At 41.9% G+C, this 144,179-nt stretch overlaps 1 protein-coding gene across 4 annotated transcripts; it reads right to left on the bottom strand.

Moving 5' to 3' along the window:
• Nucleotides 1-51,518: 51,518 nt before the first annotated feature.
• LOC133458677 (1-phosphatidylinositol 4,5-bisphosphate phosphodiesterase gamma-1-like) lies at nt 51,519-127,103 on the bottom strand. Of its 4 annotated transcripts, XR_009783961.1 has the most exons (34): nt 126,515-127,103; nt 124,553-124,856; nt 102,217-102,366; nt 100,980-101,073; nt 95,703-95,750; nt 95,292-95,376; nt 95,127-95,207; nt 93,833-93,867; nt 93,385-93,457; nt 92,590-92,685; nt 92,379-92,500; nt 90,187-90,272; nt 89,959-90,079; nt 88,607-88,775; nt 87,766-87,885; nt 87,583-87,690; nt 85,314-85,498; nt 84,135-84,335; nt 82,559-82,678; nt 82,258-82,441; nt 79,570-79,647; nt 77,943-78,046; nt 77,071-77,197; nt 75,516-75,582; nt 73,662-73,828; nt 66,141-66,237; nt 65,827-66,051; nt 61,038-61,183; nt 60,843-60,957; nt 58,970-59,131; nt 55,969-56,057; nt 54,483-54,667; nt 52,546-53,070; nt 51,519-52,468 (listed from the first exon to the last, which is right to left on the bottom strand). XR_009783961.1 is itself a non-coding variant. In XM_061738835.1 (33 exons), exons 2-33 carry the CDS (start codon nt 124,809-124,811, stop codon nt 53,010-53,012), a joined length of 3,960 nt encoding a protein of 1,319 aa, XP_061594819.1. In that variant the 5' UTR covers nt 124,812-124,856; nt 126,515-127,103; the 3' UTR covers nt 51,519-53,009. The 4 variants fall into 4 exon arrangements, 3 of the variants coding, with proteins under 3 accessions (XP_061594819.1, XP_061594821.1, XP_061594822.1); XM_061738835.1 differs by having other exon boundaries at nt 51,519-53,070; XM_061738837.1 differs by having other exon boundaries at nt 51,519-53,070; nt 77,101-77,197; nt 126,515-127,102.
• Nucleotides 127,104-144,179: the final 17,076 nt, after the last annotated feature.

Here is a 144,179-nt window from a genome sequence, read left to right as displayed (position 1 = left end):
AGGCCCCGGCTCGGAACAAAGTCACGGCTCAGCCACACCGAGGGGGTTCGGGCTTGTGGTTGGGATGATGTTCAAGTTTAGCCACTGAATTGATTTTTACTCAAAATAAATAATTGGTCACACTGATCCAGTACATCAGACGTTGACGAAGGAAATCCTAATTCATCAGCCCCCTTGAAAACTGAAAAGAAAAACATTCAGGATCAATCAAGTCAGTCTTAAATCTAAAAATAATTGAAAAAAATCAATTTTTTGTGGTAATTTTGCCCGTCCTATCTTTTCGGTGTAATTATTTTCAGTTTTTTATGGTATTTTTATTTTTGGTGGTATTTTTTGCCACCCTGATTTTCGGTGTAACCATGGGTACAAGATGATGCATATGAAATGCATTCAGGCTTTGTGGTGGCCCAAGAGGCGATCAGGAGACGCTGAAGATATTGGATCTGCACGGCGTGCAGCCGAGGAGGCAGAATTGCCTTCGGTGGCGTATGAGCGGAAAAAATTACCTCGAAAAACAGAAACAATTATTCCTAAAACAGGGCGGAAAACACGATCCAGAAAAACAAAGCTTTTTATCTTTTCAAGTGAATGCAATACGCTTCCGTATAAATCGTCCGTCAGCTCCGATCCCAGACAAGTGCTTGACAGAAGAAAGCTTTCGTTTTGGAAATGTGAGCAGAAATGAAAAGTAAGTGATGCCACTGAGCAGAAAGATGCTTTCACATCCCGGCAGCTGCTGATGGTGAAATGCTCAGATCTGTGCTCGACGTTGCACATCAGTTCCTGCCTACTGCAATGAAATTACTGCTTTTATCAGAGTGTAATCGCTGTTATTGTGCTGTCTCCTCCAGTACTGTCACGCAGCCAGAGGAAATGGCTGCGAGTCTATTTTCAGGCCGCTTGCAGATGGCAGCTAGCAGTTGGACCCTTCTGTCTGCACAACCGTACGTGCGAGAGCCCTCGGAAATGCAGCAAAATGTGGAATATGTGCTGAGAAAAAGGCTGATAACTGAAACTGCAGCCATGGTGTTCTCCCTGAGGTCTGAGGGGTCACATGTCCCGGTTCCTTTAGGCTGCTCAGTTTATATAAAGAGCTGCATCTTTCAACCCTGATCCCCGTGTTTTTTCATTGCTTCCCATATTTCCCGAGTCAGAGCCAAACTCTCGAAGGCGAGAGCTGTAAAGCAAAGAATCTTCCTGGCTTCTCCACAGTCTAATTCAGTGTTTGTCGTGCCATTCGTAAAGGTTATTGTCCTCGCTTCAGCAGCGGAGCGCTGAGCGATGAGTTCATTTTCAGAGCCAAAGGTTCTTTTGGGGAAAGACGTGGGCTGCAGTTTATTTGAAATGTAGATTCGGAGCCGTGTCTGTTGCGCTTTCATCCTGTCCATGAAAAATGCATGCTGTGATCTCATTATCCTGCTCTGCTCTTGGAACGCTACATAAAATCAATCTAGGGCAGAGGAGGGGTGAGAACTCCACGGATTCTTCTCCTCTCCTCACAATGAGTGAGAAGAGGCCCTACAAGTGGGAGGAGGAGCGTGGAGGAGGGTCTGCTTGCACTCAAATGCTTCCTTGGCTCGATTCATTATGTTAAAGGGGCATAAAGTGAAAAAACAACTACTTTTTCATATATTTTGAAGGCGTGATGTAAGGCTTTACTCTTTTTGGGGACTTAAGAAGTCTTGTAAGAGACAAATAAATCTGAAATCGATATAATAAGCCACGACATTATGGAAAAAGTTGTCAAAAAATTCTGATTTTAATGAGATAAAGGTTTTAACAGGAAACTTTCTTTCAAACAGTTTTGTGTATCTTCTCTTCAAGGTCCTGACACTGATGATAACGTGATGCTCATCAAGAGATGACGTAGTTCCTTACTTATGATTCCTGTAGTGCAGCATCTCAGGCTGCTCCACGCCCCTTTGCTTTTGACTTCTTATTCTTCTTTTTGCTGCAACAGCAGATGTCTGTGGTGGAAATCTGAAAATAAAGACTGACAAAATAACCAAATGGTCTTTGTAATTTAGTTAAAACCTTGCAAGGGAACAGCATACAATCACAACAAAGTATAATCGCACACTGATGGTTTGCTCCAAGGCGTAGGTGTGTTTTATAGACAAAGATTTTATAAGTAAATGTATAATAATCTATAGGTGTGGTCCATAGGTGTGATGCCAAATGTCCTCAAGCTTGTAAACAGTCAAGAAATAAATTACAATGGACAGGTGATCAGTGGTTCCTTCCTGGATTCAGATAAAGTCAAACAACAAACAAAGAGCATAAGATAAGATGATTGCATTTCCAAGACTCAGACAGTGAGTTCATTCAACTTACAAGTCTGGAATCAAAATGCATCATATAAAGCAGGGGTTCAAACTCATTTTGCTTGGCGGGCCGGATTTGACCAATTTTTTTCTCGCGGGCCGCACGGTCAAAATAACAAAAACGGTGCGAACATTTTTTTTTCTAATTCTTTTTTTTTACTATTGTTATCTAATCCAATATCAGTCTTGTTAATTTGAAAGGAAATATGCACTTTGTTAACACTTTAATTATGTAAAATATATTTTTTCAGGATCTTTTCTTGAAATTTCAAATTTTTTTTCAAATTATGTAAGATACTTTTAATATCATTTTACAAAGATAAACAGAAACAAGTATGTTTTTTTTATATGTCGCTTTTTTATAGGAAATTTAATTAAAAGCAAAATCTTTCTTATTACATCCGAGAGTGTTTCTTTGTGATTTAGAGATTTTTCCAGTACAATTAAGTGTATTTATTTTTAAAAATTGGCGCGGATATTTACGCCAGCGTGCCGAAAAAGTCAGCACTTCTCTTTTAACTGTTTTACTTTGTCACTATCCTCATATTCAAAACTGAAATTCTCCAAATAAATATCATCTATCATCTTTTTTAGCAGTGATATTTTTCCTTCAAAAATATATCATAGTCAGTTAAAAAATGCCGAAAACTGCTCTCTTTGCGGAATAACAATGGATTTGTAGAAGAAATATATTATCGGATGTGCTGCGATTCATGGCAATTATTTATGCCTTCCTTTTTAGTAAATTAACATTTCGTTTTTTTGCGTTGGAAACTCACGGGCCACATGAAAATCTCTCTCGGGCCGCATGCGGCCCGCGGGCTGCACATTTGACACCCCTGATATAAAGTATTACCATGTATCCGAGATGTAGAATACATTGTTATTTGTCCATTACATCTCCCAATCCTGTCTTCTGTAGTCGCATCTCCATTTCCACCAGAAGTGCTCAAGACCTTAATATCACATAGAAGACGTCCAATGGAAACACCTCGAGTTTAAAAAGAAAACTGGGGCCCGTTTCCTGGGTCGGGGGTGGAGGCGGGTACAACGGGTCTGTGGAGACCATTAACCCAAAATCCTCACACATTTATCATCTAGATATTTCCAACAGCCGTCTTCAAGTCCCTGCAGAAGTGCACAGACCTGCACTTTTAAAATATAAACCTGGAGCTGAAAACAATCCAGTAATTGATTTAAATGATCTGACAGAATGTAAAAAGAGCATTGTACTTAAAAGTAGTAATCCTCCAGGATCGTACATTAAACGTGTGTTTCACTCACATTCATTAAAACTTAAAACGATGTTAGGCATCATGTTTGATATGATTCTTCTTTTTCATGGCAATAAATTAATAATTATTTATAATTAATTTATAAATGCATTCTTTTTTTCAACTTGTAAATGGGAAGTTAAACAGTAAAGATAAAGAGCGGGTGTCAACCCAGATAGAGGACACGTTTTGGACCTCATCTGGGCCACAGAACCAGATTTGAGAAGCTGGTTTTAATTTTAGGAAGTGTTGCGAGGGCCCCTTGCTGGGACATATCTGCTGGAAATGTGCCATAAGTTCAGGCAGAAACACTTACCCGGGGTCAACGCGCTCAGTCAAAGCCAATACAACTAAAAACTGTAGATACGGGCCAAGTGTTTTTGCTTTCTAATCAAAAGTGAATTAAAGAAGCGATTTGTCTCTAGAAAAACCCCAGTGGTGCCGTTGTGAGCTCTGCTGCATGAGACATATTGTTTTTAATGGGATCTTACCACAGGATGTTTATTTTCCTACTTTACTCAGCAAAAAAGGTCACTTACATGACCACAGTCGGCCTGTTGCTAAAGCTGCTGACACGACACACATAGTTCACCGGGGGGACGGAGTCAGACGGGGGACAGCAGAGACAAAGTACCAGAGTGTGTAGTAACGACTTACATTTACTCCGTTACTTTTACTTGAGTAAGTTTTGGGTAATGTTGTACTTTTAGGAGTAGTTTTGAATCACTATACTTTTTACTTTTACTTGAGTAGATTTGTGAAGAAGAAACTGTTCCTCTTACTCCGCTACATTAGGCTACGTTGAGCTGTTACTTTTCTTTTATCCCTTTTATCCACATACGCGTCAATCTCATGACATCACTGAGTGATTCTTTGGGAAATATTTTTGTTTTTGCATGTTTTGTCACATTTACACAGACTCAAACACACACAGAGTTTCTATGAGTTCATGGGCTTGTTCTAGTACTGCCTGGTTAAAAAAGAAAAGTACAAAGGCTTGAAATTTTGTGCTTAATTTATTTTTTTATTCTGTTATTATTTTATTTATTTTATTATTTGAATTTGAATTACTTGAATTTACTTTAAGATTATTTTAATTTAAGCTATTTTTTTACTTTTTATTATGTTTATTTTATTATTTTATTGATTTAATTTGCCTGAAGATGATTATTTTGTACTTTTGTCTGTTTGAATGGTTGTGTTAAAAAAATAAATCAGACGTTACTCAACAGTTACTCAGTACTTGAGTAGTTTTTTCATCAAGTACTTTTTTACTTTTACTCAAGTAATTATTTGGATGACTACTTTTTACTTCTACTTGAGTCATGTTATTCTGAAGTAACAGTACTTTTACTTGAGTACAGATTTTGGCTACTCTACCCAGCTAATAAACAAGCAGAGGCGATGTGTGATGAGTCCGTCTGTGAAGGCAACACAAAGTGGAAAATCCTTAGTCTAAGAGTTCCAAATAAACAAACCCCCACGCACACGGACTCAGCAGCAGCAGCAGGAAACCAGGGACATGCAGGGACCGAACCGCAGAAGTGGACTGTTGCAGATAAAAGTGTCAACAGCAAGAGTCTGAAACCCGTTTGGCAACGATCTGGAGACTAAACAGAGGAGAGTGTTTGGAAACTAACGCAGAAAACATCCAAACATCATGAGATGGGATCCATGACACTTGGAGAGGTCAGCGAATGTTGAATTGGGCCGAGAGACGAGAAACATACAAACACCGGCATGTGCAGTCAGACGGGAAGCTGAGCCACGGAAAGGCAGCACCTCCTATCGAGGTTCCCAGTAGATACTTTTCTGTATCTATTCTGCCGAAGTTCTAAGCGGCTGAGTCGGGCTGTGATGTCATCACACTACAGGTCACCGACTGGTCGGGGGGTTGGAGTCAGACGTCTGAGTCAGGATGTGACATCAGTGAAAGAGCCATCCTGACGGCGGCTTCTTGTTCATTTTATTCGACAGGCAATGGCAGCAAAAGTCTGTTTCATGATCCAACTCTGAGGTGCAGATGTTCAATTCAATTCAATTTTATTTATATAGCGTCTAATACAACAGAGTTGTCTCTAGACGCTTTACAGAGACCCATACCCAGAACATGTGTTCATTGTGGCAGGGTGGAGGAGCAGCCACACAGCTGATTGGGCACACCTGTGCCCAATCAACCTCTCCACCCGGCCTGGCTACATAAAGGGAGGCTGCACACCAGCAAGAGGTCTCTGCTGGGAGGAAGCGGCTGAGTCTGGAACGTGTGTCTTGGGTGCAAATACACATTTCCTGCACGAAACCCTGTGTCCTCTTTCCTGTCGGGTGACCCCACGGATCTATAATATTAACTGGATACAGTGCCCAAAATGGCCGCCCATTCATTTCAATGCATTCTGCTCAGCCAGCGCATGTGCCGAAAAAATCTCGGACTTCCTGGTTTACTTCCGTGTACACGGGCCCATAGAGCATGCGCAGTTGAGTCACCTCCCATGATGCTCTGGGGCCTCCCATCATGCCCCGGGGCAACATCAATGGCACCGACACGGCCGTGACGTCACGCCCAGAAAGAGACTTTTCTTTGACTTTTCTGGCCGTTATAAAACATTTTTGACGGATATAAAGTCCATGACTTAAAAATATAGAATACAAAGATTAGTAATTGCCGGTGATTACAGCTGGAGGTGTCCTGTGAACAGTTTTAGAGGCTTCTCTTTTACTATTGCGGTCTATGGGAGAAAAGCTTTCTGGGCCCCGTGGGATTTTTTGTTGCAGTACCGCGGCTGGCCACTGGAAAAAATCGGCACACCTTCTGAGCGCGAGACTGGGGGGCTGGGTGACCCCCGTAGCACTAGCCTTGCTACACTACGCTGTTTATGAAGCCAGGCAGGGTGGAGAGGTTAATTGGGCACACCTGTGCCCAATCAGCCAAGTGGCTGCACCTCCACCCTGCCACATTCATAAACCTGGTGGCTGAGGAGAGAATTAAAAAGGCATCTAGACGGGCGATGAGGAATGACAAGATCCACCAGGAGCTCTGTCACTTCATAGCTGCTCACGGCTCCAGCTGACTTTTCAGCAGCGCCGAGACAAACTAAACAAATTAAAAAGCGTCGCCGCTTGAAGCTTCTCTCACTCTCATTTTTTAACTTGATATGGAACACAAGCCACAGACACAGCAGCACATATATCATCTCCTCCAGGCAGAGCCGCCGCAAGGGGTGTGCGAACCGTGCGACCGCACGGGGCCTCGCGCCCCAAGGGGCCTCGCGCTATGGGCCGTTTTTGAAAAAAAAAAAAAAAAAAAAAAAAATTTTTTTTTTTTTTTTTTCGTTTTTTCCCTTATAAATATCAACAGTCACATTCCATTACAGACCTAAATATGTACTAGTCTGTGCATATCAATAAATATATGTGCAATGATGCGCGTGTCTGTTGTTCAATACAACTGATCAGACCAAGCGCAGACACAAGCTGCTCTGATCCAGACGGGGGAGTTGGAACAAACTGTCACACAATGTCGAGAGAACGAGACAGATTCAGGAAATTTCCATCAGGGGATGAAAAAAGAAAAAAACTAAAGAAAATGGAAGAGTTTAATGTCTCTCTGAAAGGCTTGTTTGATAAATTTGTTACAAAAATCACCAATCCGACCGGGTCTCAAGCAGCCGTGGGGCCCCGCGTCGAGGCAAGTCAAATGATGATGAGGCAGGGGAAGGTATCCAGTATTTTGCTAATTGGAGAGTTAAAATTGCGCATATAGACACCCGATCCGACCCAAAAAACCCAAAAATTTTGCGCGCACTCGCTACGCTCACGCGCGAGGGCCCCCCCAGGCCGTTTCGCACAGGGCCTCGCAAATCTCCCAGGCGGCTCTGCCTCCAGGTTCTACATCTTTAGCGTTGTTGTCTTCTCCATTTAGATCACACAATCAAATACGGCACAGCAGCTTCTCCAACCTCCTACTTCTCATCTGGATGTCTAAAAGCAAACGAGGGCAAGGCGAGTGGAGGCGAGTGGAGTCACGCTGAGTAGGTACTAGTAAAAAGCGCCATAAGGCGGTACACCAGGATCTTCGATGCAGAAGTGACCCAGAATGCATTGGAATGTCAAGACTAAGCACCAACCGATTGTCGTAAAAGCTCTTTGCAGCCGCGTGTGACAGCAGAGCCAAAAGAAAAACTGAATCTGCACTAACTGTAGTCACAACACTGATATTTTCGTCACAACGCTTGAATCTATTCAGCCAGTCTGTGAGTGTAACACGTGTGCTCTCATCCAGATGTTCCGGCAACAGGTCGGCAGCAGCACATGCAGCTGTAATTGAACCAATTATGATGGGCGGGGGGCAGGGTCTCATTTCCAGGTGTAACGGGGCTAAAGTGAGCCCGTCTGACATCCAGCTGCGTGGCTACGTGAGCCCGCTCTCGGGAACTGGAGGCTCGTGTAAGCGTTCTGAATACAACCCTGCTTATTCGGCCCGCGGTTGCCATGGGAACTGCCTGCCAAAGGCTAAAGAGAGCTGTGACCTCAGCCTCGTTCAGTCAACGTCCTTTACTTGGTTCGCATCGATATCGGCACAGCTGTCTTTAACCCTCTGGCCCGTGTGATCGATGGGCGTCGCGGCGAAGGGACGTGCAGCAGATCTGCTGTCAGAATGCCTCCAGGAAATAGCCAGAGCCTCAAAATGTTAGAGAGCCCTGAAAACACACTTTCATCAATCCACATTTCATCATGATTAAAGGATGTGACACATCGTGTGATCTATAGCCATCTTCGCTGCAGTCAGACGTCGTACCCGGTGCTTTTCAGCAGCGAAGTGAAAGCTATTCTTACTCTATTCAATTTAAAATTTAAGCTCATTTAACGGTTTGACTGCTGAGCCTGTGATTCTCTGTAATAACATGCGCCCGTGATTCCAGGTCTATGGTGTCTCATCAGAGATCTGGGTTTCCTACAGATTCCTCATGATTTGCAGAGGTGTCAAGTAACGAAGTACAAATACTTTGTTACCTTACTTAAGTAGAAATTTTGGTTATCTAAACTTCACTGGAGTAATTATTTTTCAGACGACTTTTTACTTTTACTCCTTACATTTTCACTCAATTATCTGTACTTTTTACTCCTTACATTTTAAAAACAGCCTCGTTACTCTATTTCATTTCGGCCTTTAAATAAAAAACTATCCAGTTAAATTGCTCCATCCGGATAGAGTGAATTTGGTTGTGGTTGTTTCAGATGTTCTTGTCCAGTTTTGTTCTTACATCCGTTCCCTCAGATTCCTGCAACTAAACTTGGATGTACATTCCAATAAAGGTTAGGATAAATGATAACATGCCTCTGAAGTTTGACTTTTTGCACCATTACAATACTTTGTCATCTAGTCATCATATCTTCTTCTCTCTGAAACACATGTTAATGCTCAATAGTACACATATATGGCTCTTTAATATATTTGCATTATACTAAGATACATTCATTTTCAATGGCTTTTGTCCTTAATGGCTTTTTTCCCCCTTACATTACTTTTACTTTTATACTTTAAGTAGTTTTGAAACCAGTACTTTTATACTTTTATTTGAGTAAAAAACTTGAGTTGATACTTCAACTTCTACAGGAGTATTTTTAAATTCTAGTATCTATACTTCTACCTGAGTAACGAATGTGAATACTGAAGACACCTCTGGGCATTAGAATTGGATTATTGATTGATGGTTGCTCTACCTTATCGTCGACCTTAACCAAAAATCAACCTTTTTTGACCGTAATTCAACAGTGATTGGACATCTTTTGCTATCTGGGTCTTGCTTAACGAAGTCCTCGTGAGCAGGGCTGTATTGCGCTCTTCACTCTCATGAAGAGCGCTTGCATCTCATCTCACTCTATCCGGATAGAGTGAATTTGGTTGTGGTTGTTTCAGATGTTCTTGTCCAGTTTTGTTCTTACATCCGTTCCCTCAAATTCCTGCAACTAAACTTGGATGTACATTCCAATAAAGGTTAGGATAAATGATAACATGCCTCTGAAGTTTGACTTTTTGCACCATTACAATACTTATAGGCAACTAGTCATCATATCTCCTGCTCTCTGAAACACATGTTAATGCTCAATAGTACACATATATGGTTCTTTAATATATTTGCATTATACTAAGATGCATTCATTTCAATGGCTTTTGTCCTTAATGGCTTTTTTCCCCCTTACATTACTTTTACACTTGAAGTAGTTTTGAAACCAGTACTTTTATACTTTTACTTGAGTAAAAAACTTGAGTTGATACTTCAACTTCTACAGGAGTATTTTTAAACTCTAGTATCTATACTTCTACCTGAGTAATGAATGTGAATACTTTTGACACCTCTGATGATTTGTTGCCGCAGCAGGAGAGTTTCAGAAACGTCCGTCCATGAGTCACATTTAGATGGCTAACAGTTTCTCTGTGGGGGCTAATTACACAGCGATTCACCTCCGGGTCTCAGAGCTCCTGCAGTTACAACGGCGCGTTTCTCTATGATGTCAAAGGATATAACCCAGAGGCTGCTCGTAGACGAGACGGGCCTCTCGAGAGTCCATTCAAGTGCTGTTGTCACTCGCTGGTCTCCAGCCGTCCCGCTGGGACCAGTGAACAGATTTGAACATGTTCTCGTGCTCCGCGGAGCAGCTTTACGCTGCACATCTCCCAAAGCCTGCAGTTACTTCTGAATGTCAAACACTGACGGGAGAGGCCCGTCTTTAAATCCGGTGGCGTTCTGAACTTTTTTCATAAAACAGCCCTTTCATAACAGTTTTCCACCAAACTGGTTCCAGGGCTGGTTCTGGTTCTGGGCCAGTGCTGGTGCTGGTTCACGGTTTGCTTTTCCACAGCTCGGGTGTTAAGGGGAGACACGTCATTACATTACATTCTGTGACAAAGTGAGTGGGTCGTCACTATGCCACATCACATTTCCAGTCGTGACCATATGTTTCATTGGTAATTTTATCTTTGCTCAGTGGTCGGCAGACGCAGACCATCCCGGATTTGTTCGTTTTTTCTATCCATTTAAGAGATGTCAATCTACATAACCATCTGCGTAAATCAGGACACGGACCAGTATTCAAACATTTAGCTGTTTATTTGGTTAAAATTGTTTCTGTAACAAGGGTACTCACCATACTTACCTTATGTTCCAGGATCAAAAGGAGGATTTATTGGGTTTAAGTAGTTAAGTATGGGGGTAGAAATATTTTGCTTAGTTATAGAAATTCTTTACGTTTTTTTCTATTGTTTTTATCATGGTTTAGACAATGAGCTTACCCAAAAGTGTGAGATACCAAGGGTGGCGATTTTGTGCAGGGGGTTATTTAAGGCCCTCCTTTAGTCTGTTTGGGAGATTGATGCAGCGGGGTGCATGTGAGATTGCTTTGGTTTCTTTGAGTTCAGTTATGTTCACTATAAAAGTTGACTGAGTTAAGTTTTTTTTCTTTGCAATTTTTTTCTCTTCATATATTTGTTTTAACCAGAGCCGGCCCAATGCATAAGCGAACTAAGCGGCTGCTTAGGGCCCCGTGACCAACCAATATTTGGATTCCTACAAATATTGGAAGCCTTTGAGCATGGCGATCATGTCCATCGAGGACGTAGAAGATGCCTTCATATTTGGATTTATGATAGCGGGATTTCTCCTGATTATCCTCATGATCGGAGGTGGGGGTTTCCTGATGTATCGACAAACGCGTAAGTCATCGGCAGCCGTCTCAGCTCTTTCAAAGCTGCCGGACGTTGCAGAAGGATCAAGCAAAGCGATCAGCGCTCTGACTTTTATGTTTGGGGAGCAGGCCCGTAAGCTGGATGCGATTCTCGAACAGAACCGCAGGCTGGCGGGGGACGTTGAGCTCATTAACAAGATTGATAACAACCTGGAGAAGTTGGGAGCTCAGCTTGGCCGGAATTGATCACAATTCGCCTGATTGGAGTCGCCGCTGATGAACCAGAGACTGAAAGGCAGACGGAAAATTACTGAGGCTGCCTGTTTTCAAAATAATTGCTGATACTATAATCTGCCCTTGACAGAGCGGTCTTAGGCCGACCGCTTCTGGTCACAATCTTTCTGGTGGAATGTAAACAAGATGACTCTGCCTCCCATTAACCCTCCCCTCTCCCACGAACACCTGTGGATCCCTGTTGCAGAACTGTACCGAGCCGCCTGATAACATCAAGGACATTGGCTGAGAGCAGATCTGGGCAGAGGTTCACGGACGGACTCATCGCTTCACAGAGACACTTACTGATAAGCACACACAATTCCCTCAATTCAAACGCGATCACTTGGATGTACTGTGCGGGGACCCCCCCCCCCCCCACACACACACACACCCACATGCAAGTCTCGTGATGTCTGTTGTTCTGTGTGCTGCTGAGGTGTTTTTTTGCAACTTGATACTGTGTATTGTATGATATTCAGTGTGAAGATGTATTTTTTTTGTTTTTGTTTAGGGCCCCATGGAGGCTTGGGGTTATAACATGCAACTTGTGAAAATAAATATCATACATTTTAAAAGACGTCTGCCAACTGCCATCTATCTGCTGTTCTGGCCACACAACCTACAAGGCGTTACTACAAATAAGTTAGGTTTTACAGGAGTTTCATCCCTGCATGATGCCCGTTGATGCTTAAACGTGCTGTTTGTTAGGGGACGGCTGGGAACGCTAAGACGGCGGTCTCAGTGAACGGAGACAGAAACGTCCCACTGTGCCGAGCTTCTCCCTGGAAATGACAGGCAGCACATTATGGATCATCCCATCTCCGCCGGCTCGGCACCAGATGCCGGCCGTGTTGTCTCCGCTGTAATCTCACTGGAATAATAGACTGAGAAGAATAGCTTCAGTCTGCTTATTCAGGCTCCGCGCTGGAACTGGGTTTATTTATTTATTACGGATCCCCATTAGTCCTCACTGCAGTGAAGACTATTCTTTCTGGAGTCCAACATTGCACACATAAAACAATAAAATACAATCCTTACAATTAAAACATAACTAAATCTAAACAAAAAATGATCTGAGATGTAATGGAATTCAACCCTTAAATTGTTGAAACCAGCCAGAACCAAACAACAAAAAATATTCAATTTTACACACTAAGAATTTCAGAATAAACCAACTAACTAAAACCGACGACCTTGCTAAGTACTGCTTTTCTTAATTTATTTTTGAATCTAGCTTTATTGTTTATCATGGTTAAATGTGGTGGAAGCTTATTCTAATATTTTACTGCTCTATACATTGTAGCCTCTTTAGTGCCTTGGTTCTTGGTAGAGGAAGAGGAAAGTGAACACCAGAAGCAGATATGGTTGCAGTATGTTGAGTATTGATGGGTTTTAGATGTGATTACAAATTGATAGGTTTACCAATATTCCGGATGTTGAACCAAAATGTTACCAGGCCAAACACCAGCCTTTGGTCAACTTTCATCCAGGACAATGCAGCATGAATCCACTCAACACTCCTAGCAGAGCAGCGGAGAGCGAGGCGCCGCCCTGTTCTCTGTGAGCTGTAGTTTATCTAAATCTTGCCTTGTAGCACTGGACCATATTGTTGGGCAGTAATCAAGACTGGATAGAACTAAAGAGTGTAATGCCAATTTTACTGTTGAGGCAGTCAAAAGCTGAGCTCTTATTCTAATCATTGAAATATTACTACCGTATTTTCGCGACCATAAGGCGCACATAAAATTATTATTTTTTTTCTAAAATGTGCCGCTGTTGTGCCCGCCCATATGCCCATCTGAACTCTGAATTTATAAATGATTATGTATTCATGATTGGGTGAACATTTTCAGAACAGTAAAGGCCGAAAGCTATAGTCAGTTTTATGAACCCTGCTGCCAACTTCTGGTCATCTCGGCCCGGCCCGAGATAGCAAGTTTATGACCCCAAGAGGGGGGGTCAAAACAGATCAAAGCAAGCAAGGAAAGTTTCTGCCAGGGAAACAGACTCCCTGGGGATTTACGACACCCCCTGGGGGGGGGCCGGATGCAGCGGAGCCCGAAAACCAGACGTCAAAATGGTACTGCTTCTTTGAACCCCCCTTTTCCGCTTCAATGTGCCTCTTTGAACAGGCCGCCGTTGCCTGAACTACAACCCCCAGCATGCCTTGCGTGGGGGGGGTGGCGCCTACAAGCGGCGCGCATCCAATCGCAATGAGGCACCGATGACGTCACCGCAGCGCGCGTAGGATCAAAACCCCTGCCGCTGCTCTTTTTCTCTCTCTTCTCAACTTCATCTCATCGGCGCTGGATCTTCGGCTCCAGGCCAAAAGATCCCACCTCTCTCTCCCCCCGGGCTGGGGGGAGGCAGGAGGCCTGCTCGGACCGGGCCCTGCGGGGTCCGGTCGTTGAAGCGGCGGTCCCCCGGGGAGCCTCCGGCTTCCACTAACTCTGTCCTCTAAGTTCACAGATCCAAGCTTCCGACGCCCACGCGCTCCCGGCAACCAGATCGGGACACAGCTGCGACTCAGACTGAACCCCCCTCCCCGCTCCGAGCCCCTGTCTGCCAACCGGCGCAGGGATCGGGGACGGACGGCCGGCGTCTCGCCCGGCGTGAGCTCTCCCGGGGCCCGGACGGCCGTGCGTCGGCGACCGGCGCAGAGAGGGAAGCACGGCAGGAGAGACCGGTCCCCCGCCGCGCCTAGGAATGCGTGTGAGCCTCCGTTTTGGTCCGGAACCACGGCCCGGCACGAGGCGGCCCCGCCGCTGTCTAATCCGTTTCAGGGGAAGGTTCGGGACGCGATAGCCTTACTGCGAAACCCCAGCAGGACCGCGAACCCAGTCGACAAACCCGCAGGCACCCGATTCCGGATCCCAGAGGAGACGTGAGCCCGCGTAGCAGTGATCAGTAGGATTTAAGAGTGTTCAGAACTGTGTGTGAGATTGTGAGACCTGGGTTATCAGTAACTTAAGAGTGTTACAGAGCTAAATCTGTGTTCAGAGCTGAGATTACATCATCATTGTTATCATTATCATGTTTGATTATTTGGTAGTCGTTGTTTTCTGCCGTAGGCACGTTTTAAATGCTGCGTTCGCCATCCGGTCCGATTGCACGTGGCCCAGAGGGCGCGTCCATCTTTAAAAGACCACAGGAGCCCCGTTTGAACTGTAGATGTTCTGTATCTTCGTTATTATTGCTTGATTTCTTTTTTTGTTTTCATTCCATGCATTTAACGTTTATGTTCCATTTTATTGATTGTTGTTTTTCTTGTTAGTTAATGGTTTTATAATAATGTCGTGTGCCATCAGATTTATTCGGGTATTTATTTACATCCCTTTTGATACCCGTATGTAAATAAATTCTGATTGATTCTTAATGAGTGGTTATGTTATTTCATGCAAGATTTGGTCACAAGTTGATTTGTTTAAGCAGAGCCCAGTGTTCGGATATCACGCCTTCACTGTTATTCTGTAAGATTTGCTGTTCTGCAGGATAATTCAGAAATCATATGAGACTGATTTTCTGCTGTTTTAGTTATCGAATTCCATCGGAGTAAGGCCTGGTGGTGGTGCCCCGAGAATTATCATTTTGATTTGGATTTGATAAATAGTCAACTTTATTAATTATTAATAATTATTAATAATATTCATTAATAGCCTTGAATAACCAATCAGCCAAGCTACCCGAGTCGCACAACACCGCCCGCCCTATGAAACGGTGCGCCGTTTCTATTACCTGTATTACGGTAATGTGAGGCGGAGCCACCATGAGAACGGTAAAGGGAGAAGGGGGCGGCTGAGTCCGACTGAAAGCAGTAGCGCTGGCGGAAGAAATGAAAATTGAACATTTTCATGGAGGTCAGTCTTGGTGCTTTCGCTTCATGAAACGGTGCCAGCGCACCAGCAGCGCCCGGCGGATTATATGGAAAAGATGGAGAGCTTCCGCTCATCCTGCAGCCGACACATCCCCGACATGGACGAGGTGCCGCTCACGTTCCACATCCCGGAATCACACGGTGGAGTTAAAGGGGACCACCGCGGGTGAGAGGACCGGGACCACAGAGGGGGAGCGGACGGGGAGCCGACCGGGTCCAGCGCGGTTGGGATCCGCACAACGGGGTATGAGAAGTCGTAATTTACTGTTGTGCTTGCCTGCCACGCTGATGGACAGAAACTGCCGCCAATGGTGATTTTTAAAAGAAAAACGTTGCCTAAAGAGACTTTTCCAGCCGGAGTCATTATAAAGGCGAATGAAAAGGGCTGGATGGATGAAGAGATGATCGAGTGGCTGAGGCAGGATTATGTGCGGCGACCCGGTGTTTTTTTTTTTATTCTTTAATGTGGACACAGAAGATGAAGACTTTGAAGGGTTTGATTGATGTGAAAAGTGAAATAAAATATCAAACTAAGTTTTGCTCCCGCTCTTTTTTTAAATAAGCACACTGCTTGTGTGTGTGTTCTGCAGCGCGTGTGTGTTTTGCGTCGCGCGTGTGTGCAGCTCCGTCTGTGTTGACTGCGCCTTTTGGGTCAGTGCGCCGTATGTGTGTTTAAAATCCAAAAATTACACACAAAACTGAGGGTGCGCCTTTTCACACGGTGCGCCGAATGGTCATGAAAATACGGTACTCATTTTAGATACAATTTTATTGATATGTGAAGACCAGGAAAGTGTTTCATCAATGATCACACCCAACAACTTGTTGGGTTAGCGGAGATCTGCCACCTTTGTAGTCGAGGACCACCGTTGGTGGGATTAAACATGCAGAAGCTGAACCGCTGAGCTGACTGAACGAGACGCTGACTGATGTTTCTGCAGAATCTAATCCCATCCAGGATGTTCTGGAGGGTCGTGGCCGGCCACAGGTGAAGGGTGAACCTTCATCTCAAAGCGGCAGGGCTCCAAATAAAACCATCTCTTCTTCTGGTGTCAGCAGACACATGAAAGACGACCCTGCTGCCGCCTCACATCAGGCGGTGCACGTGGACTCGTTGGCATTTCAGTAAACAAGCGGGTCTTAGGAGCAGCTTTGCTCTTTTTGTCTCATGTTCTCAAAGTGGATTTGACGGCGTGCAGGATGTTGTGATATCATCACAACTGCAGATGAACTCCTCTGCTGCAGATATCTGTGAACCCACTTAACTATTGTAATTGTAATTTATTTAGTTCAACAGGGACAGTGCACAATAAGACATTCATCTTGTACAAGAGAATATGCATTGTGCCAGGTTGTAGCAGCTTGCTATTTTCCACCTGTAGTCCCTCGGCAGGTTGATGGAATAGTACACAAAAATTAGTATAGAAAAAGAAAAAATAAGTAAAAGAGCAGAACAAAGCAAAGAGACCATAGATAAAATAGATAAATAGAAACATGGAAGCAGATTCAACAGAGCATGGGATCTGTCAGATGTTGGCACCTAAGATTTCAAGCTAGGCTGCCCCCCCAACACACACACACACACACACACAACACACTTATAAATGTAAATGTACACACACTTGTCTTGACAGTAACCAACGCTTGGCAAGATGTGAGAAGGTGTGGGGACTTCTACATGAAATAATGTCTGTTGGAAGAGTATTCCAGTGAGTCATTGCAATACAGGAGAATGTTTTTGTGTTGGTAATAAGATAATGGTGGGGGGTATAGATCCAAGCTACAAATATGAGAAAAGACAAGTGTTTTGCTCAGCGAGATGAATGAACCCAGATTCAACCCCATCTCTGCTCGGCCCGGTTCCTCTCAGGTGCCGTCAGATTATTTGAGGAAGTAAATTGGCCTCAGCCAATAATAAATCACAGTCCAGCTGGAAGGTTGCGCAGCTGAATTCGTCTCATATCCCGCCCTCTACACGCCCACTTCATACCATAAATGGGCAATGCAAAGTAGTATTTGCATATGAATGAGCCTGCTGAGCATGCGCAGTGGCTTCCTGCAGCTTGTTTGTGCGTCAGGATGAATGAACGTGTCGAGCCACCGTGCCACTAAATTTCACGGAGACTGAGATCGAGATGTTGAGGATGAGGAGGAGGCCAGGAAAACAACATTATTTGGTGGTCACAGTAAAAGTAGAAAAAGTATATAAATAGTATAAAATAAAGCGAGTGAGTGGCAGCACGCCGTTGCTGCGCTAAACGCTGTGAGTGCCACGGCGCAACAGGGGGGACATGTCCCCCCGTCTTTTCAAAATCATGTTTTTGTCCCCCCCACTTTTTACAGTTTAAAAACTAATGGTAGGCTCAACCTGTAATTGCAAATCATCAAGACACTCTGTGCGAAGGCGATGCGAAGACGGCCCGGCAGCCCCGCTCCCCCTCCCCTCAGAGCTGCTCAAAGCTGATTTATGGTTCCGCGTTACACCAACGCAGAGCCTACGGCATAGGTGCGCGTCGCCGCATACCCTACGGCGTAGGCTCTGCGTCGTTTTAACACAGAACCATAATTTAGGCTTACCCGCACGTAAAGGTTTCACGCGCGCGTAAAACTCGTTATATATATAAAAAAATCTGTGTCCCTTTAGGGGCTCCGTAGAGTGGCCCGGCACTTATTTGTTCCGTCCTCAGTCACTCTACGGTTGGAAGCGGCCGGTGGGTGACTAGGAAGTGCCCGGGACGGCGCCCGGGACAGCGCCCGGCACCGCGGCTGCAGCAGCAGAGTCCTGACTGACGCTGAGCTTCAAACACAGAGGGACACGATCGGCGCTATTATATTATAAGACTGATATGTGATGACATTAAGAGTATGACATGAATCTGGCTTCATTTCACCACCTCACCGCCTGCGTCGCCATTTCCCCATATCTTAAGAATGTTCCTACAGGAGGGTCAGGGTTGGCGTATTTTTCGGTTGGTTTTTTCTTTTTAAATCCCAACCTTTGCGTAGAAGCTGGCTTGCGCATCTTTCAAGCCCTGTTTTGTGCGCAAGCAAGCTTTATAGATGAGGCCCCAGAGCTGGGGAACGTGGAGCGCAGACGTGAAACACACCTCATGGTAGGTGATGGAGGAAAGTGGACCCGACAGAGACCAGCAGTACTCGAATAAGGACACTGCACCATCAGGGGCTTTTATTGAAAAAGAAAATGGGACTTGAGCAATTGGGGCATTGTTGAATTACTAGAAATTACTCTAATCCTGATTAAAATTATTTTAGTATGCATTTCTTAAAGCACCATTAGATGCTTTACATTCAGAGTTTGCATGTGTATTTCAGTTTCGACTATTCATTTTTTTATTTTTTTATTTAACCTTTATTTAACCAGGAAGTCCCTTGAGATGAAAATCTCTTTTTCGGGGAGACCTGGCCAAGATAGCACACCATTACAGCTACAAAAATAATTTAAAAAAAAAGAAAAACAACATGTTAAAAACAGACAAAGAACAACAGACACATACAACAAAATCCAGTTTAGAAATAGCAATTGCCAAATCATTAAGCTGTATCATTAAGCTATTATTAATTTATTATTAAAGTTATTAATAGTCTAAATGATCCTCTTGAAAAAGAATTACAAACATGACAAACCTCCTAAAGACTCAGTTTTAATGTTTTTAAAACAGACAGCCCAGAGAAGATGTAAACGTTCCCTCTTCCGCTTCACAGCCCAGCAAAGTCGTCTAATTGATCCTCTGCGATCCAGTTCAGCTGGAAGATGCATCTGTCCGCCCCGAGGCCACAGCATCCTCCGCCGCTGCTGTTGCACGGCGTCTCCGTGGCTCTTTCAAAGCTGCAGGGCCGACGGCAGCCAGAACAAGAGCTCCACTGAGATCCATCTCCACGAGAACAGAGGGAGGATGTTCTTCCTTACGTTTTAACTGTGTCCTCACACCAGCAGCTATGAATTTACATCTTCAGCTCTGTGCTGCGCTGTATCTCACCAACGTCGCTGATAAAACCTTCCACAGAGAGAAAAAACAGCTCAACCTCTCAGGCTGTTGCATAAATCACAACAAGTGGCTCAGACATATGGCATTAGTCAACGAATAAACAGCAGCATATTTCAGCCTTTCAGGTGTGGTTTCCTTTCTGGATCCGATGCTGTCAGCAAGGCCCAATCCTAATACACCCCATACTTTTCTTCTCTAGCCCTACTTTCTGTCACTCGCCCTTCTTTTCTTCACTACCCCTAAAAAAGAAGGAACAGATTTTAGGGCACTTGAAATCTTCCCAGGGCCCTGTCCCAATACGCCCACTACCCCTACTTTTCATCCCCACTCCTAATCAGGAAGCTGAGAGCCAAAAGCTGTTTTAATTTCAGCTGTAGCGCTGTTAATATGCCACTTTATTAAGTTTTAATATTTTTTCAGGCGTAAAAGTAACCGTTAAGATCCCCAACCTGTGCTCAGTTTATCCAAATAACGCCTGTTAAGAAATTTGGTCTGATGTTTTCGGCAATGATGAGACCGGGGCGCAGCAGCAGCAGCTCACGTACAGGATTGATCGCCAGGTCAACCTGCGCCGTCTTCCCGGGGAGAAACCTGCAGCTCTGTGGAGAATTACCGCTGGCTGAAATAAATCATTTAGGAAGATAAATGTTGGTTTAATAGATGAAATCTAACAGTTGTAGCTACACCTGTTAAGAAATTTGCTCCGAAAATTTCGGGATTTCTGTCTGCCCGCCGGCTTCGGGAGCTGATTAATGGTTCCGCGTTAAATCGACGCAGAGCCTACAGCGTAGGGTACGGCGTACGGCACGCGTCGCTGCGTAACCTATGCCGTAGGCCTGCGTTGGTGTAACACGGAACCATAAATTCTGGCGAGGTTGCAAAAAACGGACAAAAAAGTGAAACTAACTAAAAATATTGATTTTATTCACTAAAAAATAAGAAATGTCCACCATGTTTTTTTTTTGGATTCAGTCCGCAAATGACGACGAAAAGCATTCTGGGAAATTTTTTGGTCCCTTGGTCAGCGAGTGAGGATCGCAAATCCCTCGCTCCGTAGGGACAATTCATAGCCACTAGCCCTCGTTTTCTCCACTCCCCCTAGGTGAAAAGAGGAATTGGGACACCACTACCCTCATGGGAACGCGCAAAATTTAGGGGTAGTGATGAAAACGAGGGGTAGGGGGAGTATTGGGACATTGAGACACAAATCAGGCTGTTTCATTACTTTTGGAAGTTTTAAATACACTCTCGTGAGTCCATCAAGTGTTTATAACTCATATCAACTCACTATATTTGTACAGCACCAGTTTACAACAAAAGCCACTTAAAGGCGCTTTACGCCGAAAGCATCACTTTCAATTCAGTCCAAATGGCCCAAGATTGCAGTGCATCTCCACCTTGGTGTCATCCTCCTTTCTGAGCGCACAAGGTGACACCGGAGGGGAAAAAAACACATGAACAGAGAAAAACCTCCTGCGGAGTCTGACTCTGGGGGGCGGGGGGGCAACCATCTGCCAGCTGGAAATCTGAGATGAGAGGGAAACAACAAACACCAAGATCAGATCAGAGGTTTCTGACTATGACACACAAGAGAGAACAATGTTCACAATGATGATGATGATTTGGGAAAGTCAGACTAGGACCACCAATTCCAGGGCCTGGCAGGAATTCTGCTGGAAGAACATAAAAAGATTCTTTAGCACTCCAAAACTGAAATTTAAACGGCAGGGTTTCCAGAGTCAGGATATATGCTGGAAGCAGTGTGGACAGGCAGCCTGAGAGCAGTGTTCCTGTTGGGATATTAGTCCTTTAAACGAGGAAAGTGTGATATTGTAGTAAAAATAAATGATGACTATGTGTTTGGCTGCTGAGATCATAGATGTCTCACCTCTGCTGGTGAGCGGCTGACTTCCCGCTGTCAGCTCGCTCGCTCCCAACAGGGTTTTAACAGTGCACGTTTAAAACAACCATGACTTGCTCAATGTTTTTAACAATTTAAAACGGTTTGGTTCGTTATAAAGGTTTTGACACAGCATACTTCTGAAGATTGTACAGCGGAGCCACGACCGCGGACGTTCATATGACAATAAACATGCACATGGTTTTTATATCAGTATTTAGGCTCCTAAAACAATTTTAGTAATAGTTTTACTATTATGTATACATGAGATATATATATATATATATATATATATATATATATATATATATATATATATATATATATATATATAAATAAAATAAAAATACAGAATTATTTCTGATATTGCGTTACATTAGCAACTATGGGAAACGCCCCCAGCTAAGATAAGTTGAGAGAGATGAGAAAAAGAGTTTGTCATAAAATTGTCAAGGGTGTGGAGGATAGGACCCAGATGCAGGAGAAAGGAGTTCCAAAAATGTGATTTATTTTATCTTAAAAGGAACCCTGGCTATTAAGACATGTAGTCCCTAATTAGCCACAATTGTTCTCTTATACTAAAATATGTTGTTAGAAACACATAAAATAATCTAATTGCTTTAAAAATCTACAATGTTTATCACATATTTTGACCTGCGGGAGGCGCCATGTTTTACCTGTGCAATGCATTCTGGGGGCGATGACGTAGAGCGGTGGCTCTGGGAAGATAAGCCGCGTTAGTTTAACTGCGACAGGTATCCAAAACATAGATGAGCAGCACTCTCCCGGCTGTGGAGGCTGACGAGGGAGCCCATAAGACGTCTCGGTTCAGGCAAACTGGATCAAAGTTCTGTGATGCACGGGAGATCTGCAAAAATGATCAATGTCGTGCGCATCTGACCAGTGCATTAGGCTCCTGCGTAGATGGCGTAGCCTACGGCGTAGCCTGCGTAGCCTACGCCGTAGCCTGCGTAGCCTAGGCCGTAGACGGCGTAGCCGGGGCTTTAGAGCCTGCAGCGCTCCGTCATCCGCTCTCCGCTCTCGCCGCCGCCGGGATGAAGACGCCGGTGGGCAGGAGGCACGTTTGGGTGGGCATAGCCCACCCCTGCCCCCCCCTAAAACCGGCCTCGGTGCTGGGTGATGACAGACCAGAGGCTGAGGGGACTGGCCCGGGACTTTGACGAAACGGGAGGCGCAGACTTCGCTTCAAATAGGCAAGAACATCTTTATTTCATTTAATGACACTAGATCTGTCTGGGGTTTTTATTGTAGCATCGGCTATCTGCTAGTTGAAACGTGTGGTCGGTTAGTCTATCTGAGTTTTATGGTGTTTTTGTAGTTCATGCTGTATGGGGCTTCACTTTTTTTTTTTTTTTTTTACTTTTTTGTAGGTGCGCCGTCACCTTAATGTTTATCTGTGTTTTGATCTGTGTTTCTGGTGCGCCGTCACCTGTTTAGCTGTGTTTTCATCTGTTTCTGGGTGTCAAAACAGTGTACGGGGGTTAGCAGTGGCCACCGTCTGACGTCACTACCCAGAATGTAAACAACAATGGCGACCTACGAGTTAAATTATATTTTCAAATTTTATAAAAACAAAGACATCAAAAAGGTTTTTTATATCACATTGTTATAATTGATACCAACATTTATCTTTTAAGACCTACATGTCTTAATAGCCAGGGTTCCTTTTAAAACAAAGAAAAGCGCTGCTTAGCAGAATACAAAAAAAGGCAGAATATGAACATGAAAAAAACAATTCTGAAACATAGAGGGAAGGAAACAGTATGGACCAGCAGGAAACCAGGGGAGGAGACGAGACAAGATATACACAGAGGGCTTAACGAGACACAGGTGCCAACAATCAGGGCAGATGGGAACAAAGGAAATCAAGACATAACTGAAACACAAAGACACGGGTTTCAAAATAAAACAAGAACTAAACACCAAAACTGTGACCAACTCAAAAACGTGACAGAAATCATTATTGGAGTCAGTCAAACCTCGTTACACGACTATGCTGCATGTTGACGTTTGGTTCCTCACCAACAAAAACAACGTCATTTTTTAGTTAAACTAAAAAAAAGACTTTTTTGTTGGTAAGGAACCAAACCGTTTATAACACGGTTCAGAAACTGACGTGTTTTTAGCAATGATGGCGAGAAAAGCCCTCCCGATGAGAGATTTGGCTTTACAGATTCTGTTTCTTTTATTCTCAGATTCTGGGTTTTGATTCGCAACACATGGGGTTGAAATGACGTCCCTGACTCGACGAGGATCAACTGATTTTTGGTTTCACATCACACATGTCTCCTTATGCCCTTAATTTGTCATATATTAAAGGAAAAATGTCTCATTTGATCGTGAGAGGCAAAGACGGGAAGCTCAGACTGGATTATGATGATGCTGGTCCTCATCCAAACTCTTTCTGCAGCATTTTTGGGTCAGCTGGAGGCTGTTGAGGCTGTTAAAGGCCAAATTTCAAGGTGAGAAGCATCAAAAGCTCGCGCTTCAGAAGCTCCAACGTAAACAGATATGACTGATATTTTTGATAAGGGACAATGACAACCTTCTAACTGCCCCCATTTAGCTTTCCACCTTCAGTCAGGTGTCGCTGCTCACCGTCTGACCTTTGGTTTTTAGAAGTGATGGCGAGAAAAGTGTCAGAGATTTGGGTTTGTGGTTTACAGATTCTCTTTCTTTTATTCTCCGATTCTGGGTTTTGATTTGCAACACATTGGTGTCAGGGATGTGCGGGATAGGCCCCAGATGAAGGAGGCATTCCAAAATAAACATGTTTTATCAACTTAAACAAAACCAAAAGCACTGCTGAGCAGGATACAAAAAACAGATCAAGAGCATGAACATAAACATAAAAAAAAAACATGGAGGAAGAAACAGTATGAACCAGCAGCGAAAGACAAGACAAGATATACACAGAAGGCTTGACGAGACACAGGTGCCAACAATCAGGGCAGATCGGAACAAAGGAAGTCAAGACATAACTTAAACACAAAGACACGGGTTTCAAAATAAAACAGGAACTAAAATACCAAAACTGTGACAAGGTCCATGTTGGAGGCTGCTGCTTGATGAAGAGACAAGACTTCCTCCAGTTTGCTCCGATTGCAACCTTACATCCAACAACTGATGTGACGGGAACACAAGACTCATTTCCCCTCTCGTCGTGCTGGTAAAGTTTATAATCATATCCACTATCTTATGTTGGTATCCACTAGACTGCATTGCAATGGTTTAGGCAGTCCTTAATCTGTCCATGAAGAGGTCCCGGAACATCGAGAGGGTACTGGGTGGGGGGGGGGCCTTGGGGGAGGTGCGTTCCCCCCCCCGGGAAATTTTTTGAGCATAATGCATTTAAATGCATCAATCTGGTGCACTTTGGAAAGCTAGAATAACAATAAAAGGGTGTCTGCTGCCTTAACTTACCTTGGAAACATAGATATCCTCTCCGGAGCTTCTCTACCCGGCTAAACTTATTCTCCGCTCCTCTGTTTGTTTGAGCACAGAGCATGCACAGCCTTCACCGCTGACTGGCTATCCAGTTGAACCTTCTCTGTCATGGGTGGTGACCTGTCCTCTTCTCATTGTACATGTTACCACTTGGGTCAATTATAGCCAGGCTATAATTCTTTCCTTTCATTGTTATGCTGATGATCTACAAATCTATCTACCAGTGAATCCAAATGGTGCATGTTCTTTTCCTGGATGTATTGCTGATATTAAGCAGTGGTTGGCCCAGAATTGTCTTCATTTAAATGATAACAAAACTGACTGTATTGTGTTTGGATACTGTGACGGCCGGACTCGGAACCTTGACTTCAAAGATCAGTTCAACCGTTAGAAATCTGGGAGTCACCTTTGAAAGTCATCTGAACTTTGACAAACAAATCAACAATGTGGTGAGGACTAGTTTTTTTCAGTTGTGTCTCCTGGTCAAAGTTAAAATGTTTTTAAGTCAACATGACCAGGAGAAGGCTGTTCATGCCCTAATTAGCGCACCCTTGGACTATTGCAACACACTTTTATGTAGGAGTCTCCCACTCTTCTCTTAATCACCTTCAACTTGTGCAAAATGCTGCTGATGTCTTTTAACCAACTCTCCATCGGCTTCCCGTCCTTTATTGAATTGATTTTAAACTTTTGATGTCTGTTTTTAAAGCTCTTAACGGCCTCGTACCCTTGTATTTATCCAAGCTTTTAACTGTTCTTAATCCCGGTAGAGCGCTGAGGTCAACTCATGCTGGAAGTCCCGAGATCAAGATATAAACATTGCAGTGGCCGAGCGTTCTCTTCCCCCCCCCCCCCCCCCCCCTCCTCAGGCTCTGGAATAAACTCCCCACCGAGATGCGGTTTATTTCTGACCTCTACATTTTTTAATCTAGTAGTGTGATGAAAATTATCTTATTAGTTTTTGTCGTATTTTTTTGTTTTACTGTTTTTTTTTATGTTCTTATTTATCCTTTTTGTTTATTACTTGCCGTAAAGCACTTTGGCACACAGAAAGGCTGTTGAAAAGTGCTATATAAATAAAGTACATTACATCTTGTGGAAGATGTCTGTGTGACATCTCCAGGGCCGCGGTGCCGTTCCTCAAACTCCTATTGTTATTAATTTAGTTTATTGTGGCCTGGGTTCCGGGTTCTCCCTTGTCGGCCTCTGGTCTCTTGGGTGGCACCTCCACTATAGTTACAGTTCAGGTGGAGCATTGATACACATACACACACATAGCCACACAGACATACTCACACACACACACACATACACACACATAGCCACACAGACACACATACACACACATAGCCACACAGACATATACACACACACACATAGCCACACGGACATACACACACACACACACACACACACACACACACACACACACACACACACACATATAGACATATACACCGGCTTGTTCACCTGCATGTTTGCTCTGTAGTTTTGGGGGTTAGTTAATCGCCGTAGTTTAGCTCAGATTGTGATTGGGTCTTGGGACCTGGGACGGTTGCTGCTCATGTTTCTGACGGTTCTGTTTTTTTGCAGATTTCCAGTGCTCGACGTGCGCCTCCATGTGCGTTCTCGCGTCTTGGATTAGCAGGGGATGTCACCCCCCCCTTCCCAAAAAAAAAAAAACTGGGTTTGTATCTGTATATATATGTATGTGCATGTATGTGTATATATGTATATATATATTAATGAGATAAATATATTAACAATGCACATATATATGCCTTAGTTTCTTACTAGCATGGTATTAACCATTAATATTTGTGCAGACAAGTTAAAAAAAATTTTTTTTTTAATTTAGTTTATTATAACTTAGTATGTGTTGTCCGTACAACAAGAAGTAAAATAACATTTCCCAGCAGCACTGATACCTCCTGACGGATCACTGAGCAACACTTTTCCTTCGACTAGTCACACAAACTACAACTGTTGGACTTTAATAAACTCACAATCCCAAAGCTTCTGTTCCCATGACGGCCAAACGAGGAGAGATCGGTCTCTGACGAGGCCCAAATGTTGTACACACTGCTTACGTTTAGAAATCAGCGTAATGTGGAAACACGCAGCCGTCCAACCTTCATCTGTTCAGGTGTACATCATTAAAGTCACTTAAGTTAATTTCCCAGCTCTGATGTGATTGCACCGCCAGATTACTGAGCAGGAGGAAAGGTGGTGGGAGGGAGGGGGGGATGTGTGTGTGTGTGTGTGTGTGTGTGTGTGTGTGTGTGTGTGTGTGTGTGTGTGTGTGTGTGTGTGTGTGTGTGTGTGTGTGTGTGTGTGTGTGTGTGTGTGTGTGTGAGTGGGGGGGGGGGGGGGGGTCCAGAGGGTAAGAGAGACGGAGGGAGAGACAACAAGAAATATGTGCAGCAACATCTCAGGAGTCTGGTCGGCAGACAGAGACTGATGTTGAAATTCAGATCACGAACAGGCCTGCAAACCCTGCAGCTCACCGGGGGGGTCGGCGGTGGGGGGGCGGGGGGGATGGAGAGGCGGAGGGGGAGGGGGAGCAGCTGAAAGGGGGCATATCGCCACCTGTCGTAACCAGTTTGACACACTTTTGGACAACGAACCGGTCTTTCCTGTCCTTGTATACTGGGACAAGGACAGTCCATCCAGCCGTCCATCATCCATCCATCTTTCATCCATCCTTCCATCATCCATCCATCATCCATTCATCCATCCACCCATCCATCCATCCTTCATCCATCCATTCATCCATCCACCCATCCGTCTATCCTTCATCCATCCTTCCATCATCCATCCATCCTTCCATTATCCATCCATCCATCCTTCATCCATCCTTCCATCATCCATCCATCATCCATCCATCCAGCCATCCATCTGTACATCCTTCATACATCCATCAATCATCCATCCATCCATCTAATCCCAGCAGGGAAACTCCCTGTTTAAAAGTTTAAACTAAAACTTATTTAATAATTTCTTTAAAACAACAGACAAATGTATAACTTACAGAACAAGCTGGTAAAGAAAATAGCAACAAGAATTAAAGCTGCAAGCAGCGATGAACGGCCCTCGCACACTTGTGCACGTTCAGGCTGCAGTGGAAGCTTGTATGACTTGCATGTAGATTCTTCAGGTCTGGACATTTCGCGGATGACACCACCCACGACTCTCTGTGTCAAACCAAAGTTATGGCAGAAAGTAGGAACAATCAAATATGGACCAATCAGATGAAGGGGGGGCGCGCTTTTTGGCGTCTAGCGTCGCCACGGTAACGCTTGACTGAGAAAAGTAATGCGCGTCGTCGAAGGATCGAGACGCACATTTTGATGTATAACACACCTAGGTGCACGTTACGGTTCGTGCACACACACACACACACACACACACACACACACACACACACACACACACACACATGCATGATCATATACATACACGCACACACACACACATAGACATACACACTGGCTTGTTCACCTGCAATGCTTGCTCTGTAGTTTTTGGGGTTAGTTAGCGGTAGCTTAGCTCAGACTGTGATTTGGGTTGATTGCTGCTTGTGTTTTGGTCGGCTCCGTGTTGGTTTTGTTGGTTTTGTGTTTTGTTTGTGGTTTTTGTTGCAGATTTCCAGTGATTGACGTGTGCCTCTGTGTGTTCCTGCTTCCTGGATTGGCAGTGGATGTCAGCCCCCCCAACCCCCCCCCAAAAATAAAAAAATAAAATAAATATCACTGGGTTTGTATGTATATATTTATGTATGTATGTATGTGTATGCGTATGTAGGCGTATATATGTATATATATTAAATATAGCAATAATGCCTTTGGTTTTTACCTACATGGTATCAATCATTAATATGTGTGCAGACAAGGTAAAAAAAAAAAAAAACGGTTCGGGCGAAGAAGCGGCTGAAGCAATGGCATAAATTGCACCAAAATTACGCGATTAATTCAAAATGGCCGACTTCCTGTTCGGTTTCAGCCATGGCGCCAAGACACTTTTCTTTAAGTTGCGACATGATACAGGTGTGTACCGATTTTCGTGCAGTTACGTCAAACCGTATTGTGGGGCTTGAGGGTGTAAATAAAAAGTTTGGGATTTTATTTGTTCATTAAAATGAATGTGAAGAAATAAGCACATGTCAAGAATTTATTAATGATTTAATACACTATATCTGCGTACTATTTGTTTTTCATCATGTCCCTGTTGGAATATCGCTGCGTCTGCTTTTGGGTCTGTTCTGTAGTTCCTTCATATAAAAGGAAAGAAATGGTGCTGAAAACAGAGCTGAGAGGAAGAGAAGGGAGGCGATGCACTGAGGAAAAAGTTAACTGATTAATATTGTGGACCTGAGATCCTTGTTTTGGCATGAACAGATAAGAAAGGTTACATAAACAGAGAAGGAGAAAGAGAAAAGGGCAGGAGAGATGGCATTTGCTGTTAGTTGCTTCTGCAGAAACTGCCTTGAACAGTTTCCTCTGCATCACCCAGTCCACGAATCACTATGGCAACAAACATTTCTCCTCTGCCTCACCTTATTTAGAATAACAACAAAGTCCCAGCATCCCTCTCTGCGTCTCTCTCTGCGGTGCTCTCACTGAGGAGAAAACACTCCAGCTTTTCAGAAATCAGCCTGGTGTTTGAGCGACTGCGTCCCGCCCTGCGTCCGTCATCCAGAAGAGCCGAGCGATTCATCGAGGCCATCAATGCCAGCAAGCAGGAAGAGTGACAAAACAACGCTCACTGACGTGCGAGGTTGCTTTTAATAGCAGGTATAAATAAACCGTAAACTGCTGCTCGCCGGCGAGCCCGTTCAGAAACAGACCGAGCCGATGGAAGAGCTCGTTGAGAAGGACGGGCATCTGTCCTCAGATATCTGTCTGCCGGTTCTTCTGCACCGACTTCGGTCAAAACTACACATTTATACACATTTATAACATGTTTATAACATGTTTATAACCCAAAGGGGGTTAGGTTCAGTTATTTACTAATTTATAACATGTTTATAACACATTTATAACATGTTTATAACACAAAGGGGGGTAGGTTCAGTTATTTACTAATTTATAACATGTTTATAACACATTTATAACATGTTTATAACACAAAGGGGGGTTGGTTCAGTTATTTACTAATTTATAACATGTTTATAACATGTTTATAATACAAAGGAGGGGTAGGTTCAGTTATTTACTAATTTATAACACGTTTATAACATGTTTATAACACAAAGGGGGGGTAGGTTCAGTTATTTACTAATTTATAACACGTTTATAACATGTTTATAACACAAAGGGGGGTAGGTTCAGTTATTTACTAATTTATAACATGTTTATAACATGTTTATAATAACACAAAGGGGGGGTAGGATTTCTGCCAGTTTTGGGGATAAAAATGCGCTGCACTCTCACAACACTACAAGTGTTCCTTTTACTAATACAAAGTTTAAAAAAATAATCCAGTGATTTAAATTTTGATACAAAGCAAGTAAAAACTACACCTTTTCCATTGATGTGAATGAGAGAGATGGATGTTTGGTCCAACCAGATATTCTGACCCGTATGTAGCAACAGAGAATTATTTTTCTGATTGGCCAGTCAGGGACCAATCAGAAGGCTGACAAAGGGTCAGTTACGTCTTTGAAGTGGTTTTAACACGCCCACCTAACCTCAAAACCACACATTAGCTCTTAGCTCATGCTAAGCTACATTGCTAACTAACGTTACCTCACATCCATCCTGATTGAATCTGTTCTCATTTCTCACTTCTGGTGTTGCAACTGGAACAAGATTTGAAACAAGCGCTGCCTGAACGGACACTTTACCTGCCAGAGCTCCAACAGGACCCTCAACTAACCAACACTTGGCTAACTGACGTGACCTGGAGGTTCTTTGCAGCCTGGGAGACTAAAAGCTCGATCTCCACCTGAGGCTTGACAGAAAAGTGTGTTTGTGCCGGATTAACAAGCAAATTAAATCAACATCAGCCCCCGTAGGAGCAGCTTTTGCTGGTCGGGGGCTGATAAAGTGATAAAGTGCGTTGGTCCAACGCCCTCAAGAGTCCACGACCAATTAAACAAAGACTGTGGGGAAATAACGGCCATGCGTGCAAGAAGGATGATGACTTGATGAATAAATCGCTTTGCTGTGTTTGTGGAAGAGATGGGGGGGGCAGCATTTCCCCAGGTAACCCCAAGTTAGTGCTTTAGTCAGATTCACGTGAGCTTGTGTCATCCAGGCTGCATGAATGGCTGGTCCCTGTTCTGCGTGTTCGTAATGCCGTATATGAGTGAGGTTGTTTCTGAATCCCATGATGTCACCAGGACGAGCACTTAGAGCCTGGAGGACAGACTCACCCGGCCTCCCACGTACGTATGCAGTTGCAGCCCGTCTGCAGCCTCAGGGCTGCTGAAGTAAATGAGGTGAGAATGTACGAAGCCTAAAACGTCCCCAGGGAGACATTAAGAGACAGAGACGCCACAACACTGGAGACGGGAGCCACACAAGAGCGAGTAATAACGATAGACGTAAACCGAGGCTGTGATGGAATCACAGGAACTTCACTCGCATCAGTACCGGAGCTGTCGACAGTAAAAAACTATATTTTTTAGTGATCTTCACAAAGAAAATGTCAGATTAAAATGCATTATTAAATGTTAAATTTATGTTTATGTTTTTTTCCAAATACAATTTTATTTACATTATTGAGTTAATTTAGCTTCACAAAAAGATATTTGGCTCCATGAAAGACAGACTATACACTAGCCAAAGCCTCCTGTTGGAGAAATATTACATTTTTGTTTTGTTTTAAACATTATCTTTATTTGGTTTTCAAAATCCTTCCAATGACACACAAAAATAAGAGTTTTCTTACATAAAAGGAAACAAGGACAGCTGAATTATTGTCCAGCATTCGAATCATATTTCCTTACAAGTCAGATATTTATGAGATATCATAAAGCAACACCCAGTTTAGTTTTATATGAGAAAAGGAAAGAGAAAAAAAAAAAGAAAAAATAAATAAATGCATAAAACCCCAAACAAAACAAGAAAGTAACAACAATCAAAACAACAAAGGTTTCTCTATTTTTCAAGGGTTAAATTATTTCACCATTGTGCATAGTTCAGAAATACAAACTCGAATGTACAATTCACACAGAATAAAGAAATCAAGTATCAAAAGAAAGGAAATTATTTTGGAACACTGCAAGGTCACTAGTCGCTACGACTCATCCACCCCACTCCCCAGACCGCTGAAATCCACACTCTCCATATATTCCAAATATGACGCTTTACATCTGTGCACGGCATCAAATAACTCAAATAAACCCTATATACCCTACAAGCCGCTTGATGGTCTCTACGTTGGGTTTTGGACCTGCTGCAGACTCTCCTGAGGTTGTACCCGAGCAGGTCGCTTCAGTCTCCACAGAGCAGATCAAGCTGGCAGGAAGTGCCACACGTGCTATACTGCCCTCATGTCCTGAGTCTGTTAAGGTGCCTGGTGGTTCTGCTGGTCCATCCTCTGAGGAGAGCTGCTGGATGTCTGCAGCTGAAGCTCGGGGGGTTCAGCGGAGCCTGAGGTCCATAATTATGTTAATGGTGAGGTTGTGACTCCTTTTCATTCTTCCTGGATTCACCTTGGGGGAATGAATCCCCCATTCTGCTGCTAGTGGTTCTACTGGCTCTGGAGACGATGCTCAGTTGAAGGGCCAACTCAACCATCTGCAACCAAGAAAAACCACACCTCTGGGCTCTGTGCTCTATTGTGTCCTTATAGATCTAATGTCTCCAGCATGCATAATAATCTAGGCTGGTTATGTATAAGACAAATGTCTACTTATACTTTGTTAAATTTTCTGAGGAATATACTGGTGACACGATCTCCGAAACAACTGTATGACAGATTATAGGCTACTATCATTTTGCTCACCATGGTTACAGTACAAGAATTACATCAGAAAGGAGGTTCATATTATCATATCATTAAATATTCATTATTATCCAATCAAATATGTTTGTTTATGTTCAAATTTAAAAATTATATACAAGATCTTCCTTCTTCTTTTCATAATTTCTTTTGTGTTAATTCCGATATTCATTCTTATGTCACAAGGCACTAAGATGATTTTAATTTACCGTTTTGTAGAACATGGAAACATCAATCTTTCATCACTTACAGAGGCCCCTACCTGTGGAATTCACTCAATAAATCTCTTAAATCATCACCATCCTTGTCAATATTCAAAAAATATTTAAATAACTTTCTTATTGTTTCATCTTTGTAGTGTTTATTATTTAATCTGAGTTACATTTTCTTTTGTGTTTTTTGTTTTTTTGTGTAGCTTTTGTTTTGTTTTTTATTCATATATGGAAAGGATTCTATATAAGCCACCAGGCTTCTTCCTTTCCTTGCATGTTATTTCAATGTTTTTACATTTATTTTTCAATTTGTCTTATATTGCTAAAAAATTAATAAATAAATAAACATAAATAAACATATTACCGAGGGTGAGAACAGGTACCTGTATGATACCGATAACTTTTTTTTACAGAGCCATGGTTGGCTGGAACTCTATAGCAGTTCATATTTCTCATGTATGTAGCAAAGATTGGTTTAAGATTCAGTTAAAACAATATCTTCTAAAATGTAATGAATTGTGATTTGACATTTGGAAGGAACAGAATGAAGTTTTAATAGGTAGTGTAAACCTTATCACAATAAAGGAGAAAAGTGGTCAAGAATTTTAAGATAAGGTAATTTCGGGCAGGTATTGTTTATGAAGGTGTTTTATTTGGTTTAATTTCTATGTATTTATGCCATCCTCTGTGTTGTTTGTGACTAAGGGAGTTGTGTCTATTATTGTTTTGTTTGTCATGTATAATGTATGTCTGTTATGTATTAAGTGTTAATGTGTGTATTGTGTGTATGTCTGACCTCAGGAAGAATAGCTAATGTTGTTGCTAATGGGGATCCTAATAAAAGAAACAACACTGTGGTTCCACAGAGGTGAAACAGTTGGAAGTCGATACTGATATTGAATCTAAGCAACTGTGGCACCAGCAGAGAGCTCAAGGACTTCCTCTTCTGGTACCTGACAATATTCTTGCTTTGTCTGACAGTTTCCTTGAGTCAGGTGTTCCAGGTGGACTGGACGGAGCAGGAACAGGAACAGGAACAGGAACAGGAGGCCCCTCCAGCCTTGAAAGTTCAGGTTGGTCTGTAGCCCGCTGATTTCTCCCGTCTCATCACTTGTGCACGTGTGCGCTCAGGGGATCCAGGGCTACATAAATGTTTTGCAAGCGTGATCAGTGCTGACAAAGCTAGTATTTTGGCTGGAGCGATCTATACACGAATCCGGCGACCGGTTTGTGTGCGCCGCCATCTTGCGGCGGCGCCATTGCTGCGGTGGCAGGTGTCAATCTGCCACCGCAGCGCTGTTATTGGAACCTGACGCTCTACAGCATCATTATAGCTGGATTGATGATGTTAGACAGTGGCCTTCCATAAATAATGAAGGTATCTTAAATTAATGCTGATGTTAATTTATAAATAATGATTTGTTTGAGCGATAAGCAGGAAAGAATAGAGGAATAGGGAGATAAGGGAGTGTATGATTAAACACTGTAATATAGCATACGTTACGTGTGACGTTAGCAGCGCGAAATGTAATCATTATGGAAAGGCTACGTGATTAAAAAAAAAGAACAACAACAACACCTGTTTATGTTTTGTTTTATTTTAGGTATCCAAGAATATTTTATTGATCGCCTGGCGTCCGATGACCAAAAAAAACGCAATTACAGGTCTCTAATTGAAGGGCAGAACTATCTCAGCTCCGGATGATACAGAATACATACATACATAACCCCAATCTGCAGATAAAACTAGTTTGTTGAGGAAAAAATATCAACTCTATTTGTAGCTGCAGAAGAAAAAAATAATCTCACAAGGAAAAGAAAAATATTGCTCACGCCTCGGAGCCTCGATCTTCACCATAATATAGCGGTAAAAAAAAAGAAAAGAGAAGTAAGAGTAATAAAAAAGATGTACTGTATGTTGTACTATTATACAAATTTATTGAAACACATGGCGAGTCAAACATTTACCAAAGCAGCTGCCAAACACTAAACAAGGTAGTAAGACATTGGTTCTGCAGAACTGCGGCAGTAAATCCTCATCGCAGCTCCATTCTTTAGTAGTGATTTCATATGGATCCAAACCGTTCATAATCATTATTTTCTCCATATACCGCTCCCTGGCTTCCTTGTTTAAGGTATCCCGGTAAATTCCAGTTCCTTTCAAGCAGTTTAACATCTTTTTTTTGCGTTCCGTCTGTTCACTTGGTGAAACAGAAAAGTAGTTTTGAAAGTCCCTCCCGTCTTCATTCACTATCAAAACAAATGCACGTGACCGGGACAGGAGTTTTCCGATGATACAAATACATTAAGAGAGCCTGGCAGGGAGCGGAGTAATAGATCCATGGGAGCGGAGCATGGATCTATACGTATATGTCTATGGGCTGGAGCCATGGATCTATTAGGCTGGAGCGGAGGAGCGGAGCCGCCACCGCAGTAATGGCGGCCGCTCGACTTCCGGGTTTTGCTGGATTCGTGTATAGGTAATTGAGTTTTGATGAGGAGGTGTCTGGTTGGAATCTGGATCAGCAAATAGTTGCACCTTCTGCTTACCAGCAACAGATTCTTGCTGCAGGACATGAAAGCTTGTTGGTTGGGAGAGTCGGGCATTAAAAGGATCATGGACTGTACAGGAGCCTTAGGTTTCTGTGCTTTTGAAGCCTTGAACTGCGTGACACTATCTTGTAAAATAAGATCAAAAAGCCCCAGAAACCCATCTGTAGCACGCCCACCGTATGTCTCAGTCAATTATTTTGTACGACCTGGTGAATACTAACCTCTGATGCTTATTAATAGTACTTTAGTCATTTTAATCAAACCTGTCATTCTGGGCAGACCTGAGGGATCTGGAAGGTTCATACTGGGTCAGGAGGTCACTGATGTACATTCAGAGCTTTATAGACCAGTATCAGAACTTGAAAGTCCATCCTCTGATGGACAGGCAGCCAGTGTAAAGACCTCAGAGCTGGACTGATGTGGACTGATGTGGTCCACTTTGTTGGTCTTAGTGCACTTGCTGCAGAGCTGCAGTTGTTTAATTGATCATTTTAGGTGGACTTGTAAAGATGCTGCTACAATACCATGCAGCTCCTGAAGCTCTGGCCTGCAGACGTGCGCAGAAGAGAAAATGAGGGGGCAAACCAGCACAACAAACTACAAGAACAATGGAGAACAATGATGGTGATGAGATACTTCTAATTAATGACTGAAGATTGATCTGAGGAAAGGAAAGAGAAGGAGGGTTGATGGGCACCGCTCGGTGGATCATGTAGGTCTGTTAGTTCCCGAGTGATTACAACATCTGCAGGCTTTTGGTGAAGCCCATTTGTATCTAGAAAGCAACGTTTTGATCGCGCTGTTGTTTCACATCACATTTGGGTTGGTGATGGAGTCTGGCTTCATTACCTTTCCTGGGTTCAGCTCTTGCTGCCAAATCTTAGACAATCCTGAACCCTCATCACAGTCGCATTGCACATCCAGGAGCGGTAAGTTCATCCTCCCGTGTCGTAGATTCTGCTGGCGGCAATTCATCAACTGTGACAAGTGACCTCAATGATGGAGATGACGGGTTTACACCGTGGCCAGTTTCCCAACAAAGTCCTCGACTCTCAGACTCTGAAATGTTGAACATTTAGCTTATGATAGATATGCATGTGAACGTCTCGTCTCTCTGACGGTGATAAGATGATACATCCGTGCAGGCGTTGTGCTAACTGTCCGACCCCTGACCCCGGTCTGCAAGGTGCTCCTCTCACACTGTCACTCTTCACCCAGAGAGCCTACAGGGGCAGCTGTACCTGCCAAAGACCCCATCAACCCCCCCGCCCGCTGCCCTTTACCTGACACCTCTCACCCTGAGCAACTCCTTCCACCGCCGTCTGGTTCTGTGCAGCGACAGCCAAGAACATCAGAGCCAGCACTCACCTCACGTGTTTGGAGAGCCTCTCATCAGGAATATATATTATGAGTAATATGTTCTTTTTGTTGTTGTTGTAGTTAAAATATGTAGGTTCTTGTTTGTGGCGCTTTTTGCCCCAATAAGCTTTTAACTTTTCAAAAAATAAATGCATGCAAAGCTTGTATTGTATTGTTTGTCACATGCAGGTGACACTTGCAGGTGAATACAGTATTTGGGCGCTCTGCAACGATGATGTGTGGAGCAAAATGTCAGTAAACCAACATTCGAACCCTGGATCTATTCAGTTTTAAAGCCTGAGTGAAGCTGAATACGGTACATGCACATCATGTGGTTCATAACCACTTTTTTAAAAGCTGCATTAGTATCTAAAATGATTGATGATGATGATGATGATGATGATGATGATGATGATAATTAAAAACTTTTAATAAAAATATCTGATAATATTGTCACTGATGGCCTGGCTCTCATTGGTTAGTTGATACTACAAAACCAGCCCCTTTAGAAATAAGCCTAGTATTCCATAAATATAGTCAAAATACTCTTATTCTAAGCAAAAAATATATTTATAGCCTAAAATGGTCTTCTAATTTTCTCGAAACAAGGATTTCTTGCTTTCTCAGAAGTGAGTTTTTAGGATCATGTGAGTTTGGCTTCTTCCCTGAGAACCCAGTTGGGTGTTTTTCTGGCTCGTTCTGGTAGATCTGATCACTTGTTTCTGTTACAGGATCTGGCAACCGCGGCACGCTCAGCATGTCCTGCTGCAGAACAGACACGTGCACATACAGGAGTGAGTTTATCCTCCAGTCTTTCACAGCAATAGCTTGTTGCTGTGCAGGACGAGATGGAGCAAAGCCCTGTGAGACGGTACCCATGGCAACGCTTATCTCCAAGCAGCACTCCTTCTCAATAGCGGTGAAGAACACTCGCTCTATTAAAACGACAGCTTTGCACTTCTGTGGCATTTCAGACCTTCTGCTGACCCTGGAAAACACCAATTACCTCTGAGAGATTCTGCGGCGCTGCAAATGAAAACTGAAGGACAAACAGCAGAGGAGAGTGGTTCTGCTGTCACTGGTGGGTTTTCTGCGTTAACGGCAGATAAAAGAATACAACTACTCAACAAAATACAACAAAATCAGGAGAAAAAACAGGAGATGCTACAACCGAGTAGCATCTTGGAATTGAGGAGCCCAGCTGAAGAAGTTTCGGGAGAGGAACGTTGTCCCGTCCTGGTTTCATGGAGCAGCTCAACAGATCCCCTCCCTCGTAATGTTGGATTTATTCAGGCTTCCCAGCGCAGATTCTGCCTCTGCAGAGTTATAGTTTTGTTATGGATGCAGTATTATCAATATTTTCTACATGGGAGCATGTCATACATATGTAACCAAGAACATGTATTTACATCCCGGCACTGGTGTTTCCTTACCAGATGTGCAAGTTGGGCATTCTTGAGGCCTGGATGTACCCCCAAAGATAACTTACTACCTTTGTGTTATTATGTGAGGATTCTCTGTGAAAAGTGTTATATAAATACATTTTACTTACCATCAAATATCTAATCTAGCCCTTTAATTTCTATTTTTGGGGTACCTGAAGATTTTAATAGTTTTACTAAGAAGGAGATTAATATAATTGCTTTTTCCTCTCTTGTAGCTCGAAAAACGTATTCTACTTCAATGGAAGGACCAAAAACCTCCATCTCCCAATTCTTGGTTGAAAGACCTGATGTCATTTTTATATTTAGAGAAAATTAAATACGGTATTAGGGGTTGCTCTGATAAGTTCTCTTATATTTGGGAACCTATTCTTTCTTTTGTTAATTCTTTGGCATCCTTGGAAGGTTAATTTAATCTGATTTAATTTAATTACAGGGAAGTATGATATTGCTAACCATGTCTAATTTTTTTAGGGTTCCTCTTATGTCTGTTTATTTTAAATTTTTATTTATTTATCTTATTTCTTTTTTTTAATTTATTTTTATTTTTTGTTGTGGTTGTTTTGAGTGTCCTGTATTTTATTTTATTACTTTATTTTTCTTATTATTATTATTGTATTCAGTCAGAGTTTGATTGGTAATTGGGACCTGTTTATAATTACGTATTTTGCAGTGTGTGTGTTTTGGGGTGTTTGTTATGTTAAGTTTTGTGTCCTTATTTATTTTATTCGTTTTTTTTTGTTTGTTTGTTTGTTGTGTGTGTGGTAAAATATAAAACGGGGTATTCTGTCGAACCCATTAAAAAAATGTTTATTGTGTAATATAATCTACATGGACTACCCAATAAAGAAACATGTTAAAAAAAAAAAAGTATCTAATTATGCAGGAATTTAGATTTCTTCACATTCAATAAACTGTAGGTAATGGGATGCGCTGCAGCCATTAAATTCCTGACACCGGTTGATGCCTTGACAGATCCAGGGGAGTGAGATGGCAGGACGGAGACAATAACTGAGACAAAGACAACAATGAGTTAACGGTAAAGCCTGGATTATGGTTCTGCGTTACACCAACGCAGAGCACACGCCGCTGCCGTGACGCCGTCGTGAACCCTTCGGACTTCTCTGTCACTCCATTTCGCTGCGGTGCAGTACCACCCGCGACCGCTAGGGGGTGCGTTCTTTTCCTGAATGGTTTATCTGACTTTTCCGGTCACAGTGAATCAAATAGATAAGGACAACTATTGTGCAAAAAACACACACGAAGAAAAGAGCTGAAAGTTCACGACTGCTTCACAAACCGGAACCGGAAATGCGTTGCTACCAAGCAAACCAATCACAGCCCTCTCCGTCTGCGTTGAGTCTGCGACCTCTTGACGCGTAGTTACAAGTTTTGGGAGGTGCACGTCAGGCACGGCGTGGCGTGCACCGTGGCGGCCTCATTGTGGCGCAACCTGCGGTGCACGCTCAGCGTCGATTTAACGCAGAACCATAATCCAGCCTTAACATGTGTGTGCATGGAGAATAAAGAAAGCTGAGGAGGGAAAGTGTCGGGAACATCATGAAGTGTCCCCCTGCTGTCTTGCTTCACAGCCGCCAAAGTAAAGGCATGACTCCGGCCCACCTTAACCAGGTCTATCTTTAACCGTCACCAAAAAGGGAAACTTTTAAACCGAAATTTTTAGATTAGGAGCAAATTATAGTCATACAATGCTTTTTGATGAAAATTGCTGAGTTATGGAGCTCCTGGCAGCGCGCTGCTCTGCATGCTGGCTGCTCTGCATGCTGGCCGCTCTGCATGCTGGCCGCTCTGCAGCGGGTTTGTGCTCTTGGATGAAGTCCAAGATGAAAGCAGGACCAGCCAAACGGGACAGTTGGGTTGATTGGGGAGGTTTTCTGTGGCCCTGTGATAGACCGGCAACCGGTACAGGATGTACCTGGTCTCTTATGGCGCTTTTCCACTAGTACCTACTCAGCCCGACTCGACTCGCCTTTGCGCTTCTCCACTAGGGGTCTAATGTGCCGAGTAGATACTTTTCTGTAACTATTCTGCCGAGGTTCTAATCGGGCTGAGTCGGGCTGTGATGTCATCACACTACAGGCCACCGATTGGTCGGGGGTTGGAGTCAGACGTCTGAGTCAGGATGTGACATCAGAAAAAGAGCGACTCTGACGGCGGTTTCTTGTTCATTTTATTCAACAGGCAATGGCAGCTCAAAAGTCTGTTTCATGATCCAACTCTGAGGTGCAGATGTTCATAAACCTGGTGCTGAGGAGAGAATTAAAAAGGGATCTAGACGGGCGATAAGGAACGACCAGATCCACCAGGAGCTCTGTCACTTCATAGCTGCTCGTGGCTCCCAACGGACTTTTCAGCAGCGCCGAGACAAACTAAAAAACATTAAAAAGCGTTGCCGCTTGAAGCTTCTCTCACTCTCCTTTTTTAATTTGATATCGAACACAAGCCACAGACCCAGCAGCACATCTATCATCTCCTCCATGTTCTACATCTTTAGTGTTGTTGTCTTCTTCGTTTAGATCACACAATCAAATACGTCACAGCAGCTTCTCCAAGCTCCTACTTCTGCTCCAGGTGCTGAATTGTAGTGGAAAAAAAAAATTGGCCGAGCTGAGTTGAGTAGAGCCGAGTAGGTGCTGGTGGAAAAGCGCCATAAAAGGCACCTGAACTGAGTTTACCTTCAACCATCACCAAAAAGGGACACTTTTAAACCTAAGTCTTAAGATTAGAAGCAAACTATAGTCATACAATGCTTTCTGATGAAAATGCTGATTGGTCTGGCCGGAGAAGAAGCCCTACCCTGTCTGGTGAAAAGAAGCAGCCGGTTCTATGGGCAGAAATATGTGCCACTAGAAACTGAATTTGAATAATTTATATTTGAATTTGAATTGCTCAACTTGAATAATTGCATAAAAAAAACTGAATCTGAATCACATAATTTGAATTTGTATTGTTTAATTTGAATCATTGCATTGAAAAACTGAATCTACATTCAGTTCTCACAATTCAAATTCAGTTCTTGCAATTCAATTTCAATTTTACTGTGCCAGACATCCGGGTCTTCTGGAGGAAGAGCAATCGAGTGCAGATACAAAGAACTCCTTTTCACGTAGCCTACTATAACCTCTATTTTCTTTCAACGATATAAACGACCAATGGGAGCTCGATATTAAGAAACCTATTGTGTTTTCTCCATTCTGTGTAAAAAGTGTAGATTTATATCTTGCTGTTTTGTAGAAAAATGTCTTTCTTTTTTTCGGAAAAAAAAATCGGGATAAAAAGAAAAGAAAAAAAAAGAAAATGCTTCGTTAAGGAACTCCTTGCAGCGGGTTTGTGCTCTCAAATGAAGAAGTCCGAAATGAAAGCAGGACCGGCCAGACGGGACTGTTGGGTTGATTGGGGAGGTTTTCCCTGTGATGGACGGGCAGCCGGTACAGGATGTACCTGGTCTCTTTCACCCTCAAATCCTGAACACAATGAAGCAGGTGTAGAAAACACCTGAATCGAGTTAATTGAAGAGAATAATAGCTTCATCCTGCCCCGTCTCTTCCTACGAGCATCACAGCTCACAAGCTCCTCTTTGACGGCAGGTTTAGTGTCCCTCATCACACGTTCAGGTTTTACATCATGTTTTACAGACACGTGCATCGGATGTGTTTGTTTCTGCCGTAGACGTGAAGGCAGACAGATGGCCGAACAAACGGGAGGCCGCCGCGCTGCGGATCGAATTAACACAACTATCTAATTGCATTTCAGAAACCAGAGACAGCACGTATGGAAAAATGGACTGGCATCCAAATGATGGCTGTTTCACAGCAACATCCAGGTTTAGATCCTTTGATTGTGTAATTAGGAACTGTAACTGACATAGTTATTGATGCCAGATATCATGGTAGGTGAGTAAACAACATCGGAGCAGAACCGAGTCGTCACCTGAGGTCTCTGTTACTGGCTACGTGGTTCTGATCACCCCTCTGGGGTTTTTCTCTCAATAGTTTCCATTGTTCTGTTTTCCTGTCTCGGGTCTCTTACATCCACTTCTCCTCTTCACGTCAGCCTCAAGGACGCGCAGATGTGCTTCTGTTGAGCTTAATTACCATCGTGTCAGCCTGCAGCTAATTGTTACCTCCGTGTGCCTGAATACAGTCTTTCTAAAAGCTTGAATGTGATTAAATACTGAGCACGAGTCCGGATTTAAACAAGCAGACATTTTTAGATGTTGAGCATTTCACTCTAAAATAAAAGATAAGCACATGTTGTATAAAATATTTGGTTTAATACATTTCATTTGAAATTTCAACCTAAAATAGGTCGGTTTTGTCATGTTTACATTTCAATTATTTTCATTTTCAGTAATTGATAAACATTACAAAATGTGTCTTTAACAGTTTCTAAATAATTTTAGTAACATTATAAATGCAATATGTAATTTTATTTATTTAACTATTTATTTATTCTACTTGTGTATTTTTTATTGTACAAGTTATTTCTTCTTCTTCTTTGCTTTATGGCGCATGTAGAGGTGTAGTGTTGAGATGTTACAAGTTCCCAGTGAAGTCCAAATCTTGGAGTAGATGCACTGAATGTATAGATGTATAGGTCTTTCAGAGGGAAGGGACATTTTCTTTCATGTCTGAATACAAAGAAATGTGCATGAACAGCAGCACGTGGCCGTCCTGTTGTCTAATCTGAGACACTCCTGGGTCTTTAGGCAGCAGCCTCGTCTCCAGCTGCTCAGATTCATCCGGACGTTTCTTCAGGCAGCCCGGCCGTGCCTGTCCTACATGCAGAGGTGTCAAGTAACGAAGTACAAATACTTTGTTACCTTACTTAAGTAGAAATTTTGGTTATCTATACTTCACTGGAGTAGTTATTTTTCAGATGACTTTTTACTTTTACTCATTACATTTTCACGCAATTATCTGTACTTTTTACTCCTTACATTTTAAAAACAGCCTCGTTACTCTATTTCATTTCGGCCTTTAAAAAAAACTATCCAGTTAAATTGCTCCATCCGGATAGAGTGAATTTGGTTGTGGTTGTTTCAGATGTTCTTGTCCAGTTTTGTTCTTACATCCGTTCCCTCAGATTCCTGCAACTAAACTTGGATGTACATTCCAATAAAGGTTAGGATAAATGATAACATGCCTCTGAAGTTTGACTTTTTGCACCATTACAATACTTATAGGCAACTAGTCATCATATCTCCTGCTCTCTGAAACACATGTTAATGCTCAATAGTACACATATATGGTTCTTTAATATATTTGCATTAAACTAAGATACATTCATTTTCAATGGCTTTTGTCCTTAATGGCTTTTTTCCCCCTTACATTACTTTTACTTTTATACTTTAAGTAGTTTTGAAACCAGTACTTTTATACTTTTACTTGAGTAAAAAACTTGAGTTGATACTTCAACTTCTACAGGAGTATTTTTAAACTCTAGTATCTATACTTCTACCTGAGTAATGAATGTGAATACTTTTGACACCTCTGCCTACATGCAGACGTCCTAACAAGCATGGACTCGGTCTCACAGAGGATCCTCCGATTAGACGTTACAAATCAAAAGCCATAAATCAAGGTCATGAAAAGGTCATTTCACTATTTGAATTGCTTTTTTTTCATATTGGAATTATTACTGTACGAGCACACACTTTAATGTTTATGAACTAAGTCCAAGGACCCAGGGGGACCCAGGATTCTATGGCAGGATCCCATGATAGAAGAGACTAAACTGCTGTTTCCAGGTCAGATATTTGCATCTGTGACCTGTGTGTGAGCAATATGTTGTTTTACTTTAGACAGTATACCAAATTCTGACTCTGGCGAACCATGCAGATGCCGATGATTCCCAGAATTCGGGGAGTTTGAGGGTAACAGCGTTCGTAGACATGGTCGTGTCGTGTCTCTGGATACGTCCAGCAGACAAACGTCGGGGTCACCAGTGTGGGAATTGCAGAAAAACGCGGGGACAATTTCCCATTCAAAAAACGTGTGTAGTTCATTAGAAAACCTCAGAACACTGAAACACAAAATGGAGCTGTCCAGTAGCTAGAACCGCATGGAGCTCAACGTCATGACCACATTTAAAGGGGCCTCATCCCTGAACCGTCATAGTTGCATGAAGGACAACATACTGCATTTAATAATGAACGGTGTGTAGAACCACACTTGATAAATAAGGTGAATTATGTCCGTAACATTCACTACAAATCTTTATTTTTCCCAACCAAGCTCTGGATGTTACTGTAACCACATGTTTTCCAGGTTGCACCCCTGCACCCACACCAAGTTCAGTCTCCAGACTGAACTGGCCCTTTTCCTATTCACCCATAATGGCCACGTAACGTGAACTGGCTTAATAATCAAGAAGCCCGCAGATGAGTTTGTGTTGCGCAACATTTTGTCCCAAAACGTATTTTTTCTGGTAGCATCTGCTACCAACGCATTGGGTTTACGCAAATGTGTGCACACAGATTACCACGGACATTGATAACATCAGCGCTGATCAACACATACCCCAGTTGGCCAGCTTAGATGAACAGTGTCCTGGTGTGATGGTGCTGGTTCTGGCTGCTCTGTAGCTCCGGTACTGATCTACAGTGGCCAAGACCCGCCATTGCTGCAAATAAAATAAACGCTGCAAACAGAAACAAACGCTGCTGCAGATAAAATAAACGCTGCAAACAGAAACAAACGCTGCTGCAGATAAAATAAACGCTGCAAATAAAAAGAAACGCTGCAGCAAATAAAAGAAACGCTGCAAATATAAAGAAACGCCGCTGCAAATTAAAAAAAAAATGACGCAAATAAAAAAGCCACAACGGAAGTGAATTACCGGGGACTATTTTTGCTGATGCACCGGTGTTTTTTACGTGAGAGGAGAAGAAGAAGACGAAGAGGACTTAAGTGAAAAGGAAGAAATAAGAAGAGTGAGGAATAGGAAGAACAACGAATGAGAAAATAAGTGAAAAGGTTAGTGTTCAACGTCGCTACGTTTAATTTTTAATGTGTTAGGCCAAGTAGCCCCAGGTGCATCGGCAAAAATAGTCCCCGGTAATTCACTTCCGTTGTGGCTTTTTTATTTGCGTCGTTTTTTTATTTTATTTGCACCGGCGTTTCTTTTTGTTTGCAGCGTTTATTTTATTTGCAGCAGCGTTTGTTTCTGTTTGCAGCGTTACTTTTATTTTCAGCAATGGTGGGTCTCGTCCACCGTACTGATCCAATCAGGACTCGCAACTCCAAACATTTACGCCCCTCACATCCGGGGTTTCCAAACGTCATTTCACAATGTCACAGGTCTGCTTCCTCTTGATGCTCGGTAATCCCAACCGAAGCAGGTTTCGATCTAAACGGACTAAGACCTGAGATATACTTGCAGTTCAGAACCCGTACGCATCATGGCCGCCATGCGTATCCTGTGTTCATTTGACGCGTCGGCGTGCACGTTCTCAAAAAGACACTGAACCCGTATGCGACCTGCAGTTCTCGCTGTGGCTGCGAGTGGCGCCACCAGCTACCAGCTGACCACAAGTGACGGCGCGGAGGTCGCTGGCGCCGTTTCCTTTGCCGAGATCGCAACCAAATCAATGTTATAATCTCCTACATCATCCAATGGTGTCATGTTAACTTGTTTGTTGTTCGAATCTGCTACTGCTACTACAGCTGCTACTACCTCTACTACTAAATATTGGATCCCTTTTCCAACTGTTGCTGCTGCTCTTGCCCCCTATCGGTCACCGCTGGTACGACGCGCTCTCCTCACGTACTACGCTAGCAACGTTGCGGTTGGTGGTGCACGTGAACGGACGTGAACGGACGCGAACGCAAGCACCAACAGCCCTAAGTCCTAAACGTCAAGTCTGATACGGAGGATTAGTTTAGACGTGCACTCCAAACACATCAGACAAAAGGTTGGATTTGATTCACAGTTGCTTCGCAGGTTTATTTTTCTTAACTTTAACTCATAAAACATAACGAAAACAACAAACCGTATTGCTCACATCCAAAAACACAAAAACAAACTAGGCACAGTCTTTTCGACTGTTTGCTTCTTCAATCAGCAACACCTGTGTTGGGTTTCCCTGGTTAAATAACCCAGTTGACCTGGAATCAGCTGAGCCACACAGCAAATACAGCCCCCTGGTGGTGAGGAGCAGAATTACATGAAATAATACAAACATGAATATGGCTCCTACATGTACCTTACCTATCCATCCTCGCCTACATCCCTCCCATTAAAGCTTCTTTGTGTCACAAAAACATGAAGTGATTGTTTATTTCCTGCCTTTTTCTCCTCCTAGAGATGGTTATTGTGAGTTACTACGGTGGTGTCTCTCTGCAGACAAGGCTGGGTTGGTTTTGTGGAGTTTTGCTGTTGTGACCGCCCCTGCATGTGTGATCCCTTTAGAGCAGGGGTCGGCAACCCGCGGCTCTAGAGCTGCATACGGCTCTTTAGCGCCGCCCTGGTGGCTCCCTGGAGCTTTTTAAAAAAAATGTTTGACCTTTTTTTTCCTTTTCTTCTTCTTTTTTTTCATCTTTCTTTCTTTTTTTTCCTTTTTTTCTTCTTTTTTTCCTTTTTTCTTCCCTTTTCCTTTCCTTTTTAATCTTGACATTTCGACTTTTTTCTCTGCATTTTGATTTTTTTCTCGAAATTTTTACTTTTTTCTCGACATTTCGACTTTTTTCTTAACATTTCAACTTTTTTGACATTTCGACTTTTTTCTCGAAATTTTGATTATTTCCTTGACTTTTTTCTCAACATTTCGACTTTCTCAAAATTTTGACTTTTTTCTTGATATTTCACCTTTCGCCTTTCGCCTTCATTCTAAGGCTTATACAAGACTTTTCATTTTTTGCGGCTCCAGACATATTTGTTTTTTGTGTTTTTGGTCCAATATGGCTCTTTCAACATTTTGGGTTGTAGACCCCTGCTTTAGTGTATGTCCGTCTCTGATTGCTGCAGATTGGATGCCCCTGTATCCTACAGGATCCATGAGATAAAAGGCCTCCCCTGGCAGCGTGTGGGAGCTCTTCCCTGCCAGCCCGGGTTCCACTTTTACTGATTATTTTTATTATTAACATTACCAAAATAAACATCTCATTTTGATCGGCCCTCTCGGTTTTAGTCAAGGATCGGGTTGTGACACTTTTGAGGAATGTGCGCTCTTTCTTTCCTTCCCCCTGAGAAACTGGACCAGATTATTTATGCACATTGTGCAAAACTTGACTCTACACATTGTGAGCGAATGGAGCTGGCGGTGAAGAGAGGAATCGAGCCAGAATAAGAAAAAAGGCACAGATTCCAGTTCCCGTGGGCAACCCAGAGCCCTGAACCACAGTTATCACATTATTTCCAGCTGAAGACTTAATGCATCGTTGAGAAATGAGCTGGCAGCCGGTGGCCTGGGATCTGGAGCTCACTTATTCACTCGCTGGGCCGGAGTCCAGAGAGCATAAAGCTGGAGGAGCCCCTCCAGATGGAGGCAGAGCCGGCTCCCTCTGCTCTTTTCACCTTCTCTCTTTAGCAGAGCAATGTTTGAATGTGTCCCTGCGTGTACATGTGATGTTACCGTCCACAAACATACACACATATGTGGGACTCCCAGCGACGGTCCCTACAGTGCTGAGTCTCACACTGACCCCTGGTGGCGACCAGCCGACATAACACCTTTTAATGGTCATATTACTATATTTATTTTTCTGTTATAGAAATGACTTTTTTCTTTGTTGAGCAAAAACGGACATAAGAATACCTTCTCTGTTTTCAGTTTATCAAACTTAAGGAAGAAAAATAAGAGGCTCAAAATCTCCTTTTTTTTCCTCCTCTACATCGTTGACCTCTCATCTTCAACTCATCTGCATTTGGAGTCTCTCGGACCATCAGCTGGTCTTCAAGACCTCCTCAAAGCCCCAACTGCTTCCAAAGAGAAATTCAATCTTTATCCTGAAAAAACTGAAACAAGAAACAAGAAAAATATAAAACAGCTATTTAAAGCAGCACTATGTAACTTTTCCACCTTAATATAATATTTCCAGAGTCATTGTGATGGTACATCAACTTCCAACAGGTTTAATGAACCTCTGTCATGGTCTGAGGGGTCTGTATCGCCTTCACTGCCTCTATGTAACTTTGAGGAGCATGGTAGGAACCCTGCCACACTAAAAAACTACACATTTTTACGACTTTGACTGCTTTACGACATATGTCACTTCCCCCTCCTTCCCGATTCGTAGTCGAGACCAAAATGGGCGGGGCGTGGAGCGCAGAGAGGAGAAGCTGGTAACCCGTTGCTGTGTTGTGGCTGCTGCAGCTCCACACATAACAGAAAAAAAACAATCTTATATCATTTCATTCATTAAATTTCATTTACATGGACCTGAGTTCCAACATGTACTCTTGAAGGACACGAAAAGGTGGCGACATGACGGAGGCCTGTGGAAGTACAGCAGTTAATTCATTCCACCATCACACTTTGAAACACCACTTTTAAATTTTGTTTCAGTATAACTTTTTTTTTTTTTTAAGTAAAGGGGCTTTTGGTTCATTTATTCTTTATATCAATGACATCTGCAATGTAACAGAATTTTTTAGATATGTAATATTTGCAGATGATACCAATTTGTTTTGCTCTGGTACGAATTTGAGGGAACTTTTGTGTTGTGTAGAAAGGGAGCTGGAAAATCTCAAGACTTGGTTTGATGTTAATAAATTATCTTTAAAGGGTTGTTGAGACTAAATTCCTTGGGATTGTCATTGACCAAAAGTTAACATGGAAACAACTACATTAAAGGGAAAGTTTCAAAATCACTTGCAATCCTGTATAAATCCAGAAATGTACTGAATTCCAAGGCCTTGCATTTGATTTACCACTCATTAATTGTTCCCTATTTATCTTACTGTGTGGAATTGTGGGGATCCACCTTTAAAACCACCTTAAATTCAATAATAAAACTTCAAAAACGAGCCATACGTACCATCAATAAGGCTGATTACTACGCTCACACAGAGCCACTTTTTCTAAATTCTCATGTTATGAAATGTTATGATTTGTTTTATTATAAAATCATGCAAATTTTGTTCAGAGCAAAATCAAAAATGCTCCCTGACTCAATACAGAGGTTTTTTCAATTCAGGAAACTCCCTATAATCTTAGAGGTGTCTGCAATTTCACTGTACAAAAAGTTAAAAAAGGTATGAAAAGGAGACGTGTCTCCATTACTGGAGTTAAATTCTGGAATGATGCCAACATAAATTTGAAAACATGTCATTCTTTTTTGGTTTTTAAGAAAATGGTTTGTAAAGCTATTTTTGAAGCTTATAAGTGCGATTGACTATCTGTTAATGTTTCTTTGCCTTTTGTTGTTTCTTTTCTTTTCTATTGTCTCTTTGCTTTTCTGGAGGTTGGTAGCCAAAAAAAAGAAGAAAGTTGATAACATAGGATAGGCTTTTATAAGCATTCTGCTTCTGCCTATGCCTTTTCAGTCATTGTTCAACACATGTGTGGCAGGGTGGAGGAGCTGCAGCCACTCAGGTTGATTGGGGCACAGGTGGCGCCAATCAACCTCTCCACCCTGCCAGCCTTGATAAGGCATGGCTGCACAGCAGAAAGGGTCTCTGGTCTGCTGTGAAGGAGCTCGTTCACGTGTGGGTGTTTAGGATCTGGTGAATAAAACCGTTTGTGCACTGAAACCTGTGTCCTCTGTCCTGTCGGTCGGCCCCGTAGCACTCGCCGTGCTACAACATGATTATTGGTTTTGTGTGAAATGTCAATGCTGTGCACAATGTTTTTTTGGTGTTGTGTTGTTTTTGTGTTGTCATGATTTAATAAAACGTCATTCATTCATTAATTCACTCATATGCGTCACATTAAGGCACATCCTCGGTCACCTCTGTACAGACTCACTACTCCGGCACTTTAAAACCACCATGTTTAAATGTTTTCTTTTTACTTGATATTTTATATCTCACTATTTCTTCTTTTGTATTGCATCAAATCACCAAAACAAATTATTTGTGTGTGATAAAAAGAAAAAAAATACTTGGCAATAAACTTCTTTGATTCTGATTGTGATTCTGAAAGGAAAGTCTCACCGCCGTCACGCGTGGATCCAGACCTGCGGGTCTGATGGCTCTCACTCGGGGATTCACGTCTCACAGGGACGTCATCATCCTCTGGTTGGATTTAAATGTTGAGTTAGGGGATCTCTGCCTCAAAAGGTTCCTGAAAACTCCAGCGGACGGATAGGTGACGCACGTTTGGTTAATCCTCTCCTGCTTCCACGACCAAGTGTGCCAACTCTGAGCTGAACATTGAACTTTTGTACAGATGGCATAATGTCTGTTAATTATATATAAATAATTTCTTTTGAATCAAAACCTCAGCAAACAGACTCCGTCCCCTTTTGGTGATTGGCTTTAGCAAGGTTAATTATGGTTTGGGGAGCCCACTTCCGACTCTGATGGGCCACTGTCAAGTTATGCGTTTTTTCTGACCACAACTCTGCCCAAACTTGAAAAACTGCTTTATCGATTGTAGAAGGATGCAAAGGACAACTCAAATCTTCTTAAGTTCCAAAGTTTTTATTTAATTGAAGATGGGTTTAGTTTGATGGTTTAAATAGGGATAATCAAATAATGGAATGGAATAAAGAAGAGTAGGTTGATAACCGTTAAGATAAACAGAAAAGACATTAATTAGACTCAATTTAAACAAACTATCAGTAATCATGTTTCCTTTAAGATTTCTAAATAATACATGTTACTCAGTGTTACTCAAACATCTAAATTAACTTCTCAAAGTTAATTTCTTAACTTAATAATTTCTCAAATGATCAATATTAACTAAAACATAAAGTAACATCATGTTTAACTTAGCATAAACAAATTAAGTCAACTTAAATTGAACTTACTAAACTAGAAAACCCAATCACATCCACATTCAAAACTGGTTCTTTCCTACCAGTGAGATGGGAGCTAACTGAGCCCAAACCAATTTCCTGTCATGCCTTTCAGTGCACAGGTGAACATGGTCCCAATTAGTGCACTTCCTGGGAGCACCAGCACTTCTGTGTGTGGTCGCCCTCTGCTGGTTTGGAGTATGAAACTTGGTATTTGACACAACAGCCAGTGATCCGGGTCACGTACCTTCAATCTCTCTTAAAAACAGACACTTTGGACGAGATGAAAGAGCTTTATTAGCTGGAAACGTGTACAGGTTTGTAATAATAATACGAGACAGTTGGCTTAGGAACAGAGATGAAACACGACGTGGGTCCGACATCAGGGCTGGAGGCCAGACCAAGACCTTTTGCATAGAAATCCCGAGGCAGCGCAGCGGGCCGCGGGGACGAGGGTTCACGTCCACAGGGACATTTTAAAGGGCGCTTCAGGAGCAGGATATTCATTTCTACATAAAGTTACAGTCAGCTTTCTGGTAATATGGTCTCATCTGATAAATAAAAGAAGTTATATACACGATCAGGGGGGGGGGTGAAGCCATGGGGTCCCATCCATCTGCTGCCAGCTGATCCGTGGGGTCCAGATGTGAAACCAAGGAGAGCTCCGCCCCTTTTCTGGCAGATAGCCCTTTATTTCTGAGTGGTCCCGTGACATCAGGGGGGCGCTCGCCTCCCGGCCCGGTGGAGCATCTCTGAAGGGGGTGAGGATACTGTTAGAGCCCTTAGTGCTCTCCCAGGGGGACCAGGAGGTTCTGCAGAACCCCAAACAAGAGCTGGTCCTGGTCGGGAGGAACCGGCTCCGGCCCGAGACGCCCGGCACGCCGATCCCCCGGAACGCCGATCCCCCGGCTGTCATCGTCTCCGGTTGTGGAGAAAGCGACCGACTCGGCGCAGCGAACAACTACAAAGGCACTTTTTGCTACGTGTGCCGTCGGCTCCCGCCGTCCGTCCAGAACTTTGATCCTGAGTTTTGTTTCCCTTTTGTTTCCTTCTGGGGTCTGAAACACACCGAGAGCAGAGTTCAGGAGATTAGCGGCTGGAAAGGGACCTAAAAGACCGGGAATCCCTAGATTTACCCCTAATCTGAAGGGTTTTCGTCAAGGCTGCACCCAGATCTAGACCTGGAACAAGATCTAGACCCAGACCTGGATCTGCACCCAGACCTGGGTGCAGTTAATGCCAGATTTACCCCAAATCTGAAAGGTTTTCTTCAAGGCCGCACCCAGATCTAGACCCAGACCTGGACCTGGATCCAGACTCACTCCCAGTGCAGTTTCTCTCACCAAACCTTCATCAATTCATCCCTTTAATGACCTCTCTTTCGTTTAGCTCACAAGCGTCGGACGCTGGTGGAGAACTTGCTGTTTTTCAATCATTTTTTCATCTTCCAAATTCTCTGGAAATATTTGAACGGTCGGCTTATCGTTTGTCAGCACCGTTTCCGTGGAAACGCCTCTTGCATGTTTGCTGTGGATGTGTTTCAGGCTCCAGTTTGTGATTGTTTTCATAGCTTAGTTTAGTGGCGTTAGTCCTTGAGATGCTCCGTCTGTTCCTGCTGCTGCCGGCTCGTTTTACTAAGAAGGAACTTGTGCTGTTGCGTCTCTTTTCTTCTCTTTTCCAGTAACGAACGGCAGAGAGCTCGTCCCTGGAGAGGGGGCGGGGTCACGTCGCTGCAGGCTCAGCGCCCTCTGGTGGCCGGGAGGACTAGCTGCGCTTGGCCGCCACCTGCTGCCGCAGCTTCTCCCGCCGCTTCTTCTCGATCAGCCTGGAGACGAGGACGAGTGATTATCAGGTACGTGCAGAAATACAGAATAAAAGACCAAAGTAAAGACCTTTAATCTAACAGGTTTAACAGAATATGTTATTCACCATTTATTACTTAAAGACATTTATTTGGTCTGATAACGATGACCTTTGACCCTCACTTTAGTAGCTCCAGTCAATCAGCTATCAAACACCAAATCAATCCTCCGGACCGTTTAGGGAGGGAATGGACCTCATGTGGGGATGTAACTTCTCTTCAGTTAGAATCTGATTTAACCTGAAAGTCGACACTTTGATCTCGTCTGGATCATTTTATTTCCAACGCACCCCGGTGACATAGAAAGAAAAGATAAAAATAAAAAAACTTCTGGACTGAACTGTTAAAGGAAAAATGAATGAATACACTAATTTTAACTTTTCTTTTCTTTCCTTATATATTTTTTAAATGTTTCTCTTTTTATGCTTTTGCTGTTTTCTTACATTATTACTGATATTCATCTATTTTCTAAATAGATGAAGTGTATTGCATTCACTTGAGAAAAAAAAATCTGCTGTTTTTCTGAATTTACGAGATAATTATGCCAGAATTCTGAAAAGTTTTAATGAAAAAAAAAAAAATGCTTTCTGCAAAGTCCTGAGGTGGCTGCGCAAAGTCGACAAACTAATAACAATACCATTTATATAACTTGAAGACAAGAGTATCTCCCAATGTTTCAAACCAAAAGAAAAATACGTAAAACTGGATTAAACTGGACAGGAACATGTTTGCTTCCCTGAAATCAAGATCTCAAGTGAATGACAGCTTCTTGCAAGTTGTGATGTTAATTATGGTTTGGGGAGCCCACTTCCGACTCTGATGGGATGAGGTATCTGGTTAATTCAGAAAAACAGAACAGATTTTCTTTTAATTAAATCTTTTCTCAGAATTCTGCGATAATTATCTCGTTAATTCAGAAAAACAGAGCAGATTTTTTTTTTCTTAAAACTTTTCTCGGAATTCTGAGGTAATTATCTTGTTAATCCAGAAAACTTTTTCTCAAGTGAATGCAATACGCTTCTGTAATTTTCATCTATTATTTGCTAATTTCTTCTTTTTTTTTGTCACATATCTTCCTCTCACCTGCACACCAGCCCGTTACTTTATTTAAATTATATTCTATTCTTTTATCCTGTTATTCAATTTTAAATTCTTTTGATCTTATGCTACGGCACCAGGAGGAGAGCGCTCCCCGTTTCCATGGATACCCGATGCACGACGACAGTTAGGGCCTCTACGTTTCCTCTCATTCCCAGATTTAGTTTTGTTTCAGGCACTGACCTCGTTCACGCTGTCGGACTATTGTTTTTAGCTTCACAACTACGAGCCGGAACCGGAGAACTTCAGGTCTGACAACAGAAACCCCCCAGGCTCACCTGCGGTTCCGGGCCTCCACCAGCTCGCTCAGCTGGCTCTGCGCCGCCCGCAGCTCCTCCAGGCTCTGCTGGTAGCTCAGGTCGGCCGAGCCGGACCGCTCCAGGAGGGACACCTGCGTGGACAGCTCGCTGGTCCGGTCCCGCAGCCGCTGGATGGACGTGTACAGGTTCTGGTCGTCTTCCTCCTGCGGTGGCGGTGGGAACAGGTCAGTGACTCGTTTCTGCTCCAACAGAGAGTTTCACCTCGTCTGATAAATAACTGAAGCTTCACAGAGCTGCGAGGAGCTGGGAAGTGATGCTCAATCAACTTTAACGTACTTTAACGTTTTAGACCAGGGGTCTTCAACCTTTTTTAGCCCAGGGACCCCTTGGATGAGAGAGAAACAGAGCAGGGACCCCCACTTGTAATTCTTATTTTTCCCCTTTTTTTTAATGTGTCAAGTTTCAAGCCTGGCTTATAATAACTTTTGAATGTGTTTTATTCTGCTTATATCACCTTATTAAAAATTCCTGACTGGGTTATTAGCTACATGTGTTTACGGTTGATGAAACGCCTCATCAGACGTGGAAGGAGTAACGTTAGGCCGAGCTGTAACGTCACATTCTCCAGCTTTAGGCTTCGTTATTGTCACTAATTCATCCATCAGGTCTAACTAGCGTTAAATATGAAATAGCCAAGTCAATTTCTCACAAATTTTCTTTTCTTAAACAGCTAGCTAGCTCGTTTTTCTGCTCTAAACTTGACATTAGTCACATGACTCACGTCATGGGAATAATTTATGTAGAGTTGTAGACTAAATAGTTATTGTCAAAAGTAGATTATTATCGCCCTGTTAATGGAGTTTTCTCAGCTCACAATCTTTTTGCCCAAAAGAAAAAAGTCTACCAATATGTTCTTCTCTCGAAAAAGCACACCTGCACCGCAGGCTTTAGAAGAAAAAGACGCTACAGAGCGAGTCAGGATGCAGCGGCATCAGAAGAGCAGTGAAATACACACGAGTCACAATTTGTCTTACTGTACTTATTGTATTTTTTTTCATAATCACTTTTCATTTTCTATCTATAATCTATCTATAATAATTTCACTTATCACGGGTTCTATTTGAAACGTAACCCCCGCGAAAAACCAGGGATTAATGTATTTTTCAAAACGTAGAGAGGGAAATATCCGTTTTTGTAAATAGACGGCTATGTGTAAACTTGGCCTAAGATTAAAAAATGAAGACCCTTGGATTAAAGTTTAAGAAAAATTAAGACATTTAAAGCCCCTATTTTAGGAAAATGGGTTTTAAGACTTTTTAAGGACCCGGGGCCGCCCTGGGGGGCGGCTGGCGTCAAAGCGAGGTGGGAGGGGCTTCACCAGTTTCAGGTGTTTACTGGATTACTGGGACTGATAAAAGGCTACCGGGTCGGAGGAGGAGGAGGAAGAGGAGGAGGGAGGAGGAGGAGGAGGAGGAGGAGGAGGAGGAGGAGGAGGGAGGAGCACCTTGGCGTTGACGATCTCCACGTGCACCAGCAGCGCCGCCAGCTCCAGCTCCTCGCTGTAGCTGTTCTTCAGAGGAACGCTCCGGTAACCTGACGGGAGAATAAAACACGGGACGGGTCGTGACAACCGGGTCCAATAATTATCTGGAGACAATCATTGACTCTACCCTAAAATTTAAAGAGAACTGCAAAGCTGTGAGCAGGAAGGGACACCAGTGGCTGTTCTGTCTGAGGAAGTTTTCCCATTTCCACATAGACAGGACCATGATGACACTTTTTCATCATGCTTTTATTGAATCAGTTTTAACCTTTTCACTAGCGTCAGGGTTCGGAAACCTGCCCCTAAAAGAAAGGAGCTCACTCAACCAGATCATTAAGTGGTCGGCTGATTGTGGAAACACAGCTGGGCCTGGAGTCGCTGTATGTGAAGCAGTTGCAGCTCCAGCTCCATCCCAGTGATGCCTCCCATCCCTTAGGGAGTCAGTATACAAGGCTTATAACAATTTACTTCCGGGCTGCATGCAGGAACTGTTCAAGCCAAGAGAGGGCAAACACGACCTCAGGGGAACAGCAATGTTTGACACAAAAACAGTTAGAACAAATGCAATGGGCAGATGTTTATCTGTTTTAGGAGTAAAACTGTGGAACTCATTAGATAATGACTTTAAACTAGCAAATTCAATAAAAGCATACAAGATATTATTCAAAGCAAAGATAATGGACACATATACAGAAACACAATAAGCAAACAAAGAAGAATGCACACATGCATGAGATTAAATGACAACCTAAATTGGTTTTGCCGGTTTCCTTAGCATCTTTTCACTTTCTGTTTTCAGAGCTATCATTATTATTATTATCATATTATTGCTATTATTATTATTATTACTATTATTATTATCATCATCATCATTATTGTTATTATCATTATTATTATTATTATTATTATTATTATTATTATTATTATTACTATTATTATTATTTTGTGTAGACTTATGATACTTCATTTGTTTTTTTGTATACTATATTCTGTTAAAAGGTGGGCAAGATAAGCTTTATGCTTCAAGCCCAGACCTTTTCGGTCAAATAATCACAATGTTGACCAGGGAAAAAACGTTTATCTTGTTTGTTGATTTTTTTTTGTGATTGACCGAAATCAATATTAACTAACTAAGTTCCAGCTACTGCCATCAAGACGCAGATTTACAGTCCTGAGAACTAGGAACTATAGGAACAGCTTTGTCCCTGCTGCTGTCTCTCTTTTAAACAAATCTTAATGCATTTTATTTATTGCTGAGGTCTATCCTGCTTTTAACATATTTATTTCTATTTATTTGAAACCCTGACCTTGTGGGCAACATCTACTTTTATCCTGTTCAGTGAGCATTGTGAGTAGCTGCCATGTCTCTCTTGTGCTGTCATAAACCTGTTAATGGCCCGGTTTCCCAGATCAGTTAAGTAGTTCTTAACAGCGAAAGACTTCTTTCAAACCTTCTTAAGGAGCGTGTGAAAGAAAATCGCGTTTCCCAGAGTTGCTCTTAGCTTAAGAATCTCTTTCATTAAGAAGGAAATGAAAGATGCTGCTGACCCAGTCTTTACAACCATCTTAGTGAACAAAGACTCACAGATCCAGCCGCGTCAGGCAAATCAATATCACACCAAGCAATGAGATATTAAAACAATGCACCCCGCACAAATTTTGATTTATTTTATACTTTAGGTTTATATTGTTTAGCCTTCATTGGTGACAGCAAAGGGAAAAAAAAAGAAGAAAAATAAGGAATAACAAGTGTGTTCCTGTATATGCTTTATGCGTTACGCACAAATAAAACGATCATCATGAATATAATTTATTTGATAATTTGGCTTCTATACAGCATATTCTCGCTGCAAATCAACCGCGTCGCCGTGCGCGAAGCAGAACTGTTTATATGAACGCATTCGTGCGTCAGCACTTCAGTCCCCTGGACGTGCTGTCGGACCGGGCTGTCCAGGCAGCCGGGACACCGATCCTCCTGCGCCGAGCCCGAGCCCGAGCACCTACATGTGTGATGACAGGGAAGCAGCAGCTGATCAACGGGATCCTTTGATGAATCGTTCATTACAGTCTCAAATATAATCAATAGTGTCGGTTTATATTAAAGAATCTTTTTGCCCAGAAGAAAAAAGAGCGAAGACAACGACCCATAACTATTTTCTTCTCTTGAAAAAACCCACCTGCACCGCGGGGTTTAGGATAAACAGACGCTACAGCGCGAGTCGGGATGCAGCAGCATCAGAGCAGTGGAATACGTGCGAGGCGGTGCTGATCTCTGCAATCTGAAGCCCTCTATAATTGTAAAAAGAATTTCACTTATCACGGGTTCTTTTTGGAACATAACCCCTGCGAAAAACCAGGGATTGCTGTAATTCCACGTTGCGATTTGCGAAACTCGCCTTCTCTTGGCTCTTGACCGCTCATGTTTTTGAACGCACACAAACGCCCACCACGTTTCCTCCCGGTCTCTGCGTGTGGGGAAAAAAAGCCTCACTGTAGCCAGAAATAACGGAGTAACGCACCGTTTGGATGAAAAAGGGTCATTGAATTATATTTATCATCTTAATTTTTCATTATAACGCACATGCAGCAGGAATTAGTGCGTTAGGTAGCAGTGCTGCTGTGAAAATGCGCTGATAGTGATCGGTGATCGATTTGCCTGGCATCGATTGATTTGGTTTCAGAACCGGACAGCTGCTCCAAAGAGCTTCTGAAAGAGCGAAACTAAAGAACGGTGTTAAGAAGTCATCTGGGAAACACCCGTATCTTAGGGTTCTCTCTTAAGTGAAACCTTCTTTGAACCTCTCTTAAATCCTTAAGAGAGGTCGGATCTGGGAAACCCGGCCAATGTCTGTAAAGATTGTTTGTGAGATGCTTCTTCCATCTACTGCAAAACAAATCTACCTACGGTTACTAATAAAGTCAACTTGAACATGAACTTGTGACCTTGGTCTTGGCGACTCACCTGTGCGCAGCAGCCGCACCGGGTACGTCACCTGCGCCAGGAAGTTGGGGTCGCTGAACATGTCCTCCTCGTAGACGGTGAAGCGCAGGAAGGAGAAGGTGGGGTTGTGCACGTCAAACACGAACTGCTTCTGCACCCAGACGGGGTTCAGGCCGTTGTCAGCTGGGAGGGGGGGGAGCAAGGTGAGTTTATTTGTATAGCACAATTCAACACAAGGTAATTCAAAGTGCTTTACATCAACATTAAAAGTGGCAAGACACAAATAAACAGTAAATAACAAATAAAATGAAATAAAATCATACGAAAAGAGGTGAAATAATAAAAAGAACAAGTTGTTAAAAGTAAGGGCAGTAGAGTACAGCAGGTACATCTCATTCTTACAATGGCAAGAATTACGTTTCTATACGGTCAAAACGTACAAAGACCGGGTCAAATACAGTATTACAAAAGTAATCTGTAACAATTCATACAGTGAATTAAACCAATTTGACGTCACAACTAGTGTAACTTTGCGTGGTTTTCAAAAATCATAAGTATTTAATTTAAGAGTACGCTTAAATAACAAATAAAATGAAATAAAATGATAAGAAAATAGGTAAAATAATAAAAAGCACAAGTTGTTAAAAAGTAAGGGCAGTCGAGTACAGCAGGTAAGTATTTAATTTAAGGCAAGGCTAGTTTATCTGTATAGCACAATTCAACACAAGGTAATTCAAAGTGCTTTACATCAACATTAAAAGTAGCAAGACGCAATTAAACAGTAACAATTCAATTAAAAAGGGAAATAAGAAATAATAATACAATACAATGAAATAAAATAGAATAAATACAATAATAAAAAGCCCAAGTTGTTAAAAGTAAGGGCAGTAGAGTACAGCAGGTAAGTATTTAATTTAGGAGTAGCTTCAGTAAACAGTAATGTTTTTATCCTGATTTAAAGGAGCTGACAGTTGGAGCAGACCTCAGGTCTACAGGAAGTTTGTTCCACCGGTGAGGAGCAGAATAACTGAACGCTGCCTCACCTTGCTTGGTTCTGGTTCTTGGGAACCACAACAAACCAGATCCAGATGAACCTCAGGGGTCTGGGAGCTTCATAGGAACTAACAGATCCAGCATGTATTTTGGTCCAAGACCATTCAGTGCTTTGTAGACCAGCAGTAAGATTTTAAACTCTATCCGTTGACTCACTGGAAGCCAGTGTAGTGATTTCATGACTGGTGTAATATGGTCCAGTTTCCTGGTGTTTGTAAGGACTCTGGCGGCAGCGTTCTGGATCAGCTGCAGCTGCTTGATACAGGACTGTCTCAGAAAATTAGAATATTGTGATAAAGTTCTTTATTTTCTGTAATGCAATTAAAAAAACAAAAAATGTCATACATTCTAGATTCATTACAAATCAACTGAAATATTGCAAGCCTTTTATTATTTTAATATTGCTCATTATGGCTTACAGTTTAAGATTAAGATTCCCAGAATATTCTAATTTTTTGAGATAGGATATTTGAGTTTTCTTAAGCTGTTAGCCATGATCAGCAATATTAAAATAATAAATATTAAATTGCAATATTTCAGTTGATTTGTAATGAATCCAGAATGTATGACATTTTTGTTTTTGTAATTGCATTACAGAAAATCACAATATTCAAATATTTTAAGACAGACCTGTAGATTTCTTGTTCAGGCCTGTAAAGATGCCATTGCAATAATCCAACCTACTGAAAATGAATGCATGAATAAGTTTTTCCATGTCTTGTTTAGTCAGAAACCCCTTAATTCTAGCAACATTTTTTAGGTGGTAATAGACAGATTTAGTGATAAACTAGCTGTTTAGGGGGGGTTAATGAGCAGCTTGAGGTCGGCCCCGCCGTCTTACCTACGACGTCCGTCCTGCACCTGCAGCTGTCGTAGTCGGCGCCGCACACCTCCACCTCCACGAAGGGGCAGACGATGCTGCGGCCGTTCTTGGGCAGGTGGCGAGCTCCCAGCACCTGGGGAGATCACAGCGGGGTCAGTGAGGATCTTACCCCCCCCACCCCCCCACATCGTGCTCACGTTCCCCCGGTCTCACCTGCAGCTGGATGGTGATCGGCTCCACGCGCAGCGTGTCCTTGTCGAACGGGTCGAAGCCGTCGTCCCTCGTGATGTCGGGCTGCGGCACGAAGCCGCTGCCGCCGCCGAGCATGAAGAGAGCCTGGTTCAGCTGCATGGGTTTATCTGCCAACGACAAGCGGAGGTTTCATTCAGGAATCTGTTTCTAAGACGGATTCATCAGCTGCGTGGCATTAACGAAAATTATGAATAAATATCGTCAACGAACCTTTATCACCTGAGGAAAACGAGACGAGACGCAACGAAAATGCTGGTCATGTGACGATAACGATAATTAAATATATAATGCAATATCGTAGAGGAATAAAAACGAGACGAGAAATGTAGATTACAAAATAAAAACCAAAGGTCCTTAACCCTCCGGGACACCTAGGCGCATTTTACGCGCTTTTCACTTTTCATTTTTGGATAATTTTGGCTGAGTTCATCCATATGGCATGAATTTTGGTGAGATTGTGTATTTTTATATGATCTTTATATTTCCAGCTCAGTTCCTACAGTAAGTCTAAAATACACTCTGTAAAATACAATTGTTACACTCTGACCCCTTAGCGCAAAAAACGCGCCATTGAAACCCATTCAAACTTCAATTTTTGATCTCGCTTCCATTAAAGCATAATAAATGCATTTTATTATATCTAGGTGTCAATCTGGTCTTTTGCCTTGGAATTGATCATATTTACTACTCTGAACCAGATTACCTCATTTTTACCATATTTGGCATATGGAGAAAAAACATGCTATTTCCACTGGATGGCACCGTCACAATTCACCCCTCCCCCTCCCTTAATGTGTGTGTGTGTGTGTGTGTATGTGTGCATGTACAGTTAGTATATGGGTGTGTGTGTGTGTGTGTGTGTTTGTGTGTGTGTGTGTGTTTGTGTGTGTGGTGTGTGTGTGTGTGTGTGTGACCTTATGACATTATGAGCAAAGGCTTTCAAGTGCCACTGTTTTCATTCATTCACATCGTTTTTGTGCAGAAGTTTAAAGCCCCTCTAAGATTATTTTGTATAAATGCACACCACACACACCTACACAAGAGGTCCATAAACACAAATAAATCCAAACATGGGGCATTTTGAATCACATGAAAGGTGCAGCCATAGAGAGAATCATGCTTTTTGTTGAGTCGTTTACACAGCAGCGACTGCAGCCAAAGTTTATAAAAATGCAACCTGTGGAACTAGTCATTTCTTATTTGGCAAGATGGAGAGAGCCTATTGAGTGCACAACGCTTTGGACATAGCGATGGAGTCTGATTCTGATCGCGGGCAATAGGAATCTGACACAGAGAACACAGATACTACAGACGAGGAACCGGTGTCTGAATCGTCTTCTGAGAGCTTTGATGTGTCCTCTGACAGTGAGGAAGATGAGACTTCCAGAAGTGGGGAAATTCAGTGGCAGTGAAATTTGCTTTCATCCTTTGGACCACCGTGGATCCCTCATGGCAACGGGGAAAAAGTTAGCGGAGGAGGCTGTTCATTGAGGAGCTGGGGAAGACTCTTGTAGCTCCACAAATGACAAGGAGACGCCACCTCCCCGCACACCAGCTGCTGCGGCCTTGGTGTTGGTGCTGAACTCAAAGGAGACCCAGGTCCAAGCTCAAGTGCAAGCCCATCCCCACACACCACCCAGAGGAGGAGGCAGTGTGTTTTGAGCACCAGCAACAAACTCCTACGTCTACTCCACCTGCAGAAAGTGCGACAGTCCCATCTGCATGGAGCACTACCAAATTGTTTGCAGCTCCTGCCTCACCTGAACTGACTCACACACACACACACTCACACACACACACACACACACACACACACACACACACACACACACACACACACACACACGTGCACACACACACACGCACACGCACACGCGCACACACACACACACACACACACACGCACACGCACACACACACACAGTCTCTTTCTCTCTGTCACAATTTTGTTGCTGTTATTGAATGTTATTGAATGTTATTTAGTCAGTTTTGATGTTCCTGGCTCACTGTTCCTGGTTCATTGTTCATTGTTTCACTTCTGGGTAAAAAAGTATGTGTTATAGCTACCTTTTGAAATGCATAAAAAATAATAATGCATGAAGATCAATGTTGCTGCTCTGTGTTCCCTGTGTTGTTCATCTAAAAACATGGCATCATGACAAAAACCTGGCATTTAAAGGGTTAAATCTTTAAAAAATAATGAATATTTGATATTAATACTTAGGTCAGATATTGGTGAAACAAATTAGCTCAATAAAAGTGGAATATAATATTAATGTATAATATGTTTTATAGCTACCTTATGAAAAGCGCGTTTTTTGCGCTAAGGGGTCAAAGTGTGAGTATTTGACACTGCACAAAAAATAATAATGCATGAAAATCAATATTGCTACTCATCATTGACATATCCCAGGCTGTAATAACCCAAAACAAAAAAATCTACTTTGCATGTAGTATATTGAAAATAATTCAATTTTTCTGTTTTTTTCATCTAAAAACATGGTGGCATCGTGACAAAAACCTGGCATTTAAAGGGTTAAATCTTTAAAAAATCATGAATATTTGATATCAATACTTAGGTCAGATATTGGTGAAAGAAATTAGCTCAATCAAAGTGGAATATAATATTAATGTATAATATGTTTTATAGCTACCTTATGAAAAGCGCGTTTTCTGCGCAAAGGGGTCAGAGTGTAACTATTTGACACTGCACAAAAAATAATAATGCATGAAAATCAATGTTGCTACTCATCATTGACATATCCCAGGCTGTAATAACCCAAAACAAAAAAATCTACTTTGCATGTAGTATATTGAAAATAATTCAATTTTTCTGTTTTTTTCATCTAAAAACATGGTGGCATCGTGACAAAAACCTGGCATTTAAAGGGTTAAATCTTTAAAAAATCATGAATATTTGATATCAATACTTAGGTCAGATATTGGTGAAAGAAATTAGCTCAATTAAAGTAGAATATAATATTAATGTATAATATGTTTTATAGCTACCTTATGAAAAGCGCGTTTTCTGCGCGAAGGGGTCAGAGTGTAACTATTTGACACTGCACAAAAAATAATAATGCATGAAAATCAATGTTGCTACTCATCATTGACATATCCCAGGCTGTAATAACCCAAAACAAAAAAATCTACTTTGCATGTAGTATATTGAAAATAATTAAATTTTTCTGTTTTTTTCATCTAAAAACATGGTGGCATCGTGACAAAAACCTGGCATTTAAAAGGTTAAATCTTTAAAATATCATTAATATTTGATATCAACACTTAGGTCAGATATTGGTGAAAGAAATTAGCTCAATCAAAGTGGAATATAATATTAATGTATAATATGTTTTATAGCTACCTTATGAAAAGCGCGTTTTCTGCGCGAAGGGGTCAGAGTGTAACTATTTGACACTGCACAAAAAATAATAATGCATGAAAATCAATGTTGCTACTCATCATTGACATATCCCAGGCTGTAATAACCCAAAACAAAAAAATCTACTTTGCATGTAGTATATTGAAAATAATTCAATTTTTCTGTTTTTTTCATCTAAAAACATGGTGGCATCGTGACAAAAACCTGGCATTTAAAGGGTTAAATCTTTAAAATATCATTAATATTTGATATCAACACTTAGGTCAGATATTGGTGAAAGAAATTAGCTCAATTAAAGTGGAATATAATATTAATGTATAATATGTTTTATAGCTACCTTATGAAAAGCGCGTTTTCTGCGCGAAGGGGTCAGAGTGTAACAATTATTAAAGGTGTCCCGGAGGGTTAATGTCCATGTTTTCAGTAGTTTCCTCTGGTTTAATGTCCATGTTTTCAGTAGTTTCTCTGGTTTAGTTCTGCTGGGTGACGTTAGTCCTCAATCCCAGTCGCTGCAGTGGGGATTCAGATCCAGAAGATGCAGCTGCAGAGTTAGAGGCTGATGCCGTTAACGCAGAGCTCTAGGTTCACGTACATTAAAAACAAAGTTACATAGAGAAACGCAGGGATCTGCTCTGGGGCTGAAGAAGAAGAAGAACCATCTTTGGATACACTTTCCTACATAGACGTGGAAAACAAAACCCAATATGTCGTTGGAAAAGAAATAGATGGGGAGAAATGGGGAAAAATAAATATGTTGTAAACTCAAATTAGAGTCTTCTGTATCTGGAATGAATGTATTCTTGAGTCTATAAGGTAACAATAAGATAATAATAAGATGGCGGGAAACCAACATGATGGCCTTCTGTTCCTCCCTGGCTAGGAAACTGATTTAGTTTAAATGGAAAGATTCTGCTGGACCATCATCTAATCACTGGATCAGGGAAGTCGTGGGTCATCTCAAACTGGAAGAGATCAGCTACACTGTTAGGGGATCCACTGAGACATTTTATAGGATTTGGCAGCCTTTCCTGAACTTTGTGGAGGGTATGGATGCTGATAATATCATGTAAAGGTTTTCATTCATTTTAATCTATATTGGCCCTTAGGAACCTCTGATGATTATCTGGCAATTTGTTATTTTTTATGTCTGGTTTTTGGGTTTTTTTTTTCTTGTTTTTGTTTCTCTTTTCTTTTTGGCTGTATGGTTCTGTTATAATGATAAAAAACTAATAAAAAGACTTTGATCAAAACTTGACAAGACTGAAAGGAGAATGAACGTGACTAAAACTAATAAAAACTAAAATTATAGCTGGACCCAAAGACTAGAATTGGAACAGAAACCAGACTATGGGGCCGCGGCGTACTGACCTGGCGTCTGGAAGTTGAGCGCCACCAGCTGCGAGCCGCAGAGCCACATGGGCAGCGGGTCGTAGTTGGACGAGTCCAGCCTCTGCCCTCGGGGGTAGACCCGGGACAGCTGCCGCCGGTTGTACTGCAGGAAGCGCTTCCCTCGGCCGCGGGTCGCAAACTTCTCCGCCTTGGTCTCGGGGAAGGAGGACATGTCCCGGTAACAGGCGCGCTCCGTCCCGATCTCTGGAAACGGGGAGTCGGAGACGCAATGAGGCGAGGGACGAGTCCTGAGGAGGACGTGCTGCTTCAATAAGTAAGTAAATGATCCTCACTGTCCTCGTTGAACGGGACCGGCCGGCAGTAAACCACCAGGTCCGACAGCTCCACCGCGATCTTCTTCCTCCTCTCCATCTGCTTCTCCTCCTGCATCTGTTACCATGGAGATGAGACAAGCAGGCAGCCGCGTCAGAGATGGCAAGGTGGGACATTTCACTTGATATTTTCTTAGTGGGCAGTTGCTGCCGTTAAACAAATGTAGAATTAAGGTGTTAAAATGTCGTATAAAACACTTGTTCTGTCATAGTTCTCACATCATCTAACTGGTGACTCTAAATGTACAGACTGGTAGTCTGCCCCAAAAAGATAACACAACCTTAAAGATGTTTTTGTCTACTTGAATTGTAAGAATGAATCATCTTTTGTGCCTTAAAATCATTATACTTCCTTTGTTTCATCGCCCTTCTGCATCGAGACGCCTCATGTAGGTTCTGACCCTTTTAAATGCAACTGACCCTTTATCAACCTTCTGATTGGTCCCTGACTGACCAATCGGAAACATCCTCCTCCGTTGCTCCATTATTGGACAAAACAGCCATCTCTCTCATTCACATCAATGGAAAAAGCCTAGTTTTTACTTATCTTGTATTAGGGGTGTAACGATACACTAATCTCACGATACGGTACGATACACGTTCTATTTCGTCCCTACTGACCGCCAGGCGGTGCTGTAAGCACTGGATATCTCCCCCTCGCGCATGCGCATGTCGAGTACAATACCAACAATGTCACGTCACCCGTGACCCCTGCATGACCCCCGGAAGGGTATATCTTCCGGCGTCAGCATGGGATCTTCTCCTTATTCTTCTCGCGTCGCGCTGAAGTACAGGACGGAAATAGAAGGCTGGTTAAAAGCTTCTTCCTTTCCTCCCTAAAACCGCCGGCCCCCGTGCAGCTTCGTGCCGTAAGGTAGGAGTAACGATCTCTGTCGTCCTCCAAGAGGCTGTGGCCGCGCGGTATTTATTGGTATTTATTGGTGTTCGTTGCGGCGGCGGCGGCGTCTCCCCGCCCCGCCCCCCTGGCCCAGCTGACAGAAGGTAAGCTGTTGGCTGCGCCCGACACCTGAACATTCTGTGCAGTTATTTTTTCTGCTGGAAAAAAAAAAAAAAAGAAGACAGAAAGGGATTATTTTTTTCTTTGAAAAAAAAAAAGAACACCTTTTTTTGTCCTTCTTACAGCCGTGGTGAAGGCCACGCCCTCTCCCACCGGCACATTTGTGGTGACGGCAGCGTTTTGCTCCCTCTCCCACTTTATTAATGTGACAACATTGTTTTTTTCCTTGCAATTATTTTTTCTTAAAAAAAAAAAAAAAAAAAAGGAAAAGAAAAAGGAGAGGATTGTTCTCTTCCTTTTGAGTAAAGATGCCTTTTTTTGCCTTTTCTCATAGCCGTGGTGACGGCAGCGTGGCCCTCCCCTCTCCCACCTGCACATCGGTGGTGACGGCAGCGTGCTCGCTGTGGTGACGGCAGCGTTTCCGCTCCCCTCTCCCACTGACACACCCGTATTGACGGCAGCGTGGCCCTCCCCTCTCCCACCTGCATATCGGTGGTGACGGCAGCGTGCTCGCTGTGGTGACGGCAGCGTTTCCGCTCCCCTCTCCCACTGACACCTACGTGGTGACGCAGCGTGTCCGCTCCTCTCTCCTGCCAGCACATCCGTGGCGACGGCAGCGTGTCCGCTCCCTCTCCCACCGGTCGCTGTGATGGAGCGTTCATGCTCAGGGTGCATGGCCGCCCTGGATCCTGCGGTTGACCAGGACCTCTGCGTGTCATGCCTGGGCCCTGAGCAGCCGGGGCCGTCGGCCAGCCTCCCCTCATCCCAGCCGCAGTCTTCTCTGAAGCGATCGGCAAAGAGAGTGGTGGGGGCCCCCAAACGACGGCGGATGACGAGCCAGCTCTCCTCGATGGTGGATCGCTTGGCTGCCGACCTGGAGCAGATGAAGGCGCTCCTCCTCAATCTGCAACCTGGTACTGGCCAGGTGGAACCTGCCATGCCAGAGTTTGCTCTGGGGTCGCCACCGCCGCTGCCAGAGGACGCCATCTCCATTGCAGCCTCGGCGAGCCACTTCAACGTGCCATCAGGGGACCCGGCCTCACAGCGCTCGGGGTTCTCCTCGCACTCATCTGCCCAGAGCTCTCGGGAGGGGACGGCTTGTTCCTCCGTGGAGAGCGTGATCCGCACTGCCCTGGCACACTTGCAGCTGGATGCACCGCGTGCGGAGGTGGCCTCTAGCGCCTTCCACAGGCGCAATCCTTCTCCGGTGGAATTCACCATTCCGCCGTCGTCGGATTTTTTGAGGGAGCTGCACTCATGCTGGAGAGATGTCACAGCCCTCTCCAGGCTGACAGCTGATGACCGCGCTCTGACGGCGATGGAGGACGCGGCAGTGGCTGGTCTCCACCACATGCCCCCCATCGAGCCCTCCATTGCAGCGCTGATAGTGGCTCCTGATGAGGCTCTGAAGCCAGATCCCAAGTGCCCCTCTACCCAGTGTAGGGTTACTGATGGGCATATTTGTAAGGCTTATGACACAGCGGCGCGCATCGGCCGGCTGGGGAACACCCTTTCTCATCTGCTACTGGCTCTCTCCACCTCCCTGCAGGGTGCACAGGTGGACGGTTCCACACGGGACTTGTGTGATGTGTCCCTACAGGCTTTTGCCTCCCAGACGAGGGAGCTGGGGCGGCTGATGTCCACCCTGGTGCACACACGCCGTCATGTCTGGCTGGCGCAGTCACCCCTGACAGAGACTGCTCGCAGTGCTCTTCGTCAGGCACCGGCAGAACCGGGGGAGCTGTTTGGGGCAACTGCCCTGGAAGCTCTGGACCGCACCGCCCTGGCCGATGAGACCAGGCAGCGACTGGTGCACCTTCACAGGAGGGCGCCCGCTTCCAGTACACCGAGGGGTCCTTCGTCCGCCCCTGGATGTCGCCCCCAACCACCTGCCCACGGGAGCCAGCGCAGCTCCCAATGGCCCGTTGGACAGCCTGCCGGGGGCTTTCGCCCCCCTGTGCGCGGACCGCCCCGGCAGAGTCTGGGTGTTCACCTCGACCATCGCCCCCCCGGCACGTCCAGAGGCCGGGGGAGACGACGCTAGGGCCATGGGGCCGGTCGTCGGCTGCTTTTCCCGGCAGCAGCTCAGTTACTGGGCTGCCTGCTCATCGGGGCCCGGGTGGTTTCCACCCTAGCCCAGGGGTACGTATTGCAGTTCCGACACCGGCCTCCTACCTCCAGCCGGGTTGAGATGACCATCGTCAGAGACCCGGCAAACATTCTGGCCCATCATAGCACCATCATGCCGGGGGACCCCCCGCCGCGGCCTGGGGGTTCTACTTGAGCTACTTTCTCGTCAGCAAGAGAGACGACGGACGTCGTCCCATCTTGGCCCTGAGGGACCTTGACGAATACGTGAAGGTCCTGCCCTTCCGGAGGCTTGACCACAGCAGATGCTCTGCGTTGGTCAGGAGGAAGTGGTTTGCAACTGTGGACCTACAGGGCGCTTGTTTCACGTGCCGGTCGCGGCACGTCACCGGTGGTTCCGGGGGTTCGCCTACCGGGGCCACCGTTGTCGGTTCAGGGTGCTCCTGTGCGGACCCTCCCTGTCACCGAGGATTTTTTCACCAGGTGCGTGGTGGCAACCCTTGCCCCTCTTATACCTTTGGGCCTGCTGTCGCTACGCCCCCTGCAATGTGCAGCCCTCGCCTGGATGGCAAGACGCACAGGCGCAGGCTGGTCAGGGTTTCGCAGGTGTGTGTCAATACCCTTGCACCCTGGAAAGACGGGACATTCCGGCTGAGGGGTGTGCCCTTAGATGCTGTCCCCTCCCTGCCGGGAGGCTGTCATCAGTGGTCCTCCCGGGTCCGCACGCGCCGCATCAACGTGCTGGAGCTCTGGGCTCTGCACTTCACACTAACATTTTTTTTTTGCAACTCCTGTGGGGGGGGGCACGTGCCGGGTCAGTCAGACAGTGTGTCCACTGTTCCTTGATCGGCCACCAGAGGGGGCCCCGACTCTGCACAGCTGCTGCAGGTGTCCCGGGGCCTCCTAGCGTGGACAGCTCCTCGCCTGCCCGGCCTTCGGGCGATGTTCCTGCCTGGAGACAGGAACCGGGTGACGGACTTCCTCTCCCGGCGCAAGCCGCCTTTTGCAGAGGGTCCTCCAGAGGGCTCACGGGCTCCTCTTGGTGGCCCCCTTCCGACCGGGGAAACGTAGTTTCCACTGCTGCGGAGGCTCTGCTGCGACACGACATGACGCCCCCCAGAGGGACCGTCTTTTCCAGCCGGGGATTCAGGTTTTGCACCCCGACCCCGTCGTTTTTGGCTCTGAGTCTGGCCGCTGCGGCGCCCGACCCATTGTTGTCAAGCTGTCCTGAACCCGTCAGGGCTGGCATCTCGAATGCCCATGTGCCTCCCACCCGCCTCTGGTATGAGTGCGAGTGGGGGAGATTCTCTGCCTGGTGTGCAGACGGGGCAGAGGACCCTGTTCTTTGCCCCGTGGCCACGATCCTGGGGTTCCTTTCGGTCCCTCCTGGATGGTGGCCGTGCTCAGTCCACTTTAAGGGTGCATGTGGCGGTCATTTCATCGCAACATGCCCTGGTTGAGAATGCCACCGTGGGGTGCCACCGGCTGGTTTCTCTTTCTCAGGGGGGCTCTGAGGCTACGCCCCCCCACCCCCCCGAGGGGCCCAAAGGCCCCAGTTTTTGGTTCCATTCGATTTTATTTATATAGCGTCTAATACAACAGATGTTGTCTCTAGACGCTTTCCAGAGAACCAGAACATATACGTGAATATAAACCCCCGAGCAGTGTGGGACCTGCCCATGGTGCTAGGTGCCCTCTCTTCTCCACCCTTTTGGGCCCTTGGCCCGGGTGGGCCTGAAGTGGCTCTCTATGGAGATAGCTTTTCTCCTCGCCATGACATCGGCGAGTCGATGAGTTACATGCCCTGTCAGTCAGCTCAGGGGCTATGTTGTGGCCGAACGTGGCGTTCCTGCCCTAGGTCCTGCAGAGAGTGGGCCGAGCCCTTTGTGCCCCGTACGGGCCCTTGCTGCTTACGCTACCGCGCCTGTGCGACGGTCGGAGCAGCTTGTTCTCTGCCATGGTGGCCCCAACAGGGGGCGTGCTGTTTCTGGACAGCGCCGTCCCACTGGGTGGTGGACACCATCGAGCGCGCCCACAGGGCCAATGGCCGCCCCTTACCAGTGGGGGTAAGGTGCCACTCGGCCAGAAGCGTCGCAGCTTCTTGGCTGCCCTGCAGGGGGTGCCTCTGGAGGACATCTGCACCGCGACTTCGTGGACGTCGCCAGACACGTTCTCCAGGTTTTACCGGATCAATGTCGCCACTCCCCAACCATTGGGCGTGGTTCTACTCCCGGGTCCTTCTGCCCCTGATCAGTGAGGTATGTGACCGGGATTCTATGTGACATTGTTGGTATTCGTCATCCAGTGCTTACAGCACCGCCTGGCGGTCAGTAGGGACGAAATAGAACGAAAGTTACGCCTGTAACTACGGTTCTATGAGTCCCGGATGACCGCCAGGCCTGCCGGTCACTCCGAATCCTCGTGCTCTCGCGAGAAGATTCTAGGAGAAGATCCCATGCTGACGCCGGAAGATATACCCTTCCGGGGGTCATGCAGGGGTCACGGGTGACGTGACATTGTTGGTATTGTACTCGACATGCGCATGCGCGAGGGGGAGATATCCAGTGCTTACAGCACCGCCTGGCGGTCATCCGGGACTCATAGAACCGTAGTTACAGGCGTAACTTTCGATATTGAGGTCACAATAACAATACGATATTATAGCAGTATTTTTTTAACAACCTTGCATGAGGAACATATGACTTGAAAAAATTGTCTTTTATTTGAAAGATACAAAATACAAAACAATGCTGTGCATTTGCCCTATTGTTTCAGTTTGTAATGCTTTATAACTGTTTAAGTTTTAAAGAGAAAGCCAGGCCAACCATTTTTCACAAACTGAACTAAAAGTAAATGTCAGGTTTGCATTATGCATCTTCAGTTTCATACAAGTACAAATATTTTGCCACAAACTGAATAGTTTCTTTCATGTATGATTTGACTTTTTTCTTTTCCAGAAATTTAACAACTAAAATTAAATAAATAAATAAAAGTAAATAAATACATACAATTTTACATCATAAAACAGATTGATTCATGCTCATCTTACAAGTGTAAGAGGAGATTTATTTTTGTTAAGAAGTTTATTTTGGTAATTCAGGGTTCATTATTTTATAAATATATTCTTTATATTCTGATGTAAATCAGGGACTATAATGACACTAGTCAGTTTATCTGTAGTGATTAGTCTGTTTTAGATTGGGCGGAGTGATACGCCACAGTACGGCACTAGGTGCTGTGTTGATGTTCTAAAATCCTACACTGTTGAGGGACATTAAAGTACACTCGAACAAATTTAAATCACTGGATTATTATTTTAAACTTTATATTAGTAAAACAAACACTTGTAGTGCAGTGAAGGTGCAGCGTATTTTTATCCCCAAACTGGCAGAAATCTGAACCGTACTTCCAAAACAAAGTCGGCTAGGCAGCAGCTTCAAACCATAGCTACAGCCGCAAACGCGTTTATTTACTTATCTTACAACGGGTAAGTGGTGTGTTCAGGGAACTGGTAAAAGAAATAATCATAGGAATACATATCATCCCAAAACCAACGGTAAATTATGAAAAATGTCTGTTCTGGATACAAACACACTCGCAGTTCAACCCTTCTACCGTGCTATCAGCTAAACTCATCAAAAAATCTCATTTTTACCAAAAACCTCAGTTTTTGAACTAACTCCACAGTACCTGAAGTGTTCCTTTTTATTTATATCTAGTCGCTGTTGATTTTCTTTGGTACATTAATTAGAAATAAAGTGATGTAAAACCCTGTTTTTACATGGAAGTGGACGGAGAGATGACAGTTTTGTCCGACCTAGCAACGCTGGCAGGGCTTGACAAACGGTCAATTGTTTAATTAGATCTACTGAAATCTGGATAATCTCTTATTAGTCTTATTCTTGGTAACTTAGGCCCCGTTTACACATAGCAAAAATGGTGGTGTTTTCATGTGTTTTGGCCGTTCGTTTACACGAAAACGAAGCTCAAAGTCACCAAAAATGATCATTTCTGAAAACTCCGGCCAAAGTGGGGATTTGAAAAAACTCTGTCTTCACGTTTGCTTGTAAACGGAGGGAAACGGACATTTAGGCTTCAGAACGTCACATTATGCGACAGAAACGTCAGCATCATCATGTGTGCGACCTGTGTTTACAATTTGTTTGGCCACTGTATTGGTCAATGGTATTTTTCAAAACGTAGAGGGGGAAATATCCGTTTTATGTAAACGTGGCCTTAGACGCTCAGTTTCAGTCCAGTTCTTCACCTGGTTGGAAAGAACGTGTTAAAGAGGTTTAGCAGGTTTTTCCACCAGATGTTTCCTGACTTATCTACATCGTTCTAATTCATCATAATCTCAGCGGCGTCACACTGACCCGAGCATCAGCGTTCTGCGCCGCCTCCCGGATCTTGGCGACCCAGCCGGTCAGGTCGTCCAGGCTGTCCGCCGCCACGTCCAGCGTCTGCACCGGGTGGGAGGACAGGTGCTGCGAGTGGATGGTGAACACGAAGGCCCGCGAGTTCTTCCCGTCCTTGTGCACCACTGCAGGGAAAGAGAGAGGGGTTAAACTCACGTTAACGTCGTCACGTTAGCAAGTCTGCTTCATGATTCAGCAGAAATAAGAAAATGAGACCAAAAGTTCTTTCAGGATGAAATGTTTTTGACCTGATATCTGAACCCTGAACCTTTATTAGTCAAAGTGCCGTAAACTAAACAAACGGCCAGATGCTGAAAGTATAAAAAAGGGTAAAATAATTTTGATTCACATTTTGATTAGAAATAAGGAAAGAGTCCAAATGGACGTGTTTAAACCGAGGTGTTAAAGGGTAAATGTACATACCAGTTAATATTTACCAGATTATTATTACCAGGTTGTTACCAGATAAATATTAGCAGATTATTACCACCTGATGATTATTAGCAGATTATTACCACCTGATGATTATTAGCAGATTATTACCACCTGATGATTATTAGCAGATTATTACCAGATGATGAACAATTTTTATTAAAAAAAAGTTCAGTATTTAACATTTCATTATGTAGTACCATCGTCAGCTCACTGCAAAAACAAGATAAACTAATCGTCCCCCGACATGGACATGACGCGCTTCGCCCGTTACAGTAAATATCAATTTAAACTTGAAAACACAGAATAAGTTTGGGATGTAAAATAACAGCGCGTTCATTTAGACCAGTGGTCTGCAACCCAAAATGTTGAAAGAGCCATATTGGACCAAAAATACAAAAAACAAATATGTCTGGAGCCGCAAATAATGAAAAGTCTTGTATAAGCCTTAGAATGAAGACAACACATGCTGCATGTTTCTATATTAGTTATAACTGGGGGAAAACTTTTTTTTTCATTATGCACTTCGAGAAAAGGTCGAAATGTCGACAAAAAGTCAAAATGTCGAGAGAAAAAAGTGGAAATTTCGACAAAAAAGTCTAAATGTCAAGATCAATGTACAATCTTGAGTAAAAAGTCAAAATGTTGAGGAAAAAAGTCGAAATGTCGAGAGAAAAGTCGGAATGTCAAGATTGAAAAGGAAAGGCAAAAAAGGAAGAGAAAGAGAACAAAAGGAAAAAAAAGAAGAAAAAAAGGAAAAAAAGAGAAAAAAAGGAAAAAAGAAAAGGAAAAAAAGAGAAAAAAAGGAAAAAAAGAGGAAAAAAAGGGAAAAAAAGAAAAAAAGAGAAAAAGGGGAAAAAAAAGAAAAAGAAAACGAAAAAAAAAGTAGAAAAAAAGGAAAAAAAAAAGGTCAAACATTTTTGAAAAAGCTCCAGGAGCTACTAGGGTGGCGCTAAAGAGCCACATGCGGCTCTAGAACCACTGGTTGCCGACCCCCGATTTAGACGTTTATAACAGAGCGCCAATTCATGACCGGCAAACACGCTGCGCCAACTCGACCAATCCGCCTCCAGATGTTCAGCCAATCAGAACACGGGACGGCATTTATCTTGTTTTTCAGGAATTACTTGAACTGAGGGAACCGGACTTCCTTTTTGTTGGTTCTGAAGGTCACAAATCCTCAAGAACCAAAGACACAGGAGGTCCAGTTTGCTTGATTCAAGTCCTGGAGAGTTTGTTTATCTTCTTAAATAAACCCCACCACAGGTACGGTGACCCAAAGCTGACGTAGACCCAGGAGAGACTGACGGGTCTGAAAGTGGCCGACTGATTTCCTCCTGCTCAGAAAACACAACCAAGTTGTTGTTGACGTGGACTCACCGACGTGGCAGGACGGGACGTCGATGAAGCCTTTGAGGAAAGCTCCCAGAGGACTGTTCTCCGTCGACTGAAACACAAAGGAATGAAGTGAACAAAGGTCAAGAGGTTGAGATCAAAGCAGAGCACACGGTACCAGCAGACTCTAGCTGGAAACATCACGGACCGGTTTTCACAAACAGATGATGGCTCTCTGACTTCACTTCATCAGAACTTTCTGAAGTCGGATACCGAAGAAGTCTGGTCCCGGTCAAGTCTGGGCACGGTCAAGTCTGGTCCCGGAGAAGTCCGGTCCCGCTGAAGTCCAGTAAAATCTATTTTTTTATTTACTTTCCATTTACAAGAAGCGGTTAGAAAACTTTATAAATGTGATATTTTCTCCCCTGAACAAACGTCTCCATCCAGGAACCAGAGATTAAACAGATTAAACAGATTAAAGAGATCTAGGGTCCGTTTCACAAAGCGGGTTCTGTTGAACCTGGACTCGGGGAAACTCGAGGTAAGTTAACCTCCATCGGTTTCAGAAAGCGAGGTAACTGGTACCCGGAGCCTGTTACCGTGGTAACTGACTCCTGCTCAACAGCAGGTTTACTTCCGTTCCTCCGTCTTCTCCCCGTCACGGACCTGAACCCGATTCCGGTTCTGACAATCGATCCCGTACGGAACATCTGACAGACGTCTGAACGTCTGAACGGTTCGCCTGGTGACCCGAGCCGAACCAGCCGCGACCTGAACCCGTCCAGAACCCCTCCCAGAACCAGTACCGGTGTTCTGTCAATCCATGCTACCCATCGAGATTTGCTACTCTGTGGTTCTGCTCACGCGCACAGTCGATTTTCAAAGTTTGATTGCCACGCCCATAATTTCTTGCATCCCTTCAGTCCACGCTGCAGTTATCGATGAGTAACATCCTCAAAATCACTTTTATTTCTTATTATTTTATCTTATTATCAATCCAAAAATAGTGATTACAAAATTGATAAATTGAGGCGTAAGTATGTTGACATTCATCCTACGGTGGCAGTGAGTTGATTAGTCGTCTTACCTGAATGCATTAAGTGACGGGAGCATTATTTGATAGGATGTTAATGAACTATCAAATTATGCTACCCCTGAAATATTGATTTAAAATTGATAATATGGGATGTTGAGTATTTGATCCTTCAAAATACACGACCCATGACATGAATTGCATTAAACTTTGTGAACATTATACGATAAGTAGAAAAAAAACAATTCTATCGCTTTATTTGATATTCATTGGCCTTTATTTAACCAGGCAGGTCATTAAAAACATTCTTATTTACAATGACGGCCTGGCAAGAGACAAGGACCACTTGGGGGAAAAGGAAGTGGTTTAGGGAGTAAAACACAGTAGAATTGTAGCTCTACAAAGGTAGAAAACCATTAGGTAGCATTTTTTTTGATAGGGTAGCAAAAATCGATAGATAGACGCTATCGGTTTATGCTGCGGTAGCATTTTTTGATGAAGCAGCAGAAATCGACAGAACACCGGTAACCGGCATGTCAGACGGTTCGGGACATGAGCGGTTCCTACCGGTCCTCCTCGGTGTCGGTCCGGACTCACCGCCTCGTCCAGGTCCCTGGTGGGCGAGCTGGCCACCTCCTCCACGTAGTTGGCCGGGAACCACAGCTGCTTCTTCCCCCCGTAGTCGCCGCGCCACCTGCACAGAGAAAACGTCAAGCACGGGCCGGACACGGGTGGAGGGGACACAGACTACGTTTACATGCAGTCAAAATTCGGGTTATTGCTAATATTCCGGTTACTGAAACATTCTGAATATTCCGTTTCCATGGTAATTAATCATTCGAGATATCTCCATCAAACCAGCAACGCGCAGAGAACGTGATGACGCAATTCCCATCATTTCTGCTTCTTTTTCCTGTATCCAAATTCAAAACAAATGCTGCTTCGCGCAACTTTTCGCTCACCTTCTTTTAAATATTCTATCCCCGTACTTTCTACCGTCTACAAATGCCAAAATGTTCATATCCTTCATTACATTTATGAAGTGATTAGTCTCCTCCTGGTCTTGCGTTTCTCCGTGTTTATAAGAACTTCCTGGACTCAAAAGACCAGGATTATTTGCGAAAAGAGCATGCGCAGAAAACAAATTCATGTTCTGTTTAATCGGGATATTCCGTTTGGCGTTTACATGACCCAATATTCGGGTTTAAAAAGGAGTAACCCAGGGGTCATATTGGGGTTTTTAAAAACCCGAATATGAGTAAATTCCGGTTATTCAAAGGGGTTATTGGTGTTTACATGGCCGTGCAAAACCGGGTTATTGCTAATATTCAGGTTTTAAAAGGGTTATTGATGCATGGAAACGCAGTCAATGTGGTGGAGGGGACACGGGTGGATGGGACACGGGTTTATCAGGCACGTGCGCCGGCGGCGCCGCTCACCAGCCGCCCTCCTGCTTGTCCACGTTGTGGATTAAGGCTTGTTTGGGGAAACACAGCTCGTCCTCCCGCTGCGCTCGGTAGTCGTACAGCGCTTTGACCGAACACTGAAACAGGAGAGAAGACAGGTTAGAGTCCCGGGAGGAAACCGCTGCTGCACCACGTCAGAGTTCGGATGGTGCAGAAGCAAGATATGTATTATTGTTATACATAAAAAAGGAGGCAGGGCAAGTTTATTTGTATAGCACAATTCAACACAAGGTCATTCAAAGTGCTTTACATCAACATTAAAAGCGGCAAGACACAATTAAACAGTAAATAACAAATAAAATGAAATAAAATGATAAGAAAGGAGGTAAAATAATAAAAATCACAAGTTGTTAAAAAGTAAGGGCAGTAGAGTACAGCAGGTACACATCTGGCAGGGTGAGGGTTAGAAAAATAAACCTGCCTTCTATCAAAGAAGGTGGGAGGAGCACGGACCTGTCCCAGTCCTGCTGAAATTGGGAGCCCTTCGGCTCTTTTTCGGCTATTTTATTTTTTATTTGTTTCCTTTTTTTTCCAAAAAATGAAATCATACAAAATTGTATAAAAAAACTAAGAAAGGTGTGCTCAAAATTGTACAAAAAAACTAAGAAAGGTGTGCTCAAAAAAGAAAAAGGTGGATTACGTTTCAACCTTATATGGTCTTCCTCAGGTCCAAAAAGTAATGAAATAAAAGACAAAAGTAGCCAAAACAAGCACATAAATAACTGCTGGATGAGAAGGCTGAGAGATGTTCACCCGTCAGGGACCGTTCCCCTTATTTAACCTGGGATTGGTACATTTATTTTTTATTTTTCATCCATTCATCTTTTTTATTTAACAAACGCCTTTTACCTTTTGTTTTAACTCCCATACAAATGAACTATATGTATTTTAAACCCACCGAATTTTTATTATATAAGTAATAAAACCCATTTAACCATTTTTAATATAAATTATATCATTTTTAATTATACTTTAAACCCTTGTACTATTTTCTTCTGGACGGTGACGACGGCACATATGGACTCTGGCGGGGAACCTGCAGCCTTCGGGCCACGTTTCCAAGAACAGCCACCGGGGGGCGCCACAGTTTCAGGATTCAGGCTCACTTCTCTCCATCATCTTCATTCTTTCTTCAACTGCAGCTTTATTATTTTTCTTTTAAACTTTCTATCCAGGTTCCAGTTTTATCCTGCTTTTCTTTTTATCGTTCAAAACTTTTGTAGATGGCTACATATAAATTATTTCCTGGACTTCCTTTCCTTCCAGTTGTTTCCAAACCTAACGTCCCACCAACCCTCAGCTCGGTTGCTACAGAGACAAACCAGATGCACCTCTTTATATTTTCAAGAGGAATAAAAGTGGAGGCCTAAGAGAGCAGAGAAGACGGACGAGGACACGAGGGCGTGACCGACCAAGAGGGTTGTGGAAACACCTGGACCTCCGCACCTGCAGGGGAGCCGTCTGAACGTCTGAAAGAGAACCCTTACTGGGTTCTGGTCTCTACCGGGAGAGGGTTGGGTGGGTCGCTTCACCAGACACTTACTGGACAGTATACTGAAGAAAAACAGCCGTAAAAACCAATGTTCCTGCCCTCACTCACCCGCGCCGTCGGCATCTTATTGGCCTCGACGTAGAAATGCGGAGTTCGGACCTCGTACAGCGCTCCGTAGTCGAGCTCCTGAGGAGACAAACACAGATCTCTGTTTCCTTCTTCAAACTCAAACCACAAAATATTATTTAGTTCTTCACAAAATAGTTTGCCGACTCTGAAATGTACAAATCGTTGTTTCTGCTTGTTAACAGATGTTTACGTGGCTGAGAACCTGAGAATCTTGAAGTACTGGGATGAACTACGACCACAGACATGATCAAACGATGGACAAAGCATTTGATCACGTGACCTGCTGGGTTCTGCAGTCAAGGCCAACCAGCTCATTGATTGGTTGCAGTTCCTCGACTGGCCACTAGAGGGTGCTAAAGGGAGTCCACCTCCTCTAACCTCCAAGTTAAAATTTCCAACTTTACAGCAGAAGTAAACTAGGGCTGCAGCTATCGAATATTTTAGTAATCGAGTATTCTACTTAAAATTCCATTGATTAATCGAGTAATCGGATAAAACATTTTTTTGTTTAGTTAAAGAGCAATTATAAATATAAATTAGATGTTAATTGACATAACTAAGACTAAATTATATAATCCAGTAGGTTCGTGGCTGTGCATTTAAAAACCCTGAACTTACACCAGTCGACCAAATTCACTGCCTTCACTCAAAAAACTAAGGATCTTACCAAGAAATGTTCTTATTTCTAAACTAAAAATGCCATTACACCTGATAACACACATCACTTAAAAGGTTAGGTGTTTTTCCCACGTGTTTTAATTGAACTTTCATTTGTGTCAAGCAAATTTTAAGTTCTAGTTAAGTTTTAAGTTAAAGTATAAGATTTTGAGTTTTGGCAGTGTTCAAAATAAAATGATGAGACCTGCTGTATTGGAGCACATTAGACACCAGTGCTGCTTGTTTTATCCATGAATGACTACAGAGATAAAATTGAAAACTACCCAGTTAGCTTTATTACGTTTTTATTTTTCTGACATTTTCTGCCTTTTCTTTTAGTTAAAACTGTAGCGGGAGCAGATGTTTAGAGGAACCTATGTATGTACCGGGTTAGAGGGGGAACATATAGGAGAACGGACCAGAAGAATATAGAGTGGATTAAAAATAAAAGAGCTGAGCTACATGTGTCTCCCGTCTGGGCCATCGCAGACTGCCTGAGCATGAAATGTTACTAAAACTAGTGATGCACCGAAATGAAAATTTTCACCATTGCATAAATCAAATAAATTTGATTTAGGCATGCTTTTAAAAGAAAAAATCTTTTACAAAATTACAAGGTAGAAAACATTTGTTTAACATAAAAAACTGCATTTACATTTTTTAATTTCCCAGCATTTCTTAAATATTCCAGCAAAGAACAATAACTTAAAATAAATAAATTAGCAAAATACATTTTTTGGCCATCTTTGAGCTTACGTTAGGCTTAACTGACTGAACATTGTAACATAGGCCAATAAAATGCATTAAAGCACTCAGGGTTTTTTATAATTTCAAATGATAAATCAAACTTGTAGTGCTGAAAGACTTTGCAGATGTGCCCCCTCTATATATTTGAGCAGAACATTCATTGCAAACAGCCATTCTTGTATTATTCTTTGCCACTCTAAAATACTTCCACACTGCTGACATGTTTGCATCGCACCACTTCACTCCACGCTCTTCGCTGTTTGATTTTGTCATCTAAAAACGCACCTGTAATAGATCGATTTATGTTGTTTTGGTTCCACCTGCTGGTGAATGTTAGTTAAATTCTTATGTGGTTAGTTTTTGGTTGGCCAACGATTTATGTGGTGCGCAACAGTTACGGAGCGGCCAGTCTATTTATATTACAACGCCGTTATTAATTGTTCGGTTTTTTTCCCACTTATTCCACCGAACACCGAAAGTGTTTTTTTGCCATTTTCGGCCGAACAATTTCGGTTACCGAACAATCGGTGCATCACTAACTAAAACCAAACAAATCTGCCGCCTCTTTCTTCTTCCTTACGTGCGCGGCGTCAGCGCGTGAAATATAGTCCGGGCGAAATACCTGCTTTGAGCTGCAAAATTAAACGATTCCTTGAGGCATAGAAAATTCCTCGATAATTATTTGTAATCGAATTACTCATTATTCGAGGAATCGTTTCAGCCCTAAAACATATTTACAGAATTTATTTCGTACAAGTGGATTCTTCAAAATGATCGATGAATACTTGACAGATGTGTATAAGTCTGTCGTTAAAGTTAAAACAGCCTTCACTTTAGTTTTGAAGTTCAAACATCCTGAATGACAGCCACGATGACTTTGGAAAGTCCAAACATTCCTCTTCACATTTCTAACAACTCTGTTCGCCATAAGAAGATAAAACTCATCTCTAAATAAATGGAGGGATGTGACAGAACAGCTTTTTATAGCGTTTAAATTCTCACCACATGAATCCAAAGAAACATTCGCTCAAAGGGTCAAATCTGTACCTCATCTTATGTAATCTTACCTTTATTTTGATAACAGATATATTCAAATCTGGTCCTTTAAAATAAAAGTACATGGTTGAAACCCAAATGTTTTCTTCTTTTAAAAAGTATATTTTCACCCTGAAAGTATGCCGATGACATGCTTAATCTCCCAGATTCCAACTCCCAGCAGCACGTAGGCCGTCTCTCTTGGAGGACGGCGTGCGTCCCACTCACCGTGGTGCCCATCCGGTCCAGGGTGTCCTCGTTGATGGGGTAGCGCAGCCTCATCTTGCGGTACAGAGGATGTTTCTCGTAGTAGCTGACCAGGTCCACCAGACTCTCGAACTCTGCCGAGCTTCCCAGCATGAAGAGACGGCCCTCCTGCTGGATACGACAGTGCTTGATCTTCCCCTCCGCCCTGCACGCCATCGAAAACAGAAAAGACAGGCGAGGGTTATCCGTGTGGTCGGGGGGGGGTGTGTGAGGGCAGGTGAGGGCAGGTGAGGGCGGGCCGCCCTCTTCGGGGCTGCGTTACCTGAAGGAGATGGCGTAGGAGTTGTGTTCGCTGCGCTTGCGCACCAGGAAGGCGCCGTCTCTCGGCACGCGCATCAGCATGTGTTCGGCCTGAACCCGCGACAGGCTGGAGTGGAACCACCTGCAGGAGAGACGGACAGCTCGTCATGACGACACCATGAATGAAGCACACCTGCTCACAGATGCTGTTAAAAACACTAAAACCAGAAAAATGAGCAGCTTTATTGGAGGAAGCAGTCGACCAATCAGAGCAGGCTGAGGCTTTGGTGGGAGGGGCTTATCTGGGAGACGGGAGCTAAATTAAACCTTTTGAAACTAACCCGCCAGTATTTACTGCTTTAAAGCAGGGCTGGGGATCGATTCAAATGTCAAGAATCGATTTGATTCCGATTCTTAAGATTCAGAATCGATTATCACATTTTGATTCGATCCGATTCGATTCCGATATTGATTTGGGTTAGTGTTATTAAAACAGTTTTTTGAGCTGTTGCATGAATTATATGACTGTCTAGTTATGCAACGTATTACTACTAGTATTATATTGAGATTCAACAGCAAGTATTGGCAGCTAATGATGCTGTAAGGACCAATCAGCTCCCACAATGTTGATAGAACTGCTTTCAGAAACATCGTGTGGCAGAATTATCAGATCCAGGGCAGCAAACAGAGACAGGGCTGTATAAAATCGCTTTTAGTTTTTCCCACATTCCATTTTAATTTGTCTTTTTCGGTTTTAAATTTTTGAGAATTTGGTTTTTAGCATTTTAAGTAAATGTAACCCCAAGACAGTATTTAAAGTAATGAAATATAAAAAATGTATGCAATTATAACTGAAAACCTTAATGTTTTCAGACCTTTAAACATATTTAAAGGCAAAAAACATGGCACCAGTTATTCTTGTGTCCAACAAAACATTCCTTTTTTGGGCAAAAACAAAAAAATATAAAAAGTTGTAATGTAATGATGAAAAAAAAATCAATCGATCTTTAGACATATGAATCGATTTTTAGAAATTAATATGAGAATCAATTTAGAATTGGAAAATCAATTTTTTTTAAACACAGGCCTACTTTAAAGTGCAGTTAGGAAAAAAAAAAGAGATGTTTTATTTAAACATTTAGTCACTTTAACGGTTTTGAACCACATTTGCAGGAGATGACTCCGCCCATCCCCAACTAATCCAAAAATGAGCAAATAGGTGGAGCCAGGATGCCAGGAGGTTATAACCAGCTAGTAACGCCAGCTTGGCTTAACTCCTGCTAAGCTGTGAAACTAATGTTTCCATACATTTATTCTGGTCTAATGTGTCCATCCTCACGTCAGATGTAACAAAACTTCACCGGAAACCAGCATTACGACCATTTTCTCTTAAAACTATGACCTAATCCTCGTAATAATCATTGTTATTAGTAGGATGGAGGATGAAGGGGATCTTCCATCCTACCACGGGGCACCATCAGCAGTGATGCTGACACCCATCTGCTGTGTGTAGGACCAAAAACACCAAAATGATGGTGGACTCCCCAAAAACTCCCGATAACCAGCGCGAGCGCGTCTGTCCGGCGGCGGCCGCTCACTCTCTGCTCTCGTGTGCGTTGGGCTGCGGCACCGGGTTCCCCAGCCGCATTTCGAACTCGTTGCAGCGCAGCGGCGTGTCCCTGTAGTGGCAGATGAGGCGGTAGAGGCTGTCGAACACCAGGTTGTCCGTCAGGTAGAAGCGGGTGGAGCCGGACTCCTGGCGCGAGTGGATCCTGCAGTGCTGGACCCGGGCAGAGCGCCTGGAGGAGGAGCGGGAGCCGGTTAACTTGGAAGTGCCATACTGGACTTGTTTGTAAAAAAACTACGAGGTCGATCGGTATTTTGAGTAGAATACGATCACTGGTGAATCAATCATGTATTTGAACTTGTTATTATAGTTTAATTTATCCATATATTGTGTATTGTAATTCTGTATGGGCGGCTATATGTCCTACCTTTCTCAATAAGATCCTGCTAGCCCAAAAGAAATTTTTGAGAATGGTTACTTTTGCCAAAAAAACAGAATCTTCCATTTTTCTTTTTAGAAAATGTAATTTGTTATCTGTCTTCAATGTGAATACCTATCAAACCTGTGTGTTTATGTATAAGTTTGTATATTCATCTCATGACCTGCCACTCAGCTTCAAGAATTTTTTTTATGTTTTCCTCAGACATCCATTCATACCAGACACGACACTCAAAGAACTTTCACCTTCCTTTATGCCGGACTTCACACTATCAATGCACTTTAAAATACAGAGGACCGTCGCTATGGAACAATTTACCTACATCACTAAAATCAACTGGCTTTGTTCAAAAAACACTTGAAAAAATCATTTTTTAGTTAAGATCAGAAACACATCTGGAGTTGTTAAATTGTACTTTTTTTCATGCAATTATACCACATTTTCTTCATTTTTTTTTCCATCTGTCAATAATTCAGTAGTGTTTTTCTTTTTTATGTTAAATTGTCTTTTTCTGTCTTATATTATCTATTTCTATATTGTGTTTTTGCTTTTGCTGTTGTTATTGTTTATGTATGTTGTTTATGTTTGTTTTATAAAGGGGAGGCATTTTCATAAGCCTTTTTGGCTTCCACATCTCCTGCACAATGCTTCATTTGACCTTTGTTTTTTACTGTTATGTTTTATGTGCAAAATAAACTAAACTAAAAACTAAACTAAACTTGTGTTGTTGTTGTCGTGACCCCTCTTTCCCCCCCTCCGGTTGAGACTGACCAGAAGGAGAGGGTGTAGTCCCCCACGAAGGTCTCGCTCTCCCGCACCAGGAAGGTCCCGTCCTTGCCTCCGCCCTCGCAGTAATCCTGCAGCAGCTTCTCGGCCACCTGCCGACCGTCGCGCCCGCCACCGAGCTTCCCGTGGAACCAGCGCTCCGCGCAGTGCTGCTCGTTGTTGTTGCACTCCTGACGGGCGGCAGAGGACGACAAACATCCGCGTGAGGGTTAGAAACTTCCAGAGGTGTCAAAAGTATTCACATTCATTACTTAGGTAGAAGTATAGATACTAGAGTTTAAAAATACTCCTGTAGAAGTTGAAGTATCAACTCAAGTTTTTTACTCAAGTAAAAGTATAAAAGTACTGGTTTCAAAACTACTTAAAGTATAAAAGTAAAAGTAATGTAAGGGGGAAAAAAACCATTAAGGACAAAAGCCATTGAAAATGAATGTATCTTAGTATAATGCAAATATATTAAAGAACCATATATGTGTACTATTGAGCATTAACATGTGTTTCAGAGAGCAGGAGATATGATGACTAGTTGCCTATAAGTATTGTAATGGTGCAAAAAGTCAAACTTCAGAGGCATGTTATCATTTATCCTAACCTTTATTGGAATGTACATCCAAGTTTAGTTGCAGGAATCTGAGGGAACGGATGTAAGAACAAAACTGGACAAGAACATCTGAAACAACCACAACCAAATTCACTCTATCCGGATGGAGCAATTTAACTGGATAGTTTTGTTTTAAAGGCCGAAATGAAATAGAGTAACGAGGCTGTTTTTAAAATGTAAGGAGTAAAACGTACAGATAATTGCGTGAAAATGTAAGGAGTAAAAGTAAAAAGTCGTCTGAAAAATAATTACTCCAGTGAAGTATAGATAACCAAAATTTCTACTTAAGTAAGGTAACAAAGTATTTGTACTTCGTTACTTGACACCTCTGGAAACTTCCACCGTCTCACAAACACATTCATAATATATTTGGATTCAAAATTCCTTACCGGTTTGATAGTCTATATATGGGTGAACTCCAATTTGAGGAGTAGAATAACAAAGATAAGAAACTGCTACAGATACTCCTTGCAGCGAGCAAAAATGCTGTTACAAGGAGGTGGTTAAAACCTGAATCCCCCACTATAGATGAACGGATAGGAATAATATATGAAAAAAATGTAATGGAAAAGTTGTCATTCTCTAAAAGTCGAGAAGGAGAAATTTTACCAGATGTGTCTAAGTGGACTGAGTACATAAAACTATTAGGTCTGACTTTTGCTAACTTGACAAAAATAAGGAGTGGGATCAAAATGTGTTTTGTAATATGATATATTGATATAATCTACAGCACGATCTTTACTCATTCTGCTTTGTGTGTAATGTTCTGTATGTAATAGTTAAGATGAGAAACTTTGCATGTTCCATGTAAATATTTTACTAAGAAAATTCTGGGAAGAGCCAGGAAGCAAATTGGACATCAGAAGTTCTACAAAATGTCATGCCAATGTTATGTTAACGTAGTTGAAGTGATTATGACGCTATGTAAATCTGCATTTGTGAAATCAAGGCTTTTCCAAATAAAAGATAAAATTAAAAAAAAAAAAGAAATCTCCACCGTCAAACATCAGACAGTTGTGGAAACGTTAGGAACTCCTTTATGAATCCAGATTCAACCCACGTTACTTTTCACCAGGCAATTATTTATTTTCAAAAATAATGTGAACAAGAAAGAAGACTTTGTTAAACAATCACTCGCTTCATCGGTGGAATAAACGATAGAGCTGCATCCCTGTGGGTTTGGTTTCATGTCCAGCACCGTGTTTCAGCAGAAACCTCATGATTTGGGCCTGTTTTGCAGCGATGGGACCTGATTTATTTTTTTTTAAATTTATTGTATTTATTTATTTTTTTTAACATATTTATTTATTTATTTATTTTTTTTTGCTGCTGTCTCTCTCCTAAAATAACCATCATTCTAGAAAACCATCATACTGATACACACCCACATACACGCCCACATATAAAAAGAAATCTGAGCAAAAACTATTTTGTTGTTTTGGTTTTCGTACTGCTTTGTCTGTCTGTTTTTAAAATTAAAAAAATGTTTAAAAGAATGGCTGAAACATGAATAAAAGGACCCGATCCGAGTCCAGACCTCGACCTACAGAAACCTGCGTTTAATGTTTCTCCATATTTGTGCAGAGATTTGAAGTTAATTCAATAACTTTAAAAGTAGAATATGAAAAAGCCGCTGCAGCGTCCCCTCCTTACCTCCTTCCCTTCGTCCTCCTCCTCCTCTTCGGTCGTCTGGTAGCGAGACGTCTCCTCCGAGTAGTAGATCTTGTTACTGGACAGGACGAAGTAGTGCGGCGTCCAGGTCTGGAAGTCACACAGAAGCTCGTTTCAGTAACACGTCCAGGGGTCTGGACGAGCGTCTCCGTGGCGACCACTCACGTGGTCGATGGGATCTTCCAGGTAAAGGATGCCGTTCTTCAGCGAGTTGCTGATGTCGTTCTCCGAGTAGCTGGCTGACGTCACCTCTTCGTACAGAGTTCCCTCCACCAGCTTCTTGTGCTGCAGAGCGATGAAATAAGTGAGCGTCAATTTAACGCAGAACCTTAAATCAGCCTTAACAAACATGGCGGAAGGCGGATCTGAGAGCGAGGAGCTCGTTGTTAAACGAGGCTCCAGCTCCGTTATCTGGAACTGGTTTGGATTTAAAAAGAGTGACGAGGAGCAAACATCATCTATTATATGCAGAGTCTGCAAAAAAACAGTGAGTGCAAAGGATGTCTATATATTTTTGTTCTTCATCATGTTGTCTTTTGCACTATTTTGTTGCCCAACAGAAGGAAATGGTTGTTACATTTATATATAACGTTTGACTATTACGAAAAAAAAATTGCAATAGTATCTAATTTGTGGCATGTTCCAAAAACAGGTTAATTTGCACATTTTATTTATATTAGAAGAGGTCATCACTGATAGGATTTTATTTTCAGTGAACTTTTATTTATTTGTCCCGTTTCTTTATTTATCAGGTTGTATTTTTTTCTACTTTGTGATTTTATAAGCTAAGAAAACTTGAACGACAATGGTACTTTTGCTGTTTGCAGTTATCCCACTGTTTGAGCCATACAGTTTGAATAAATGTTGAATCTGTTCTTACATTTCAAACTTGTTCCATTTTTTCAGGGATTACTGTACCCTTAAAAATTATGCGAAACAGAGCAACATGAGAGCTGGTGTTAAAGGTTCATCATGATTGTCAGGAGGACTCAAAGTGCCACCAGACCTTGATGAGGATCTTCCTGCGGAGCTGGAAGGGTGAAGGAAGCTCGTCGGCGTTGCTGTCCACCGGCTTGGTGAGCAGCAGATCTCCAAACACCTTCTTGAAGTGTGTGGCCATGTTCCTCTGCTGGACCACGCTGCAGTGGTCCTCGATGGACAGGATGACGGGATACCTGCAGGAGGGAGGGACGAGGTTAAACCTCAGGGACAACACCCCCACGGTCCATCAGGCCGACGGAGACTCAGGCCCAATCCCAATACACCCCCTACTTTCTACCACTAGCCCTCCCTCACTATCACTACCCCTAAAAAAGAAGGGACAGATTTTAGGGCACTTGAAATCTTCCCAGGGGCCTGTCCCAATACTCCCCCTACCCCTAAAATCAGGAAGCTGAGAGCTAAAAGCTGTTTTAATTTCCGCTGTAGCGCTGTTAATATGCCACTTTATTAAGTTTTAATATTTTTTCAGGCGTAAAAGTAACCGTTAAGATCCCCAACCTGGGCTCAGTTTATCCAAATAACGCCTGTTAAGAAATTTGACCCAATGTTTTTGGAGATGAGAAGAGCCGCCGGCCCGGAGCAGCAGCAGCAGCAGCCGGAGTACAGACGCCGTCGTCCCGGGGGAGAAACCTGCAGCTCTGTTGAGAATTACCGCTGGCTGAAATAAATCATTTAGGAAGATAAATGTTGGTTTAATAGATGAAATCTAACAGTTGTAGCTACGCCTGTTAAGAAATTTGCTCCGAAGATTTCGAGATTTCTGCCTGCCGGCTCCGGAGCTGATTTATGGGTCCGCGTTAAATCGACGCAGAGCCTACGGCGTAGGGTACGGCATACGGCGCACGTCGACGCGTTACACCAACGCGGGTTACGTAACCTACGCCGTAGGCTCTGCATTGGTGTAACGCGGAACCATAAATTAGCCTTTATTCTGGCGTGATCTTCGCAACAACGGCCAAACTAGTGACTATATACATTCACTGAGTGAATATTATGAAAGTAAAATATATATTTCTCGCTAGAAATGTAATCAAAACGCATTTTTATGCAGAAACTAACTCAAAATATTGATTTTATTCACTAAAAAATAAGAAATGTCCGCCATGTTTTTTTTTGGATTCAGTCCGCAAATGACGACGAAAAGCATTCTGGGAAATTTTTCTGGCACTAGATCAGCTAGTCAGCATCCGAAAACACTCAATCCGTAGGGACAGATTCATAGCCACTACACTACTTTTCTTCACTACCCCTAGGTGAAAAGAGGAATTGGGACACCACTACCCTCACGGGAACGTGCAAAATTTAGTGGTAGGGCTGAAAACGAGGGGTAGGGGGAGTATTGGGACAGGGCCTCACTCAGAGGTGACGAAGGCGTGCTCCTTGATGGTGTGCAGGACGTCCAGGAACTTGATCTTGGAGGTCAGAGTGTGGCCGTGGTAGATGATGGGGAGGTCGTCGGGTCCGTCCCAGCAGTCCACTGAGATCCAACAGAACAGAACCAGAGGTGAGGATTGAAGCTTCGTCTCCCCAACAGAGCAAAGATGCACTACGGTAAACTCAGATCAGAACTCTGGTGTCATTTACGTTCAATGCAGCGGCAGCCCATCCGCAGGCAGCGGGCGTACGCCTCCAGAGACGACTCGCTGGAAAACTGGTCACCTGTCAGGTAGCTGAGGGAGGAAGGGAGGAGAGAACAAGAGATGGAGGAAACGATAAACCAGAAAAGAGCCATAAGCCGGTCATCTCCACGTCAGGATCCAGCGTCGGTCTGTTTGTCTCGTTAGATCAGAGTTAACCCCTCCTTTTCTTTAGTTGATTATTAATGTTTCTAAATTACAGATTTAATACAACAAAACTGGATAAACTGATGTTAAAACAGGGATAAGTCCCTGCGGAAATAGAAACTAAACACATCTGTAATTTTACTAATATGTTTGAACCTTATGGAAGTAAATCTGCGTCATCGGAAGAAAAAAGTGATTCTAGAAAGATTTTTATTAAAGTGATTTCTAGAAGAGTGATTTCTAGCACTGAATATTTCTGTATTTAAATTATGTATCTGAATGTTTTTGAACGTTAAAATATTCAACCGCAACATCCAGGAACCCGAACAAGAGCAATCGATTCTAGATTCAAGATCAGGAACGTGCATCGAGCACGCATCACTCCAGTACAATTTCATTTTTTCAAGTTGAATTTTTTGCAGTTGAATATTTTAACGTTTAATTTTTTGCAGTTTTAAATCTTATCGTTGAAAAACATTCAGATAGTTTCAATGCATAAATATTCAGTGCTAGAAATTGCATCACTTTTTTCTTTCAAAATCCGATGACAGACTTACTTCCAAAGAACTTTTAGTGAACACGAGTATAAAGTAAATTTAGCCGTTTTAGTGACTCACTTCATCGTAAAATACGCACAAATCTAGAGTTTGATGGCAGGAGTTTATCTATTGTCCCTCTTGTTGCGTATATATTTGACGTAGACGCCCTTCCTCCACGTCTATCCAGGTCTGGGACTGATACCGCGGGTGTCTGGGGCCACGTGGGCTTTTGACTCGGACCTTTCAACGGGACCAGGGATCAGTCTGCCTGAGAAATCTCCGGCTCCGCTCCTTTCATATAAAATAAGATGCCAGCACGGCGTCACGGCAGAAATGGCCAACTATTGTATTCCTGACACTGAATGGACGTGGACTTGACCTTAAGATGACCTCATGACCTCTACGATGTGAATAAGTATCAAACAGGAATCCTGATGTATAAAGTCATATGCTCTCCATTAACTTTACCCAGACAGTTTCATAAATATTTTGAGTTTAATTCTTATTATCATTCATCCTCCACAAGAAAAAGGAATGATTTGCGTATCCCCTTCTGTAGAACTGCAGTTTTTTGATACTGCAATTTTCATTTATGTATCAAGGTTGAACAGTTAAAAACATCTAAGTGAAACATGCTCAACATTATCTGCATTCAAAAGAAAGCTGAAAAAAAGTTTATAGATTTTTTATATACATGACTGTCTCAGAAAATTAGAATATTGTGATAAAGTCCTTTATTTTCTGTAATGCAAAAATGTCATACATTCTGGATTCATTACAAATCAACTGAAAAATTGCAAGCCTTTTATTATTTTGATATTGCTGATCATGGCTTACAGTTTAAGAAAACTCAAATATCCTATCTCAAAAAATTTGAATATTCTGGGAATCTTAATCTTAAACTGTAAGCCATAATCAGCAATATTAAAATAATAAAAGGCTTGCAATATTTCAGTTGATTTGTTATGAATCCAGAATGTATGACATTTTTGTTTTTTTAATTGCATTACAGAAAATAAAGAACTTTATCACAATATTCTAATTTTCTGAGACAGTCCTGTATCTGTGTTTTTCATTCACCATTATTCAAATATATTTCTAAGCTATTTAATTGTATTCTGAAGTATCCTATAACTCTGAGTTATCAGTTATACTGTATAGGCCTATGTATTGTGCTTATATGGTTTTGTGAATTATTGTTTTTTATCTTTTCTTGTTTTTAGGAGGGGGGAGTCGCTTATAAGCCCTTAAGTTTTCTATGACCTCTCCTGCACATCTTTTTCTTTTTCTTCTGTGTAATGTTCCTTTTTACGAGTGCAAACAATAAAACAAACAAAAAAAAACGGGGGCATATTGAGCTTTTGACAGATCCTCAGACCCGGCTGGAACCAGAAGGCCCGGCGCAGGCAGCCGGAGGACACGGGGATCACCGCCCTCCTGCGGTCAGACGTACGTGTTGTGCGAGGAGGAGATCCAGTACTGAGACAGCGGCCTCTTCATGTCCTCGGGGACCACCACGGCCGAAGGTCGCGGGTTACACGCCGAGTTCTCTCTGGAGAACAGGAAGGTCAGGAACTGCAGGGACACAGCGAGAGGGACACGGAGGTGAGTAGGTGAATCGGCGGGAGACGGGTCGGTCCTCGTGCATCTCGGCGACGCGTCACCTCGTCCAGCTGCAGCGTCGGCTCCGGCTGCGACCCGCCCTTCAGGTAGCCCGCCAGAAACTCTCTGACGCGACTCAGGTCCGACGCCCAGGACTCCTGAGACGAGCGGCAGGGAGGGAAAGTGAGCAAGGGGCAGTTTCAGGGGGGATTATAGTAGAGGTGGGTGCAATTCATCGATGATGCATCGCAATGCGTCACGTGACGATTTGGAATCGATTCATAATTTTTTATTTTATTTTTTTTTAATTATCCTATCCAGATTCCAGACTGAATAAGCTGCTGAATCATTTCATTTTCAAGAAATACACATTTCTTATTGTTCACTTGAAATATGGCAGATATGTTTACACTACATAAATTTGATGGAAGTACATATCTTGTTTACTTGAATTAATGAACTCATTGCAAGTGCAGCTTTCCCTGGTCAAAGTTAAGTAAGTCAAAGAGCAAATGTTTACATAGTCATAAAATAAATTATTTTGTGTCTTTGAAAAATACATGTCAAATGTTCAAAAAACCTTGTTATTTACTTAATGAGTGTTGTTAGAGGAACTGAGTTAATTGATTGGCTATGTATTTACAAATGTAGCCACAGATGAAGACAAAATCAATCTTGTGTGGAAAAAAGCATTAAAAATCACAATAATCGAAGAATCGAGGCACCAATAATCGAATCGAAAATCGTTATAATCGAAGAATCGCAGAATCGAAGCTCCAATAATCGAAATCGAATCGAATCGTCAGGTACCCTTGTTTGCACACCCCTAGATTATAGTGCCGACTTTAACTCTGTACCTTCTGGTCCATCTGCAGGAACTTCTGGAAGTCGTAGAGGGAGATCTGACACAGCTCCGGCCGGTCCACGTTCCTGGAAACACAACCATTTTCAGGAGGTCAAATCGCAATTCGCGCGGCGAAGGCTGAACAAGGGTGGAGGTTGTGGAGGAACGGAGACGCCATGCTTTAGCTGACTTTAGCGTTTCACCTGAGCCAAACGTAATCGGGCCGTTTTCTACTTAATGTCCCGTAACATCGAGAGAAGTCACATCCAAAGGCGTGAGGAAATAATGGCAAGCACATGTGGAAACATTTTTTGAAAAAGCCAAAACCTTCTTGATAAACTGATATCGTCTTAAAGAGAGACTGGACAGGTGGGGGAGGGGAGGGCGGCATAAAAACAATAGACTATAGACGCCGAGGAGGAGGAGGAGGAGGAGGTGAAGGTGAAGGTGCAGGGACTCACCGCAGGGGAAAGGAGAGCTCCAGCTGTTCAATTATCTGAGGAAAGAAAAGGGGAGGAGCCAGGTGACGGACAGGTGGGAGGGAACCAGGTGAAGCGTGATGTGGTGCGAGTGCAGAGCAGGAAACTGTCGTGTAAGTTAACGGTGCCTTTACTCAAATAAAGCCCTGAGGACAGTTTCTGACGTACTCAAACTTTTCCTAAAGTCCAAAGAAACATTGAACATTTATTCCGAAATAAGCCAAAAATGTTCTTGGCTGCAGAAAAAACAAGGATTGAGTTTGTACTAAAGCTGGGCGATATGGACCAAAAGTCATATCTCGATATTTTCTAGCTGAATGGCGATACTCGATATATATCGATATTTTTTCTGTGCCTTAATTGGGGTTTCCCCCAAAGCATTATAGCATAGCATCTCTGTTAGCTTCATTTTTTTCTGAGGCAAATCCTTAAAAAAACAGTCAGTTTTAATACAAAGCCTCGTGCCAAATGTCACACAGGTTCCTTTATTAACAGAGGTCTGCACAATATCAAAATGTATAAAACAAATGAAATAAAAATAAACTGCCTGCATATATAGAATAAAAATGCTTCTTGAATAAAATAAAACAAATATCCCTTTCCTGCATAACAATTAAATTAAAATACACTGTGCAATTAATACAATGTAGACAGTAACAGGCAGACTTTTCCACTGAGGTTGACAGTTGTGCAAAATAAAAAAACATTTGTGCAAATCTCAAATAAAACATTCAAGTCAATTTGTCACAAAATAAGCTTTATCAAAATCCTAAAAAAAAAAAAAAAAAAAAATGTTTTTTTTTTTTAATAATCGATATAAAAGATATTGTCTCGTACCATATCGGGTTTGAAAATATATCGATATATATTAAAATCTCGATATATCGCTCAGCCCTAGTTTGTACTTTTAAAGGCGTCCTTTGTTTTCTCCTCAGGTGAGTCAGGAGCAGCGGCTCCAGGGCGTATATTTGTCTGGAGTGCAGCGTAGATCCGGTAGATTAACTTCCCCTGAGCTCAGTTCAGCCGGGACATGCACTCCGAGCCGTGCACACCTCTACATCCCAGTTAACTGCCCCAGTCTGAGCTCACTTATCCACCGCAGACTGAGTAATATGTGCTGATTGTGTCAACATGTGTTACAAAGCAGGAATAAAAGTACCTGGCAGCTAAACTCGTGCTGGATTCACCTGGAGCCGTCTGCATTCAGACTCTTTCCAACTAAATGTGTTTGTTAATCGTCTATGTTTTGAGTGCATCGGTGTCGGCTGTCACTCACACTCCTCTGGGCATCGAACATGAGCGTTCTGTAGAGCTGAGCGAAGTTGGGGTAGGACAGCTCGCTCCTGGCCTCCACCTCCTGTGGGGGACGGAGAAGGACGTGACATCATCAGAACGTACAGAACTACGGGGGAAGAAACCCGTCGTGACGCGAGTGTCTGACCTGCAGCTTGTCCTTGAGAAAGCGTGTGTTGGGGACTCGGTAGTTGATCTGGGGCAGCAGAGCCTTGACCTCCTTCACCGTGATGCTGGGGAGGAAACCAGAGGATAAAAGGTCAAACACAGCACCGGTCAGGTCCGGTCCGGACAGTACCGAGATGCAGGGGTAACAGTTCGGAGGCTGGAGTGCAGCTTGAGGTCCTTTAGGAAACAAAACGTACGGATGCAACCCCGAACTCAGCAGCAGGACGTGACCAGGAGAGTGTGCGGGGCGACGCCCTGACAGGACCCCAACGTGCTGTCAGATGATTCAGGATCCGGGTTCAGCTCCACCTGCCACCATATTCCAACCCGCGAGCATCCGTCCCAGGCTGCTGTGAAAGTTGCGGATGGACGTTTGTTGTGTGTCACCCACCTGCCCTCGTGGCTCCTGTCCATTACGTCAAACTGTTTCTTCAACCACCTGAAAAAAAAAGATTTTAAAGTCAGTATAAATGTGTGACTGCTAGCAGTTTATGGGAAACTGAAGTTGAAGGACTGGCTAAGTCTACCCAACCCCTAACCCCCAACCCCAACCCCTAACCCTTAACCCCAACCCTAATCCCCAGCCCCTAACTCCCAACCCCAACCCCTAACCCTTAACCGCAACCCTAATCCCCAGCCCCTAACTCCCAACCCCAACGGCCAGCCCCTTAACCCCAACCTCTAACCCTAACGCCAGCACCTAACCACTTACCCCAACCCCTATCCCTTAACCCCATCCTTAACCCCTAACCACAACCCCAACACCTAACCCTTAACCCCAACCCCAAACCCTTAATCCCAACTCCTAACCCCTAACCCCCAACCCCAACCCCTAACTTTTAAACCCAACCCTAATCCCCAGCCCCTAACCCCAACCCCTAACCCCAACCCCTAATCCCAACTCCTAACCCCTAACCCCCAACCACAACCCCAACACCTAACCCTTAACCCCAACCCCAAACCCTTAATCCCAACTCCTAACCCCTAACCCCCATCCCCAACCCCAACCCCTAACCCCAACCCCTTATCCTTAACCCCCAACCCCTAACCCCAATCCTAAACCCCCAACCCCTAATCACAACCCTAACCCTTTTGGTTCCAACTGAACATTTTCGAAAAGCTGTTTTCTAAATTGAACTGAAAACGAAGCTGGTTCCTGGGAGGCAGAAGCAGCTTCTTGAGCGTATTGGCTGAGATTACAGAGGGGTTTAAACTGTTTACGGAGACAGGAACTGGGCCCGCTCGCTGCTGAGCTGCCGAGCAGCTCCAGCTGCCGCGTTGGAACGGTTCCCAGATCTCGTGTCCGTTTGCATTGTTCGTAGGACCAGCTGTTTTGGAGGGATTTGATTGAATGTGACACGAAAAAGCTCAGCAATGGGCATGATTTCACATTTTGAAATAGTTGTTAAAAAGAAAGATATTATGCTCTCTTTTCCAGGAAGCTGACAGGATTTCTTTCATTGGTAAAAAAAAAAGAGTCCAGCGCTAATGATGCCATGTCTTAACAGCTCCATTCATGGCGCCTGGTTTCAGTGGGTGGAGTCAGGCAATCACTGCCACACCCTCCATCTGCAGGGTACGCCTGCTCTGAAACATGTCCAGAGGAACCGCAACGGGAGCCAGATGTGAAGTCAGATGAGGAGAGTTCAACAAGTCCAGTCTGAAGCGTCTCAGTGTCCTGCAGAGCTGAGTATCGGATTAATTAAACCCCCCGTCTCCATTTCTGAGTTGATAGCCACTTCAGAAGATGAACAACACGCTTCCTAGACAACAGCCTGGATGAGGTGGGTACTTGGGTTCGGAGTCGTCCGATGTCCAACATTAAAACACGTTTATTGATTCTTTTTTCCCCAAGTCTGCAACCCCAGACGTGAGTAGTTGGATTACACGAGGATTCTGTGGTGTCTAGAAGTGGTGAGGACTAGGCCTGTGTTGAAAAAATCGATTTCCCAATTCTAAATCGATTCTCATATTAATTCCTAAAAATCGATTCATATGTCTATTTTTTGGGGGTTTTTTTCTTTGTTTTTTTTTTAATATTTATTTATGTACTTTTTTCTTTTCATCATTACATTACAAATTTTGGTTATTTTTTTGTTTATCCCCAAAAAAGGAATGTTTTGTTGGACACGAGAATAACTAGTGCCATGTTTTTGCCTTTAAATATGTTTAAAGGTATGAAAACATTAAAGTGTTATAATTATAATTATAATTGCATAAATTGTCTATATTTCATTACTTTATTTACTGTCTTGGGGTTACATTTGCAAAATATGCTAAAAACCAAATGCTCAAAAATTTAAAACCAAAATAGATCGAAAATGGAACAAATAAAAACGGAATGTGTGAAAAAATAAAACCGATTTCATACGTCTCTGTTTCCTCCCTGGATCTGTTTGATAATTCTGACCCACATGATGTTTCTGAAAGCAGTTCTATCAGCATTCTGGGAGCTGATTGGTCCTTACAGCATCATTAGCTGCCAATACTTGCTGTTTAATCTCAATATAATACTAGTAGTAATATTTTGCATAACTACAGTCATATACTTCATGCAACAGCTCAAAAAACAGTTTTAAAAACACTAACCCAAATCAATATCGGAATCGAATCGGATCGGATCGAATCAAATCTTGATAATCGATTCTGAATCTTAAGAATCGGAATCGAATCGATTCTTGACATTTGAATCGATCCCCAGCCCTAGCGAGGACGTTGTTTAACGTAACACCATTAACCTTATTGAGCATTTAAAGTAGGCAGCAGGTGAAAGGTCACGAGGACGTCGTTAAGTTGAACGGGAAGATGGAACAACTTCATGACTTAAAAGGGAATCATCCAAAAGCCTGAACGCGACAGCGAAAACAAACTAAACTGAGGAATTCAACGTCGTGGACGACCGGCACCAGGGGGGGTCGGGTCAGGGTTGAACATTGCAGTATGGTTGACTGAAGGCCTGCCATCCCAGAAGGGTAGGAGCGCTGCGTCGGGTGACTGCGGTTAGTTTTAAAAACACTTCCTAATATGTACCGATACCCACGGCCCGGGGGTCAGAATCAGCATCTGAGGAAGAGAGAACTGGACTGGACTGTGTCTAAATGAGGCCATGACGCCTCCTCGCTCCTCTCAGGAAGGAACATGTGGCGGTCTGGACCGGGAGTCGCAGCAGATGACAAATATTTGTTTTGAGACGAAAATATTTACTGCAGACTAATTTTGATTCTGCGGTGGACGCGGTGAGGTTGTAAAGACGACGGGTCGGAGGGAATGAAACCGACATCTTTGTGTGTTTCTGAAGTCGCTGGTGGAGGTTGGTGCGTGTCAGAGGAAGCTGCCGCTCCAACTTCACCTGCCAGGTAAAGTTCAGTTGCTGCTTCGTGGGAATGTGCACGGTGTTCCGTTCAAGCGTGTTTGTACGTTTCCCGTGAGATTACCCGACTCAGGTCGGTGATACTTTAATTATACGGTGCATTTTCTCGTTTCAGAGGCCTGTTCTCAGCTTCTTCGGGTCGGGAGGGGGCCGCCAGTGGAGGCGTTTGAGTAGGCCTGTGTTGAAAAGATCGATTCTCCGATTTTAAATCGATTCTCATATTAATTCCTAAAAATCGATTCATATGTCTAAAGATCGATTTAAAAAAAACACATTTTTTTTTTTCGTTTTTTTTCATCATTACATTACAACTTTTGGTACTTTTTTGTTTATGCCCAAAAAAGGAATATTTTGTTGGACACGAGAATAACTGGTGCCATGTTTTTGCCTTTAAATATGTTTAAAGTATGAAAACATTAAAGTCTTAAGTTATAATTGCATACATTGTCTATATTTCTTTGCTTTATATACTGTATTGGGGTTACATTTGCATAAATGTTAAAAACCAAATTCTCATAAATGGGGAAAAAATAAAACCGATTTCATCCATCTCTGTTTCCTCCCTGGATCTGTTTGGTAATTCTGACCCACGATGTTTCTGAAAGCAGTTCTATCAGCATTCTGGGAGCTGATTGGTCCTTACAGCATCATTAGCTGCCAATACTTGCTGTTGAATCTCAATATAATACTAGTAGTAATAGGTTGCAGAACTAGACAGTCATATAATTCATTCAACAGCTGAAAAAACAGTTTTATTAACAGTAATCCAAATCAATATCGGATCGAATCGGATCGAATCAAAGCGTGATAATCGATTCTGAATCTTAAGAATCGGAATCGAATCGATTCTTGATATTTGAATCGATCCCCAGCCCTACGTTTGAGTATCTCAGGTGAAGGAACAAGAGAACGGGGAGATCGGCTCGGTGTCGGTCCGCTGCAGTGAAGACGGAGCTGACCAGAACCGGTCAGCTAACATCCCCACCAGAACTTGGAGACGGTTCTGTCACTCAATAGAGACTTGGGATGGAGCTGATGCTCCTCCGGTTAGGATGAGTCGCCTCCCTGTGGAGGTGTTGAAGGCTAACCAGGAGGTGGCCATGACGTGGACCCAAAACATACGGGACGTGGCCCGGGAACGCCTTGTTACCCCTTTTTATCAAATCCACAGCCACGTCGGTGGTTTTAAATAGTGGTTCTTGGACGTTTTGATATAAAACACATCACATGTGCATTCTGTACTGGTGGATACGAGGGGTTGGAGTGGATTTTCATGTGGAGAGCACAAACATCAGCTCAGCATTTGGCTTAGGCCACGTTTACACACAGCCTGGTATTTACAAAAACGGATATTTCCCCCTCTACGTTTTGAAAAATTCCATCATTTACACGAGATTGTTTTCAAAATCTCTTCATTTACACGAACCTGCAGAAATACGCTGTTAGGGTGCTATGAGCAGCCAAACCTGCAGGGGGCAGTGTAACGAGAAGCATAAAGTCATGCTAGCCAATCAGAATCCTGGAAAAAAAACATCAACAAATGACACGAGTAACTTCCAGTTAAGGCTGATTTATGGTTCCGCGGCGCTTCCTCTAAGCCCCGCCCCCCCGTCCCCACCCACCCCCGCCCACCACCGGTGCGCGTCACCGCGTACCCTACGCCGTAGGCTCTGCGTCGATTTAACGCCAAACAAATTGTAAACACAGGTGGCACTCATGACGCTGGTGACGTTTCTGTCACATAATGTGACGTTCTGAAGCCTAAATGTCCGTTTCCCTCCGTTTACAAGCAAACGTGAAAATGGAGTTTTTGAAAATCTCCACTTTGGCCGGAGTTTTCAGAAATTATCGTTTTTGGAGACTTTGAGCTCCGTTTTCGTGGAAACGAAAGGCCAAAACGCATGAAAACACCACCGTTTTTGCTAGGTGTAAACAGGGCCTTAAAGAGTTTTTATAAGTCTTATGATTGTTTTTGTAGTCCATGTTTTTATTTGATTTTAATCGTGAAGAACTTCATTGATGTGTTGGTTGGTTGGTTGGTTGGTTGGTTGGTTGGTTGGTTGGTTGGTTGGTTGGTTGGTTGATCGGTTGGTTGATTAGTTGATTGATTGATTGGTTGTTTGGTTGGTTGATTGATTGACGACCACTTCAGCAGCAACATGACCACATGGGGTAAGAGTTACCCAACATTTCACTTCCTACCACAGACGTCTCAACCAAACAATCCTTCACCAACATAAACAAGATTTGGTTGGTTGAGCTGGTCCCGGTCCCGGTCCCGCCCCTCCCATCACACACCTTTCTATCTGCTGCGGAGCCGGCGCCCTCTGGGTGTCCATCAGCAGCCAGCCCAGTCCCGTGATCCACATGTTGACCTCCTCCTCGCTGAAGGCTGCAGTCACAACAGACACAGCAACACGTTACACGGCAGAACCTCAAGGTCACTTCTTCACAGGCGGGCCCCGTAAATAAATAAATAAATAAATAAATAAATGAATTTTCATAAATCTGCTCTAGATCTGCACCACTGGTTCGGTTCTCGTAGCTGGTGTGAAATATATGAAGACCTGAGTTGCTTTATTTACGTTGATGTACGGCTGGGCGATATATCGAGATTTTAATATATATCGATATATTTTCAAACGCGATATGGTACGAGACAATATCGTTTATATCGATTTTTTTTTTATGATTTTGATATAGCTTATTTTGTGACAAATTGACTTGAATGTTTTATTTGAGATTTACACAAATGTTTTGTTATTTGCACAACTCAACGTCAGTGGAAAAGTCTGCCTGTTACTGTTACATTGTATTAATTGCACAGTGTATTTTAATTTAATTGTTATGCAGGAAAGGGATATTTATTTTTATTTCATTTGTTTTATACATTTTGATATTGTGCAGACCTCTGTTAATAAAGGAACCTGTGTGACATTTGGCACGAGGCTTTGTATTAAAACTGACTGTTTTTTTAAGGGTTTGCCTCAGAAAAAAATTAAGCTAACAGAGATGCTATGCTATAATGCTTTGGGGGAAACCCCAATTATGTCACAGAAAAAATATCGATAAATATTGAGTATCGCCATTTAGCTAGAAAATATCGAGATATGACTTTTGGTCCATATCGCCCAGACCTACATTGATGTAAACTTTTATTTCAGAGTTTAACACTCTTCTTCTGTGTTGTTTTTTTTCACTGTCTTAAAGCTGCTTTGTTTTTATTTGCTTGCTTTGCTTATCTTCTCTTGACATGTAAAGCACTTTGAGTTGCATTCTATGACAGGAAAGGTGCTATATAAATAAAGTTTATTATTATTATTATTATTATTATTCAAGGCTCAGCTGTTATTTGGTGTTGAAACCCAGCCAACCCCCTCCACCTCCTCCTGATGCTGCCGGTCCTTGCTGGTTAGGTTTTACTTTCCAGGAAAACATTTAAGCTGGTTTGTGGGTAAATTATGAGACTGCAGCCCCACCCACCACCCCTCCCACACACACACACACACACACACACACACACACACACACTGACCGGCGACGCTGAGGGTCCGGAGGCGGAACTCCAGGCCGTACAGCACGATGAAGCAGTGGGCGGAGTCCACTTTCCTGGCCTCCTCCGGGTAGCGCTCGAAGTCTCGGGAGCCCTTCCCCAACCGCAGCTCCCGGATCTCCCGGATGTCGACTGGAGGAGGATTGAGGGAGGAGGGAAGGAGGGATGAAGGAGGGATGAAGGAGGGAGGAAGGAGGGAGGAAGGATAGTGTTGCATGAACACAAATATTCAAAACCATAAATCACACGTTGCTCGTTTTCCTGCCAAATGCACAGAAACCTGCTCCTGAAGAGCTGAACAACTGCTGTGTGTGTGTGTGTGTGTGTGTGTGTGTGTGTGTGTGTGTGTGTGTGTGTGTGTGTGTGTGTGTGTGTGTGTGTGTGTGTGTGTGGACACTGGAAGCGTCTGCAGAGCTCTTTAAAACGCAGGATTACCGCTACGCTCGGATGAGTTCAGGACTTCTGCAGCCTGTAAAACGACTTCAAACCTCCCGAGAGGTTTCTGGGCTCTCGGTGAACGTGGCAACTCCGGCCCGGGCGGTGCGGCGGCCCGGCGGTTCTGGCCCCGGCGGCAGGGGTTTCCTGCGAGGAGGCCTTTCTTATTAACAAACCAGGTTCCACTTCCTCCTACAGGAGCATTTAAATGCTCGTGAAAAGTCCGACCGCAGGCCGTGACGTCAGCTCTGGACTCTCTGACGCGTGCAGCAGCAGCACCACGAGAAAAACCTCCGCTTACCGACATAACAGATGTCAGGAATGGGTTCACCGGGACGCATGAACTGGAGGTTCGTTTTCTAAGCCCTCCCGCCACGGTCCAAACAAACCCACCGGGCCTTTCCTCCCTCATGTTGTGAAATCAAAACGTCCCATGTGTCAAAGTCCTCCAACTGGCCTATTGGATTACATTTTTGATTGTAAACTAGTCAGAAAATGAACTATTAGCGCAATACTATATTCTCATAACTTGATGCCTTTGGACCTCCTCAAAAATAAATGGGAGACAGATTTAAATGAGCAAATCACAGACGACACTAGGCCTGTGTTGAAAAAATTGATTTCCCAATTCTAAATCGATTCTCATATTAATTCCTAAAAATCGATTCATATGTCTAAAGATAGATTTTTTTATTTTTTGAGGTTTTTTCTTTTTTTTTATTTATGTTTTTTTTTCATCATTACATTACAACTTTTAGTTATTTTTTTGTTTATCCCCAAAAAAGGAATGTTTTGTTGGACACGAGAATAACTGGTCCCATGTTTTTGCCTTTAAATATGTTTAAAGGTATGAAAACATTAAAGTGTTAGGTTATAATTGCATAAATTGTCTATATTTCATTACTTTATATACTGTCTTGGGGTTACATTTTCAAAAAATGCTAAAAACCAAATGCTCAAAAATTTAAAACCAAAATAGACTGAAAATGGAACAAATAAAAACGGAATGAGGGAAAAAATAAAACCGATTTCATACGCCTCTGTTTACTGCCCTGCATCTGTTTGATAATTCTGCCCCACACGATGTTTCTGAAAGCAGTTCTATCAGCATTCTGGGAGCTGATTGGTCCTTACAGCATCATTAGCTGCAATACTTGCTGTTTAATCTCAATATAATACTAGTAGTAATATTTTGCATAACTACAGTCATATAATTCATGCAAAAGCTCAAAAAACAGTTTTAATAACACTAACCCAAATCAATATCGGAATCGAATCTGATCGAATCAAATCTTGATAATCGATTCTGAATCTTAAGAATCGGAATCAAATCGATTCTTGACATTTGAATCGAACCCCAGCCCTAGACGACACTTGGGAACAAATGATACAAGGAATTTTTTCATCTTCCATCTGTCTTAGACATGCTGTCATTCAGTTTAAAATTGTACATCGTCTGCACTGGTCTAAAGTAAAACTCTCTAAGATCAATGCTGATAAAGACCCCACTTGTGATAGGTCCAGTCACTCTCCTACACGTGCTCTGGACATGAACAAAGCTTTGCGCTTTCTGGCAGCCCATCTTTGAGACCTTTTCTGAGATCTTTGCAAAAATGCTTGCATCGTCTCCATTCATTGCACTTTTTGGTGTAACTCAGAGAGACTCCCATCTAGAGATGTGGGAAAGAATAACGGTGGCTTTCTGCTCTCTCCTAGCTAGGAGACTGATATTACTGAAATGGAAAGACCCAGCACCTCCAACATACAGTCACTGGTTCGGGCAGGGGTCGGCAACCCAAAATGTTGAAAGAGCCATATTGGACCAAAAACACAAAAAAACAAATATTGTATGTCTGGAGCCGCAAAAAATGAAAAGTCTTGTATAAGCCTTAGAATGAAGGCAAATGGCGAAAGGCGAAATGTCGAGAAAAAAGTCAAAATGTTGAGAACAAAGTCGAAATGTTGAGAAAAAAGTCAAAATTTCGAAATGTCGAGATTAAAAAGGACAGGAAAAAGGAAGAAAAAAAGAGAAAAAAAAAGAAAAAGAAGAAAAAAATAAAAAAAGAAGAAAAAAAATAAAAAAAGGAAAAAGGAGAAAAAAGAGAAAATACAGAGAAAAAAAATAAGAAAAAAAGGAAAAAGGAGAAAAAAGAGAAAAAAAAGAAGAAAAAAAGTCAAACATTTTTGAAAAAGCTCCAGGGAGCCACTAGGGCGGCACTAAAGAGCTCTAGAGCCGCGGGTTGCCGATCCCTGGGTTCGGGAAATCATGTACCATATCAAGTTGGAGAAGATCAGATACACAATCAGGGGGTCTACTAGGAAAATGTATTAACATATGGCAGCCTTTTGTTGAAGATACGGATGCAGACAATATAATACTGTAAACCTCTGTTACTATCCTCAGTCGTCTTTATTATTGTATCTCTTTTTTGTTGTTTGTTTTTTGTTATCCAGCTATATGAGTTCTGAATATTGAACTATGTATTTCATACTGTGAACTCTGTATGTCTGGTATTTGTGGGGGGTCGATGGGATGTACGATTTGTTTGTTTTCTTCTTGTGTGTTCTGTTGAACTTATGTTCAATTGTAAACTATAACTTGTAAAACTAAATAAAAACACTAGTGATGCACCGAATGTTCAGTAACCGAAATTGTTCCGCCGAAAATAGCAAAAAAACACTATGGCTGTTCGGTGGAATAATGGGGGAAAAAACCAAACAATTAATAACGGCATGTTTAGATGACACAATCAAACAGCGAACAGCTGGAGTGAGGGGCGAGCGGTGAGCGGTGTTAAATGCAGCAAACATGTCAGCATGTCAGATCATTACTGGGGTGTGGGGGAAAAAGCAGAGGAGACGAGAAATGATCCAGGCTGAGTTGGATTTGGGAAACCGCTTGGTGATGGAGACGGTCGCAGGACACAGCGCAAAGAAAAGGGCCCGTACTACCAATGTGTATCCTCACTGTCTGATATGTTTGACAAGATCCTCCAAGAAAATAACCCAGATTTTTACAATTATTATACAAGACTTCAAATTGCAGAGATCATCCCCACCGCGACCCGATTAACTGGATTTGAACGGGAATAAATGAAAAAGGATTATGAGAAAAAATACAATAAGTACCGTAAGACAAATTGCAACTGGCGGGTATTTCACTTATTTGATTTATGCAATGGTGAAAAAATTGGCAAAAATAAATGAAAAACTGCAAAGAACCATTGTTCGGTATTATTCGGTATTCAACCGTATACGTGGTATCATCGTGTCTGACGGGTCCAGAGCGTGTGGTTCTGAGACTCCTGGCCGGCCGGTTTTGGTACCGACACCAAACACGTGGAGGCCGTTTCCTGGACTTGCTGGACTGAAACGAGAAGGAGCCAGCGATGGTCCCGGTCCACGACTGGGACGGTTCTCCTTCACGGTCTCATTAGTGGCTCGTTAGCACGTAGCTGAGGAGGCCCGTCGACCCAAACGATTTCATCTGATTGTTGTTCCTCATTAGTGACGTTTCCTGCCACGACTCCAGATTCACATGTTTTCTTTCCTGGTCTCCAGAGTTTCAGTTTCAGTATGAGTTATCTATGTATATATAGATATCTTTTGTTTTTTGTATATAAATTAAATGAATTAATTTTGATCATAATGAAATATAGTTCAGGGAGTAGGATTTAATACGTTTTTACTTCTTCCTACTCCTTTTCAAGCAAGTTAATTATGATGGATGCATGTTTTTATTTATATTTTAGTTTTGTTTTCTTAATTACATTTATCTATTATTGATTATTATTGTTTTGTATTCTACGGAAGAGTATTAGGGAAATGCAGGAGAAAAAATATTTGAGAGGGGAAGATTTTTTTTTATTGTGCACTTCGAGAAAAAAGTCGAAATACAATTTCTACAAAAAAGTCGAGATTTCGTGTATAAAGTCGAAATTTCGTGAATAAAGTCGGAATTTCTAGAATACAGTTGAAATACATTTCGACTTTTTTCTCGAAATTGTACCTCGACATTAATCTCAACATTTCGACTTTATTCTCGACATTTCAAGATTAATCTCGACATTGTGACTTTTATCTTGACATTTCGACTTTTTTCTCGACATTCGATTTTTTGTGCATAATGAAAAGAAAATCTTCCTCCTCTAAAATATTATTTTTATTTTTCTCCTGCCTGGCCCTAATACTCTTCCGTAGTATTCACTACTGTTTCATGTTCGAAATAAAAATTTCAAATTTCTGAGATACTAAAAAAAAAAAAAAAAGAAAAAGATTTTCCTCCTAAAGTCCTTAAAATCCTTTAACTTCCTTCATCATTTCCTGCCGTTTAGTTTGGATGTTGGACCGGAACGTAAATGGGAACCGGGCTCGCTGAACGTCACGCTTGGAGGTGACAAAGACAGCTGGAAGCTTTCTCTCCGCCCGGATCCTTCTGGATCAGCTGCCGACCCGAACACACCAGCCGCTGATAATCGCTGGACGGATCAGTGAGACGGAGCGTTCCTGGTCCGGGCCAGTGACATCACCTCCAGCCAGATGGCACCAAGCGTTCACCGCGGGTCCAAGAAATGTGGAGGATGGACGGAGGAGGTCACGGATCACTGGGGTTCTGGACGCCGGCCCGACCGGAGCTGGACCCGCATCTAAACCCAGAGATCAAGTCCTGCTCCTTCCTGTTCCTGCAGACTGATTAAATCTGACGTTAACTTCATTCCTTCTTGCTTTTCCACGCCGAGCTGAGACACCAGCGGTGCCGTCGTTACGTGCAAGCGCCGGTCCTGTTGTCGGACTGACACCGTGTTTAGGCTGCTTCCACCTGCCTGATGTGTGCTGCTGACGTCCCCGACTCCCCTAGTCTGGCCTTCAGCAGGAGGGTCCCCCCTTATGAGCCTGGTCCTGCTCAAGGTTTCTTCCCTCCTAAAGGGGAGTTTTTCCTTGCCACTGTTTGGCTTAAGGCTTTTCTCCCACTATGGGAGTTTTTACCTGCCATTGTTTATGTAATAATTGCTCGGGGGTTTATGTTCTGGATCTCTGGAAAGCATCTAGAGACAACATCTGTTGTATTAGACGCTATATAAATAAAATTGAATTGAATTAAAATTGAATAGAATTATGTATTTTGTTTCATTCACTAAATCCTAAATGCACTAGTTTATAAAAGCTAACATGAAAAAGGTCGACACCCTGCAGGTGACAGGTCCGAGTCCGAGCATCTTTTGATAAATCAAGTCTGTTCTCTAGATCCGGAGCTCAGCGGTTAACTCACCACCGTTGACCGGTATCAACCCAAACCCACTTCAAAAGCTGCCCACGGTGGCCATAAAGGCTGAGTTATGGTTCTGCGTCAAAACGACGCCATGCCTACGCCGTCACCGACGCCGTCAGTGACGGCGTCGGTGACGGCGTCGGTGACCTCCCACCTCCCAAAAATTGTAACTACGCGTCGAGGCGACGCAGACCAAACGCAGACGGAGAGGGCTGTGATTGGTTCACTTGGTAGCAACACATTTCCGGTTTCCGGTTTGAAGCAGTCGTGAACTTTCAGCGCTCTTTTCTTCGTGTATGTGTGATTTTTTTTGTTTTTTTTTGCACAATAGTTGTCCTTATCTCTTTGATTCACTGTGACCGGAAAAAGTCGGATAAACCATTCAGGAAAAGATCGCGACCGCTAATTCGCTAATTCGCGGTACTGCACCGCGGAGAAATGGAGTGACGGAGAAGTCTGAAGGGTTCACGACGGCGTCACGGTGACGGCGTGTGCTCTGCGTTGGTTTGACCCAGAACCATAATTCAGGCTTAACCCTGACGCTCCTCATCAGCACCGCTGCTGGCCGGCTCTCAGGGGAGATGTTCTGGCCTTGGGCCTGACCCAGTACTGACCCAGTACTGACCCGGTACTCCCATGCCCTGGAAACACCTTGGTGTCTCCTCGGTTGCGCTGGAGGAGGAGGCTGGGAGGAAGGATGCTGCTTAAACCAGGGAGGTCCAAGTCCAGTCCTCCAAGGCCCCCCTTCTGCTTGTTTTACATGTTTACATGTTGAACGGTTCGCCAGTAAATCTTTTCTCACTAAACGAAACCCAAATGCTGAATCTGCGATAAAGACAGACTGATGGCAGACTTGTCCGTCTGAATCAGGTGTTAAAACCTGGAAACATGCAGGAGACGTGAGGACAGGTCCTCCAGGACCCCAACCAGACCCCTCTGTTGTCTTCTCTGCAAGTGCTCGGGAACGTTTGGACCTCTAATCTGGGCCGTGGTCAGAGGTGTCTTCAGTATTCACATTCATTACTCAGGTAGAAGTATAGATACTAGAGTTTAAAAATACTCCTGTAGAAGTTGAAGTATCAACTCAAGTTTTTTACTCAAGTAAAAGTATAAAAGTACTGGTTTCAAAACTACTTAAAGTATAAAAGTAAAAGTAATGTAAGGGTATGTATGTATATATATATATATATATATATATATATATATATTTATTTATTTTTTCTCTGTTACTTTTAAAGCCCGTAGCTTATCTTTATTATCACTATTATTTCACAATAAGAGAAGCATATTGTTCATTTTGTGTTTTTATTGTGATTGTTTGGTTTGTTTGTTTTTTAAGCTGTGTTTTTTTTTCTTTTTTACTATATTTGGCAGCTAATCTATAAGAAAAGTTTTTACTGATTGTCTTGTGCTGCTATACAACTCAAATAAAGATATTGTGGAAAAAAAAAAGTAATGTAAGGGGGAAAAAAGCCATTAAGGACAAAAGCCATTGAAAATGAATGCATCTTAGTATAATGCAAATATATTAAAGAAGCATATATGTGTACTATTGAGCATTAACCTGTTTCAGAGAGCAGGAGATATGATGACTAGTTGCCTATAAGTATTGTAATGCAAAAAGTCAAACTTCAGAGGCATGTTATCATTTATCCTAACCTTTATTGGAATGTACATCCAAGTTTAGTTGCAGGAATCTGAGGGCAACGGCAGGGGCGTCAATTGGGTACGGCAGCCGCCACACCTTGGCTTCAAGGGAAAATGTAAATGTTTGTTTTTTAAATACATTTATGGAATTACTCTGTGTCTATTTGTATTGATTATTCTATTACTTAATACATATAGAATAACTACAAATGCAAATCAGAACAACGATCTAACTAGTTATTATACACTGCAAAAACTCAAAATCTTACCAGGAATATTTGTCTTATTTCTAGTTAAAATGTCTAATTTTTAGTCAAAAAATCTCATTACACTTAAAACAAGAGTCATTACCAGAAAAATAACTTATTTGACCATTTTCACCTGATTCAAGTAAATTTTCACTTGAAATAAGTAGAAAAATCTGCCAGTGGAACAAGATTTATCTTCTCATTACAAGCAAAAAAATCTTGTTCCACTGGCAGATTTTTGTATTTATTTTAAGTGAAAATCTACTTGAAACAGGTGAAAATGGTTGTTTTTGAGTCTTGCAGTTTTTGCAGTGAGCGAGACTGCATTTGAAAAAATTCCAATTTTCTTAACCACACAGATAAGCTACATAGCAGATTTTTGTGATGAGTATTTGCTGGACGTGTTGATTGATACTCTAGTTAAGTTATGTGACTCGTAACCTTGCCATACCTTAGCTTTGACTGAATTGACGCCACTGGGCAACGGATGTAAGAACAAAACTGGACAAGAACATCTGAAACAACCACAACCAAATTCACTCTATCCGGATGGAGCAATTTAACTGGATAGTTTTTTTTAAAAGGCGAAATGAAATAGAGTAACGAGGCTGTTTTTAAAATGTAAGGAGTAAAAAGTACAGATAATTGAGTGAAAATGTAAGGAGTAAAAGTAAAAAGTCGTCTGAAAAATAATTACTCCAGTGAAGTATAGATAACCAAAATTTCTACTTAAGTAAGGTAATGAAGTATTTGTACTTTGTTACTTGACACCTGTGGCCGTGGTGGACCGGGCTCGTAGTCTCAGAGGCCGCCGGCCGGCGCCTCATTCGTGGTCCGTGTCTCTGCTTCCTGCAGAAGATCCAGAGCTTTTGTTTTCAGTCCTTCAATCTGAGGCGGGAAGTGAGACCCTCCCTGATAAACCAGCACTTCCTGTGCCTCGGGGGTTTCATACCTCCAGCGTTTACGCCGGAGCGCTCATCACAAAAGAAAAACACTGATCTCAAACCCTGCGCGCCCGTGCGTGCGTTTGGGGGATAAACTTCGTCTTAAAAGCCACAGAAGGAAGAAAACAACGGCGAGCAGGCAGCAAAACAAAGGAAGGAACTCTGAGCGGGAGGGAGGGAATAAACGACCTTGAGTCTAGAAGTGAAACAGAACCACAGCAGGGAAAGTGAGACGGGTGTTTAGGTTCATGAGCAGGGTCAAGATACTGGGGGAGGACGGCCCGGAGGGGGGATCAGGGAGGAGGAGTGTGGGAGATAAAGTGAAACCTGCAGAGTTCCTGGAATCCTGGAGGCTTCGTCCGAGGGGGGGGCTGTTTGTGGAGGGGTGGGGGGGGTGAAAGCAGGTCTGTGTGTTTGTGTTTTCACCGGTGAGGGAATGTGCAGCTCTCTGAGCAGAGAAGGCCTTCCCTGTCGTTTTCCAACCCCCCCCCATCCCAACATTCAGGCGACTTAAACTCAAAAACCACAAATACAAGCTGCTGTTGGACGCATTTGAATAATGTCTCATCACTTTTAGGAGCACCGTTCGGCTCGCTTTGGATTCTCAGTCGTGTGTTGCTGAAACCTGGTTACAGAGCTGCAGGACCAGCAGCCGGGCCCCACCTGGAACAGCCGGGCCCCACCTGGAGCAGCCGGGCCCCACCTGGAGCAGCCGGGCCCCACCTGGAGCAGCCGGGACCCACCTGGAGCAGCCGGGCTGCAGCTCAACTTTACTGCAGTTCTGTGAACTTTAACTACAAAACTGCTCAGTTTCACATCACTTTGGTCCCTACTGAAGGTTCCTACTGAAAGTTTCTATTGAAGTTTCTACTGAAAGTTTCTACTGAAGGTTTCTACTAAAAGTTTCTACTGAAGGTTTCTACTAAAAGTTTCTACTGAAAGTTTCTACTAAAAGTTTCTACTAAAAGTTTCTACTGAAAGTTTCTACTGAAAGTTTCTACTAAAAGTTTCTACTAAAAGTTTCTACTGAAAGTTTCTAGCCTCCATTTGCACAAATTGATGAAACCAAAACAAACTAAGCAAACGTAATTAATTTGGTAGATAGAGTCCAGTTACTACAGAATAGCCTACAGTTCAGTTGAATGGCCTAACGCAGGGGTCGGCAACCCAAAATGTTGAAAGAGCCATATTGGACCAAAAACACAAAAAACAAATATATCTGGAGCCGCAAAAAATGAAAAGTTTTGTATAAACCTTAGAATGAAGGCAACACATGCTGCATGTTTCTATATTAGTTAAAACTACGGGAAGATTTTGTTTTTCATTATACACTTCGAGAAAAAAGTCGAAATGTTGAGAAAAAAGTTGAAATTTCGAGAAAAAAGTTGAAATGTCGAGGAAATAGTCAAGATTTTGTGAAAAAAGTCGAAATGTTGAGAAATGTCTAAATGTCAAGATTAATGTTGAAGTACAATCTCGAGAAAAAAGCAGAGAAAAAAGTCAAAATGTTAAGAAAAAAGTCGAAATGTGGAGAAAAAAGTCGAAATGTCAAGGAAATAGTCAAAATGTCAAGAAAAAAGTCAAAATGTTGAGAAAAAATTTGAAATGTTGAGAAAAAAAGAGAAAAAAGAAAAAAATAAGAAAAAAAAAGGGAAAAAAAATAAAAAAAAGGAAAAAAAAGGTCAAACATTTTTGAAAAAGCTCCAGGAGCCACTAGGGCGGCGCTAAAGAGCCGCGGGCCGCATGTGGCTCTAGAGCCGCGGGTTGCCGACCCCTGGCCTAACGTTACACTCCCCGAAAAAGTGTGGGGTCTGACACATCCACAGCATTAATTCTGCAGGGCAGGCTGCGAGAGTGCGGATGGGTTTTATTATAATTTACACATTCACCGGCTAGAAACAACAACAATCAAACAACAACAACCATTATTCATTGCATTATTACATTTGTGGGAAATTATTACAACATTGAAAGTTGAAAATTTTCACTTCCCCACAAACGTAATAAATCTCTACAAACGTAATAGTTATTACATTTGTGGGAAATCGCGTGTTACGTTTGTAGTAGGCAGCGACTATTACGTTTGTGGGAAATGTATTACATTTGCAGGATTATTACATTAAAAGCTGCATATTTTTATTACGTTTGTGGTTTATTACGTTTGTGGGCATTATTACATTGGCGGGCGTTACAGTTCCTATTGAAGGTTTCTACTGAAAGTTTCTACTGAATGTTTCTATTGAATGTTTCTACTAAAAGTTTCTACTAAAAGTTTCTACTAAAAGTTCCTACTAAAAGTTTCTACTAAAAGTTTCTACTAAAAGATTCTACTGAATTTTTCTACTAAAAGTTTCCACTGAAAGTTTCTACTAAAAGTTTCTACTGAATTTTTCTACTAAAAGTTTCTACTAAAAGTTTCTACTGAATTTTTCTACTAAAAGTTTCTACTAAAAGTTTCTACTGAATTTTTCTACTAAAAGTTTCTACTAAAAGTTTCTACTGAATTTTTCTACTAAAAGTTTCTACTAAAAGTTTCTACTGAATTTTTCTACTAAAAGTTTCTACTAAAAGTTTCTACTGAATTTTTCTACTAAAAGTTTCTACTAAAAGATTCTACTAAAAGTTTCTACTAAAAGTTTCTACTAAAAGTTTCTACTGAATTTTTCTACTAAAAGTTTCTACTAAAAGTTCCTACTAAAAGTTTCTACTAAAAGTTTCTACTAAAAGATTCTACTAAAAGTTTCTACTAAAAGTTTCTACTGAATTTTTCTACTAAAAGTTTCTACTAAAAGTTCCTACTAAAAGTTTCTACTAAAAGTTTCTACTAAAAGATTCTACTAAAAGTTTCTACTAAAAGTTTCTACTGAAAGTTTCTACTGAAAGTTTCTACTGAAAGTTTCTACTAAAAGTTTTTCTACTAAAAGTTTCTACTAAAAGTTTCTACTAAAAGTTTCTACTGAAGGTTTCTACTAAAAGTTTCTACTGAATTTTTCTACTAAAAGTTTCTACTAAAAGATTCTACTAAAAGTTTCTACTAAAAGTTTCTACTAAAAGTTTCTACTGAATTTTTCTACTAAAAGTTTCTACTAAAAGTTCCTACTAAAAGTTTCTACTAAAAGTTTCTACTAAAAGATTCTACTAAAAGTTTCTACTAAAAGTTTCTACTAAAGGTTTCTACTGAAAGTTTCTACTGAAGGTTTCTACTAAAAGTTTCTACTGAAGGTTCTTACTGAAAGTTTCTACTAAAAGTTTCTACTGAAAGTTTCTACTGAAGGTTTCTACTAAAAGTTTCTACTGAAGGTTTCTACTGAAAGTTTCTACTAAAAGTTTCTACTAAAAGTTTCTACTGAAGTTTCTACTGAAGGTTTCTACTGAAAGTTTCTACTAAAAGTTTCTACTAAAAGTTTCTACTGAAAGTTTCTACTGAAGGTTTCTACTGAAAGTTTCTACTGAAAGTTTCTACTGAAGGTTCTTACTGAAAGTTTCTACTAAAAGTTTCTACTAAAAGTTTCTACTAAAAGTTTCTACTGAAAGTTTCTACTAAAAGTTTCTACTAAGTTTCTACTAAAAGTTTCTACTGAAGTTTCTACTAAAAGTTTCTACTAAAAGTTTCTACTAAAAGTTTCTACTAAAAGTTTCTACTAAAAGTTTCTACTGAAAGTTTCTACTAAAAGTTTCTACTGAAAGTTTCTACTAAAAGTTTCTACTAAGTTTCTACTAAAAGTTTCTACTGAAGTTTCTACTAAAAGTTTCTACTAAGTTTCTACTAAAAGTTTCTACTGAAGTTTCTACTAAAAGTTTCTACTAAAAGTTTTTACTGAAAGTTTCTACTAAAAGTTTCTACTAAAAGTTTCTACTAAAAGTTTCTACTAAAAGTTTCTACTAAAAGTTTCTACTGAAAGTTTCTACTGAAGTTTCTACTGAAGTTTCTACTGAAGTTTCTACTGAAAGTTTCTACTGAAAGTTTCTACTGAAAGTTTCTACTGAAAGTTTCTACTGAAAGTTTCTACTAAAAGTTTCTACTGAAGTTTCTACTGAAAGTTTCTACTGAAAGTTTCTACTGAAGGTTTCTACTAAAAGTTTCTACTGAAGTTTCTACTGAAGTTTCTACTGAAAGTTTCTACTGAAGTTTCTACTGAAGTTTCTACTGAAAGTTTCTACTGAAAGTTTCTACTGAAAGTTTCTACTGAAGGTTTCTACTAAAAGTTTCTACTAAAAGTTTCTACTGAAGTTTCTACTGAAAGTTTCTACTGAAGGTTTCTACTAAAAGTTTCTACTAAAAGTTTCTACTGAAGTTTCTACTGAAAGTTTCTACTAAAAGTTTCTACTGAAAGTTTCTACTGAAAGTTTCTACTAAAAGTTTCTACTGAAAGTTTCTACTAAAAGTTTCTACTAAAAGTTTCTACTAAAAGTTTCTACTAAAAGTTTCTACTAAAAGTTTCTACTAAAAGTTTCTACTGAAAGTTTCTACTAAAAGTTTCTACTGAAAGTTTCTACTGAAAGTTTCTACTGAAAGTTTCTACTAAAAGTTTCTACTGAAAGTTTCTACTAAAAGTTTCTACTAAAAGTTTCTACTAAAAGTTTCTACTGAAAGTTTCTACTGAAGTTTCTACTGAAAGTTTCTACTAAAAGTTTCTACTAAAAGTTTCTACTAAAAGTTTCTACTGAAAGTTTCTACTGAAAGTTTCTACTAAAAGTTTCTACTAAAAGTTTCTACTGAAAGTTTCTACTGAAGTTTCTACTGAAAGTTTCTACTAAAAGTTTCTACTAAAAGTTTCTACTAAAAGTTTCTACTGAAGGTTTCTACTGAAAGTTTCTACTAAAAGTTTCTACTAAAAGTTTCTACTGAAAGTTTCTACTGAAGGTTTCTACTGAAAGTTTCTACTGAAAGTTTCTACTGAAGGTTCTTACTGAAAGTTTCTACTAAAAGTTTCTACTAAAAGTTTCTACTAAAAGTTTCTACTGAAAGTTTCTACTAAAAGTTTCTACTAAGTTTCTACTAAAAGTTTCTACTGAAGTTTCTACTAAAAGTTTCTACTAAAAGTTTCTACTAAAAGTTTCTACTAAAAGTTTCTACTAAAAGTTTCTACTGAAAGTTTCTACTAAAAGTTTCTACTGAAAGTTTCTACTAAAAGTTTCTACTAAGTTTCTACTAAAAGTTTCTACTGAAGTTTCTACTAAAAGTTTCTACTAAGTTTCTACTAAAAGTTTCTACTGAAGTTTCTACTAAAAGTTTCTACTAAAAGTTTTTACTGAAAGTTTCTACTAAAAGTTTCTACTAAAAGTTTCTACTAAAAGTTTCTACTAAAAGTTTCTACTAAAAGTTTCTACTGAAAGTTTCTACTGAAGTTTCTACTGAAGTTTCTACTGAAGTTTCTACTGAAAGTTTCTACTGAAAGTTTCTACTGAAAGTTTCTACTGAAAGTTTCTACTGAAAGTTTCTACTAAAAGTTTCTACTGAAGTTTCTACTGAAAGTTTCTACTGAAAGTTTCTACTGAAGGTTTCTACTAAAAGTTTCTACTGAAGTTTCTACTGAAGTTTCTACTGAAAGTTTCTACTGAAGTTTCTACTGAAGTTTCTACTGAAAGTTTCTACTGAAAGTTTCTACTGAAAGTTTCTACTGAAGGTTTCTACTAAAAGTTTCTACTAAAAGTTTCTACTGAAGTTTCTACTGAAAGTTTCTACTGAAGGTTTCTACTAAAAGTTTCTACTAAAAGTTTCTACTGAAGTTTCTACTGAAAGTTTCTACTAAAAGTTTCTACTGAAAGTTTCTACTGAAAGTTTCTACTAAAAGTTTCTACTGAAAGTTTCTACTAAAAGTTTCTACTAAAAGTTTCTACTAAAAGTTTCTACTAAAAGTTTCTACTAAAAGTTTCTACTAAAAGTTTCTACTGAAAGTTTCTACTAAAAGTTTCTACTGAAAGTTTCTACTGAAAGTTTCTACTGAAAGTTTCTACTAAAAGTTTCTACTGAAAGTTTCTACTAAAAGTTTCTACTAAAAGTTTCTACTAAAAGTTTCTACTGAAAGTTTCTACTGAAGTTTCTACTGAAAGTTTCTACTAAAAGTTTCTACTAAAAGTTTCTACTAAAAGTTTCTACTGAAAGTTTCTACTGAAAGTTTCTACTAAAAGTTTCTACTAAAAGTTTCTACTGAAAGTTTCTACTGAAAGTTTCTACTGAAAGTTTCTACTGAAAGTTTCTACTGAAAGTTTCTACTAAAAGTTTCTACTAAAAGTTTCTACTAAAAGTTTCTACTGAAGTTTCTACTGAAGTTTCTACTGAAAGTTTCTACTGAAGTTTCTACTGAAAGTTTCTACTAAAAGTTTCTACTAAAAGTTTCTACTAAAGGTTTCTACTTAAGGTTTTTACTAAAAGTTTCTACTAAAAGTTTCTACTAAAAGTTTCTACTAAAAGTTTCTACTAAAAGTTTCTACTAAAAGTTTCTACTTAAGGTTTTTACTAAAAGTTTCTACTGAAAGTTTCTACTGAAAGTTTCTAAAGTTTCTACTAAAAGTTTCTACTAAAAGTCTATACTGAAGTTTCTACTAAAAGTTTCTACTAAAAGTTTCTACTAAAAGTTTCTACTAAAAGTTCCTACTAAAAGTTTCTACTGAAAGTTTCTACTGAAAGTTTCTACTAAAAGTTTCTATTGAAAGTTTCTACTAAAAGTTTCTACTAAAAGTTCCTACTAAAAGTTTCTACTGAAGGTTTCTACTGAAGGTTCCTACTGAAGGTTCCTACTCATCACTATCCAATAACAGAGCTCCAGTTGTTTTAAACTGAAGACTTTTCTCCACTTTTAATATCAAACAGCGCTTCATTTGTATTTCCAGCAGGGGCGGCTGGCCCATAGTGGGCGAAAGTGCATCGCCCTCCCTAAGCCACACGGAAAAAAGAGGGGGAAAAAGCAGTTTATTTTGCGGTACTTAGTCTTAATATTATTGTCCAATCAGCAACCTGCCCCACTTGCATGATGAGAATCTTTTGTCATAATTTTGACCCTAACATTCATTTCTACGGGCTCCAGGAGTGCTTGCCCCTAACGGGGTTTCGTCATACGCGTGTGAAAAGACCAATATCGTCATGGCTGCCAACTCAAGCAACTCCATCGTTTCTCTGAGGGAATTACCGTTTAAACGTAAAAATAATGTGGATAAATTGACTATAAAAGAATCGGGACCCACCAGACCAAATTTAAATATCAAACAGGTGACAAAAAAAAAGCAGGGAAAATATACAATCGCGGATTTAACCGGAGCTGGTATGAGCGGCTAACGTGGCTATGCAATGTAACGCTGTAATAGGGATGGGCGGTATGGAATAAAAAATGTATCACGATAATATCTGGCATTTATCCCGATAACAATAAAAAAAATACCAATACAAAAACGTCATCAACTGGAATTTTTCTTTCTTTCTTTCTTTCTTTCTTTCTTTCTTTCTTTCTTTCTTTCTTTCTTTCTTTCTTTCTTTCTTTCTTTCTTTCTTTCTTTCTTTCTTTCTTTCTTTCTTTCTTTCTTTCTTTCTTTCTTTCTTTTAGGCTCATTTCTTTCTTTCTTTCTTTCTTTCTTTCAGGCTCATTTCTTTCTTTCTTTCTTTCTTTCTTTCTTTCAGGCTCATTTCTTTCTTTCTTTCTTTCTTTCTTTCTTTCTTTCTTTCTTTCTTTCTTTCTTTTAGGCTCATTTCTTTCTTTCTTTCTTTCTTTCTTTCTTTCTTTCTTTCTTTCTTTCTTTCTTTCAGGCTCATTTCTTTCTTTCTTTCTTTCTTTCTTTCTTTCTTTCTTTCTTTCTTTCTTTCTTTCTTTCTTTCTTTCAGGCTCATTTCCTTCCTTCCTTCCTTCCTTCCTTCCTTCCTTCCTTCCTTCCTTCCTTCCTTCCTTCCTTCCTTCCTTCCTTCCTTCCTTCCTTCCGTCCTTCCTTCCTTTACACAAAAACGTCATCAACAGGAATTTATAGTTTTTACCGTGAGATACAAATTCTTACCGTGGGGAATCTTTTTGACGGTATATCGTGAACGGTAAAATATCGCCCATTCCTACGCTGTAAGTTCACTATCTGACTTTAATTTATTCTTATTTTACCCATTGAATGGGTCATCATGTCCATCTTCGCAACAGTTTCCCCCCTTGAGAAATGTGTCACTGATTTCCAGAGTTGAGGAACTCAAACTGATAATTAACAGTCTTTAAATAAAGGAACCAGTTGATAAAAGCCCAGAACCACAAACGTGTCGTCATGCATCCGTACATGTTTATTCTGCGTTCATGGCAGGTTTCCGTCTCAGCTGACGTTATTTAGCATGTTATTCTACATTTCTGGACTTGACTCACCTACAGTTTCCTGCCAGAAGGAAAACAAACCTATTTCTGTCTCATGAGCCCCCCCCCCCATACTCTCTACCATAAAATATAGTTTGAGACACGTGGCGCACAGACCGAGACTCTGAGCTGCCAGAAGCTTTTCTCTGAAATAACTCACATCCAGAAAATACATTTTTTACTTTAAAACCTCCCACTAAATTCAGGACACAGACGGCGACAGACGACGGCCCCCGGCCCGCAGACAACAGCCCTGTCTGGAGAGTTACTGTGAGGCCAAAGTGGAGGAAGCAAAGGTCAGAGGGCAGCGATCCGTCCGTCCGCTGAGGAAGTCGTGGCGGATCCTCGGCTAGATGTCGACTCCTGCAGCACGAAGACGAAGGACGTCGCTTCTCCAATATTTCAAGTGTTTTCTTCCTATCATCCAGCGTCTTCAAAAGCCAAATTTTCATCTTACACATTACTAACATTTGTGTAAAAGCTAGAATCTGACATCAGTTGTAGACATTTTAAATTCTCAACACATTAAAGTTCAAAAACTGCTTCATTTTGTCTCAATGTGCGACTTAAAAACGAAAATTTCTAAACTAATCATAATATCTTTCGCAACTCACTAAACTGTACCTGAAGTGTTCCTTTTTACCGTATTTTCTGGACTATAAGCCGCTACTTTTTTCATAGGTTTTCAATCATGCAGCTTATACAAAGGTGCGGCTATTCTGTGGATTTTTCTTCCACCGCTCGGGGCGCTCTAACCGGAATTAGAATCAAAACTAAGACAAAATAAATGCAAAGAAGAATATGCTATTTCTTCTTAAGCAGAAGTAGGTAGAAGCAGATTTCAAACAGATAAATAGATAAATAAATACCGGTTATTTTCTCTTGGTTCTGTCCCATTTTAATCAGCAAAGTTGCTGCCGTGTTAAAAGACACTGTTAGGAAAGGATCTATGTAGTAATGTAGTAAATATCTAATCTAACAACATAAATATCTGCGGCTTGCATATCTTTTTTTTTTAAATAGAGCGGATGCGGCTTATATGCAGGTGCAGCTTATATTCCAGAAAATACCGTATTTATAACTAATTGCGGCTGATTTTCTTTGGTACATTAATAAGAAATAAAGTGATATAAAACCACGTTTTTACAATGGAAGTGGACGGGAGAGATGACAATTTTGTCTAACCTGTCAACGGGGCCTTGACTAAGGGTCAATCCTCAACACATTAACGTTCAAAAACAACCTAATTTGTCTAAACGTTCTACTTTAACGACCGTTTCACCCGACTGACACAAACCACCACGTTCAGACGTGTTAAAACAGCAACATTAAAACTGCATCTCTGGAAACTCGGGCTGGGGATCAATTCAAATGTCAAGAATCGCTTCCGATTCTTAATATTACGACTCAATTATCACGATTTGAGTCGATCGATTTGGGTTAGTGTTATTAAAACAGTTTTTCGGCGGCTTTGACAGGAGATGGTTCCTGAGATCGGTTGTATTACTGCAATAATTAACTTCCGTTTGGCATTTCTTGAAAATGGCTTTGCTTTTGTCCAGCTCACCTTTTTCTTGGCGTCGTTTCTGAACCTGAACTGGCTCCAGATACGAGATTTAAACCTTTCAGGAGTTTTCAAAACCAGCGCTTTGTTTGCTCTATGCCTGCTCTTCGACACCGTGTTCATTGTTTGATAGTTTCACACCACGCGCATGCGTGAAGTAGATGATGTGACTACTGGGATTACCGGTAAAGTTCATCCGGGGAAAATGTAATAATGAAAAAAACGATCTTTAGACATACGAATCGATTTAGAAATCGGAGAATCGATTTTTTCAACACAGGCCTAGTGGAAACATCAACAGGTGAACAAAATCCTGCAAAACCATCCGACTGAAACACGAGTTATGTGTTAAAAACTCAGAAAATCCACACAAGACCAGTGTTTTAACCAATATTCTGCTGTTTTTTGGGAGGTAGGTTCACCTGCTCGGCCTCAGCAACACCTGAAACATCCCAAAACAGTAAAGACCAGAGATCCTGACAGCGATGCAGAGATAGAAACCATCTGGTTCTGTCTCAGCCTCGGCCGACGGCTGCACAACTCTCGTCATGTTTTGAGGCTAGTTTAACTGTCTCCTGGTGACTTTATGCACCGTATCTTCCTCATGGTTCAATCCCTTCGCATATCAATAATGATTTTGCAAACTTTTACGCTAGTTTTGTGTCTCTTTTTACCAATAATGTGCCTCTTTTTAATAATAATGTGTCTTTTTTTACTAATAATGTGCCTCTTTTTACCAATAATGTGCCTCTTTTTACCAATAATGTGCCTCTTTTTAATAATAATGTGTCTCTTTTTACCAATAATGTGCCTCTTTTTAATAATAATGTGTCTTTTTTTACTAATAATGTGTCTCTTTTTACTAATAATGTGTCTCTTTTTACTAATAATGTGTTGCTTTGTGTCTGCAGCACTTCGTACTCACTATTCATGTCTCTACATTCACCATGTGCCAGATTAGAGTCAGTATTTGGTATATTCATGGTTTCAGGATGGCTGCAGATGACAACACGACTTCACGCCGTCCTGACCGTCTACAGTCGATAAAACGGAGGAAACTTTAAGTCAAGGAAAGACGTTTTCTCTCCTCTTGGAAAGAAGCAGCTGAGGTTTGTCGGAGGAAAGACTTTGAAACGCTCGTCTTTAACGCCAGGTCACGCGGCAGAGTCGATCCCTCTCAACCAATCAGGCGCCTGCAGAGTTTCTAGCTGCAGCAGGACACCAAAAACACCAAAAACCAGTAACATGCGCTTGTTTCGGTTCCCAACTAGAGGCTGCGGCACCTTTTCCAAGCTGATGCAAACAGGAAGTGGCTTTAGGAACATGATAATTTATGTCTTGGAGAGAAAACGGTTTCTTGATCATTTTACAGACGGACCGCCGTGATTGGTTGTTGTGTTGGTCTGGAACAGGGGTCGGCAACCCGCGGCTCTAGAGCCGCATGCGGCTCTTCAGCGCCGCCCTGGTGGCTCCTGGAGCTTTTTCAAAAATGTTTGACCTTTTTTTCTTCTTTTTTTTTCTTTTTTTCCTCTTTTTTTTTTTTTTACCTTTTTTTCTCTTTTTTCTCGAAATTTTGACTTTTTCCTCAACATTTCGACTTTTTTGTCGAGATTGTACTTCAACATTAATCTCGACATTTCAACTTTCTTTTTGAAATTTTGACCTTTTTCTTGACATTTCGACTTTTTTCTCGACATTTCGACTTTTTTCTCGAAGTGCATTATTTAAGAAAAAAATCTTCCCCCAGTTATAACTAATATAGAAACATGCAGCATGTGTTGTCTTCATTCTAAGGCTTGTACAAGACTTTTCATTTTTTGTGGCTCCAGACATATTTGTTTTTTGTGTTTTTGGTCCAATATGGCTCTTTCAATATTTTGGGTTTGCCGACCCCTGGTCTGGAGGAACGAAGCTCCTCTAATGTGAACTAAAGTGGGCGTCTTCCTGCCCGTTTCACCTCGTACTGCCACATAGTATGAGGTGAAAAATACTGTTTAAAAACAAACTAACAAAAACTTATGAGTGACGTCACTGGAATGTTGTCCAGTTCTTCTTATACCATCTATGCTGTCGAGGATGTTAACTGACAATCCAACACAAGTGAACCCTGGTGTTATGGTGTCAATGCCGAGTATTGACTCATGATAAAACAATCAGTACTAAGAAGACTAAAAAAAAGACACTGGGACGTCTCTAACTGACACTTTTCATTGGTTTTGTTGTCATTTCTGTCTCTTTTCAGTACATTTGCAGTGTTTTTGTTGTCACATATCCGTCTCCATGCGGTGATGATGCGTGTTTATGGTTATTTGGAGTTGGTTGCTGGTTGTTTTGGACCCGACATTGTTCCCAGCACCACCTACCCACTCACAACGGTCCCCGCGGGTACATAATTAAAGACTTCCTCCAAGAAAACCTCAGAAGCAGCTTCTAATTTGTTTCTACATTTATTTTGCTGCTCGGCTTCAAACCAGAAGCCTATCCCATCTCTGCTGGGTCGTTTCTACTCCTGCCCGACCCGCAAACATCAGTGGTGGGGAAAAAAAAAAACGATATTGCAATATATTGTTGCGCTCTCTGTCGCAATAAATGATCGATAAACTGACGGCAAATATCGATATTTTATTACAACACACATAATGGATTTACGCGGTTGTCTCTGCACTATTGTTCATGCACTTCAATTTGTCCGGCTGTACAGTGTTTACATTTACAAGACGAGCAAGCAGTGAGGTACGATGCAAAATTAAGTTACTTACTGACTTTTCAGTATTAGAAACAAAGCAGTGCACTGTCCTGGTTTATATAAAACATGTTATTAATGTTCATGCACTTTAATTTGTCCAGCTGTACAGTGTTTACATTTACTAGGAGGCAGTAAGGAACTATACAAATGCACTTTCTTTGTACATTGTATGAAGTTTCTATCATTGAATAAATGTATAACTACGGACGTTTTCCTTTTAATGGGTATTTTTTCTTTTTCAGTCACATATAAAAACATTACTGTTTACTGAAGCGTACTCCTAAATTAAAAAACGTGTGCTTTTTATTATTTTACCTCTTTTCTTATCATTTTATTTCATTTATTTGGTATTTAAGCATGCTCTTAAATTAAATACTCTCTGAAAACCACGAATGAGATGTGTACCTGCGGTACTCTACTGCCCTTAGATTTCAGCAACTTGTGCTTTTTATTATTTTACCTTCTTTTCTCAAAATTTTATCTAATTTTATTTGTTATTTACTGTTTAATTGTGTCTTGCCGCTTTTAATGTCGATGTAAAGCACTTTGAATTACCTTGTGTTGAATTGTGCTATACAAATAAACTTGCCTTGCCTTGCCATACAGGACTGTCTCAGAAAATTTGAATATTGTGATAAAGTTCTTTATTTTCTGTAATGCAATTAAAAAAACAAAAATGTCATACATTCTGGATTCATTACAAATCAATTGAAATATTGCAAGCCTTTTATTATTTTAATATTGCTGATTATGGCTTACAGTTTAAGATTAAGATTCCCAGAATATTCTAATTTTTTGAGATAGGATATTTGAGTTTTCTTAAGCTGTAAACCATGATCAGCAATATTAAAATAATAAAAGGCTTGCAATATTTAATTTGATTTGTAAGGAATCCAGAATGTATGACATTTTTGCATTACAGAAAAATAAAGGACTTTATCACAATATTCAAATTTTCTGAGACAGTTCTGTATATCATGATATATCATTGATGAAATTTCTTACTTAGAATATCGTAGATCGTAGTATCGTGATATTATCGTTATCGTGGGCCACATATCGCCACAGTATTGAATGGTGAGTTCCCCGTATGGTCCCAGCCCTAGTAAACACGTCCAGCAGGGTTCTGAACCCGGCCCGTACTCACTCTCTCCCTCCACCTTGTCCGGGTTCCGGCTCCACACGACCTGCCGGGTGTCCTGCCGGACCTGGAAGGTCCTCCTCTCGGGCCGCTGGGACTTCTTCTGGTAGAAGACGGTCATGACGGTGCCCATCTCCAGGCTGTGCAGGATGCGCGGCCCGGCCTCGGTCCAGTCCGGGGTCCTGGAGGCCGGGACCGGGGCCATGGCCGGGACCGGGTCCTCCACGCAGCCGTTCACGCAGCCGCTGAACCTGGCCGCGCACATCTTCACTGCATAGTTCCCAGGAACTCCTGCAGGTCGGGCTGCCACCTTTCAGAAATACAGATCAGGGACGGCCCGATTTTAAAAAGGGACATCCCCAAAACTTCTGAACTGCATAGAAATTAGGGATGGGCGATATTTTACCGTTCACGATATACCGTCAAAAAAATTCCCCACGGTAAGAATTTGTCATTTTGCAGTAAAAACGATAAATTCCTGTTGATGATATTTTTGTGTAAAGCTGATTTATGGTTCTGCTTTAAATCCGTGCACAACGTACGTGAATGAAGGAAGGAAGGAAGGAAGGAAGGAAGGAAGGAAGGAAGGAAGGAAGGAAGGAAGGAAGGAAGGAAGGAAGGAAGGAAGGAAGGAAGGAAGGAAGGAAGGAAGGAAGGAAGGAAGGAAGGAAGGAAGGAAGGAAGGAAGGAAGGAAAGATATGAGCCTGAAAGAAAGAAAGAAAGAAAGAAAGAAAGAAAGAAAGAAAGAAAGAAAGAAAAAAAGAAAGAAAGAAAGAAAGAAAGAAAGAAAGAAAGAAAGAAAGAAAGAAAGAAAGAAAGAAAGAAAGAAAGATAAATTCCCGTTGATGAGGTTTTTGTGTAACAAACATGGCGGATCTGAGTCATTCCAGTTTTGCAGTACAGGTGTAACTAATTTAATTGTTTTTTATCAATTCAATTTAATTGGTGTAGTTTAGTAGCATTTAGTATCTTTTAGAGCAATGTTTTGGGGGCTCCAAAGACTGAATGTGGTGATAGATTTATAGTTAAAAAGATGGAGTTGAATTGGTATTTTTTTTATCGTCATTTTTATCGTTATCGGGATAAATGCCAGAAATTATCGTGATACATTTTTTAGTCCATACCGCCCATCCCTAATAGAAATGTATTTATTTTATAGGAAAAAACAAAATGGTTTGATTTCAAGTTTAAAGTGCTTTAATAGCTTTGAACTTGCATGACTGTGCAGACAACCAACCATACTAGCAACTGAAATATCCTCCTATGCTACGTATGTCCACATCAGCCCAGATGTAGAATATAGCTACAGGTGAAGAATATGGTGTAAAAGTTAATTTATTTCAATAATTCAACTTAAAAGGTGAAACTAATACATTACATAGTCTCATTACATGCAAAGCAAGATGTGTTACACCTTTATGTGTTATAATTTTGATGATTGAATTGTTTATTGATTTCATAATATAGAGATTTTTTATTTGGGGTTTTGATAAACTGTGAGTCATAACATCATTACATCCACTGTCGACACTTTACACTGACACTTTATATTTTTATTTATACCACTACTGTCATGTACATTTACATGTACATTTTTTTTGACATTCTTATATTTATATATTTTGTACATACAAGACATGCCTCATTTATCTGTTTTATTTTATTCTATTATTATTCTTTTTGGTACTTTGAACGTCTTGATGCTCAGTTGTTCTTGCAATTGAGCACAAATAAAGGCTTGAAATATCTCACTTTGAATCTAGTGGGAAATACTATATTTATTTCAACTTTAGTTGAATTTACTACGAATGAAGTTTTTTCAATATATTCTAATTTTCCGACTTTCACCTGTATATTATGACATCAATAAATAAGAGCATAATATATGTCCCGTATTGGTTCAATACAACTTTTAATTCCCAATTACGTAACAATTCCGTATTTCTAGGGACGGGTGTGAAGCCTACCTGCAGGATTTACTGGTCCGTGGTGGCTCTTGTGCAGAACCTTTGGGCTTTGGCAGTAAAATCCGGGCCTTAAACGGTGTCAGCGGTTAAACCTGGTTAAACCTGGTTAAACCTGGTTAAATCTCAGTGTGATCGCAGGATGACGGACATCAGGATCCTGCTGGAGCTGAGACGTGGACGCGGCTGCGCGCCGCCGCGGATCTCCCCGTTATCCCTTCCAGATGCGTCTGGCAGCAAACCAGAGAAACCCACTCGGAGGGGGGGAACGAAACTCTCATCCCTGGACTCGGGTTTCCACCCCGAGTCTCCAGTCCAAAGCTGCAGAGAGCTGCACGGTCCGGCTCTCTAGGAGCGTCTCTGCCGCGTCTCCGCCGCGTCTTGCCGCGTCTCCGCCGCGTCGCTGCCGCGTCTTGCCGCGTCTCTGCCGCGTCTCTGCCGCGTCTCTGCCGCGTCTGCGGTAAGCGTGATGTCCCCTCCTGGCTCCGGGAGAATGAAGTCTGTGCACACGACTAAATACGCCGAATGACGTAAGGAGGCGCAGGACAGCCGGCCCGAGGGGGGGACATGAGGGGGGACGAGGAGACTCGGAGAGACCGGAGATCCGGGGACGCGCTCCGCTCTGCGCGCACCGAGCTCTGCTGCTGCTGCTCCAACTCCTCCTCCTGCTGCTCCTCCTGGTGGGAACCGCAGTGAAGTTAGTTTTAAGTTGGATATTCGACAGACATTCGCTCTGGTAACCTCTCATTAGGCTCCAGGGCGGCTCTGAGCGGCTCTGAGCTGCTCCAACATTTCAAATGCGCTCGTATTACAGACTTTACAGTAAACACAGGCACACAGAAAAGGCCTGAAGCTGTCCTGACTTCATGTTTTCAAATGAGATGTGAGCAGCAGAGGTGGAAAAAGTACTGAAAAATTGTAATTGAGTAAAAGTATCTTTACTTTGCTTAAATCCTACTCAAAGTTACGGAAGAGTATTAGGGCCACTTAAAAAAAATAAAAAGAATTCTGAGAAAAAAGTCAGAATTCTGACTTTAATCTCAGAATTCTGAGAAAAAAGTCAGAATTCTTGGCCACTAAAAAAAAAATAATAATTCTGAGAAGAAAGTCAGAATTCAGAGAAAAAAGTCAGAATTCTGAGAAAAAAGACAGAATTCTGAGAAAAAAGTCAGAATTCTGAGAAAAAAGTCAAAATTCTGAGAAAAGAGTCAGAATTCTGACTTTAATCTCAGAATTCTGACTTTAATCTCAGAATTCTGACTTTAATCTCAGAATTCTGACTTTAATCTCAGAATTCTGAGAAAAAAGTCAGAATTCTGACTTTTTTCTCAGAATTCTGAGATTAAAGTCAGAATTCTGACTTTTTTCTCAGAATTCTGAGATTAAATTCAGAATTCTGACTTTAAAAAAAAAATAATAATAATTCTGAGAAAAAAGTCAGAATTCTGACTTTAATCTCAGAATTCTGAGAAAAAAGTCAGAATTCTAGGCCACTAAAAAAAATAAAATAATAATCCATCCATTATCAATACCCGCTTTATCCCTTGCGGGGTCACGGGGGTCTGCTGGAGCCTATCCCAGCTATTATACGGTGAGAGGCAGGAATCACCCTGGACAGGTCACCAGTCCATCGCAGGGCCACATATAAACACACAAACCATGCTCACAACAACACTCACGCTCACACCTACAGGCAATTTAGAATCACCAATTAACCTAGCGTGCATGTTTTTGGACTGTGGGAGGAAGCCGGAGTACCCGGAGAGAACCCACGCAAGCACGGGGAGAACATGCAAACTCCACACAGAAAGGCCCCTGCCGGGCCTGGGAGTCGAACCGGGGACCTTCTTGCTGTGAGGCAACAGTGCTAACCACTGCCCCCCAAAAAAAAAAAAAAAGTAAAAAAAAAAAAAAAGTCAGAATTCTGAGATTAAAGTCAGAATTCGGACTTTTTTCTCAGAATTCTTTTTATCTTTTTTAAGTGGCCCTAATACTCTTCCGTACAAAGTAAAAGTAAAAGTACTCATCTAAAAAATTGACTCGAGTAAAAGTACAAAAGTACTTCATTTAAAATGTAATTTGAGTAAAAGTTACTTTCAGTTATTTAATGCAAAAAAAGGATGAGTCCCGAATCAAATCCAGCCCAAGTTGTTTTAATTAACTTAGAGGCATATTAAAGTACACATCCACACTTGTAAAAGCTCAGCTGAGCTCAGTAACATGATCCTTTTACTTCTGCAGAACAGGACAAAAAGGACAGTCACAACCTGTACTGTAAAGTGCAAACTATTTTCAGTCATATTGTCCAACCGACAACACTAAAACCAGAATCAAAGTATTCAAACACAAAATAAAGTGCCCAATGCCCGCAGGATCCTGCTATTCACAATAAACCACAATAAAATGCCCACAAGATTTTCACCATACATTTTGTACTCAGTAACGTGAGGGGGTTCAAATGTAGTGAAGTAAAATACTTGGGTCAAAATGTACTCGAGTAAAAGTAAAAATTACATATTTCAAAAACAACTTAGAAAATTACAAATTACTCATAAAAAGTACTCAATAAGGCCTACAGTAACGTGAGTAAATGTAATTTGTTACTTTCCACCCCTGCATGTGAGATATAAGCATAGATACTGTGTTTACAGTTGATTAGGAGCTAACAAGCTATATATATTAAATATCAAAATGTATTAAAAAAATTATGAACAACTTTTGAAATAAAAAATAAAGAGGTGTATCTTATGCAGCCAGAGTGATACTATTGTAATGAAACGTCAGGAGGTTATATCACACCATACAAGCTAAAGAAAAAAGGACCCAAATGTCTCTGAACTGTGCTGGCATGGATGTGGTGAGATTGGTACATTAATACATCTGCTATGGTTCTGCCAAGTAGTCCAACAATTCTGGTCTGAAGTTATTGACATTTTGGAAGCTATTTTGAATATTCGTGTTCGTCAATGTCCTGTTGTGTGTTTATTGGGGAGTGCAGTGGAGAACGTGCATGGGAAGATTATGCAACGTATCATTGCTCTCGCCTTCCTGTCTGTAAAGAGGTCAACACTCATGAACTGGTAGATTCGCAAACCAAACTGCTTTGACAAACACAACTGGCTGAATGACTTTATGGATTTAATATCAATGGAAAAGGCAACCGCAATCCTCAAAGATAACGAAAATGACCAATTTGCCCCATGGGCTGTCATTAGACAACAGTTGAGAATAATGTGATAATGATATGACCTGATGTGTTAGTCACATGCTTCTTATTTTATTTGACTTACTCTTCTTTTAGAGCTGGACCTGAACTGACGCTAGAGGCACCATCATTCTTAAAGTTTATCTGTACCAACCCTTCCCCCACCCTCTTTTTTTTTTTTTTTTTTGTTATTGTAATGTCTCTTTTTTTATTTATTTATTGTTTTTGTCTTCATTTTGAAAAATAAAAAATTATAAATAATAAAAAAAGAAACGTCAGGAGGGCCTCTGTGCCTGCCGGTGTGGATGCTGCGGGGAGGAGTTTCATTACCTGATTGGGAATCACTTGCACCTGTTTCGAGTAGGAGAGGAATAAAAGAGGTCTGTGAATGTCTGGACAGTGAGTGGGGAATACTTCAGTTTGTGTCTGAAGCTGCGGCACCGGTCCGGGCTGGGAGGGTGCGGATCGCAGCTTTTATTGTTGCCGGCCGCGAAGACAGCTGAGTAGGGGAGCGAGCCTTTTCCTGAGTGAGGAGGGGAGGCTGCACGCCTCCTTTAGGTAGCGAGGGACCGGGAGTAGCAAGTGCCGTTGCCTTCTCCTTACTGAGGCTTCCCTGCCACAAACTGCTGCCGGTTGTCACTAACCCGGCCCAGTGACGCTTCACGTCCATGCTGACACCCCGTAGGGGGGGGCGAGATAAGTGAACTCAAATACTATCTACATTTTCCGTTATATGTTGTGTCGTTTATATTTTTCCTTTCATGTCTATGTATTTAGTTTCAGTATTTGAGTGATTTGAGTTACAGACGTTATTAGTTATGCATAGGGCAAAAAGAAAATTATTACCAAGTAATCTACAGCAGTTGTTTGTTTTTTCAAATCCAGAAGATATAGAACATAGAAGGAAATATAATTTCAAACATCAGCATGCAAGGACCACTCTTAAGCAGATGTGTACATCGGTTGTGGGAGTAAAACTGTGGAACTCTCTACAAAATGATTTAAAGGAATGCACAAAATTACTTAGGTTCAAAAAAATGTATAAAGATAACATTTTTAAGTTATATGATCATGAATAGACTGGGAATTAAGCAGTATTATTAATATCTGTGGTTGGTTCTATTTAAGTGTATATTTTTGTAAATATTGGTTACATTGACTGTTATTTTTTTTTTTTGGTATTTAATAAGGGGCAGGTAACATAAGACTTGTCTTCATCCTGCTCCTTTTCGGTCATGGGTGTGTAGATTGACCACCATGCACGAAATAAATAAATTTGCATGGCAGTTCATTTCCCCATATGAACTCGAGCATAATGTTTTAAACAGTGCTTTAATGGGAAAAAATAAGTGCCGGTACTCTCCCCCTCCAGTCGTGTGTGTGTGTATATGTATGTGTATATATATATATATATATATATATATGTATATGTGTGTGTGTATGTATATATAATTAGTTCTGAATCAAACCCACATGAGCAAGTGTTGTGGAACCACTTTTATTAACTTTAAGCCTCATGGCATTTTGGTGGACATGAAAAGTAACATTGAAAAAAGGGCATAGAATAACAGCTTCTTAGAAATACAAGTCCCACTTTTTTTCTTTCCTTCTGTAAACACATTTCCCCTCAATATTAGCCCCGCCCTCTGCAAACCCGTTCCACTTCATAAACATTATCCTGCATTTTATCTGAAAATATTTCAACTTCAAAAGCTCAGTTTGTTGACCAGCTATAGTGTCTGTGCATGAACATGTTAAACATCAAATTGTTCATCAGGTAACTTGAACTATATGCAAAAGTGTGTGAAATGCAAAAAGTCATCAGGCCTGAACTTGTGGAGGGTACTGGGAGGGCAACAAAACAAGCTGATTCCACTTCCAACATACAGCATGGATGGATATGGATAGGAGATGGGGGAGACTGAAAGAAAGAGAAAGCAAAAAGAAGCATACACATTACCTACAATGTGAGGAAATTTAAAAAAAAATCAGACAATAATAAGTGCCACATTACTTTGAATAATTAAAATACATCTACAGTGTTTGCACATACAGTATAATGTTTAATATGTTGAATATTAATCATTACTCTTAAAACAGTAGTAATAATTTACAAAATAAGACATTACTGATAACCTTCAGTAAAATTAAGACAGCAGCTTACTTAAAAAAGGCTCCAGCAGGTCTTGGCTTCATCTTTGCTTGACTGGTTTGGTGCTTGACAAGCTTTCTCTTCAGCAGATCTTCTTCCCTTTGCCAGCCAGGACCTTACATACTGTATTTTCACGACCATATGGCGCACTGTGTGGAAAGGCGCACCCTCAGTTTTGTGTGTCATTTTTGGTTTTAAAACACACATACGGCGCACCGACCCAAAAGGCGCCGTCTACGGAGACGGAGCTGCACACACACGCGTTGCAAAACACACACGCGCTAAAAATAGAGCGGAAGCAAAACTTAGTTTGATATTTTATTTCACTTTTCACATCAATCAAACCCTTCAAAAGGTTCATCTTCTGTTTCTGCATTAAAGAATTAAAAAAAACCACCGGGGCGCTCCACATAAACCTGTCTCAGCCACCAGCCCTTTTCATTTCACTCTGGCTGGAAAAGTCTGTTTAGGCAACGCTTTTCTTTTAAAAATCACCATAGCCGGCAGTTTCTGTCCATCAGCGTGGCAGGCAAGCACAAGAGTAAATAAACTTTTCATACCCCGTTGTGCTGCAGATTCCGACCGCGGCGGTCCCGGGTCCCGCTCCGCTCTGCCCCCCCCGCGCTGGACCGGGTCCCGGTCCGCCCCCCCCCCCCCCGCGCTGGTCCTCCTCCGCCCCCCGCGCTGGTCCCGCTCACACACACGCGCTGTCGGGGAGCCGGTACCGGGTTGTATCCGACAGGAGCTCCGCTCCGCTAATTCAGCTGCGCCAGTCCGAATTTCCAGACCTGTCTCGGCCACTTGATCATCATCCCTTCATCCAGCCACCCCTTTTCATTCGTCCTTATGACTCCGGCTGGAAACGTCTTATGCAAAGTTTTTCTTTTAAAAATCACCATACAGTTTCTGTCCATCAGCGCAGCAGGCAAGCACCACATAAATATGAATGTGTGTGTGTCGCTCCGCGAAATACACACACCGCATGTCGGATATCCGGTACCGGGTTTGTAACCGCCAGATTTGGCTGCAAATCTCGGAGGGTGAAGCTGATCCGACCTTAGGCGTACCCCAGAAATCTCTGCTCGCAAAGCGGCCGGGAACCAGGTCGACCGGACCCCGCTTGGGGAACCAGGAAGTCGGGCTGCAGCAGCGCCCATCACCGCGGCTTTAACCGGGGAACGTGACCGGTTCCGACCGGCCGGGACCGGAGGAGCCCACATGGACTGGTAGTAGGGGCTCCCGGGGAAAGAGCACCGGCATTTCAGCCGGATCTGCCCCGGGGATGCGGCGATCGGACCCGCAAACCCACGGCAGCTGCATTCTCGGTTCCCGACATGCAAAACACACGCGCTGCAGAACACACACACACACGTGTGCTTATTTAAATAGAGCGGAGCAAAACTTAGTTTGATTGTATTTTATTTCACTTTACACATCAAGCAAATCCTTAAGTCTTCATCATCTGTTTCGCATTAAACAGCTCAGTGGATGGTCTCATTCACGTCCGCAGGTCACGGGGGCTTCACCCGCCCCCTTCTCTTTTTACCGTTCTCATGGTGGCCGGCCTTACATTACCGTAATTCAGGTAATAGACACGGCGCACTGTTTCATAAGGCGCCCGGCACATTTAAAAAAAAAAAAAAAAAATGTGCGCCTTATGGTCGCGAAAATACGGTAACTGTGCGGCTCAAACTGCTCTAATGGTGGCCCGTTGCATTTCATGAAAATCAGATTTGAAAGCCTCCTTATAGCAAGGGAGTTTCTTTTGGCAGAAAGGATGTCGTTCATGCGGCTGAAGGCTCGCTCACATTCACTTGTAGACACAGCAATGGAGTTGACAGCTTTAAGTAGGGGCTTCAGGTCTGCTGGTATCATAGATCCCCGTTGCTCCTTGTATTCCCGAAATCCTTGGATGCTTCCTCTTCTCTCTACTTTAAGCCTGTGACACAAGCGGATGACCTCTGCATCACCATACTGTATGTCCAGCTTTCCCTCAGGCCATTTGTTTGGCTGAAGAACCATCATATCCTTCATCATCTGGTCTTCACCTCTTGGCAAGGAGCTTTGTGTGCTGACATGTGAGGAGGTACATGGAGTCATCCTGCATTTTATATTTTCTGCCATGCTGCGAAAGAACTGCCCAGCATTGATCTTCACAATTGATCTTCACAGCCTCTGTATGTGGACCTGATAATGACACCATGGATTCGAACACTCTGATCTGTCTAGCAAGCAGCTTCTCTGCTTCAGGAAGTGTCATGTCTCTCTTTTGGATCATCCTTGAGAGATCACTGAGCTCTGTGAGCGCATCGTACATGACTCCCAGATTGAAACCAAAGGACACAGAGGTGAGAACATCATGGAGTCCCTTGTATTTTGCCCTTTCTGTTGAATACCTGCTCACATCATTAGCTGCAGTAGAAAAGTGCACCTGGAGCACTTTTGTAGCTCTCCCAAACTGCTCTTACAGTTCTTTCACTTGAAGCTACCCAGCGGACAGTCAGGACACGCCCTATGACAAGAAGACGCTGGCCAATGCTGTGTGCACACTGAGATAATTCCCTCTGGTTTTTAGGGGAAGCGTGATATAGACTGTATAGCTTGTAAAAAAAAAAAAAAAAAAAAAAATCTTGAAATGGTTAAGTCCACTGACCTCCTTCACAACATCTCCAACAGCCAACTCCAGACGATGGTTTGAGCAATGCCACTCAAACGGGTCTGGAAATCTTGAAGAAAGCTGTGTAGCAACTCCAGCTCTTTTGCCCAGCATCACAGAAGCTCCATCACATGCAAAGGCTACTAAACACTCGCCCAAAAACTGGTCATCGAATCCATGTTTGTGAAGACATTCCAGTAATGTCTTTGTGATGTTATCTGCTGTGGTCCCATCCAACTCAAGCAGCTCAAAAAAATTGTGTCTGGTTCTTTGTTTGCAATAGCAGCTCTCAGGCAAACTACCAACACAGACTTACCACTAATTGTGGTGGACTCATCAATCAGCACACAGTTTTCTTCTATTTTTGATGATGTCAACTATTTTCTTCTTCATGTCTGTTGAAACATGGTCAATAATTTCAGCACAGGTGTTGTTGGAGTGTAAAACTCTGCCCATGCTGACTCCATTTAACTCTTGCAGCCTTATGTCAGTTGGCATATCAGTAAAAGGACGCCCGTGCTTACCAATTTTGTAAGCTGTCCTAAAAACTCTGCAGGTTGTGTCATATTCAGCTTTGTGCATATCTTGAATATGTTTAATCATTTCATTGTCTGATGCCATCTTTTCAATTTCTTGAACTTGAATATATACTCCCAGGTGTCCCGTTCTTGACACTGGGGGTGGTTCTGGAGGTACTTTTGGGCGTAGAGCCCATAACCGTGCTCGGGTGTGTTGGGAGTGTGGGTGTGACCGACACCTGCGCCGTGACTAGGGTTGCAAAGGGGTGGAAAATTTCCGGAAACTTTCCATGGGAAGTTAAGCTGGGGAATTTTGGAAATATTCCAAATTGGAAACTTTCCATGGGAATTATGGGAATTTATGGGAATTAACTGGAAATTGGGGGTAATTTAAACAAACTATCATATCCAAACATAAATGTAAATATTTATTTTGTCATAAGCAGATATCCATGCGCGATAATACAAAAACATGACATTTCAACAGATTTATTTGAGTAGAACTTTAGTTTTTATTCTTGTATGAACAATTATTTTAATGAACAACAAAAACATGAATGTTGAGTAAATACTAACTCACCCCACTCCCCCACCCAATCAAAAAGTAATGCAAGTTAAACATTAATACCATTATAGATCAAATATATTTACCCCATAATATTATCAAAACTTACTTGACTTTATATAGTCCGTGGGCTCAAATGTGTGGCTTCAATAGTCTTGTGCTTTGAGCTCAAATGTGTGGCCTCAAGGCTTCAAGAAATCACCTGTGCATGTGATGGAGGAATGCACAGTGCCTGTAGGGGGTGTGGCCTCAATAGCCCTGCAGTAAGCTGTGTGCATGTGATGGAGGAATGCACAGTGCCTGTAGGGGGCGTGGCCTCAATAGCCCTGCAGTAAGCAATGTACTGTGTGCATGTGATTGAGGAGTGTACTTGCATTAAATATGGTTGTTTTAGCCAAGACTATGCTACAATATATTTCCCCCAACTATATTTAAGTTCCCTGTTAAGGGCCAACCTTCAATTCTGTAAATTTCTTATTTATTCCCGTTAATTCCCATATATTCCCGTTAATTCCCATGGAAAGTTTCCAACTTTGAAAATTCCCGGAATTTTGCAACCCTAGCCGTGAGGGGGCGGGTACAGCGGGCCAACTGCCCGCCCCCTCGCTGTTGACTCAGACCGTGGCCTCAACCAAGAGAAAGGGCAGCCATGTAGCTGCCAAAGTGGGGGGGGGTTGACCTCCAGGTGTTAGTAGACAGTGGAGCTGGGGGGGGTGGCGCATGTGCATATCAGGAGTGTGGCAGTCAGTTTGCCAGTTCGACTCCCTAGCACTAGTAGCAGAGTTCCTCGTTGCTGATATTCCCTCCTCTGATATCCTGCTGGGCTTTGGAGTTTTTTGTCCAAGTATGGGGCGGTGATTGACTACAAGGAAATTTGGTAGAAAGAACAAATTGAGTGTCCAATGAATGAATGAATCTTTATTTCGGCTTGTACAGAACAAGATGAAAAGGAAGAAAAAAACATTTCTTTTGCCGAAAAGGTGTAGGCTGAAGCCGTAGCTTATTTCTTCCCTTTCTACCCTTTTTTCTTATAAGCAGCAAAAATATGAAACATTAGCTTTTACTCAGTGAAAACAAACAATACATAAAGAAGAAAAAATAAGTAAGACAAAATATAAAATTGACATTTCACATCCTAAAATGTTTTTGATAGTATAATAATATATATAGTAGATATAATTATAGTGTTTTATATTTATTTACAATATTTTCTTTAAACAATTTCTTAAACTTGACGATAGAGCGACACATTTTTAGTTTGTTATTGCAACTATTCCAAATTTCTCTAGCCTTAACTGATGTACATCTCTTTTTAATATTTGTTCTTGCTGTCGTTATCTCAAACATGAGTTTCCCCCTCAGGTCATAGCGGGTTTCTTTTATCTGGAACAGGTCCTGAATGCAGTTTGGAAGCAGTTTCTGCTGGGCTTTAAAGGCAAATAAAACAGTTTTCTGCTCTACTATATCATGGAATTTTAAGGTATTATATTTAATAAAAAGATTATTTGTTGGTTCATAATAGTAGGTTTTATTAATTATCCTTAAAGCTCTTTTCTGTAATAGAAAAATAGGGTTTGTATTTGTTTTATAGGTATTACCCCATATCTCCACACAATAAGTCATGTATGGAACGATCAGCGAGTTATACATTAAAAACTGTGCTCTTTGACAGAAAAAATAATTTGTTTTATTTACTATTGCTAGGGTTTTAGACATTCTTGATTTTACACTATTTATATGTGATTTCCAGCTAAGTTTATCATCGATTATTACCCCCAGGAACTTATTTTCATATACTCTTTCTATTTCCATACCACTAATTTTAATTGTTATATGATTATTTTTTTTTCTAGTGCCAAAAATTATGAACTTAGTTTTAGTTAGGTTTAATGATAACTTATTGATATCAAACCATGCCTTCACATGTTTCAGTTCTCCTTCCACCACATTCAGCAGCTGTTCCAAATTCTTCCCTGAACAATAAAGGTTTGTATCATCAGCAAACAAGACATAATTTATTATTTTAGACACTTTACAAATATCATTTATATATAATATGAACAATTTAGGACCTAGCACTGAACCTTGTGGGACACCGAAGGTGACTCTTTCTAGTTCTGATTTATCATTATTTAACTCAACATATTGAAATCTATCAGCGAGATAGCTCTTTATCCATGAATTGGCAATCCCTCTGACACCATATCTCTCTAGTTTATTTAATAAAAGTGTATGATCTATGGTATCAAATGCTTTCTTCAGGTCAATAAACACCCCCACTGTATATTCCCCTTTCTCAATAGCAGTTGAAATTTCCTCTACTAGTTCCATCACAGCCATTGAGGTGGACCTATTACCTCTGAACCCATATTGATTATTGCTCAGCAGATTGTGTTTATCTATGAATTTATCGAGTCTATTGACAAACAATTTTGTCTATTATTTTTGAGAATTGAGATAATAACGAAATTGGTCTGTAATTATTAAAAAGGTGTCTATCTCCGTTTTTGAAGATGGGTATTACTTTGGCGGTTTTCATTTTATTAGGGAAAATTCCGGTTTGAAATGATAGGTTACATATATAGGTCAGTGGTTTTACTATGTTTACTATAATATTTTTAACTAAAGACATATCTATATCTGTCCAATCAGCAGACCTTTTATCTTTGAATTTATGCACAATATCAAGTATGTCTATTTCTTTAACTTCACTTATATAAATTGTATAATCATTTCGTTCAACTAGATCTACTAAGCCTTCCTTATTTGCCGGCTCCACAATCTCATTTGCCAAGTTATAACCCACATTTGAGAAGTATGTATTAAACTCATTGACTATTTCCTTTGGATTATTTACTGTTGTTTTTTTATCCTTCGTAAAATAATTGGGATAGTCTGCTTTCTCCTTACCTTTCCTAATAACACTATTTATTACCTTCCATGTCCCCTGTGTATTACTCCGATATTGTTGCAATAATTTATAGTAATGCTCTTTCTTCTGAATTCTTATAATTTTTAATAATTTATTTTTATAAGTTTTGTATCTATTTTCGGTTTCTTTCGTTCTATGTTTTAAAAAGTTTTTATATAATAGATTTTTCTTTTTGCATGCATTTTCAATCCCCCTTGTTATCCAGGGGTTATATTTGTTCTTGGGCTTTGCAGCTTGTTTTCTTAAGGTCTTCTTCTTAATAGTAATAAACAGTCTCAAAAAGGATGACATATCACTTCCAGTAGCTTTACTATGTAATTATCAAAATAATTCATAATATAATACTTAAGATCAAAACATCTATGACAGTTTATTAAGTACATTTGCACACTTGATACATACCTCCCCTGTCAACCACTGGTGTGGCCTGAGTGTGCAGCTCTGAGTGGTGGATAAGGAGGTTCTGCCCCTTCATCTGTGAGGGAATCACTGCAACAACCACCTCACCGCACCTTTTTTTTTCCACAGTAGGGTTAACTGCAAATTAAGATTTTTAAAAGTTTATGTTCTAAATGTGTTTGGATGGGGGTGGGACAAAGATGTAACAATGATTTATAAACCTATGTTAATTACAGCATTACACTTCGCGGTGCGAAAAATCATACTGTCTATTAGGATTATTACTATGGTCCTATAAAAATTACTAATTATTTTAACATGTAACAGTACATATACAAAACCCACCTGTGCATCTTTGTCTTGCTGATCCTGTTTGAGTGTAACTGTGTTCATCTTGCTCTTGGGTTTATTTAGTTTTTTTGGTGGATTGAAGTATTTTGATTTTGACTTAGACCGTCCAGCCGAACCGTTGCGTTTGTTCCAGTGTTCAACGGGGTCTTCATCGGACTTGCTTGAAATTGTACTGACCTTATCCAAAATGTGCACTGGAAAGTTCTGCTGCATGATGTGCTCAATGTGTCTTCCCTGCATTGAGGCATACTGTACATTTTGGACACAAACTCTGCTGGTCGCAAGTACCTCTTCTTTTGCAGGATGGAATGCTTTACTAAACCAATCCACAGCTCAACATGGCAGTTTGTGTCTCTTGTTTAAGGCTTTTCATCACTTCTTTTAACTTCTGTATTCATGTGCCGTGAGAGATCCTCAAGAAGCAAACCGCTCCATAAGGGAAAGATCCCCATGTAGTTTCTAAGTAGCACATCGATAACACCAGGACAGTGGTACTGGTTTTTTGTTCCAACAGCATCATCAGAAAGGATGTCACATTCTGCTTGGTCCCTTTGGAATTGAAAAGCTTGTGTGAAAGGTGACTTTTGAATAATGGTGTCCATGATGATCTTCTCACCCTCTACCATTTGGTCACTTTATACCACCTTAAGGTTCTTGTTTTCAAAAACACACACATCGAGATAGCCTTTGCTCTGGTTCATCACTTTTGTGTCCTCCTCTGAATCAAAAAGCACACACGTGATAAAAAACCTCCACAGCCATCTTCATGGTAGTGCAGTTTAGGGGGTAAGCAAACGTGTATAAGGCATATTCCTTTATGCCTTTGTCTGTGGTTTTCTTCACCAATGCTTGTAATACAGCCTTCAAAATGTGGGCAGAGCAAAGATGAAGCACTGTAAAGGGTGGAATTTGTTTGGTTTGTCCCATTCCGATTTCATATGCTCTGACAAGGTAGACAGAAACAGTTTCTTTGTTGAATGCAATTAAAACAGAGTTAATCATAGCCCAGCTATGATCCGTCTCCACCTGTGCTATTTCTTTTTTAGTTTTGTTTGATATTTTTCTTTTAAATTCCATAAGCCCGTGTGATACGGCAGGAACTGAATGGCTGTTTGACACAAGTTCTGTGACAGGTAGGGGAGGGCTGTCCTGCCCATGCCAGGCAAAACTAGAGCATAATACAAAACTTTCTTGTTTTGATCTGGTATCTTCTGGACAACACTTCCTGTAGCATCAAGGTAGAGAGTAACAGGTGATGGCTTTTTTTAGGTGTTCGGTAAGAATGTTAATTCCACCCTCTGTGTACAAATGTAGAGCAAATGGATCAACTTGTAGGTGCTGAAGATACCCTTTAAATGACGCGTGGCTGCTGCTCTCCCAGAGAACTTTTTGAGTGAGCATTAGTTCCAGCATTACATCATTGTGAAGCCTTCAACTTTTCTTCACCTCAGGATATTTTCTTTAAAACATCCTTGGTCATGCTGCGAGTTATGTTGCCTGCTGTTAATTCCTGCATCGGTGTATTTTTCAGCATGGCGTAATGGAAATTACTGACACCTTTTGGTTATAGCTTTTGCTATTTTTCCTCGTCGCAGGTACTTTCCTGGTCGAAATCGCCGTTGATTTTTTTTGTGGGTAACCACACCAAAGCGAATAACTTGAAGTTATTTTTTTTAGCTGTAGATTTTGGCTTTTTCTTTTTCTTTTTGTGGATGTGTCTTTTTTTCACATGCTGGTACTTGAATGCAAGTGTGCAACATGGGTTCTCTTTCAGAAACTCATGATACAGTGTGTTTGTCCATGGAGATCTGAGTTTATTCATGTTATGTTTAGGTTTTATTTTGTCTTTTTTTTTTTTTTTTTTTTTTGTTCTATAAAATTTGAACTTTTTGCGTCCTGGTTTGCAATGTCTGTTGTCAATCTCTTCATCCTGTGCACCTTCATCATCCACTGAATTGTCACCTTCTTCTGCTGCTGGTATGTCTTCTGTGTCTATAGAGGATCTCTCCTCCACAGGCCCGGATTAAGAGGGCAGGGGCCCCTGGGCAGAAATTCTTGGTGGTCCCCAACCTTTTCTGAACCAGGACCGGTTTAATGTCTGACAATATTTTCACGGTCCAATCTTAAGGTGTAGCTGATAAAAACTAAATAAAACCACAAGATCGGCATTAAAAACTGTGCTATTTTCTCTATAGTAATAATGAATAATAATAAAACATAATTTTCGAAAAAATAAAATGAAATAACGGAAATAGTAAATTAACTTTAATATGAGTATTTCTATAAATTGGTTTTTATGTTTGTTTTCTTATTGACATTATTTAAAGCCAGGCTTTTATTTTATTTATTAAGGAGACCGATATTTAGTGCTTTTATTTTGAAGGCGCCTCGCTGAGACCTTGTAAACATCCGGTGCTTCGGACTTTAATGGTAAACGTTTAACGGCAGTAGAACGTGTCTGAAAGACTAAACTAGTGTCTTGAAAGCTAAAGTGGTGCCCAACTGACACAAAAATCACCTGCTGATGAGGATTTGTGCAAATTTTATGCCATATTTATGTCCAGTTTGAGTTTGGTCGCTCATGTATTGTTGTTAACGGTACCTTTATTGCCGACCAGCGAGCAGCTGTGCTGCGTTTATAAGGACAGTGACGTCCGACTGCTAGCTGTTTCACCAATCAAAACATTCCATTTTGGTAAAAAAAAAACCCAATCCCTAAAAAAAAAACAAAGAGGCTCGGCCATGGGCCCCTAGATGCGCGTGGGCCCCTGGGCGCCCGCCCATAATGCCCATTGGGTAATCCGGGCTTGCTCCTCCACTTCGTCCTTCTTATCCGTCTTTCCCTTTCCATGGCTCTTTGACTGTTTTTTTGTCTTTATGTGACTAGTTTTGACTCTCCTTTCTTCGTGTTTCTGAATGTTTTGCTGTACAACTTCATCATCCTCTCCTCCACTTCGTCCTTCTTATCCGTCTTTCCCTTTCCATGGCTTTGTTTTGCCTGTTCTTGTGCTTCATCTACAATTAGATTACAACGTGATATGTTAGTAGTATCATATTATAATGTGAAATAAACAAATACATTTTTCTGCCATGGTTGCAATATGCTTCCATACAAGACCATTAATGATTAAATACAATCCATTTCCTCTGTAAAATGCATCACCAAGCAGGCAGCTGGTAGCTGTTGCTGTTTCCAAATTATAAGTGCAACCAGTATGACATTATGTAGTAAAAATAAAATGTAAGCAATATACCTTTATATATCAACAAATAGTTTCACATTAAGTAGTTTTTAAGCGGAATTAACCTTATGTCACGTCTGGTGTATGGTGTGGACCCAAACGCAGGAGAGCAGGAGGCAGGAGTTGCAAAAACCAAGGATTTATTCCAGAACCAAAAATAAAGCGCTGCTTGGCAGGATCAAAAGAAACTAATCTGGGATCAAAAAACGAGGAGGAAAAACGTGGCAGGAAACATGGAGGACAAAACGGTACAGACCGACCGGGAACAAGGGAATGACAAGACCAGATATACACAGGGGATAACGAGACACGACGAGACACAGGTGCAGACAATCAGGGCAGATGGGACACAGGCGGGGCAAAACAGAAACTGAAAGCTGGGGGGAATGTCAAACCCTGACACCTTACAGTCAAAGAAGTTTGGCATTTATTAATATTTTACCCATATAACTGCCGTTGGTGCCGTACACCTTGGTAACAGTAAACAAAGTGTCTATCACACTGTGTGAACAAAAGATGGTTGGTATGCGGTATGTGCTTTTATGAAGGCCATGTACGATATTGACATGCTCTATTTGCTTATGGAGGTATGTAGGCTACTGTATTGATGTACTATACTTACACTACTATATATATATCTTTATGTATATACTGAGCACTGTTGCCTCACAGCAAGAAGGTCCCTGGTTCGACTCCCAGGCCCAGCAGGGTCTTTCAGTGTGGATTTTGCATGTTGTCTCCGTGCTTGCGTGGGTTTTCTCCGGGTACTCCGGTTTCCTCCCACAGTCCAAAAACATGCATGTTAGGTTAATTGATGATTCTAAATTGCCCGTAAGTGTGAGTGTGTCTGTATATGTGGCCCTGGGATGGACTGGTGACCTGTCCAGGATGTAACCCCGGCCTCTCGCCTGAAAATAGCTGGGATAGGCTCCAGCAGACCCCCATGACCCTACAAAGGATAAAGCGGGTATAGATAATGGATGGATGGATGGATGTATATACTGTACAGTACATGTTTAGTATGTATGACATTTCCTCCTATTCACTTAAATTGTAAACAGTTTAATAAAAAAGGATATCATAAGATTAATGTAATGTACTATAAATAAGAAAACTAATAGCCCATACAAACGTATGGGCCAGTAACGTAATTTTAATATGGAAATATTAGCATTTTAGCTTAATAGCTTCCAGGTCATTTGGTTAATTGACTCAAAATCAGTGTTGGATCATAGTATCACTCTGGCTGCATAAGATACGCCTCTTTATTTTTTATTCCAAATCTGTTCATAATTTTTTTTATGCATTTTGATATTTAATATATATAGCTTGTTAGCTCCTAACTCTAAACACAGTATCTATGCTTATATCTCACATCTCATTTTGAAAACGTGAAGTCAGGACAGCTTCAGCCCTTTTCTGTGTGCCAGTGTTTACTGTAAAGTCTGTAATACGAGCGCAGTTGAAATGTTGGAGCAGCTCAGAGCCGCTCAGAGCTGCCCTGGATGTCTGTCGAATATCCAACGTGAAACTAACTTCACTGCGGTCTGCTGGGAGCCGTGCGGGGCCGTGCGGGGCCGTGCGGGGCCGTGCGGGGCCGTGCGGGGCCGTGCGGGGCCGTGCGGGTGCGTGGTGGTTCCGGGATGGT

Source organism: Cololabis saira, chromosome 13 (genome assembly GCF_033807715.1).
Source record: "Cololabis saira isolate AMF1-May2022 chromosome 13, fColSai1.1, whole genome shotgun sequence".
NCBI classification, from domain to species: Eukaryota; Metazoa; Chordata; class Actinopteri; order Beloniformes; family Belonidae; genus Cololabis; species Cololabis saira.
The sequence above is the reverse complement of the archived record's forward strand: the minus strand, read 5'-3'. Positions and strand labels throughout refer to the sequence as shown.

Bases quoted from the DNA above. Each gene is read 5' to 3' on its own strand.
- LOC133458677 (XM_061738835.1), bottom strand. From the start codon at position 124,811: ATGTGCGCGGCCAGGTTCAGCGGCTGCGTGAACGGCTGCGTGGAGGAC. The intron at 87,886-88,606 runs GTCTGGTGGCAC...ATCGCTCTGCAG, and splicing joins GCAGGAAGATCCTCATCAAG to CACAAGAAGCTGGTGGAGGG. The intron at 87,691-87,765 runs GTGAGTGGTCGC...TGTGACTTCCAG, and splicing joins TGGAAGATCCCATCGACCAC to ACCTGGACGCCGCACTACTT.